Source organism: Psittacula echo, assembly GCF_963264785.1.
Source record: "Psittacula echo genome assembly, chromosome: 10".
NCBI classification, from domain to species: domain Eukaryota; kingdom Metazoa; phylum Chordata; class Aves; order Psittaciformes; family Psittacidae; genus Psittacula; species Psittacula echo.
Window position 1 is genome coordinate 1,353,406 of NC_137741.1, and position 128,181 is coordinate 1,481,586.

The 128,181-nt window shown below is 54.2% G+C and overlaps 6 protein-coding genes across 37 annotated transcripts; 2 read left to right on the forward strand and 4 right to left on the reverse strand.

Annotated features, from left to right (window-relative positions):
* Window positions 1–36,413: 36,413 nt before the first annotated feature.
* On the forward strand, window positions 36,414–43,576 carry SENP8 (SUMO peptidase family member, NEDD8 specific). 2 transcript variants are annotated; one of them, XM_080626532.1, is made up of 2 exons: window positions 36,414–36,509; window positions 41,299–43,576. In XM_080626532.1, exon 2 carries the CDS (start codon window positions 41,342–41,344, stop codon window positions 41,978–41,980), a length of 639 nt encoding a protein of 212 aa, XP_080482658.1. In that variant the 5' UTR covers window positions 36,414–36,509; window positions 41,299–41,341; the 3' UTR covers window positions 41,981–43,576. The 2 variants fall into 2 exon arrangements, with proteins under 2 accessions (XP_080482658.1, XP_080482659.1); XM_080626533.1 differs by lacking the exon at window positions 36,414–36,509 and adding an exon at window positions 39,814–39,929.
* Window positions 43,577–45,464: 1,888 nt separating this feature from the next.
* On the reverse strand, window positions 45,465–57,635 carry GRAMD2A (GRAM domain containing 2A; the record flags this gene model as incomplete). 4 transcript variants are annotated; one of them, XM_080626578.1, is made up of 12 exons in its annotated part: window positions 57,576–57,635; window positions 54,098–54,211; window positions 53,435–53,492; window positions 52,174–52,246; window positions 51,989–52,092; window positions 51,167–51,265; window positions 50,244–50,315; window positions 49,271–49,333; window positions 47,629–47,785; window positions 47,221–47,320; window positions 47,006–47,113; window positions 45,465–46,248 (listed from the first exon to the last, which is right to left on the reverse strand). In XM_080626578.1, exons 1-12 carry the CDS (start codon window positions 57,608–57,610, stop codon window positions 46,245–46,247), a joined length of 987 nt encoding a protein of 328 aa, XP_080482704.1. In that variant the 5' UTR covers window positions 57,611–57,635. The 4 variants fall into 4 exon arrangements, with proteins under 4 accessions (XP_080482704.1, XP_080482703.1, XP_080482706.1 ...); XM_080626577.1 differs by lacking the exon at window positions 45,465–46,248 and having other exon boundaries at window positions 47,002–47,113; XM_080626580.1 differs by lacking the exons at window positions 45,465–46,248; window positions 57,576–57,635 and adding an exon at window positions 56,782–56,813 and having other exon boundaries at window positions 47,002–47,113.
* Window positions 57,636–58,043: 408 nt separating this feature from the next.
* On the reverse strand, window positions 58,044–78,432 carry PKM (pyruvate kinase M1/2). The gene is made up of 11 exons (XM_080626553.1): window positions 78,306–78,432; window positions 72,815–72,984; window positions 72,048–72,139; window positions 69,180–69,311; window positions 68,777–68,963; window positions 67,314–67,584; window positions 66,997–67,147; window positions 65,544–65,696; window positions 61,344–61,510; window positions 59,181–59,362; window positions 58,044–58,691 (listed from the first exon to the last, which is right to left on the reverse strand). The coding sequence occupies exons 2-11, from the start codon at window positions 72,963–72,965 to the stop codon at window positions 58,585–58,587; spliced, it is 1,593 nt and encodes a 530-aa protein (XP_080482679.1). The 5' UTR covers window positions 72,966–72,984; window positions 78,306–78,432; the 3' UTR covers window positions 58,044–58,584.
* PARP6 (poly(ADP-ribose) polymerase family member 6) lies at window positions 77,830–87,739 on the forward strand (the record flags this gene model as incomplete). The annotated part of the gene is given in 24 exon segments (XM_080626420.1): window positions 77,830–78,524; window positions 79,273–79,381; window positions 81,675–81,725; window positions 81,727–81,810; window positions 81,923–82,017; window positions 82,471–82,531; window positions 82,662–82,752; window positions 82,845–82,911; window positions 83,149–83,298; window positions 83,504–83,684; window positions 84,038–84,091; window positions 84,364–84,459; window positions 84,545–84,637; window positions 84,718–84,843; window positions 84,946–85,011; window positions 85,151–85,218; window positions 85,445–85,493; window positions 86,122–86,234; window positions 86,326–86,398; window positions 86,603–86,672; window positions 87,020–87,099; window positions 87,245–87,308; window positions 87,444–87,528; window positions 87,612–87,739. Coding segments are annotated over 24 exon segments (2,724 nt in total). The 3' UTR covers window positions 87,715–87,739.
* A 3,650-nt stretch (window positions 87,740–91,389) lies between these two features.
* Window positions 91,390–107,668, reverse strand: CELF6 (CUGBP Elav-like family member 6; the record flags this gene model as incomplete). Of its 28 annotated transcripts, none has more annotated exons than XM_080626207.1 (12): window positions 91,390–91,517; window positions 92,607–92,750; window positions 92,848–92,928; window positions 93,773–93,835; window positions 94,096–94,245; window positions 94,319–94,463; window positions 94,801–94,944; window positions 95,401–95,480; window positions 95,702–95,830; window positions 97,137–97,185; window positions 103,564–103,646; window positions 107,410–107,668. In XM_080626207.1, the coding sequence occupies 12 exons, from the start codon at window positions 107,666–107,668 to the stop codon at window positions 91,390–91,392; spliced, it is 1,455 nt and encodes a 484-aa protein (XP_080482333.1). The 28 variants fall into 28 exon arrangements, with proteins under 28 accessions (XP_080482333.1, XP_080482341.1, XP_080482337.1 ...); XM_080626215.1 differs by having other exon boundaries at window positions 92,667–92,750; window positions 94,319–94,460; window positions 95,702–95,827; window positions 107,410–107,554; XM_080626211.1 differs by having other exon boundaries at window positions 92,667–92,750; window positions 92,848–92,949; window positions 94,319–94,460; window positions 95,702–95,827; window positions 107,410–107,554.
* Window positions 107,669–110,326: 2,658 nt separating this feature from the next.
* On the reverse strand, window positions 110,327–120,436 carry HEXA (hexosaminidase subunit alpha; the record flags this gene model as incomplete). The annotated part of the gene is made up of 14 exons (XM_080626442.1): window positions 110,327–110,498; window positions 111,259–111,363; window positions 111,771–111,861; window positions 112,148–112,325; window positions 112,672–112,744; window positions 113,069–113,155; window positions 113,448–113,628; window positions 114,425–114,557; window positions 114,642–114,743; window positions 115,553–115,663; window positions 115,970–116,016; window positions 116,168–116,233; window positions 116,789–116,884; window positions 120,163–120,436. The coding sequence occupies 14 exons, from the start codon at window positions 120,434–120,436 to the stop codon at window positions 110,435–110,437; spliced, it is 1,608 nt and encodes a 535-aa protein (XP_080482568.1). The 3' UTR covers window positions 110,327–110,434.
* Window positions 120,437–128,181: the final 7,745 nt, after the last annotated feature.

Genomic DNA, 128,181 nt, shown 5'->3' on the forward strand with positions numbered 1-128,181 from the left:
CTCAAAGCCAGGATTTGTGAATAAAGTGGCAGGAGGCATTTAATACTGAGAGAACTTTATGGGATCATATCCTCACGTTCAGTATGACGTTGAGCTTTTCCTTGGGCGCTGTCCCACAGAACCAAGACCTCACAACTGAGTTCCGTGACAGCACTGACAAACCACTCAAAAGTGGTCAAAACATGAAGTCAAAACCCACTTCAGGTTCAGGGCGCTCTTGAGCTTCAGCTATTCAACGTTAGGAAGCATATGTTGGGAAGCAGCGTCAGGTCGCCCTGTCCTTGCGCTCCTCCCCAAGTACCCAGACCCAAGACCTCCACTCCAATCACAACCACCCTCCTCTTCTACAGCCACGCAAGGAGTTGGAGATTAGTTTCATTTGCTACAAGATTTCTCAGGTCCTCAAATGAAAAACATTGTTTCACGTTGCATTGTTGCTCACTCCAGGATTTCATAAAGTGCATTATCCCCAGCCACGCGCTACTCAGAGCAAAGAAATCCATGTGTCACAGTGAAATATATCTGGCAGGGATTCACAGCACATGGCTTGGTAGCAGCACATATCTTATATACTGGGAAGTGCTCCAACTGCTTTCCTATAGCCTTACTATAGGCACAGATGCAACAGGGATGATGTCAGCTGAGTGCTGGGTCGGGCTTTCTTTGTCTAACTGACTCCAGCATCAGCTTTTCTTCAAGGAGGAGAGGAGGGAGTTGGGGGGGAACCTACCACACTTAAGCCAGGTAATTCCTCATCAAGATTTTACTTCAGAGCTTACAACAAGAGGGCTGGCTATTTTTATTCAAGTTATCAGAGTGTATCAAAGCCTTGCTGACTCACGTGAGAACTGCAAACAGGACTTTAAGTTGGTAACCTTGAGCAAACCAACCTTCCCTTCTACCCCCTCCCTCTTGTTAAATGCGTGCAAGCTCAATAAATCCTCTCTAAATAAAGCATCAGGCCGCTCCACCACACCTGCCCAAAAGCTTTCCTCCCTTCTCTACAGCATGGACTCACTGCAATAACAAACATCTTTGTCTTCTGCATCCAAACAACTCGAATCCAGCAGAACTGTGAGCCAGGCATGAGCCCCATGGAGAGGCTATAAGCCCCAGTAACTGCGGAATCACGGAAGAGCCAAGTCCTCCCTGCCTCCAAAACCACTCAAATGCCAGAAGCTCCCACTTAATGACTAAGAAATGTGGCGAGGTCAGAAAGCAAAGAGGTGTTAATTTGTGCCCTATAAATCACAGGAGGTGTGCCACAGGCTTTGCTTTTAATAACACTAACCATGGCTGGAGTATTATGTTAGGTCAAAGAAACGTTAATGAAGATATTTGCTTGTGGTCTCCCAAGGCTGGTGCACATGAGCCTGGCTCTGCTCAGCATCAAACAGGCAGTGTATGGAGAGAATACTGCACTGAAACCGGTGTTATTAGGTCACTACCATATGTGAGGGAGAAAGGCTCTCCCGACGACAACTGTGCAAGCAGGCTGCTACACTGGCTTTTATAGGACTTCTTAATTTAACAGTATTTGTGTGTTTGGACACAAAAAACTAAAAAGGAACAGGAAAAAAAAAAGAACCAAGAAGTATTTGTGGGTTGCCAAATAGTTAATATTATTTTAATTAAAGGCACTTTGGGTTGCTCTAGGGCTACATTTAAATGAGAACATCTAAAAATGATGCTACATTGAAGTCGTTTCTATAGTCTGATGGAAAGAAAAGCTACTGTCTTCCTGATGCTGTGCCCAAGTAAGCAGCAGGTTATAAAAGGACCTGGCTTTACCACCAGCTGCTTCACTCACGTACTGGCTTTGGCAAGGCTGAAGGCAGCAGTACTGGGATGCTGATCCCACGGGAGATGGAAATCCAGATGATACATCAGACCTCAGAGGTCAGAAATAATTGCAAACTCTGGCCAAAATTCACAGGCTATGCATGCCTGTGCAAGGAAGAACCGATGACATTTTAAGACAAGATACTTACAGCTTAATAGTCTCTAGATCCTTTTCATTTTCTGTGTTCAAATGAAGGCTGTTACTCACAGTGACCCTGCACACTGATGTGGCTCAATTTCACTATCATAATTCTACTTGCAACACAAAAAGCACCATCTCCAAACAAACCTGAGGTTACAAATGAAGCCTTGTGTCCTCCTGCATAACCAAACAGATTCAGAGTTCCAAGGAGATGAGAGGCCCTTCTAAAAATCCCAATAATAATCCAATTAGCAGCAGGAAAAGCTACTAAAACTACAACAGTCAACTGGGCTTTGTGCATACACTAAACTGGCACAGAATGGCTTATTTTTACATTATATGCTATCTTTTACTAGTTGGCCACAGTTTAATATACATAAACAAATGTGCTCTTTCAAGTTAAACATATATATCACCACATACAGTGAAAATGGGAGCTGGTTTTTAGTAAGGCTTATTCTGGCAGGATATCAAACAAAGGAGGACGTCCCAGTTACCTGTGCAAAGGTAACGAACAGAAGGGTTAGGTCATGCCATTTCTTATTTTTCCATTCAGAAAGCTCAATCTCAGTATTTCCCTTTTCAGGGACAGCACAAGCAACACGTGGCAAAAGTCCAAAATAAATCATCCACTGGAAGCATCAGTCCCCGTCATAAATAATCTGTGACAGCCAAAGCCTGAAGTCACTGACAGAGTTGGCCAAATACCGGATGATTTGGAAGAACTAAAGATGAGTGTCAGTGTGGAGGCTGCTAAAGGGGCAATTCTGGAAGCAAAGTTCACTTGGTTTTATTATAACACCCCATAACCCGTGCAGAAGTAGCAAAGCCTTCTCCCTGTTGCCAGTCCTTAGGCAGTTGTAACAGGCTCGGCTGCTCAAGAGAACCTGGATTTCTCCATCCACAGGTACATCACATCACATACCATGTGGGCAGGAATTCCTCAAAGAGATAGACCTAAAAACTCTGATAAAGAATTGGCCAACTCAAACACACTTCACTGCCTAATCTGAACACAGTGGCACAAGGGCTTTCCAAATTTCTCTCCTGCAGCAGCAAACAGCCTCGTGCTGCTGGTACCTGAAATAACACCCCTGCGCCGTCAAAACTGATGCTACTGACACATCTGTGACAGCTGAGGCTGTAAGAGCTACTAGAAAAGCTCATGTAGGTGCTCAGTGTCTCAGTGGTTACTGCAGTTTTACATGTCAGTCCATCTGACCATTTATATAATCATAGAATCACAGAATGGTTTGGGTTGGAAAGGACCTTAAGACCATTAAGTTCCAACCCCTGCCACGGGCAGGGACCCCTTCCACTAGAGCAGCTTGCTCCAAGTCCCTGTGTCCAACCTGGCCTTGAACACTGCCAGGGATGGGGCAGCCACAGCTTCTCTGGGCACCCTGTGCCAGCGCCTCAGCACCCTCACAAAGAAGAACTTCTGCCTAAGATCTAACTTGAACTTCCCCTGTTTCAGTCTGAACCCATCACTCCTTGTCCTATCACTACAGTCTCTTATGAAGAGTCCCTCTCCAGCATCCTTGTAGGCCCCCTTCAGATATAATGCTTAACCCCCTCCTTTTTATCATCTTCTCACCAGATTGTTCACTTCCTACTGTTTGCTGATGGGAGCAACACATCATTATTTTCTCTTCATCATCTGTGTTGATCCATCTCAAAAGACCTTTAACATCATCAAGTCCAACCATTACTGGTCCAACCCTCCTGCAATGAGCAAGGGCACCCTCAACTATGTTTGTAACCACAACTCAAACCATCTTCTTCAAAAGAGACGATAAGATTGGATGGGGAAAAGAAACCGTCAGCACTCCAAGATTGTCCATATACAGAAAAAAGATCTTTAGCATAAATTTCAGAGTAGCTTATTTGGAGTGAAGCGAGACACCAGTGCAGTGAGATGACCTAAATTACAAACAGAAAACAAAACCAGGAGCTGAGACATTCACAGATGCTCAGCAGCAACAGAAGTCCCAGCTGGACCTGGCACAGCGGGGTGCTGACACATAACCAAAACACAACCTGTAAGCACCAAACCACCTATCACCTCCTGCAACATCAAACATGGTTTGGTGGTTTCTTTCCTCTCCCCCTAAAATTTTCCATTAGGTCCCAATTCTGTAATCCAGAATTCTCCTGCTTGCTAAATCCACTTTATCGTGCTCAGAGTTCAAAGCAAATGTGGGTGAACCTAAAAATCTGTGTCCCTTCAGCTTCTGCAAACCCAAATGATTTTGTAGATAAACCTTCGCAATGCCCCCAGGCCAAGTCAGATCTGTAAAGTGGGTTTTGGTTGTTATTGTCAAGAGCCATAATAAAAGGAGAAACTCTGCTTGACCACTGCTACCCACCATGCCTCTGGTGGGGTGATCCCACGCTGTCATGCCAGTACAGCCAGAGATACCTACTCAGCCTCGAAGCAGGATTCCCAGAACATAAAAGAAGCAGCTGTGAATACACAGCTCAAACTATGTAAATCATCCCCAAAGATGTAAAGTTGCCCACACTACGTGTAACCTAAAATAGGTTGCAAGTGTTTTCCAAGTTGTTCCTAAGCTCACCAGCTTCTCCTGTTTACCTACACTTTAATCTAATACCTCTTGCTATTTAAGAGGCCCATGGATCCATAAAGCACCTCAGTAGATGATAATCCCTTCCTGAGCCTGGAACTACCCCAAGCCTTGAGGTTTTGATATTGATATGATTTGGTCCAACAACCACTCAATGGTTCCTCTCCCAACAGCTGGAGATGGGTGAGGATGGTGCTGCCTGCTCACCACACTTCCACTGATGGAGCTCATATGGAAATCTGTCAGCTTCAACCCGCAGCTGAGATAAAATGAAAGTGGGAAGAATAGAAAAACCCAGCTAAAACCAAAAAATTACAGGAAAAGCTGTTGCAAAATTAATTACTCCTTGAGGTCATTGCAAACGGTTCTGACAAACAAGGAACTGAATTCGGATATGAAGAACAACATGATCACTCACTCTTCCCCTTAAGGTCAAAGCACCTTCTGTGCAGGGGATGAATCAGCGTCCAAGGAATTCATCAGAGCTACACAGTGAATGAAGCTTTTGTCTGTGGGATTCCTGCCCCGCTGGCTGGAGATGTGACTGAAGGCAGGGATGTGGGCAAAAAAAAAGGGAAATCACACAATCAGCCAGGTTGGAAAAGCCCTTTAAGCTCATCCAGTCCAACCATTCCCCAGCACTGCCGAGGCCACCCCTAACCCATGGCACTGAGGCCTCGTCTCCACCTTGTGTGAACACTTGCAGGGACGGTGCCTGCAGCCCTGCCCTGGGCAGCCTGTTCCAATGCCTGAGCACCCTCTGGGGAAAAAGGTTTTCCTAAAATAAAACCAAAAGGGACTTCAGGGAGCCTGGGTGAGGCCTGTGATTGAGGCAACTGAACCGGAGAAGTGACTTCCCCCTTTGCTTCTGTCACAGAATCCTGCATGATGCTGGGAGACCCAAAACAACAGCACAAACAAAACCTTGCCCTTCACTTGACTGTTCCTCTTTCTTGTACTCCCGGGTTGAGTCACTGCATCTCGACTTCTGGAAGCACGGCTGTCCTCCTGAAAGCAACGTCCCCACACGTAAAGGGTGGTGTTAAAGGACTAAAATAATCAGCCTGTTTCATTGTACTCACTGAACAGATGGTGCTTGGAAGTTCATTCTCTCTCTGTCCCAGCATCATGAGAAACTTTACTCTGACAAACAAGCACCAGCAATGAAGCCCATGTCCTCCAGCTGCTCCCTTGGCTTTCTTGTGTCACAAACCACAAAGTAATAAGATAGAAAAATAAAACTGAAAAACTCAAAGGAGATTGCCAAGGAAAAGGTGGCATAGTTTAACTTACACTTGCTGCTCCCATATCCCTCATGTGGCAAAGGACAGCTATATCCAGACTGACCAAGAAGAAGGCAGGAACTAAGGGAGTGCTTCGTATCTCCCAAGTTTAGAGATTTCCAGTGGGATGAATCACTGTTATAGGTTGTTTTGCCTCTTCTAATGACTAATTAAGCAGTCACTGGCCAGAGGCACGACAGCCCTGTTTCAAATACAAGGATTGATTTGTCATTTACAAACGTGGCCCAACCATTGTCGTCTGACAGAGCATCTCTCCTCAGTACTGAAATCCTGTTCATGTGAGCAGTCAAAATGTCCCATTTTCCACATTTGCTGGTTGGATTTGCTCCTTACAGGCGTCCATAGAGTAGAGTTCAGTCTCCGAAAACCCAACTGGAAACAAGCTGGTATCTCAAAAGCATAGATCAAGGTCAGATAACACATTCCTACAAGCTCAGAGAAGAGGCAGCTAGCAGGGAGAGAGCAGTATAAACCATAAATGGACACAAGATTTTACTATCTCACAAAGCACATGTCCAGCTATTTATATTTTTGTTTGCAGCCAAAATTTCACGTATAGAGCCTGAAAAAAGAACAGTGTGTACCATAAAAATCCTCCTGAACCTGTTAAAAATGAAGTATATGAAGTGTTAGAGCAGAGAAACTCTGCCAAGGACTACAGAGGTTCACACTGAGGAGCATCTCGCCAGCCCCAAAATGGATGCACAAAATACCTTTCCTGGAGCCCAAGAATTCCACCAGTGTTAAGGAGAAGATGCTTTTATCCCAGACAAGCTCAAGAGCTTCAGAGAACAAAACCTGGGGAGATAAAGGCATCTTTCCCCTTCTAATCCAGTCTGCAGACATTGGTAGAGGATAAACATGACCACTGCTGTGCCAGAAAGGTTGTGGTGCAGCTCTCCAGTACCACTTTGAGCTGCAACAAACATCACACCTGAAATAATAACTGAGCTAAAAAAGATCCTTTCCAGAATTGGTATTACACAAACACATTGCACTGGCACCTGAATGCCACCGTACTGCTGCAGTAGGAAAGTTCATAAGATCATAGAATCATAGAATAGTTAAGGTTGGAAAGGACCTTCAGATCATCCAGTTCCAATCCCCTTGCCATGGGACACCTCACACTAAACCATGCCACCCAAGGCCTCATCCAACCTGGCCTTGAACACCGCCAAGGATGGAGCATTCACAACCTCCCTGGGCAACCCATTCCAGTGCCTCACCACCCTCTCAGTAAAGAATTTCTTCCTTAGATCCAATCTAAACTTCCCCTGTTTCAGTTTGAACCCGTTACCCCTTGTCCTGTCACTACAGTCCCTGATAAAGAGTCCCTCCCCAGCATCCTTGTAGGCCCCCTTCAGACACTGGAAGCTGCTCTGAGGTCTCCACGCAGCTTCTCTTCTCCAGGCTGAACAGCCCCAACTTTCTCAGCCTGTCTCCATACGGGAGGTGCTCCAGTCCCTGATCATCCTCGTGGCCTCCTCTGGACTTGTTCCAACAGTTCCCAGACTGGTGTGTATTGAAGGGACCTTAAAGCTCATCCAGCTCCAACCCCTGCCACGGGCAGGGACCCCTTCCACTGGAGCAGCTTGCTCCAAGCCCCTGTGTCCAACCTGGCCTTGAACACTGCCAGGGATGGGGCAGCCACAGCTTCTCTGGGCACCCTGGGCCAGCGCCTCAGCACCCTCACAGGGAAGAGCTTCTGCCTAAGAGCTCAGCTCAGTCTCCCCTGTTCTGGCAGGTTAAAGCCATTCCCCTTGGCCTGTCCCTACAGGCCCTTGTCCAAAGCCCCTCTCCAGGTTTCCTGCAGCCCCTTTAGGCACTGGAGCTGCTCTGAGGTCTCCCCTTCAGGAGCCTTCTCTTGCCCAGGCTGACCCAGCCCAGCTCTCCCAGCCTGGCTCCAGAGCAGAGCTGCTCCAGCCCTCGCAGCATCTCCGTGCTCTCTGGACTCAACCTAATGGATGCACGTCCCTCTTGTGGTGGGGGCTCATAAATCTTTGATATAAATGAAAAATATCAAAAAAATAATAAATGAATAATAAATGGCAACTTATTAAAAACAATTTACATTTTTATATGTTATAATCAAGAAGTAATTTCTCACATGGCCTTTTCACCATAATGTATGTTGAATATTGATACGGATATATATTGATAGATATCAGTATATCCATTTACACATATCAATATATATTGATACACTGATCAATTGATATACTGATTATCTATCAATATATACTGATATATCAGTGTATTGATCCTTTTGAAAGGATCTTGTTGACTCAAAGAACCACGCTGCCCAGCAGAAACAACTGTTGCCCAAGAACACGTTGCCCAAGCAGAGCGTTGTCACTCCCTGCTCCAATTCACTTCCAGCATGAACCGAGACAACCCAACACTTCTCAGCCTTGCTGGAGCCCCCATATGCAGCAAAATAAACATGAAGCCACTTTGGAAGTGACAATTCTAGTGCTGTATTTCCCTTAAAAGTAAAAATTAGGGACAACATACATAATGGAATGTCACCACCTTAGTTTTGAATAATACCTCAATAATGTCAGGTGTTTTCCTGTAGTCTTAAAAGCACTGCAGTTGTCTGGAAGAAGTTAATACAGTTTAGGCACAAAGTCACATTTAAGTGTCCTAGTGCTGGGGAAGACACAATAATGCTGTTACTAATGCTACTTTCCTGATTTTCTGGAGGATTATGGCCAGCACCAATAACAAGAGAGGGATGATGTAAAACCTTCTCACTGAAAACTCTTTTTGGCAAACAATCTGCTTCAAATTAAATTTTCCACTGTTCCAAATGCAATACCATTGCATTTCACAAAAGTTATTACCTGCCTGTTCCTGGTGACCCAGCAATGCAAACCCTGAGTTTTCCCTGCTGCCAAAAAGACGTTTCCCACCTTCCTACTGATAGGATATATACTCTCCTCAGGATTAAAATGAATGGTACAAAGCAGGTCAGGAGCCAAATCCCATTTTGTAACATTTTAGGTAAAGTATAGCTTTTAACGAAGGAGAGTTTAAACAGCCAAGTCTCCAGTTCTCCCTATGTTCTTTAAGTGACACCACGATCCATCTTCCCTTCAGCATCTGCATAGGAATAAAGCTCTTTTTGGAAGTCCATACTCTTCCAGTACCATGGGCACCTCCCCCTGCAGCTGCTGGCACCTGCCAACGCGGGTTTCTTTTGCTATAACTCTTATTCCTAAACACAAATCCCCCCCAAGCTTCCACACAAGCCCATCCTTGTTTTTGGTGTCAGTTGAGGCCCCCCTCAGCTCACTGCAGAACACACGTGAGCCCTGTCCTCCCTCCACCGCTTCTGCTTCCACCTCCTTCCCGTTTCCATCTGCAGATGAAATCATTTCCCCCCAGAGCATCAGCTTTGCTGCAACAAATGAAAGGCAGCCTCCAGCAGCAACGACAGCAGCCTTGTCAGGAAGGTAGCAGCTGCTCCTGACTGCATTCAGGTTCATGGTTAAGGAACAGATGATGCCACACGTTACCCACCTCCTCTCGAAGTTCAGCATCCAAAACAGCTTAGCACATCACTCCACCTATATATATATATATATATATATATGTTTTAGAACTTTGTGCTGTATAGCCAGATCATACAGGTAGATTCTACTCTTGAGCACTTAAAAATCCTACAAAAATCAGGGTTACTTTCCAGCACAGAACTATGCAAAACTTGTAACACCAACATGAAAGCACCCTCCGGCCCCCCAGTCCATGTAGGTGCCAGGTACCCAATCTCACTAGCCACAGACTGGTAGCAACCTGTATGTTCTCTATATAGCCCAGCTGGCATAAAGAAGAGATTTTAAGCATTCAGTGATGTGCAATTAAGGATGAAAGGCAAAATAATATTGAGACTGTACTGCCAGATCTGCTTGGTTACCTTACAAAGCAAAAAAACCCCAAAACTCCAAACAAAACCACCCAAACAGGGTGATTCATATTTTAAACACGAGTTCCAGCAATGGTTATGAAAAAAAGAATAAAAAAAATCAGTCTTTTTCCTCTAAAAGGCATATTTATAAAAAATATTCATCCCACAGATTAAGATCATTTACAAACAAGGGCACAAATAGGATGGTGCACTTAAACTAACCACAAAACAATCTATTCCATCTCAAAATGAAGCTGTCAGGTAAGTGCCACAACACAAGGGTGGCTTTTAGACTTGAACGAGAGTGTTCTGAATGCAGCAAGACCTGAAACCAAAAACGAAAGCCTTATTCCAAGCCAAGAAGTACTGAAAAATCTCTTGAATAATAGATGACAGCTTCACTAAAAACAGTTATTGTCAGCGCCCAAAAACACCAGCTTTGGAGTGCTTTGAAAACATTATCATTGAAAAAGGAAGGAAAAAAGGGGATCTATCCAAGTGTTTAATAATGCATGGCAAAATATTTCAAGGCTGATAGTTCACTAAATAATATTGATATCATGAAACTGAAGGGACAGCTTGTTTGAAATACCACCTACATCATATACCTTTACAGACATTATATATTCCACCACTGTGTGCACAGTCAGGACTTTCAGCATGACTCTCCACACTGCACCTCATCTTCTTGTCCCCTTCTCCCAAACAGGGGCAAAGTGTCCTATGCAAATATTCCTTTTTCTTTCCCCAAATTTTTCTCTTGTTTCCGAATCCTGTAGCTGCACCAACAGCTGCTTGAATTGTTCATGAGATCCCTGAAAGAAGCTGTGAATTTGTGCAAAGGACTAAGGAAACTAAATGCTATCCTGGCATCGCTCTGACCTTTTTTTAATACGGAATGCAAGAACAGGATGACTATGGGACAAGATTATTTGGGGAGTTAAAGATCCTTTTAATATACAGAGGCATATTATGGCAACAGGGAGAAAGTTTCCACCTCCACTGCTTGTCCAGGAGCAAACATCCAGGAGCACGTCCAGCTGCATTGTGTACAATGGATGTGAGACACTAGTTAGGTTGCCATCCTCTGCAAGATGGGAGGTCCTGTCACCAAAGCCCACTTTTTATGTGCTCGGTCCAAACAAGCATTGGAATGTCCTGGAAAAGAGCACCTGATTTAAAAGAACAGCAGAAAAGGAGAAGCTCCAATGAGTGCATGGTGTTTGTTTTCCCAGACAAAGTGCTGTGGATGGATGGTCAGTGCTAGATCACTGCAAGCATCCAAACACAACACGTATGAAAGACAAATGCTTGACCAAGCATGGACTGCCCTTTTAATGAGAGCTACAGCCCCGGTCGAGCTAAACAGAGCTCCTAAATTCAGGTTATTCTAAACAGTCACCTTCTTCTAAATTCAGGTTATCAAGTATTGCTTTTCTTGGCAGAGCAGATCTGCTGACTGAAGTCTGCAGTTCAGTGATGGTCACGGACCGGCACCAGGGAATCGATGCATCCATTAGGGAAGTCATAATTCACCTTTGGAAATGAAAGAAGGACCAAGGATTTACAGCAGATGCAGTGACACAGCACACTGCCATGATAAACATGTATTTAAGGTGCCTCTGATATCCCCTGGGTGATTTAAAGCTGGTTTTGGGGGGCTTCATATGCCTTTTGCTGATTGTACATCACCAATAAGGATTAGGAAGAATCCTGATTTCCAAGCCCACCAAGCAGGTAACTCCATACAGCCACCCAACATGAACCCACAGACAAGGATTAAGATGACACCAGGGGACAAAGACATACATGGGCTTTGTATTTCCTTTGAATCTTCTCAGCTTTGGGCAAAACCAACAATAATACTGCAGCTTGGACCACAGCTTCATTCTGATCACCTTCGACAACAAAGTAACCTGCTTGGGTGATGTGGGGTGAGCAGTGGACACCATCTACCTGGACTTCTCCAAGGCTTTAAAGATGGATCCCCACAGGCTCCTCCTAGAGAAGCTGAAGCATGACACACTAGGCATGTGGCCTGTGCGGTGGCGCGGGAGCTGGCTGCCACCAGTGGCATCCCCAGGGATCAATACTGGGCCCAACGCTGTTCAGTGTCTTCATAAATGATCCAGAAGGTGGGATCAAGAATGCGCTGGCCAAGTTTGCCAATGGAACTAAACCGAGTGGGGAAGTGGCCACTTTGGCTGGGAGAGCCACCCTGCAGGATCACCGGGATAGGCTGGAAGCACGGGCTAACATTATGGAGTTCAACAAGGACAAGTGGAAGGTCTTATGCCTGGCAGAGCACAATCCAGGAGCATGGCGCAGGCTGGGATCTACTTGGCTGGGGAGCAGCTCTGGGAAAAGGGACCTGTGGGTCCTGCTGGACACAAGCTGAACAGGACTGGGCAGCCCTGTGAGGAAAGGCTGAGAGCCGGTTTTGTTCAGCCTGGAGAAGAGAAGGCTCAGGGGAGACCTTATCACCACATTCCAGGATTTAAGGGTAGCTATGAAGAAGATTGAGACTCCCTTTTTACAAGGAGTCCCATGGAAAAGACAAGGGCTGATGGGCACAAAGTTCCTCCCAGGGAGATTCCAACCAGACACAAGAGGGTTCCCATTTTTCACAATGAGAACAACCAGCCACTGGAACACTCTCCCCAGGGAAGTGGTGGATTCCACAGCACCGAACACTTTAAAGGTTCAGCTGGGCAGGGTGCTGGGACATCCAGTCTAGGTCATGCTTTGCCTAGAAAGGTTGGACCAAATGATCCTTGAGTTCCCTCCCAGCCTGGCGTTCCATGATTCTATGATCCTTGCACTTGGGTAACAGCTTCTACCTTAACCAGCCAAGCTGGAGCTCGACACAAAACAGGGTAGCAGAGGAACACCGCTGTTGAGCAAATAAAGCTCAAAAGCACATTCTGGAATTGTTTTGGTTTTAAATCATTCTATTAGTGCAGTAAGGTCAGAATTGAGCTGACCAAGGCAACAGTCTGAATCTCAGTGTATTCTCCGATAAAAACCCATTTTGCCTGGAGGTTGAAGATCTGGTTTCTTCAGAGATCAAGCAACAAAAATAGGAACATTCACAAGACTGACCATGATTTCAATGCTTCAGAGGGCACAAGTTAAAACTGAGCATATTCAGCTCAAACCAGCACAATGCATTTGCTTTTTCTCTTCTGCTCAGTGTCTTGCACTTCCATGTGTCCACCCCTGTCTTTAGAAGGATGACTTTCCCATCCTGAATAAGAAGGGGGGGTTGGAGCAAGTCCAGAGGAGGCCACAAAGATGATCAGAGGCTTGAGCACCTTCTTTTGGAGGAGCACACTGGGGCTGTTCAACCCGGAGAAGAGAAGCTGCATGGAGGCAGAGCAGCTTCCAGTGTCTGAAGGGGGCTACAAGGATGCTGGAGAGGGATCCTTCATCAGGGACCGTAGCAATGGGACAAGGGGTGATGGGTTCAAACTGAAACAGGGGAAGTTCAGGTTAGGCACAGGGTGCCCAGAGAAGCTGTGGCTGCCCCATCCCTGGCAGTGTTCAAGGCCAGGTTGGACACAGGGGCTTGGATCAACCTGATCCAATGGAAGGTGTCCCTGCCTGTGACAGGGGGCTGGAGCTGGATGAGCTTTAAGGTCCCTTCAACCCAAACCAGCCTGGGATTCTATGATTAACAAACGGAAAACCAATGGTCCTTAAGCACATGGCTCAGGCAGTCTGCACTGACAGCGGCCAAACAGCCTCAGCTGCTTTAAGAAATGAGCTGACAGCCTGCAGCAGCAAGTATTAAACATCTCAAAGTTATTGCACATCCCAAGTAGAAACATCACAGGGAGAAAGAAACTCTTTTAAGCCAGAAGCAAAAGTGCTTCTTCAGTATGTGTCCATGCATTTACCCCCGGCAGCTCTCAAAGCAGCTCTGGGGACAGCGTTTCCCTTACTGCAGCAGTGCCTACTCCCACTTACCTGAATGGAGTGCCACACAGGCTGAAATAAAGCTCTCTTCTACCTTGTATATTCAGGGTTTTTTTGAAACCTCCTATAAATCTAAAGCCTCCCCTGGGATATTTGGGGTCTGAACATTTAAAAGTGATTCTTCAGGGATTATTAGCTTCAATTGCAGGGTTATTCCCAGAGAAAGTCATCAGGGCCTCTCCTTTTTTGCTTCCCACCATGTGCCGATCTGTCTCTCCCAATATTTCTCTTCCACGTTCAAGGGGAAGCAGAGGGGCCTCTCCCCACTAAACACACAGTGATCTCCATATCTCCGTAAGGAAAACCATCAATTCCACCTGACACAAGAGATGGAACACAGACATCCCTCCAGAAACTGCAGTACAAGTGGGGTTTAAGCCTTTTCTCTTGTAAAGAGCATTAGCAGTGTGGCTTAGATACTGGTTTTGCTTGTTTAAAGATGCCAACAGTAACACAAAAAGACAATTCTGTATTTATCAAATTTGCAGGGAAAAACTGATTCTTATTGTGATCCCTAAGTTTCCTGAAGCGTTTGGTTTTTTTCTTAATAATTCTGAGTTTTAATTTAGGGAGCAACCAAACAGCTTCCATGAGCTTGGAACCTCTTCTAGACCTTGGTTTCTACATACAAATGTCCCAGGAGAAGAGAATGTTACAGCAAGCAAGGTCCTCACAACATTCCCCTGTTTCTGTAGGGGACTTTACATTTGCTCTGACCCTCATAAACTATTTATTTCCATAAGCAGGCCACAGTTGCCAAAATGTTGCCCCAACTCATAATATTCTCTCAGGGGTATTGGACATTAGTGTGGAGTAACGAGAAACATGAGCACACAGCTGGCTTTACTAAGACCATGAGTTCACCCAAACCCAAGCAAGGACCAGTGGGCATCTCTCCATCCCAGCACGTCTCCCCAGCCTCACTCTCTGGAGTGGCCCCACAGCTGGAGCTGTATTGAGGACAAATCCCAGCACCAGCCTGGTGTCCCTGCCCTTGGAAGAGGACAGGACAGAGCTGAGGTCAGCCATGTGTTATCTGAAATACAACACTGGTTATAGCGAACAGGCTCAGATAACACAGCTGGTTCCATTGCTAGCTTCTGTTTACAGGAAGGACAACCGAGATGGCACTCCATGCCATCCAGATCTAAATGGCTTTCCACAAGTACATCATCACCTAGAAAATACATGGCATTTTCCCTGGTACTAGAAACTGACTGATGAGAATCAAACACGGATCATAAAAGAGAAACCGTGCTTTTTGCAACTGTAAAAGATGATGCAAGACCACAAACCTCTTCCTAAATCAATACAAAACCACCTTCCAAGACCCTGCCTAAAGAACACCACTTATTTTCTCAAGTTATTACATTTTTATTTATATTCAGCAACATTGCAAATATTTCAGCTGAAATATTCTCAGTCTTGTGCACGCACCTTGTCTATCTTTCTCATACTCAGAGGATTTACTTCCAAATGCTTATCCTCCCAAGTAAATCAGCACAGCCCTAAGCTTCAGGAGAATCATTTTCTTTCCAGCAGGAGTTAGGTGAGGGGGAAGTAAAGCATTTTAACCCAAGGCTTCCAGACTACAGTGAATTATTCCACTGGCACAAGGCCAGCACAACTCCCCACATCAGGAAAAAGAGGTCAGGTAAATCCAATAACGAGTATTTAAAAAGACAAGTCAACAAAATGAGCTCCATTCTCTTGCTGGAGGCAAAGCAAGGTCATTGTGGAAGGGGGGAGGGCGGGAAATACAGAGGGGATCAGCAATAAAGTAATTGCAAAAATCAGAAGATTTAACCTATTGGGTTTTGCAATTATTTGCACTCCATTTCACCAGCAGAATTAGAAGCATTAGGACAGAACAGGCAGCTGCCCAGGGCCATAACATACAACAAGCCCCACTCTCTACCATGGCCCTGCAGCAACAACAGCTCCATCCCGCAGCAGATGCTCCCTCTCAGCTCTCATCAGGCACACGAAGACACGGAACTTGTATGACACACCAAGGTGAGCGGCCAGCAGGAGCACAGTGGGGAGGAGGTGTGAGCACGGGACGCCGGCAGATTGCCATGAAACACTATGGATAAATTAAAAATGCACTAAAAAGGAAATCCCCAGACACATCCATGCCCTGGGCCACCCGTGTGCTGGGCTGCATCCCCAGAGTGTGAGCAGCAGGTCAGGGAGGTGATCCTGCCCCTCTGCTCCTGTGAGACCCCGCATGGAGCAATGTGTGCAGTTCTGGTGTCCCCAACATAAGAAGGACATGGAGCTGTTGGAGCAAGTCCAGAGGAGGCCACGAGGATGATCAGGGGCTGGAGCACCTCCTGTATGGAGACAGGCTGAGAAAGTTGGGGCTGTTCAGCCTGGAGAAGAGAAGCTGCGTGGAGACCTCAGAGCAGCCTTCCAGTGTCTGAAGGGGGCCTACAAGGATGCTGGGGAGGGACTCTTCATCAGGGACTGCAGTGACAGGACAAGGGGTAACGGGTTCAAACTGAAACAGGGGAAGTTCAGGTTAGATACCACTGTGAGGGTGCTGAGGCGCTGACACAGGGTGCCCAGAGAAACTGTGGCTGCCCCATCCCTGGCAGTGTTCAAGGCCAGGTTGGACACAGGGGCTTGGAGCAAGCTGCTCTAGTGGAAGGGGTCCCTGCCCGTGACAGGGGTTGGGACTGGGTGAGCTTTAAGGTTCTTTCTAACCCAAACCATTCTATGATTCTATATCGACCTTGCACAGAAAGGTTTGAAGGACTCATCTCAGTTGATTGGATGAATGTCAGGTCCTTGCTAACCAAGGTGTTCAGAGAGGAATGAAATAGATCTTTTTTCTTTACCATCGACACTTATTGTCTGTATTTTTGTTGAAAGATAAGATGGTACGGAAAGTTCTTTTTGTGCAGAACAGCCTCATATCCCCCCTACAAACTGCTGTCCCTGACATACCAAGTCTGCCTACATGATGCCCAGGAATCACAGACCACGATTTGGACCAGAAACCAGATATTTAGCTGAGTTTTCAGGATAGAAAACTTGTTTCCTATCTTCTCCCATTTTCCCATCCTCAGCCCAAAAATCACCTTCTACAGAAAAATGCAATTTAACCACTTTAGGATGATTACACTTATCTCTGCCTTGGCTGCAGGCACAAAACCTTCTAAAGTTTCCCCAAATATTTAAGGGCATCAATGTTTTTTAAGCTCTTTGTGGTCTGACAAGACACACTGAAACCTATTTGTTGTATTTTGATGTCCTCATTGACTTTACGCTTGACTCTCATGGGTTTTCTGTGTTCCCTGTGTCTTTCCAATCAACCTCCCTGATTTTATCATTTAACCCATTCACATCCCTCCTTGGATGTCTCCCTTATCACCTTTATGCCTGTATCCCTTAAATCCCAGCCACAGTCCCAAAACTGACTGGGTAGAGGTTTCAGCTTCAATAACCTGAACTATTCCATCAAATCTCTTACTGTGAAGTGGCTCCAACCTCTTTCTAATTGCTTTTTAGTTTCAATGTATTTTCTGACACCAGCTCTTAGCAGCTCTATTTTCACAGCATTGAGACTTCTCTACTAAGACCATAAATGCATAATTCGGATTAAAGGACATCAATTTGTACGAAAGTGGCAAAAATAAAATCCATTATGGGAAAATGAACATTCTCTCTGCACTAGTTCAACAAGTTAAAACCTAACTGACCAATTACCAACTTCTCTAAGCAATACAAAACCCAAACACCACCCCACTGGCATTGTGGTTGGAATTCTATCAGGCTCCATTCATTTTAATTAAAAAACCCCAAACCCTAAGGACGTGTGCACAAGGAAGAGGACATTTCCCAGCCTCACACACTCAATAACCCAACCACATCCTTTTTCCTTCAAACTTCAGTCACATCTTTAGCGTAAGGACAACCTGCTCACCTCTAACATGAACCAACTACTGTATTTGTTTAAAGAAAGATTCAACATGGTACCACCCAGATGCTGTTGCATTTGCTGACTTCAGTACATTGCTTTGGTGATTTAGGCACAGTGAAGCCTCAGTAGCAGTTCCCAATTGCAGCCGAGTTCGTTCTTCAGGCACCCATCATCATTCGTTAAATGAGGGGGAAATCGTATCCTTCCCAAGACAGACTGGGATGTGCTTTCTCTGAGTACGTCATCCAGATCTGGAATTTACATTTACAGTTAGCTACGGTGATTTAAGCAGGAAAGACCCTGCTTTGCTTTAATCCTTTAGAGTCCCTGCAATACTTACAGCTACTGCATGAACTCTTGTCCTTTCCAATAATTAATGTTATAGAAAGAACAGCTTCGAAGTTGCTCTTCAAGGAAACTTCCCACTAGCAGGCTCAAGGGTTAAATAAGCCTAATACTTCCAGAGTGACTGCAGAGCTCCCTGTCCTTACATCCATGGTGTCATCCTTCCTGGCTCCTCTAAAAGACAACAGGAGATGGCACTTTCAGAAAACACAAGTCATCTCAGAGCTTCTCTGAGAACACGTAGGCCACCTCTGCTACCTGAAAAACAGACTCCACATTGGCATCATATGCTAAAGTAAAATACATAAGCGTAATTATCCCCCACAATGCATGAAAGAACATATGGTATGGAAATGAAACTGCCTTAAACCTATTAACTTGGCAATGGGATGAGAGCAACAGAAGGAAGCACGAAAGAAATGTTTAGAAATATATTCAGTGTAGGATCACACAAGTAAAGCACATCCATCACCCGGGTAGTGCAGTGACACTAGGAAATGAGCTAAGTAAATCCAAGATTGAAGGTTCATTTTCTGAAGTGCATCTGTTTGGCTCCTCTCCCCCTGAACCTCATCATCTAGCCACGCTGGTTTTCATCTCTGATGCAAGAACATACATCAAAAGGGCGCCTTCAACAAGCAGCCATGGAAAACATGCTTCTCATTTGGATTTATAATGAAATAATCTGGATCCCAGCAGGTCCTTGCCACAGCTGTCCATATGAGCATGCAATGGATGGATCCATCAATGGATCTCCTTTCAGGCTGACCCTAGTTTACCAGGTTTTGGTTTTTGGGGGGGTTAAAGGCTACCATTCATCATAGAATGGTTTGAGTTGGAAGTGACCTTAAAGATCATCTAGTTGTGCCCCTCCTGCACAGGCAGGGACACCCTACACTAGACCAGGTTGGACCTGATCCGCTAGACCCCCCTCCACTGGACCAGTCTGCACTAGGGAAAGTTAAACCAGCTGGTTTTTCAGTGAAGCACATGAGCAGCACTGCATGAAGCCAACTAAACTGAGGGAGACAGCACGTTCCTACAAAGGAGTGATGTCCTCCACTACAGTCCCTCCCTGGGATCATCTGGACATTGCTTTCTGCGAGGGGAAATGAGGAAAGCCAGAACTGAGGTGGGTTTACCATGGAGCCAATCAACTAACAACGTTCCTAGGGACGGCAAGTAGTTTTTACACTTCATGTATCAGCAGTAGAGGCAACTGGGCAAAACTCTGGCTGAACATGTCCACGGAGGGACTCTGACTTTGGTTGACTCCCTTCAAGTGAGTCCAGTGGAGGCTCATCACACCAACCACCAGTAACCCAGTTAGGCTGAGAGGCCTACAAAGCAACTGATATAGAGATTTGGCTAAACTCCCAAAGGAATTTACCTCTCTGTCCTCTCCATGCCTAAGGACTCTGGTGACCAGTGGACTTTTAAAGCAGAGACACAGAAGGTCACTAGACCAAGACCATCTAGAAGATGTTAGGAAGCTTTAGTCCCCCAGGTTCTGCTGACAAACATGTGCAGTAGCACAAATAAGAGGAAAAACAGGTGAAACCGGGATGCACAGAAGTTTTCAAAATGAATACATGGATATTTCATGCATGGTTCCAACTGAATTCAGAATTACCGCCACCAAAACTCCCTCAGCTGATGACTAGATTGTGTGTCACACAACTTGACTCCAACATGCTGATCTGGTTTGCCTCTGCTACACCGCAATCCCATTTCTTTGGGTATTCCCTTATCTCTCCGAGGGTTTGCAGGTCCCTGTACTCTGCACCACAACCAGAGCAAACCAAAGCACTGTGGTAGGCCAACACAAAGAACAATCAGATGAGGAGAATATCAAAGCCACCAGACAGTGGCACTGGGGCATTAAAATACGAATTAGGAGAAATACAAAGCAGGAAGGTCAGCTAATGAATTTACACAGAAACGTGATGAAGTGAGAATGGTTTACTTGATCTCCCGTAACAAGATGACGGTTTTTGTCAGATTCCTCTTGTGCGCTGCCATTTCACAGGCTGGCTTGCTGTGCTTTGCAAGAGTGAGCAAGTGGGGGCTCTCCAAGGGCTCTCCTGGTGTTACTTGCAAAGGATTCCCCCGTAACATAAAGCTGTGACAAGAATTTTGCATAAGGACAGGAAGAAACCTCCTCTGTCTGCAGTGCCTGCCATCTTCTTACCTAGCGCTATGTCTCTCATCAGCTGTGCCATCACCTCTGGAAGCAATTTTGTCTCCCCACTTTTCCCCAGAAAAAGAGAGAATATCCACATCACAACCACCACCAATGTGGAAATTCATAAAGACACTTCAGAAGTACTTTATTTAACAAGGTATTTATCTCGCCTAGTGCCTACGCTTCCCAAACGTTAACAAAAGTAAACAAGCAGCAGCCACCACAGAATCATAGAACGGTTTGGGTTGCAAGGGACCTTAAAGCTCATCCAGCTCCAACCCCTGCCACGGGCAGGGACACCTTCCACTGGAGCAGCTTGCTCCAAGCCCCTGTGTCCAACCTGGCCTTGAACACTGCCAGGGATGGGGCAGCCACAGCTTCTCTGGGCACCCTGGGCCAGTGCCTCAGCACCCTCACAGGAAAGAGCTTCTGCCTTAGATCCAACCTGAACTTCCCCTGTTTCAGTTTAAACCCATCACCCCTTGTCCTATCACTACAGTCCCTAGTGAAGAAAAGCCCCACAACACGAATCACCTTCCAACACTGATACCAGGTCTTGCTCAAGCCTTGAGGCGCAGTGCAGCTCGACTCACTCGTTACATTCCACAGCAGACGATGATCCTCCGGGATCCCTCCGCTCCAGGGTGGATCAGGATGGACAAGTGGTCTTATTGCAATGGCAATGATTGTGGCTGGCCACCTCCTCCTCCTCACCAGGTCGTCAGAGTGTGTAGGCACTGAGGGAACAGGCTGCACATATTTCAGCTGCAGCACTGGGAGCCCTGGGCTGACGTGGGAGCTGCCCACCACCAGCAGATTCTTTAGGCATTTTCTGCATGCACACCGTGGGCAGCTCCAGAAATACCATCCACGTGGAAAAAATGGGAGAGTATTTTCCTTTGGTGACAGGGAAGAAGCCATCTTGCTAAACCCAGCTTTGTTCCGGGGCAGCAGTGCTCACTGTCTGCAATACGGGTAATTCAGGAATGTTAAGTGTTTTCTGTGCATAAATAACCTAAGTTCAAGCTCAACAGCTTTATCTCAGAGGATAAAGCCCTTGGTGGCAATGCCCTAATATTTGTCTACTCTCTTATCAAGCAGGAGCCTTATTCCAAAGGCTAATTCAAGAAGAGAGTAGATTTCATGTATGAAGGAAAGGACGATAGCATCAGATACTCTTCAAACACCAAGTAAGAAGATTAATGCAAGTGCTGCTGCTGTGGGGTTTCACCTCATCAATGCCTTGAACAAGGAAAACCACCCTGATACCTCCAAAGTAAGCTTCCCAAACACTCCGTCACAGTTCATTGCATAGACATCACCTTGCTCCTCTTGGCTGACAGCAGCTACAAATAGTCTGCAGGAAACCACTAATTTCCTGAAAATAGGGTTAACTGAGAATCATAGGAAACAGAGAAAACGAAAGCTGGTTGTAACATCTTGACTAGGCTGAGCATATCACAAGAAGGGAAAAGAATTCCCAGAACAGAGCATGACCAGAAATCTAAACCCATGCAACATTAAAGAAGATCATTCAAACCATCAACAGAGACCTGACAAGTACAAAGAGGGGATAAGAAAGATGGGTCTGTTCAGCCTGAAGAAGAGAAGCTGTGTGGAGACCTCAGAGCAACTTCCTGTATCTGGAGGGCGTCACAGGGATGCTGAGAGGCTCCCTTAAACAGAAGTTCAGGTTAGATCTTAGGCAGAAGCTAAGGTGCTGAGGCACTGGCACAGAGTGCCCAGAGCAGCTGTGGCTGCCCCATCCCTGGCAGTGTTCAAGGCCAGGTTGGACACAGGGGCTTGGAGCAAGCTGCTCCAGTGGAAGGGGTCCCTGCCCGTGGCAGGGGTTGGAACTGGATGAGCTTTAAGGTCCCTTCAACACAAATCAGTCTGTGGCTCTATGAGCCTGTGACAAAGAATTATTTCCCCCAGCACACTTGCCTACAGAAAGCCACTTTCCACGCTAGGGTAGAGTTTTCACATGTAACTACCTAAAGGTGACCATCTAAAATCTGAATTAGAAAGAGATGCAACTTAGTTGTAAGCTATACCAAGCACCTTGCAAAGAGCAGTACCTTGCAATAAGGTGCTCCCACCTAAGGACTCATTCAAAAACCGAACAGCAAAGAAGACCTCAGCAACGCAGTGAAACTTCACTTGCTCAACAGTAGTGCTGAGAGATGACGCACACATAAAAATCACCTCGGTGCTCTGTGGGAACCAATCTGAAATGAAGATATGAAGCTTTGATGACTTTGCAAAAGAAAAAGGAGAAGAAAGTAGGAACTTTGGTTTTAAAATGTGTGAATTGTCACAAAACATTGTGCAACCAAAAGAGCAGAAAATGCAGACTGACACATTAACACCAGCTGAAAATACAGTCAGAAAAATGGCTTAAATATAAGTATTATAGCAGCCCTCCAAAACTCCAGGGATTGCAGGATATAGATGCAGAATAAGGAGGGGAGCTGAAAATCACAACAATCCTGTGCTGTGGGCTCTGTCATGCACCTTAAATAGCCAAGAAGTGGGCGAAGGAAAGAACCACGCGCGCGATGTGGCAGCAAGGGAGGAACGAGAGCGATGCAGTATGTAAAATGCCACTACATAAGAGCTGAGGGGGCTAAATCCAACAGAGGAAATAAAAAGGTAAAACTCCCCTCTCGGGCACTTGGCTGGTGGAGCAGCTTCCCTGTGACCAGGGGACAGGCATCTTACCCTGCCCCAACCTGCCAGAACCTTAAAGCAAAATCCATTTAGTTTCATATGCCCGTGTTGCTCTTCTCTTGCATCCCAATACGACCTCATTGAATTAACTTTGCATTTTTATCGGTACCTCTAAGGCTCTTCCTCATGCATAACTTAAGATCATTATCCACAGGTTGACTCCTGCGCCAGCCCAGGGTGCTGAGCTCCATTTCCAACCCATTAAGGAAAAAAACCCCAAACCACCACTTTCATGGCTTTCCAAGACTCTCCCATCACACCTTTGAAAGAGGCAGCCTCTAAATATTTATACATCCTTTTCACATCCTCTCAAGCTTTTCTCTTGCTTACACAACACCTACAAACCAGCACTATCCCACAGCCAAGGCGGGAGGTGTGCCAAGACCCCGCGCTCATCCATAGATTTCTGTCACCCTCCCTGGTAGACTCTCTGGATTCACCTCAAACAATGAAACTCTTTGTAACTAGGGCACACAAGCAATAAAATAAACAAGTAGACTAAGCCAAAAAATCCTGTATAATACTGTAAACCATTTGTAAAGTAATAGTACAAACCTACAGATCATCGACAATGTGTTTCTGTTGAAAACTAATTCCTACAAACAAGAGTATAGCTCACAATGAGGATGTTCTTCCATCAGGTCACTGGTGACATATCCTGCAGATGCATGACCTCTTCTAGGTGCAGCTGTGTCTTTCCCCACTGGCAGCACCATCCTAAACTCCTTCCTTCAAATAAACAAGTATGAAAAAATTCTCTTTCAAAGGTTTCAATCTAACTCGATTTAGCCAAAAAAGCGTGACAAGCATGTCTACTGTCAGTTTTTACCAGGAAGAGGGCAGGAATCTCCGCTGGCATCACAGCCCTGGGCAAAGCACACCACTACCTATACCCTCAGTAGAAAGAAATCCACAAATCCCCTTCCTAGCCTCGGAATGCCCTGACTGACACACAAGAACCCTACAGAGAAACTAAGAAGTGAAAAAGCTGTTCTGCTGATTGTAACATTGATCCCAAAGGGCCTTTCCCAACTCATCCCCAGCTGGGCAAAACCCCTGCCTCACAGCAGCAAGAAGAAACCCTTCACACCCTCAGGATGAATTCATTGAGTTTATCACCAATTCCCTTAAGATTTGGGTGCATTTCACCATCTTCCACATGACGAGAGATCCCAGGCCCAAGAAGCAGCCTGTGCTCAGGGCCGGTGCTGGTTCAGCTCTGGTTTGAGAGCACGGGCTGCTCCTTTGATGCTGTGCCAGAAGTGGCCTCCCGTGAGGAAGTCGGGATGAGTCACACCACCGGCAGAAGGAACTTGCCGATCTGGATTGAACAGCACAGCTGAAACTTGGGATTTTCCGCCCTACTCTGCCATCTCCACTGCTGCACAGCAGCTCAGGGTGCCTGCACGCTGCCAGGCGGCAGCCCAGCAGAGGAAAAGCAGAACCACAGCCAACCCAGGCTGATTCCCTACCAGGAGGAAAACTGAGACAAGGGGGTGTTCAGGGACTGAAAGGATCAGCTGGTGAAGCACCGTAAAAGCTTTTTGCTCTTGTTTTTTAATACTGACTTGCATGGATTTCAGTTGGCATAAGGGTTTATTGCTTCCCACACCTGCAGAGCTATGAGCCAAGAGCTTGTACTGCTTCTGCATCAGCTCTTCAAGTACTGTGTCCTCTAATCTGAGCTGGTTCGTACATAAATCCAGGGGAAAAGAAACCAAACCTAAAATATATATTTTAAAACCTATATGACAGCCTCAAGAATTTTAGGCTCAGTTTGCTCTCCAGCCAGGGATAAAACACATCCAAAATGGATCCACGTTACACAAGAAACAGGGGGTAAAATAATCTTTTACTCAAAATACAACATCTTGGCTATTAAAGACTTAAAATTATCACATGGTTCCTTTTTCACAGAAGATCCATTTTATTCAGCAGTCAGGGCAAGTTACTTCTTTGCTTCATTCGCTATCACAACCGATCGCTATCCAAAACCATATTAAAGCAAAAAGAGTAGCAATATTTCCTCTGTCTTCACAGTCCAATTTGACAATTCTGGTAACAAAACTACTCATTCACCAGGTTCTTTACTGAAATCAAATGAAAACTGTTAAACATTTGCTGTCCCTGACAACTTTGCTCCGCACCAAAGCATTTGAAATCTCGCTCCATGCCTCTTTAATGCCTTTTTTATCTATCCAGCCCAACCACTAATTTAAAGGAAACTCTGCTGGATGCTCTAATTGACCCTGTTCTCTTCCTTCCCCAGTTTGTCTCTATAATTAGCCCTTCCCAGCTCAGCACACCAAAGGGAATCAGGAACGAGACCTTTCCAAGCCACACCCTGCAGACCACAGCCACTGCCTTGTATTGTTTGTGCCCAGAAATCAACATGTGCGGTGGCATTAACTGCTTCAGGACAAAGAGAACATTTAAAAAACGGGAGGGGAGGTGTGGTGTGTGTCTGTTGAGAAGCAAGAGCAAATGTGTGTTCACCACTTTCAGGCCTGTTGTAGTAAATGATGCAGATAATCATACTGGGGTTGTTCAGCCTGGAGAAGAGAAGGCTCCTGAAGGGGAGACCTTAGAGCAGCCCCAGTGCCTAAAGGGGCTGCAGGAAACCTGGAGAGGGGCTTGGGACAAGGGCCTGTAGGGACAGGCCAAGGGGAATGGCTTTAACCTGCCCGAGGGGAGACTGAGCTGAGCTCTTAGGCAGAAGCTCTTCCCTGTGAGGGTGCTGAGGCGCTGGCCCAGGGTGCCCAGAGAAGCTGTGGCTGCCCCATCCCTGGCAGTGTTCAAGGCCAGGTTGGACACAGGGGCTTGGAGCAAGCTGCTCCAGTGGAAGGGGTCCCTGCCCGTGGCAGGGGTTGGGACTGGATGAGCTTTAAGGTCCCTTCCAACCCAAACCAGCCTGGGCTTACTAACCCAAATGCAAAGCTCACCTGCAACAGTAACCCCTCGGGCAGACTTTGTAACATGAGCAAAATACTTGTTTTCCTCAGAATAAGACAGTCGCAGAGCCCTCCACTCCAAATTCACCCACCTAGGACTTGCACTGCTGCACAGCTCAGCACACACAGAGACTAACCCAGCTCAGCACTAAGGCACCAGAAGGACACACGCCTTGTTTCTTGAGAAATTAGAAGGCATGTAGAGAATGAGGAAAGGAAACGTATTAGAACAGTCTTATCAGCAAGCAAACGCCACCAAAGAGCAGTTACTGCACCACTTGCCTCTACAATAGGCACCGATTCCTACCAGGTGACCAGAGCTGGGGTTATTTTTAGGTACTTGGGGGGAGAAAAAACCAAAACAAAACCCTAACAGCAACAAAACCACATCCCTAATGCCCCCCCCCCCCCCCCCAACCCACTGAGGTCTGGATTTGCAGAGCTGCTGAGCACTGGAAGGTGCAGAACAAAGCAACCAAAAGGGTTGCATTTTCTGATGATTATTTAGCGTTACCAGCTGAGGCTGAAGTTCTCCTCTTCAAATCCATCAGTGGCCGTTCACTAAACTTTGTCCTGGTGTTCCAGAGCTCCCGAAGCACACAAGTACACACAATTCCACAACAGCGGGGAGTTCTGACATTTATACCTTTAGACAATTACACTGCAGCTGGCGGGAGCCTCACTAATACCAGGAGCATGTGAACCTGTGATGATCCTTCACCTAAGGACAATTGTTCAAGTTTTTGGAATACTTGGCCCCTTCACCCCTTGAAGAGCATACCTGAAAGTAAAGCATGTAGATTAATGCCCCCAGAAACTCTGAACAGCAGGAAAGAAAGTCGCCCCCATCCTACAAAACAGGTTACACACAAAAAAGCACCCAGCCTTTCTCAGCGCAGAGAATAGTCCTTGCTCAGGTAAAAATCACGTCTAAAGAACAGAAAACCTGCACTTAACCCAGGTTAAATCCATGCCTGCAGGTTGTCAGCTCCATTCGGTTTTCTTGATGCAAGAGATATTCTCTCGTGTTGACTAAAAAGAAGCACACAGACAAGATGCAATCTCCCCTCCTCGCAGCCTGAATCACGAATACCCAGACACGGCGCTACTTTTAGACTGAGCTTCGAGACGCAGTTGAAAACGGTTTGTATTTAGCACTGGGGATGTCGCAGCGGGGCCTTGCGCGAGACAACAACTGCCCAAAACTCCCCATTCAGCTTTTCCCTCCTCAAGTTTCACGTCTTGCTGGACAAAACAGAAACGAAAGCAGGGTTCGAGCAGGACAGCTGCACAGCACAGATACAAACCAGGGGAGGAAAGCCCTTACGCTGCTAAAACCCCAGGCAGCAAACGCTGCGGGCGAGATTCACACCTTCCTTCCACAGGAACAAAACACAGGGAAATATCCAAGCAGGGGCTGTTTCCCCCTTGGTTTAGTTTTCAGGTCTTATTTCTTGCCAGCAAAGACTTTCAGGTGGGAGGATGAATTCGCCATGCTGCAGACACAGACTTCGGTGCTCGCTTCTTTCTCTGTTTCATCATCTTCACCCCATTTGCTGGAGGTGCTTTAATTTTTAATATACGTTTTTTTTCCTCCTCATTTATTGTATCGCTCACGAATAGCAACAGCTCTAGAGAGGTATTTAAATCACAAACTGAGGGAGAGGAACAGAAACAGACCACAGAGTACAGCTGAACTCAACACATTTCAGGGCAAGCCTGCAGCTCCCCTCCTGTAATTAAAAAAGGATTTGAGCCTGAAACAAGGAACATGAGTCCATGTCTCTTCGACGGAGTGGGAGCAAACACGGTGGGCAACAGCTACCAAGTCATCTTGCTTGGCAATTTATTTCATAGAGGGACCATTTCAGCCTCAGAAGAAGAAATATTACTGCTGGTATTTACCAATGTTAATAAATTCCTCAATCAAATCACTGCAGATTGCAGGGAGATCAGAGATGCATTTGGAGAAATGCACCTATGCTCTGACACAGGTCCTGTGCTTTGACAAGGATGGTGTTGGCCATCACCAGAGTTGAACAAGGTCACACTGCGAGCAGAAAAAGGCCCTTTTGTTGGTAAAATCATACCTGCAGACTCCTCAGTTGCTTTGGTTTGTTCATTCTGTTCATAGTTGAGGAATATTCTTAAGACCCCTCGTTATGTGCTGCAGACACCTCAAACCTGACCTCTGCTCTGCACTCTGCTCCTCTCTCCTCATGTACCTTCCAGGCAGGGCGAAGCGCCTGGGGATGAGATTATCCGAGGCGATGGGCACAGGGAACAACCTGCTCTCTGACACAAAGCACAGGCGCCTGCCTGGGCAGATTATCTGTGCAGCAGTCTTGCTGTGAGGGATGAAACGTGCAGCCCGGAGCCTTGCTGCTCACTGCGAGGGTTCTCCTCACTTCCTAAATGAGGTGGCCCAAATCCAGAGCGAGCTGACTGTCCACCGCACGTCCCTCCAGCAAACCCTTCCTGCCGCAGGGCTCTATCTATCCTGCTGATGAAAAGAAGCAGAAGAAACAGGAGCTCTGCTTTTACACAACATCTGTCCATGTTCCTTCCTCAAGCAGGAGCTGCTCAGTCATCCTTACCACCATGAGGAGCAATGAACCCACACAATTATCCCTCATTTACTGAGCCATTGGTGCATTAAGAAGCAGGGATTGGCTCTCCCTCATTTCCATTTCTCAAAGAAACACCCCCAGAAGGGTTATTTACCAACACAACCTCCCTCTTCCCCAAAAAACCCACATTCCAAAACCTGACAGAGTCCTTTGGTGTCACTTGAATCAAGTGCTACATTTCTAATGATCCACTGCATCCAATTATTTATTTATTTTCCCCCTAATGGGACCACATTCCTTTACAATTAAATCATTTACTAATTCCTCCCGGGGGAGGTTGTCCCATCCACCCAGTGAGCACAAACCAACTTCACAGTTCCTCGACAAGTCCTGAAAACTTACAAATGTCAATGGTTTGGGGCGTTTCATTTTGGTCTATGTATTTATGTGAAGTATGAAAAGACAGTGGACTCACGGAAGTCTTCTAAAGTAAATATTTTCAGTTAACTCGGTTTAAGTTCGTCCCTCCAAACCAACCACGTAGCTGCTGAACACAACAAAAGGATTCTTGGCGGTCTATCAAAAGCAGTCAGAGTCGGGGTTGAGTTTAAAGCTCAGGGGTTTCAAAGACGTATCTTATATGGGTTAGCCCTTCACTTCCATTAATGCTCAACCATGACAGATCATATTCAGGAGCGCACACATTTTAAAGGTCATTCTTCACAAGCAATAAAATGTAATTGTAGGAATTTTTATTAAAGAACAGCACAGAGGCTGTCAGGCTTTCAGTGTTTGATGGGACCCTAAACAGGCATCCGAAGGAGGAGTAACCATGGTTCTGGAATATGCCAGAAGTGATTCAAGGTGGAGAGATCAGAAATAAGACTCAAATTCTACTGAAACCCACAGGTTTTGCTATTTTTACATTAATAAAGGTGGGAACTGGAGTAGCAGCAGGAGAAAAATGGGTATTTACATCCCCAGTATGTTCAGTTAAATCCTAAATGGTTAAGTATGAGAAAGTAAAAAGTATTGCCTAACAGCCCATTCCACACTAAATGCAATTAAATTCCAACGCACGCAGTATTTCTGTGCATAGCAACTTGTGTATTTTAAAACCTATTTTCCTCTGCTACTGCAGGCAGCATCCAAGCGGGACAGAGCACTGCTTTACTCCCTGTTGGTCCTTACAGGTATTTGTAGTAACTCCTATGAATCGTAGGATGGAAACCAAAATGACTCCTGTAAGAGAAGCTGAGCATCCAGCCCAAACCACTGAGAACATCTTGAAACCCCTTTGCTCCACCGAGACCTACAGCCAGTCTTCTCCTAGCGACCTTGACACCAACAGGGATTTCAGGAACCTGCTCTGGAACCTGGAAGAGACACTTTAAATGCACACCAGAAGCCAGTGGAGAGATGAAAGAAGACCACGGCAGAGCTACATCTCCATCTTGTCTAAAGTCAGGTGCTGAGCTGCAAAAAAAGCAACATAACTCAGTAGCTATGCAGACAAGAGCTGTGATGAGCCTCACCACATGCTTTTCTCACATCAACAGTGACAGGATGTAATAAGGAGAGCCTATCAATATCCAGGTTGTATCTGGGTGCTTCACCTAGACAGAGCAAATCAAACATGCACATACTGTATATCTGGCCATACAACAGCAGAATAATTCACTGCCTCACCAGCTCGCATAGCTCTGGTCCTCTCTCTTCTATCTTTGTCCCTTTTTCCAGCTGTTGAGCATCAAGATCAGTTTGTTCCTAGGGACGATATGCTTGAACGGGTCAGAAATGGACCCAGCCCCACCGCTGTCCTACCTCTGAGCATCCTCAGTGCACCACAGGCTTTCTGCTGTTAAGACTCATCTCCTTTGACAGACGATGGGCTTGGCAGGAAACCTGTCTTTGCCTCTTCACAAGGCTTTTAGTGAAACACTGCAGAGGGCTGACAAGAAACACCAAGAGAGCCTGAAACAGTGACATCTTTTCACCATGCCTTGGAACGGTGTGGACAGCCAAAGGCAACGGAGAACCCTACGCAAGAAAGAGATGCTCATTTGTGCCTGAAGGGAAACCACACTGCAAGATTTCAATGGCAGAAAGGAACAGGGAAGTAGTGATAATCCTTCAACCAACAGGTATTTATTTACTTATTTCACTTTGCCCAGGTGACCATTTCACCTCCAAGGAGTTTCCACCAGAGCCATTTGCCAGCCTCAAGCTGATTATCAGCAAATCGACCCCGGCGAGGACGATCCCAGTTCCCCTCCCAAGATTAACTTCAGCCAGGTCAGATCCTCTTTCAGCTGAAGCCTGCCACTAGATCAGCCTAATGAAATCATGGAAATGCAGCACAAAGTGGCAGTTTAACATGCTTGCAAGTGAAGGCTGTGCTCCATGAACAAGGACTGCCGCAGATCACGTACAGTCTTGTTCTCCTTGGACTCTTTCCACTCAAAGCAGCTTGATCCTTCTTCTATTCTCACAGCCTGTAAACCACTGGAGGAAGAAGACCAACACAAGACATCTAAAGGTGTGAGAAACCCAATGTGAACTCACATGCGACCCTGTCGGGAGCAGGTTTTGGATCAAGTGACTTCCCAAGGTCCCTTCTGACTTAAGTGATCCTGCAGTCCTCCGTCAGAGGAAAGCAATAGAAATGAAATATAACCTAGAAGCAGCAATACACAGGTGAGTAGCATTAAAATCATGGAGGGATTGTAATGAAAAGCATTCATGGCAAAGATGTACAGCCCTCACTTCACTTATGAGACTTTTCCACAGGTACCTGCTGTAGGATTCCTCCCTGCAGGAAAAAAACCCATTCCCATGACGACCAGCAGAGCCATAACTCTCAACTGTATTTTCAAAAGAGATACAAAAATTAGTCCAATTCTCAAAATCAATATTCAATACACTTCCCTTCCGAATACTGATATTTTTGGAGGTCATATGACCCGTTGAGTTTGCTTTTAAATATTTAATTCTAAGACAGAGAAGTTAAGACATGGCCACAATCACAGGAGCAAGACATACATCACTTTTCATATCCACATTTCAGTGGATAAAGAACTGGCTGGATGGCTGCATGCAAAGAGTTGTGGTCAATGGCTCGATGTCCGGCTGGAGACCCGTAACGAGTGGTGTCCCTCAGGGATCGGTGCTGGGACCGGTCTTGTTCAACATCTTTGTCGGTGACATGGACAGTGGGATTGAGCGCGCCCTCAGCAAGTTTGCCGATGACACCAAGCTGTGTGGTTCGGTTGATACGCCGGAGGGAAGGGATGCCATCCAGAGGGACCTCGACACGCTTGTGAGGTGGGCTGATGCCAACCTGATGAAGTTTAACCATGCCAAGTGCAAGGTCCTACACCTGGGTTGGAGCAATCCCAGGCACAGCTACAGGTTGGGCAGAGAAGAGATTCAGAGCAGCCCTGCAGAGAAGGACTTGGGGGTGTTGGTCGATGAGAAAATGAACATGAGCCGGCTGCAGTGTGCGCTCGCAGCCCAGAAAGCAACCGTATCCTGGGCTGCATCAAGAGGAGCGTGACCAGCAGGTCGAAGGAGGTGATCCTGCCCCTCTACTCTGCTCTCGTAAGACCTCACTTGGAGTATTGTGTGCAGTTCTGGTGTCCTCAACATAAAAAGGACATGGAACTGTTGGAACAAGTCCAGAGGAGGCCACGAGGATGATCAGGGGCTGGAGCACCTCCCGTATGAAGAGAGGCTGAGAAAGTTGGGACTGTTCAGCCTGGAGAAGAGAAGCTGCGTGGAGACCTCAGAGCAGCCTTCCAGTATCTGAAGGGGGCCTACAAGGATGCTGGGGAGGGACTCTTCATTTAGGGACTGCAGTGACAGAACAAGGGGTAACGGGTTCAAACTGAAACAGGGGAAGTTTAGATTGGATCTAAGGAAGAAATTCTTCACTGTGAGGGTGGTGAGGCACTGGAATGGGTTGCCCAGGGAGGTTGTGAATGCTCCATCCTTGGCGGTGTGTTCAAGGCCAGGTTGGACAGAGCCTTGGGTGGCATGGTTTAGTGTGGGGTGTCCCTGCCCATGGCAGGGGGGTTGGAACTGGGTGATCTCAAGGTCCTTTCCAACCCAAACCATTCTATGATTCTACAATCACACCAGTGTTGGACCTGCCGACCATGGTAGCAAGATTTGAGATTCAAGTCACATAGAGAAAACAAAGACTATTCCATTTCCCTTTTTCCTGTTATTATCCGCTACCTGGCAGAGGCTCACATGTTTGGTTTATGTAGTCTCAACCCTGAACACCTGTGTGCTCACACACACACTCAAAGCCTATGGAAAAATCTGACCTGAGTGAAAGGACAATAAAGGACCATCAAAATCATCTCAACTCTGATGATCTATAGACATCCCATCAGCAGCATTTCATCCTTAGGAGTAAGAGCCCATGCCTGAGCTCTGTGACAATTCCAGTCATCAAGCCTGAACACACAGTGTAGTATTTTTGCAGCAGGAAGCCCAAACCATTAACAAGCTTCTTCCCAGAGCAGGGAACTACCCAGCCAACCCCCAGATCCCTGTCGATGCTGCTTTTGTCCAGAGGAATGCTAGAGAAAGTCTCCAACTCCTAAACTTAAGCCATGATCCTTTAAATATTTATGCTCACATTTACTTTTAGAGAAGAGAGAAATCCCCTTCAGTGAGGAGGAAGTTCAGCAAATGTCAGCACACAGGACCCAAGACTGAGAAAATAAGATGCTCTTTTTAACCTCAACACACACAAAACACACATCTTCTATAGCCAAAACCTGCACCCAGCCCGCCCTGTGGAGCCAGACCCCATCACCAGGCTGAGAGCTTCACTAACTACATCACAAAGGTTCCTTCAATCTCAGAGGCAATGCGGCAGCAAGGAAAACCCACATCTAAAACCAGTGGGGTTCCTTCCTGCAGACAGCAGCTCTTCTCGAGGATCTGGCGTGCGAGTGGGACTGCAATCCCATTTTATTTACAAAGCAACGGGATGCAGGAATTCCTGAAATCAAGTTTGACCGGCTCAGACACTCCAAGTGGCTCAGCAACCTGGTTTTCTCCTGAATAAATGCACTTTTTAAGGAATTATGTTCAAGAGCTGCATGGTTTGGACCAAGAACTAGAATCTGGCAGAGAACACCCATGCTATGCCCACCAAAACCAGCCACCCCAAATGGCTTTAGAAACACTCAGATCGCATTTACTCGCCATTGCGCTACTCCAGGTATTTAAGGCTTTAAGAGTGCTTGGTCCCAAGGCTGTCATGGTGAACCGCAGTCTTCCTCACAAGCTGGATGGAGGTAGCAACCAGCGGAGGGACCAGCACCATCCCTGTGCTGCCAGTACTCCCCCTGTTGACTTGTGGGTGATGCAGAGGCACAATCTGTTCCACGATCCAGAGCTGGATGCCGTCATTCCAGAAATCAAGTGGCATACATGAATGATTAGGATTTCTAGTGCAGCCCTACTTCGTAACAAGTTAAACGAAGGCTGCGCAGGTAACCTCAGCTTTCCCGTTTCCCAAGAGCCTGACCTCACATGCTTTACATTCCCAGAGGTTTTCTTGCCAACGTGATGCACTAAAAGTACCACGAACGTCCCAGATAAAAATAATTTAGGCATGAAACATTTAGATGGCTTGATTTTCCTAGCAAAGGATCCTAAAGGTTGGCGAGTCTGAGTTTTAGGTGGCAGCTGTGCCTGTGCTTGTGCAAGATACTGCAACAGCAGATGTTGTGTCAGCCATTTGATACCTTTACATCTTAAAATGCAGCTCTCCCCCACACACCCCCCAAAAAAGAGAAAAACATATAAAACCATGAACTTTATAAATCATAACTGGAGCTGTGGATGCACAGAAGAAATAACTCAGACGCACGGTCTGCAAAACTGAGCCTACATTTTAATATTCCTTTAGAACATAAAGAGAATCGGGGAATTCAAATAAAGATGTTTCTTCAGATTACGCAGAAGCACCACTGACGGACCAAAGGCCTTTCGAAACATCTCTAAAGCCATCCTGATCTGTGTACTGGTTGCAATAAATAAATAAATAAATATATATATGAAGTTGCATCATCATTGATAGCCCAGGAAACAAAAGCTTATTAGTCGTGTGCCAGCACTGCTGACTGCTGCTTCCCTACTGCCAGCAGCCAAACCAACAGCTTCCAAAATGGGCTTGGGGATGCAAAATCATGGCCAAGAGCGAGAGAAAAGGTTGGGAAAGCCTCCATAAGGGAAATAGAACCCTCTTGATTTGATTTCTAAACATAAAATGAGAAAAGTCACCGAAATGGATGAGTTTACTCAAGGACGCAGGGGAAATCGTGATTATCGCATGACTCCAGGGTGACAGGCTGAAGAAGATGCTCTTCAGAGATAACACTGCCTCTCCGACCCCAGCCGGTGTTTGCTGGTGCCCGTGGTTAAGCTCAGCTCAGTAAGGTCCCGCTTACGCATTCACCGCCTGTCACCACCGCGTCCACACACATCTCCTCAGGAGAGACGAGGCTCCCCTGTCATTTCCTACCGCTCCCCCAGGAAAAGAGTCAGGAAAACGCTCGAGCTGGCCAGAAACCAGTTCTCCAACTAATAATCTATTGCAAAGCGCTTTGTTACCAATTTAGCTGGGTTTCTCCCCATAGCAGCACTCCCCTTCCTCTGCCGCTACGCACACCGATGGGCAGGGTAGCGCGCTGCGGCGAGGGATGTGCAAGCCATGATTTCTGCTGAGCTCACGCTCTGACTTTATGAATCTCCACTTGATTTCAGGATACGAAAACGTAAATGGAGGAGGAAGCTGAGCTAGAAGCAGAAGGGCGGCAAAACGCCCGGCTCTGAACTCACGGCAGGTCCTACCACGAGTCACGTCGGAGGGGGTTTTTTTTGGGGGGGGGGGTAAAACAAGGGCGGTTTCAGCTACATTTAGGAAAATTCCAGAACGAAATATCGACTATTTCAGCCTTCGGAGAGGCAGCGCTCCCGCAAAGGTCCGGCGTGCCGGGAGCGAGCCAAACCCTGCGCTAAACCCAGACACGTCTCGTTGAGGCGGGGTGGGAATCGGTAACGCCGCTCCCGGTTAGTGGCGTAACGGGCCGCTCCTCTGCCCGCGCCGGTGCCTGTCCGCAGCGCCCATCGCCGCGGCGCCGGGGCTGCTGCCCCGCTCGGGGTGGGGTGTTGCGGGGACGCCGCCCGCCCACTGGTGACAGCGGGAGCACGGAGGGTGATCCCCCCCGCTCAGGCTGGTGCCTTCGCGCCCTGCGTGTCCAGCCCAGCCCGGGCGGGTGCGCGCTGGCAGCGGGGAGCTCCAGCCCGGCAGCCCCGCTGGACCCGCGTGGGGCAGCGCGGAAGGGGCCCGCCCGCTGCGGGGCCGCTCCGCACCTTGCGCCCGGTCACGCCTGAGGGGGGGGCCCGGCCATCTTGACCCGCCGCGGCGGGGGGGGGCTCGGCCGCTCTCCCGAACAAAGGCTCCCGCCGGCCCCCGGCACCGGGCGATGCTCCCCCGCGCCCGCCTAGCGCCGAGCGGGACGCGGCGACCCCGGCCCCGAGCGGCCGCACCGCGCCCGCCGCTCCCACCTCACACACACGGGGACACCGGGGGTCGCCGCCGCCCCGCTCTGCTCTGCTCCGCTCCGCTCACCTGGGTGCCGGGGCGCGGCGCATCCCTCGCCCGCTGCCGCCGCTGAGGGGGCTCCCGCTGAGGGGGCGCTGCTGAGGCGATGGGAGGGAGGGGGGGGGGGGGGTCGGGGCAGGACCGAGCGCTCCCGCCGTCCGCGCGCGCTGCCCGCACGCACCCGCCGCCGCCCGGGGAGGGGTGGGGAGGCGGAGGCAGGGCGCGCGCCCCGCCCGTTGCCACGCCCCCTCGGGCCACGCCCCCTGCCCTCCCGCCCCTCCTTCTGCGCCTGCGCACACCCTGAGGCAGCCGGGTCGTTACGACGCGGCGGTGGCAGCTTTACGGCAGCGCGCAGCAACCGGCCGGTGCCGGCTCGGCGGAGGGCGAGCGGGGAATGAGGCGGCAGGTGAGCTGCGGCGGCGGGGGCGCGGGTTGCCATGGCAACAGCGGCGTCGGTAGGGCCCGGCGGTGGTCGCCGTGCCCGCAGGGTCTGGGGGTCCGGAGGCTTCAGCGCGAGTTTCGGGGTAAAATGGTTAAAATCGGTAAACATGGAGCCGGGGCTGCCCGCACACAGCTTGGCCTGGGCGGGCTCGCTTGGAGCGGTGCTACCGGTTGGTCCCGGGCTGAGCCCTGCTCCCGGGGAACCCTCTCCTCTCCCCTTCATTCTCGTTTATCTCCATAGAACCTGCACCGGGAGGAGCGGGCTCTTCCTGGGGGGCTGCTCTCGTGTGTGATCCCGGCCGGCACCGGCTGCGAGCCGGTGGGAGAAGCTCGGGATCGAGCACATCACCTGGGTCACGTCTCCATGAGCAGCGATGACCCAAAGCCATTCCTCTGACCAAATTCCTTCTCATGACTGAATTCCTGCAGCCTTTAGGTTGCTCAGGCAAAGGGTTTTCCCTCCCAGCATGTCCCACTTGGATAAAGCCGTTCTCCAAATAGGTGAATATGGTCCATCAGCGCCTGGTTTAATGTCATGTTGGTGAGCGAGCTGAGGGCTATCCCATCGTTATTCCAGAAGTCTCATCCTCACACATTCCAGTTACTGGGGTTTTTTATCTCTTCACACTTTGGCCAACCCCACCCTGAGGAGCAAAACGGTTGATTTGGTGTAGTTCCTCTGGCTTTTACTTGGCTGCCCCATGAGATGTTGTGAAACGAAGCAGGGCTCTGGAGTTTGGCTGTGCAGAGCAGCTGCACACCCCTGGTTTGGGGAATTTGTTGGGGATTGAAAGGTTTGGGCATTGTCTGGGCATACAGGAATTTGAATGTGTTCCTCAAGTCCAGCCTTCAGGATGTATTGAATCTGCCAAGGCTCTGTTGTCTTGTCATACAGGAATTATACTCTCTAGGCTACAGAGATTGCTTATATTTAATGAAAGAGTAGACAACTGTACTTCTTTTCTGGCTGAGTTGTTTAGTTTTGCTCAGGTTTCTTCTCTGGCTTTGTTAGGAGACAGATGAATACAGACATTCAGGTGCAGGTGGCCCAGCCCAGCTCACACTGATATACAGAAATTGATGTTCCCCGACTGATCATTAACAACAACCACTATTCAGAGTGCTGATAGGGTGTCACTCGTGTTTCCAGTAAAACGGGAAAATATGGGGCCTTTTATTCTTGATTGTACAATGAGCTCAGCCAAACCGCTGAAAACTTCTCTGTCCATCCTGCTCTTCCCCAGTAAAGAATAATCTGCCTTTCAGGTATTTTCTTGTATTTACCTTCATATTCTTTAAACTCGGTACAGGAATTTAGTGACGTGGTGCCTTCAAATACTGCCTCTGGCTGTTCTTAGTACCTTTAATTTATTAAAGTAGACTCTAGGAATCTGATTCATCCTTAATTTATACTCTTTGCTCCATCACTGCCTCTTTACACTTAGTGACTAAGGAGTTGCACTCCCTGGCTCTCAAGCATTGCCTTCAGAGTGCAAGGCACCAATCACAAGCAGAAGGAAGTCAGCTTTAATGTCGTGAAAATAACAGGTTTGGGTTATTTTTGTGAAGGGTTACAAAACGCAGGCGTTGGCTCGTGTCCTGGACACAAAGTGCTCCCATCAGTGTATGGAGCAAACTTGCACTAACGGCAGCAGCTCGTTTGTTAAACTGTTACAACCTCAAGACGAGAGAAACTTGATGTCTTGCCATGTTGCAAGACACTGCAAGACAGCACTGTCTTCAAATCCATAAATGAAATGAGTGGTTTCATCTCAGTTGGCTTCATGATGTTTTGATTTAAATACTCCTTTTTCTCTCCCTGGTGGTCTTGTTTTAGCACTCAAAACGGGGCAGCAAATATCTCTCCAAGGCACTGAGGGTTACACAGAGTTTGTCCAAATTCCAACTATGAATATGCAAATAAAACAAACAAGCAAGGCTCTTGTTGGCAGCCTGCAACAAGTGTTCTGGGCCTGCATCACTATTTATTCCTATTTTGATGAAAACTCCTGAACAGAGTGTGCTGGAGCCTCCAGGAAGCAAATCCTGGCTGTGTCTGAGCAGGGCTCTCTGTGATCTGCAACTGGATTTCAACACTCCTTAACATCAGAGGTCTGAAATCCACATCCTAGCTTCTCTGTGGATTCATCTTGAGCTTTAATGGGGAGCTTCTCCCAAACGAAAGAACCTCCTTCATGGCTTTTCCCAGTTCTGCTACGCTTTCCCAGTTCTCACCACTTACCTTAAGTGGCTCTGAAAGGCATCGCAGCCTGCGAAGGATTTTCCTTTAAGCTGTGTGCTGCACGTGGTGAGTCACCCTGCACAACTCACAACCAGCTTCACAAATACCAGATGGCAATAAAATTAAAAGTAGTAGTTAGTGGCAATTAAGCATTTGCTATAACCATTCTCCCTTCCTGACTGTAGGAAGCTGCCAAATGTCTCTTTTTCTTTCTTTTTTTTTCCTCAACCAAAAAAATAACCCAAATGATGTTCCTGCAGAGTGGAAAACGAACAGAACACAGGACACACGCTTCCTTCCCTAGCCTATTATCCCACTTGGACTGGAATGGAAAGCTGCTTGCTGCTTCATACAACTCTAGGAGAAGATGAAGCAGAAAGCCCACACAGTAAAGGAAAATGCGGGGCCTTGTATGTGCATGTGCCAGAAGTGACCCCATTAAACCTGCTCTTTATACAAGACTATTTTCAGGCACGCTACGAAGCTGCTGGGACTTGGTCTGGGGTTTGGTTTGTTTTTCTACTGCAGGCTGTTGCAAAGGATTTGCTCCACAAACCTGGAAATAGTTTATGAGTTCATTAATGGAGGAAGCACGTCCAAATACCATTGTGTTTGGCTCAGTACAAGTACCAGTGACTGCTCCCCTTCCTCTGCAGTGACTCTTGCTGCTTGGCATCTCTCGGATCCATCAGCCATACACAAACAGTTATTAGCTTTTTCAAGCCCCAGATACTCGCCCTCAGCCCTTCCTTCTGACGTGTCACACATGCAGCACGCTTCATCCATTCAGGTATTTACAAATCACATGTGATGTGACCTTGCCAAGATGTTTTAGAGATAAATCTCTCTTAATTTATGCATACCTGGCCAGGAATGATAGTTTTTAATGATTCACATTGTGATAAGAGGCACAAATGTACTTCTTCCTAACATGTAAACAACACAACTTCATCTTTTTATTTCCCCCTATTTATAAGGAATCATATTTAGATGATCTTATCATTGCTCGTTTTCACACGGTGCTTTAGGAAATCCGAAGATGTTTTCATGCTGTTCTTGGCACAGATGAGGAAAGGGTGAGGCCAAACCACGTCACGTCACCACTATCCCTGGCTGCAGCGTTTCTAGCTCTGTCCTGGCAAGGTGAGAAGTTCTCAGGGGCTGATAGTGCAGCACAGCAGCTGAGGAGCCCGGGCAAGAGGAAAACTAGGGCTGATATAGGGGGTTTAAATCCACAGTTTCTCTTCTGAAGATCTCCTTCTAAGTCCTAGTCCAGTGCTGGAGAGTGTTTTGTGTTGTCTGTTGATCAGCATGTCCTGGTGCACTGAAACACACCTTAATCCCCCTGTGATATGAAGGCAGCAAATGCAGCAGCTTCTGAAAAGGAATTATGTAAGATAGGATCATCTTAAGGTCCTTTCCTAACCATTCGTTGATTCCATGACTGCTAGGAAGACCAGAACTAGTGGATACTCAGATAACCTGATAAAGGGAAACAACTCAGGGTCAGGAGAAGTCTTGTCTGGAAGTCCCTTGAGTATGTCCTCAAACACGAGTGCTACAGCCTACTTGGATTTCCAGGTGCCTTTTTAAGGATAAGCAGCCTCTGGTTATGCAAAGCAGGTGCAGATTAAGAGGGAAGAATGTAGGCTGGACAAATAACAAAGTAAAAGATTGGAAAAGCAGTCACTTCTGTTTGCAGGTGGACATCACCAGTGGAAGGCTGCAGGGATCTTCACCCCTCAGTGCACCCACGAGTGCTTTCTCCTTCTGTGAGCAAAATTTGAGCAAGTTAAAACAATAGGTGTTTTGCTGCCCAGCCAGCCTCAGTGGCATTTGAGTTATTGAGGTCTCTACCAGCAAGGTTGTCCTAAAGATTCCCACGGTAGGGAACTGCTTTGTTTTGCTTTGTTTCTCCTACCTCCTCGCTGCCCTGCCTCCTGTGCTGGCGGGCCAGCAGGTTTTCCTGGAACAGGTCATGTGTCTGGCACTGAGCTGTGGCACTATCTGCTGGGTGAAAGGGACCATCTGCCTGTCAGGCAGCCCTGAAAGGCTTTTATTTATGGAATACCAGTGATGCAAAGAGTTACAGCGATTGCCACGGTGCAAGTAAAGCACTGAAACACCAAGACACCAGCTGACTTCTCCTCCATCACGTATGGTTTATGCACTAAGCCGAGAACCGAAGGCGTGCCTGCAGTTCCCCAGCAGGAACTGCTTTGAAATCACTTCTCTTTGAGGTTAAGATCGTAATGATGAAATACTTATCTAATTGGAGCCACACACTGCTCCTAGAGCAGCCAAAGAGCTTGGCTCAACCCATCACACACTGCAGATGAGGAGCTGTTATCCTCTGGCAGATGGTTCAAACACTGGTCCTTCAAATACCCATCTGGGAAACCCAGGCTTTTGCTCCCAGCTTCCTGAGAAGGAGCTCTAGATGTTTGTTGAGCTGTATCTTGTCCCAGGTTTGACCCGATTCCTTAATTCCTCTTCCCTTCCTACATTTCAGCTTTTGAAGTTGCCTGGAGTGCTGTGGCCCAGACGAGCGCAGGATGGACCCTGTTGTTCTCAGTTACATGGACAGTTTGCTGAGGCAGTCGGATGTGGCCTTGCTGGAGCCCCCAAACTGGCTCAATGATCACATCATCGGGTTTGCCTTTGAGTACTTTGCCAACCACCAGTTCCAAGAGTTCAGTGATCAGGTTTGTTTTATCAGCCCCGAAGTGGCTCAGTTCATTAAATGTGCCCTTAGTCAGGAAGAAATAGCCATATTCCTTCAACCACTGGACCTTCTCCACAAGAAGCTGGTGTTCTTGCCTATCAATGACAACTCCAACCAGGTCGCTGGGGGCACCCACTGGAGCTTACTGGTTTATTTCAGGGACAAAAAGTGCTTTGCCCATTACGATTCCCACAGTAAATGCAACTCTGTCCATGCCAAGCAAGTAGCAGGGAAGCTGGAGGCGTTCTTGGGCAAAAAAGGGGGCAAAGCAACCTTCATGGAGGAGAAGGCGCCTGCCCAGCAGAACAGCTATGACTGTGGGATGTACGTGATCTGCAACACGGAGGCTCTGTGTCAGGGATACTTCAGAGGCTGGCCAGAGCCTTTGCTGCAGCTCCTCACCCCCTCCTACATTACGCAGAAGAGATCGGAGTGGAAAGCTCTCATCACGAAACTGGCACAGAAGTGATGGAAATGCAGCTCCAACCCTCCAAAAACTGCCTTCCCCATCCACGAGGCAGCACCCCCAGTGCCTGAGGGAGATGCCCATGCACAGGATTGTCCCAGAGAAGAAGAATGTAACCCCTCCAGCATGGCTAGACCCCCAAACACCCCTTTCCTCCTGAAAAAGCCTTAGCCCGCTCTGGAAATCACTGGCCTTCGAACTTGTAACATGAAAAGTCACTTTGCTCTCAAAGAAAATCCTCTCGTGGTGAAGTTTTACACTAGTTGCTGTGGCAAAATGGGTTATTGCTAAAGAGACTTCTCCACCTTTTGCTCAGCAGACACCATGCCCTCATAGGTGGCTTTAACTGGCCACAGACATTGCTGCTCCAAGCCAGGTTTAGCAAATGCCCCTTAAAACCAGGCCCCCAACTGCTTTCTCACAGCTACTTCTAATCTGTGCCTCCCGCTAGTGGCATTCCAGCAGTCTGGGATTTAGCACCGAGGATTTGTTTTACCCCCAAAAACCTGATACTGAGATGTTACCTGTCAAAAGATGAGACTCCAAAGGAAATGCTACGATTAATTAAGGAACCAGGCAAAAGGAGAATCACTTTTCTTCAGACAGGTGTTCCTAAGCTGTAACTTTTTTCTGTTCCCCACCTTGCTCTTACTACAAATTAAAACCTGACTTTAAGCTGCTGGAAGATTAATAGGAAGCTGAGAAACCCGGTCCTAGGAAAGGGAACTTGACTGAGATGAAAAGGAACACTCACTCTTTGAAGTTTGTGTTTTTCATGAGGATTTCAGGTCCTCTCTACTTGGGGAGGTTCCTCATTGCTCCCCAGCCCTCGCTGGCATTCACAGCACTCAGGTGCTGCTTCCTCCAGCACAAAACCAGTTCTGTTACTTGAGATAAAAGAAAAAAAACACACCAGGGAGAACAAAGGGACAGAGTTTGAGTTATAAAAGCCAAAGATAACTGCGGTCTCCTTGAAGCCCAAGAAGTCCTTAATACCCTTCGAACCGAAACACTTTCCCTCCTGCACTGGCTGGGAGAGACTCTTGTGAAAAGATGGGCTTAGCAGTAAGGAAAATAAAGATTAATCTGGGATGTTGTTGCAGGAGTAAGCTCTACCCTCATGAGGAGCCAGGAGCAGGTTGCCCAGGTAGTGTCTAGCAGAGCAACCACACCCCAGCGCGCCGGCTGCAGCAGGGAAATGAGGTTAACCAGAGCCCTCGGAATAGGAAAGGAGGAAGGATTGTTTTTACCCTGGACATCTTCACCCATCACACTGCCAGCCCAGGCCCACCAGTGTGTGTGTACCAGCACCACGGCAATGAACTTTAGGAAGGATTTAAACTTCCTTTGTTGCTAAGAGAAAGGTAAGTAGCCACAGCCAAGCTCTTCCAAAACACCCCAGGAAACACACAGTGCCAGCAGTGGAGCGAAGCAAGGGTCGGGGTCATTCCCCTCCTTCCTGCAGTGCCCCCAGTGGGTCAGGGCATCCCATCCATCCTTTCCAGACTTCCTGGAAAACCCCTTCTGTGCTCTGGTGGAGCTGAAAACCCTGGAGAGGGTTGAAGCCGCTCAAAGAAGGGGATTCACTTTGGACTCTGTGGCTTTGCCGGAGCAATGTCACTGCTGCTCCAGATCCAGAATAAAACTCGAACCAAGCTGAGCACTTGTATCACCCTGTCCTTGTGTAGGTACCTGCTGATTTCTATCAAGGCCATGATGATTGTTGGGTCTTGCAGCGGCCTCTCGGCCACTCTGTGCCCTGCAGTGGGTGAAACAGAGCAGAAATCAGCCTCAGAGAGCCAGTGAGCCCAGGGACAACTCCAGCAGCACCTCAAGTGACAGTGAGGCAGCCACACAGGCACATTTGATCACCTAATCCTGTCTTTATGGGTTGATTTGAGCTCGGAGCACAGGAAGAGGGGAGGGAGGAAGGCAGGACAATGGGTGCCATGGGAAGCATCAGGGGGGACTTGAGGGCAGGGGGGCACCCCGTGTTCCTTGTCCCCAAGGGACGTGGCAGGAGCTAGCATGGGGAGCACCCAGGGACATCTCCTGCACCCGAGGCTTTTACGTGGCATTCCTTTACACAAAGAAAAGCAAATAAGCTCCAGCAGGGCGTCACCAGGAACACCAACACACAGCGAGCAGGCAGGCAAACACCGGCTGGAGAACACCCCCAGGGCCCTGCAGCAGGAACTCCCCTGAACCGTGCCAGGGGCTCTTCCAAACCTCTTCCACGTCAGCCAACTGTCCCACCCCTGGGGCAACCACAGAGCCCCCAGAGGAGCTGAGGTGTCTGTCACCACCATCACACAGCTCGCTCGGCACAGGAACAAGGGACCTCCATACACATGGTTTGCACTGAGTGCTGCAGAGCATCCAAAGCCACACTGGGCACACAAGCCCCAGAAAACCCCAATCCTAAACCTCTAAACCTCATTTTTGGGGGCATAAACCCCACTTTAAGGTTGAACCTGTTGAGCACCAGTTTGGGTTTAGAAAAAAGAACTCCAAACCCCTTTGAAAGGGGTGAGTGCCTACTGGGGATGAAGCAGCAGTGGGATGGCACCTTGCACCCACTGGTCACCCACAAACTCAAAGGCTTCAACAGACCTGTAGCAGAAACGTGCCCAAGCCCCAGCACTCCAGGGTACTAAACCTCCCGAAAAATGGGGTGACACCACCCCCAGCTCCACCGGGTCTTTCCAAGTTGTGTTGTTTCCTTGCATTTCACTCATTTTCATGCATTTTGCTCTGCGGGCCGGGCTTGGTGGGAGGGGGAATTCGGGCTGAGGATGCTCAGGCAGGAGAAAGGCCCCGCCAGAGCCCAAGTGCCACATCCCGCAGTCTCTGCTGCCACCTAGTGAAGAAACCGCACCAGGCTCTCCGGCACCCGCAGCTTCCCTGGCTCTGGGGTCCCCCAAAAGCCACTCTGATTCTCCTGCCGCAGCCAGGGCTGCACCTCCAGCCGGGTTCCCCTCCTCAGCACGGCCAAGGTGGCACACAGCGTGGAAAAACGCTGCTGAGCACCCACGAGCATCCATGCAGCCCCAGGTACCGCCAGCGCGGGCCCAAAGGGAGAACAAGGCGATGGCACCCATCCTCAAACCCACACAAGGACAGGGCTGGCCCCATGTAATCTACGCCCTGAGGCTGCAGCCAGTGAAGGAGCACCAGGACAGCCCCGATGCTGGGGTGCCCAGCTCCGCAGCAGACACCGATGTGCTAGAAAATCCTGGGTTTATTTCATTGAAAAGCCATTCCGGGCCCAGGAGCACAGCGAGCGCTGCCCCGAGCACGGGGGTTTGGCCCCATCAGCACTTGTAGTTCCCAAAAAACAGGAAAGAAAACCGAAAGGAATCCCACAGGAATCACCCCAGCGCGCTCCGGGGGGAGCCGGTGGGACAAACCCTGCGGGACTCGGCTCCACGAGGGCACAGCCACGCTGCGACCCGGGACCTTCCCCAGTGCCAGGCACTGGCTCCATTTGGGATGTCTGAACGAGGGGAACGGGCTACTGCAGCCTTGGTCCGGCACCAAGCGCCTGGTCTGGGGGACCCTAAAGTGCTTTGCAGGGGACACAGACACACACACGCATCCCGAGATGGCCCAGTGCTCCAGGAGAGAAGGGCTGGGAGCCAGCACAGAGCCCAGCAGAGCTGGGGGGCCTTGGTTGTACCCCCACTCTTGGGTGCTGTCCCACAGGGCTGGTGGCCCCTTTCTTCCTGTCCCTCCACGCGCCCCCAGGGCTGGGGCTGTTCCTCCGGCTGCGGTCCCAGGGGTACTGAGAAGGGGACAAAGAGGCAGGTTCATCAGCGCAGAACTGCTGCCCGGGCTTCACCCAGAGCAGCAGCAGCAACAAATCCCTATGTCTGGGGGTTCCCAGTGAGCCTACAGTCATCTTTTAACAGGAAAAATCCAAGCCTGGGATAAAAACCAGCACCCATTTTAGCAGCAAGTCCTAAGGGGAGGTCCAACCACTCGGCAGCCCTGAGCCATCGTCCAGTGCTACAGCACAGCAGCATCCCGGGGAGAAAACAGGTTTCCAGTGGGATGGGGAGTTGGCACCGGTGGCCGGGAGCTGGCCAAGAGGTCCCACCAGGGGCAGATGCCAGTAGGAAGAGAGAAGATACTTGGTCCCATGTTACCGGCTGAGGGAAAGCCAGGTCCTGTGCAACAGCCACAGCCGGGAGGACTCAGCACCGGGATCCGTACATGGGGTGACACCGTCCCAGTGTCTGTCCTCAGCCAGCGCTGGGGGCAACGGTCACCTGCAAGCAGAGAGATGGGTGAGAGAGCAGCCATGGAAGCAGCGTGCCCAGGCCCCGTGGGCATATGAACGAGTCCCCCCAGTGTCCCCAACCCAAGGAAGCCACTCGTGTCAGTCTCTTCTTCCAAGGAACAAGGGATGGGACAAGAGGAAACGGCCTCAAGCTGCACCAGGGCAGGTTTAGATGGAGCTGAGGAACAATTCCTGCCCCAAAGGGTGCTCAGGCATTGGAACAGGCTGCCCAGGGCAGGGCTGCAGGCACCGTCCCTGCAAGTGTTCACACCCCGTGGAGACGAGGCCTCAGTGCCATGGGTTAGGGGTGGCCTCAGCAGTGCTTGGAACAGTTGGAACTGGATGAGCTTAAAGGGCTTTTCCAACCTGGTTGATCCTGTGAGTCTATGATTCTATGTCCATCCCTTGATGATGCCCATGGTCATGTTAGCCTCAGGGCACAGCCCAGCTCCACCCCAGTGCTTCCTACAACCAGAAACCAGCCCCAAACCCACAAGTAAAGCTTCTTCCCAAGGGCTGAAAGTCTCAGGGACAGCAGAGCTTTCCTCAGTCACACAAACCAGCAGCTGATGGGATCGTCCAGTGCATGGGGATGACACCTTGGGGTCTACCATCAGCCATCCCACCAGCAGGACGAAGGATGAGGAATCCCTGGGACACGGCACGGAGCCATTGCTCTTTGCACCTCAGGTCCTCCACTCATGGTGCCACCCCCCTGCACCGAAGTGTCCCTGGGGGCCCCTCACCTCCTGTGCCCACGGGAGAGGTAGTCCCGGTTGAGCGAGCAGAGCTGCTGCTCCAGGCGGAAGATGCGGAACGCCAGGTACGACGAGGACACGACCAGGAGGCAGATGCTGGGGGCAGAGGAACAAGCACAAGTGCTCAGTGGCCAGTGGTTGAGTTGGACGTTCCCGGGGTACCCCCTGTCCCCCCCGGCACCGCGGCTGCTCCGCACACTCACAGCACGATGAAGATCTTCAGGAGCTGGTAGTCGGAGGGCCTCAGCTCCGCCACGCAGCTCTGCTCCACCTCCAGCTCCTCCTCTGTGTTTATTGCACTTTCTGCAACACAAGCGCAGAGTCAGCAGCACAGCACGGGGCTCGTGCTCCTCTGACTACCGGGAGCCTTCAGGTATCAGCTACTTCTCCCTCACAAGCACATGGCTGAGGGCTCAGGCCCCACAGCCAGACCGCATCCCACCCCCAGGACCCCATCACTGACTCCCAGCCTCAACCCTGCTCGTCCACAAGGCAGAAACTCCGTCCACGAGAGCACGGGATGGAGGAAGGCGGCTCTATGGAGGTTTACATCCAGCACATGGTGCAGGGCCGGGCCCAACCCGTGTCCTCGCACCAGACACAGCCCTCACCTGAAACCAGGGGCTCCTCGGAGGTGAAGGAGCTCTCCTTGGTGCTCAGGCTGCTGACGGAGGCCCGGTGGATGCACTGGTAGTCGGTGTCCGGCAGCGACAGGGACAGGGAAGCGGGTGACACCTTCCTCCACTTGCCCTCAGGGACAATCACCTCCTGCAGGAACAGCCCCGCGGGAGCAACGGGGCCATATTCAGCACCTCCATCGAGCACCGGCAGACCCAAAACATCATCCTAAGGTGGAGCTGGTGCTACTTAGGACACCAGCCCCATGGGGATGCAGGTTCCTACTGCCATAGGAAGGCCTTGCCCACACACCCCATGCCTGCCCTGAATCACAGAATCCCAGCCTGGTTTGGGTTGAAGGGACCTTAAAGCTCATCCAGTTCCAACCCCTGCCACGGGCAGGGACCCCTTCCACTAGAGCAGCTTGCTCCAAGCCCCTGTGTCCAACCTGGCCTTGAACACTGCCAGGGATGGGGCAGCCACAGCTTCTCTGGGCATCCTGTGCCAGCGCCTCAGCACCCTCACAGGGAAGAGCTTCTGCCTTAGATCTAACCTGAACTTTTCCCCGCTTCAGTTTGGACCCATCACCCCTTGTCCTGTCACTACAGTCCCTCTCCAGCATCCAATACCAATTGCCAGCTCCTCCACCCCCCTTGAAGCTCAGCATGGCCTCCACCATCCTGCAAGAGCCCCTCACCTGCCCCATGGCTCAGCATCCCAGAGAAGCACTGAATGGAGCAGGGTGGTAACCGACACGGAGAGGGCTTCCCCTGATAACGTATCGCTAGGGCTGGAGCTGCTGAAGGGCTGCAGCGCTCAGAAGCACTGGGAGATGCTGCCAGCCTGGATCGCTCCTGATTCAGCCCTTGAGAAGTGTCTTCAACCCCTGGGATGCCACCAGCCCTGTCCCTCAAGGGCCACTCCAATTGTCACCTCCTGCACCCAGCCGGTGCAGAGGGCCGCCAGCCCATGCAGGACACCATGCTCCATGCCCCAGCACAGCCACAGCACCAATGGCTTCATGATGGAACAGAGACAGGGATGGGCCATCCATGTTTAATGGAGAGGACACATCCTGCTGGCCAGGGACAAAGCCACTGTGGGCAGAGCAGAGCCCTGCTGTGCTCCAAAGGCAGCAGGATGAGACCTCTCGTGCTCCCTTGGTCACGCTCTTCCCCCGCACAGCATCCTGGCTCTGAGCCATCCCACTCACCCCACAGGTTTCGGGATAATTAACCAGATTTCCAGCCTGTTATCCATGCTCCTGGCTGCAAACAGCATCAGCCAGCGGGAGCAGAGCAGCACCATTTCCCACATAGCTCCGAGTTTTTCCATCTCTGTACGGACCCCCGAGAGCAAGAGGCTCGTGCTCAGCCACGGGCTGCCCAAACCATCCTCCTGACCCATCTGTTTGTGCCACTTCAGGGCATGAGCATCCCAGAGCACGCGCTATGAAGGCAACAGCCACATCCTCACATGACCTTTGTCAGCCCCGAGGGGAGAGGGACCGACTCCACACTGAACCTGCCTGCACCAGCGCTGGGAAGGTGTTAAACCCACCCAGGGGACACTCTCCTGCCCACAGCGGGAGTTCATAGGGCTCCTTCCCTCTCCCAGAGCTGCCCTGATCCTCACCAGTGACACAGCATCAGGCTCCTCCGTCAGCTCCTTCAAGCTCAAGCTCTTCTTACTCGAAACCTGGAAGGAGAAAGGAACGGGTGTGATGGTGCTGCCCTCCCTGCCTCAACCAGCGCCAGGAAACTGAGCATTGACTTTCCTGGAGAGTCTGTGAAGAGCACCTGCTTAAAGCTTGCGAGCACAGGGATGTGAGGACAAAGAAGAGCATCTGGCAGAGGACAGGGCCCTGCATCACGGCTTCCCATCACCAAAAACCCTATGGGGCCACAGCTCTGCTTGAGCCTCAGCTTCCAGCAGAGGGGATAAAGCGTTGTGGGGAGGGAAACGGGAATATGTAGGCAGAGCCCAGCACATTTCAAAGGAGAAATCCCCCAGTTTGGCAATGGAGCTGAGTCACCCAAATCACCACCCCACACAGCCAGCAGACACCCTGCCAGGTGGGGAAGGGCCCCGGCACTGCTTCCCACATGCTTCAAAGGCAAGGAGAGGGAGATCCCTACAGTCCTGCTCTCCAGCTCCAGGGCTGATGATGGCTCTTTCCCCTTAGACATTTTAATTCAAATTTTCCTTGACTTTGTACCATTTTTCCTTCCCTTCAGACTCCAGACCTGGGGCACGGGCCCCGATGTGCAGAGCGGCAGAACTCGTATTGCTACCGGATTATGCACAATTCACCTACACGCCCTGGGAGGGAGCAGGAACTCCGGGCTCTGCCTCTGCCATCCATGACCCAAAATAGCCCAGCGGCAGCTCCTGGGGACAAGATGTGCCCAGGGCACGGCTCCTGTCCCTCCTCCCGTCCCTTGCTGCAGGGTGAGGACGCTGGGAAAAGGCAGCAGGGCACCAGAGAGGGCTTTGGGAGCATCTGAAGCCATGGTGGGGTGGGGGTTGAAGGGTTCTGCTCCCTGAAACACAGCCCTGGAGGCCAGTGCAGAGCCCTGTGGCCACCGGAACACGGGGTGGAGGGTACCTGCAGGTGCGTGCAGACTCTCCTCAGGACATCATAGACACTGTCACGGGAGATGAGGGACACGAAGATGTACTGCAAGAGAAGGAGAGGAGCTGCCAGGAGAGATTCCCCCATCCCGAGTCCGGTTCTCCACAGGCAGGGGACAGACAGAGACGTCCTGCCCTTGACTCTCCCCTCCTGCAGGAGCCACATCCCCCTGCGGAGTTTCCTGCTGTTATTTTTGCAGCCACCTAAAACCTGGACCAGATTTTTTTGGGGTCAGTCTTGCTCAGCTGCTCTTCCCGTGAGGGCTCCCGGGATCAGCCCAGAGGGATGCGGCAGCAAACGGGGCTGGGAGCGACGGAAAACATCCCCATGGGTCGGCACAAGGGCACACAGGGCAGTGCCTACCTCACCTGATGCAGAGCAGGTTTGCAACCAGATTGCTTTGAACACCCAGATCCTGCTTAAACCCTGCAGGAATCACGCCCTCCCAAAACCCCACGGGAATAACCCTGGCCGGGGATGGGCAACGCACGCTGCTGCCAGCAGGCAAGGACTCAAGACACATCGGGCAGGCCCACGTCAGCTCACTGCAGCCAACACCCACTGTGATTTAGCAGCTGGAAATTCAGCCCCTTATCCAAGCTTTCCGGCAGCTGGGATGAACACCAGCCCCAGCCCCTCCCCTGCTTGTGCTCTAAGGAGTTTAAAGGTTTTATTTGAGCCTGGTGGGGATTTGTCAGGCTCGACCGAGTTTCACTTGGGCTTTGCTTTGCCCAGAAACAAAGTGAAATTCAGAAACAAAAGCAAAGCCACGGTGTTTGCCCTGGCTGGCTGCCAGCACGGACAGCACTGCTCCACTCCCAGCTGGAATCGCTTCATTCCCTGCTCTCAAAGCAGAGCTGGCTTGGAGCAGGGCTGCGGCGAGGCTCTGGTGTTACCTTCCTGCTGGCATTGGTGGTGATGGCCAGGCCATTGGGCAGCAGCCGAGCGGTCTTGTGCTTCTTTATCAGCTGCACGGACACCACCGGGATCACCACCTGGAGGACAAAGAGACACAGGGATGGGGCGAGCTCCAGGAGGCTCCTTCGCAAGGCAGACACTCAGCACACATCAGAATTACACCCCAAGCAGAGCAGCTTGGGCTTTATTAGAGCTCACGTCATCCCCCTGCGCTAATCTCGGCTCAGAGACAGTTTCTACTCAAACAAAACAGCAGGGACGTGGGGGAAACACCCCCCGGTGAGTCTGAAACCCATCACAAGCCCAGGGAGAGGTAAAACTAAAGCAGGATGTAATCCATGGCAGGATGACTTCGTTGATCCCCATTCTTCCAACAGGTATTTGTTTAAAGCGGCTGATGGAAATAGTTCAGTTCTTCAGCCCAGTTTTAAAGGAAGTTGTCTCTCCCCAAGATCTCAATCAGCCACAAGGCTAACGGGGAAGCTTCAGACTGTAAATCAAGAAGAAAAGCCAGGAGAGATTCAAATCTTTCCCCCCCCCCAAGCTTTGATCTTCCTTCAAACGCTGTTGCGGCTTGTAGGAGGTTTTACATCAGGGAACTCTAAACCAAGCCAATATTTGGTTTCCCCAGGCCAATGTTAGGGGTGATCTGAGGAGGAGGAGGAGCAGTCACACTCCTCTCAAAAGCACAGAGGCTTTTGATGGTGATTTTGGGGTTATTTGGGTGCAGGAGGGGATAACTGCAGTGTAGCCACATCTGTGAGCCCTATGGGACTGGGGTGAGCCAGCCCCGACGTTACCTTGATATCCTTCCCAAAAAGGTTTGCGTAGAAGCAGAGCCAGTTGGGGGAGATGTAAAGCCTTCCCTGGATGAGGATGTCTCTCTGGAGCGCACAGGAGCAAACTGCAAGGCAGACAAAGGGCCATGGCAGACCACGGGCCGGATCCTGCCACCACCAGGCCCGTCCCTCACCGCCTCACTCACCTTTCAACACGCTCTCCTCCGTGGGGATGTCCTTGAACAGTTTGTGGTACTGGGAGTTGTACTTGCTAGCGGCCTGAAAACGAAGCAAAGCAAAGTTATCCGGTGACCTCGTTGATGAGGAGACCCCTCCAAACACCCTCCTGCAACAAAACCTCCCTCTGCCCACACCTGGGACCGGCGCAGGGGGGTCCCACCGGGCTGGGGACGCTGGGCACGAAGGGCTGCAGGAGGCTGAGACGATCCCGCACCCAGCAGACGCTGCGCCATCGTCCCAGGTAAACATCCCCCCTTAATGCCTATGGAGGCTGCGGAGCCTCTGGGAGGAGCTGGGCTTCTCCCAGCCTCATCCGCAGGCGATTTATCTTGCCCGGCGGTTTCTCTCCTCCTCCTCCAGCTCTTCCCTTATCCGGGGCACGGTGACAGCACTTGCTCTGTGCCCATCACACCGCGCCATCCAGCTATTTATATTCCCGGTGTCTCTTCAAAGGCTGCCGCGGGAGGCTCGGCAGGTTCTGGGGATAAGCCAAAGGCTCCAAAGCAGTTCAGAGCTTTGCAGTAAGTCAGCCCTGTGAAGGCAGGGTTGTACCCCTGCCCCGGGGCTCCCCAGGGACACCTCCTGTCCTGCCCACGGTGACAGGGTCACCTTTGCGCAACACCCCCCGTCACTGGATGAGCTGGGCTGTAAGAGGATCAAGGCTCAGCACCACCTGGGGTTGGCTCAGACACCCCCTGGAGAGACGCCGGGGTGGTGGGAGTGCTGGTGGGGGTGTTTCAGGGGGACGGGGGGGATTCGTGGCATCACCTCCAAGCTACCCTCAAGAAACACTCCCCAGCCCCAGCACAGCCCCATAACCCCCCCTAGAGGCCTCTGATTCATCAGCAAAATGTTTTTCTTCTCTGTCTTCTTTGTGGGGAAAGGCAAAACAACTGCTCCCTCTGCTCCTGCCTCTTCCAAAGCATCTCCTGTTTGCAGGTGGACCAAAAAGCTCTACTTTGGGCATGATCTGAACAACCAAAAAGGTTCAAACAGATGGGAACTGAGCTGCCCACAGTCAAGATTTCTGCTCTCTGCTTTGCTCTGGATGGAAAATCCTGGAAGTGTTTGCAAGGCAGATCACAGACCCGCTGAAACCACCAATGGCTCCCCTGGAAACACAGACAGGAGCCTCTGCCCTACACCAGGAGCAGGCTCCTCCATGGCCAATGGCCAGGGTCGGGCTCCAAGGAACCAGCCCGTTCACTCGCGAAGCTCAAGACTTACCACTTCCCGGTGGCATTTCTTGATGTCCTCATCCTTCAGGGCTTCATTCAGGCGGAGGCTGGAAGGCAAAATAACAGTCATCAGGTGAGTGAGGAGCCCCAGGTCTCACCCGCTCCCTCGAACACGGGAGCTGCAAGGGGAGACACAGCAAGATGCAGAGGATGGAAGAGAGACCCAGGGAAGGCACATTTGGATGTATCACAGTATCACAGTTAAGTAACAGCTGATGGTGGAGGCACCAGCATTGAGGTGCCTGCACCAAAATACACCCTAGCACCAGGGGAAGGAGCCCCGGCAGCAGCAGGGACAGGTTAGGAGCAGCTTCAGCCAGCGCAAGGTTTCCCCACGGAAAGCACAAATGGAAGTTTGGGAACATGCCCCAGCGGTAGGATGGGGCCCGGGGGATCCCATCTGCATCCACCACGCCAGCAAATGAAGGGAGAAACTACAGAGACAGTGAAATCCTCCCAGCAACCCGGAACACCGGTCCCTTCCCCAAACCCCTCCTTCCCTCCCTGCCAATACGTGAGAGCCAAAACAAAAGGGGACCCTCCGAGCCGGTGGGATACACCTGGGGGCTTGGAGGCAGCAGGGATGCTGCAGGAGGTCACAACAGGAGGGAAAAAGAGCAAATCCTTGACTGCAGACCCCGCTGCCCCTCACCTGCCATCGAGGGAATCCAAACTCCTCTGCTTGTGGGATGTCTCCAGCTTCTCACGGCCGTGCATGGGCTCGGGGCTCTTCAGGGGAGCTGCTTTTTCATGCATCGGCTTGGCACTGCAAGGAGAAGCGCGTTAGCCCCCAAGGGAGAGGGAAAAATGGAAGAGATGTGGTTTGGAGCCATAAATGCACTCCCTTCAGTCCCAGCCTGCACACAGTGGTTGGTATCTGCCAGTCAAGGACAGCAGGAACATTGCTGTGACTTCCCACGTCACGTGGAGGAAAAAATAAGGACGTTCCTTCCCAGGAACTCCTCGGCACTTGCAGCCGAGCGGTCAAAGAGCAGCACTTGCTCCTATAGCACCCTCCGCAGCCGAGCCACTCCTCAGGAGCCAGAGGTTTATGAAACTTCCCAGAGATTCTGGACAGTGAGTGCCAGGATCTGCTCCTCCGTGTTGGCAAAACAGCGTCTTCCCAGGGCAGAGCCCTTGCCAAGGACACCACCTCCCTCGTTTCATCGTTTCATTGCTCCCCAATCCTTGAAGCCTTTTATTTGCTATCATGGGTTTTATCAGAGGAGCTTATCAGCTGTGACAGGTAAAGCAAACACGCTCCCAGGGAGGTTATCACCCGGTGGGCCAGAAAGGTGACACATCCACCCTCAGCAAACCCCAACCAGAGATTGCTGCCACGCGGCTGGCACCAAGAGCCAAAGCGGAGCGCGGTCCCAGGGCACAGGGGCTGCAGCAGCGATCCACAGGCTCCGGCAGCACGGAGGAGCCCGGAAACAGCCCCCGGAATATGGAGAGGAAATTACTCAAGGGAAGAAGCTCGGCTGCCAGAGCAGGTGGGGCACAGGCAGGATGGACAGCACGGAGCTGGAGCACATCCCGGTGCCTGCAGGGGCGATGCAGTGCGGCAGAAGCCATACCAACCGCTCCCTACAGGCAGAGGGGCTCTTCTGCCGCCTGTACTTCCCTGGACACCTTGCACCCGCTCCAAGGGACTTATCTGAAGGGAAACCCATCTCAATGGCTCCCCACAGACCCAGGGAGAACCAGGAAGGGGGTGCTGCACCCCGACAGCGGAAGACCCCATGTCCCTGCAGCCTCAGGGGCCTGACAAGACACTGTCCCAATGCAATGGAGCCAGGCTGAATCCCAGCTGGAAGCACAGGGACTGCTCCCTGAAGATGCAGCACACACATGGGGCTGCAGAAAACCTGAACACAAGTGACCAGGCTTGGAACCAGCTCCTGGCTCTCCACAGCCAGTGTGTGCAAAGGGAACGAGCTGCCAGCAAGGTCCCCAAACCCAAGCATTGCGGGATGGGATGATCACACCGAGGTTGGGGGCGGCTTAGGAGAAGCTCAGGCCAAAGGATGTGTCTGGAAGAGAAGGGAGACTCTGCCAACAAGAAGCACCAAAATAACATCTCTTGGCATCACATCAAAGGCTTTGTCCCTGCCTGATTCCTCAGCCACCCCATGGCTCTGGGACAGGCAGCCTGTCCCAAATGGTGATGCCACATTGATGCCACACTGCCCTGAAGCCAAAACTTCTACCATGGAGGCACTGAAACCTGCACTCCCCCTGTCCCCATGCTGGACAAAGGGGCTCCAGCCTGCTCCAGAGCCTCCCTCTCCAGAGCTCAGCCTGCTCCAGCTTCCCCTGCATCATCCCTTAAATCCCCACCGCTTAATCCAGGCGAGCGGATTTAGCCCGGAACAGGACTGACGCCAAGGGGCACCACAAAGGGGATGGGGAGAGGTGCCCTTGCTTGAGGAGATGGCACCGAGAACCGCTCCCCAGGGTCACCAAACACACAGAAATCCCCTAGAATGAGGAGGGCCAAAGGCTGGAGAGCACCCGGAATGCTCCATGGCCCTGTCCCGGCTTTCCCTTCCCAATCTGGTCACTGCCAAGGACAAGTCCTGGACAAGATGGTCCCAGACACGATGCCAGGACCAGGCTGCTCCAGGGAGGGGCTGGGGGCTATGAGGAGCATCCGCAACCCAGCAGAGACACTGCAGCAGCTGCCTCAGTTGCCCTCAACAGATCCTGCTCTGTCCTGGCTCCCAGATACATCAGGGATAGAGATCCAGGGCTCAGGGGCACAGGTGAGATAAGGTTGGGGTCCACAGAGCTGATGGGGAGCAATCCCTGCCTGGAGCCGCTTCCAGTGCCAGCACAGGGAGAAAACCAGGCTGTCCTCGAGGGATTTTCTTAGCAGGAAGCCGCTCCCGCAAGACAATCACCATCCCGAGTGTCCCAGAATACAAGCGGAGCAGGAACAGTCGGAGTGTGGATCTCCCAAGACAAGACGGAGCGGGTGGGCACAGGAATTCCCAGCACAGGGAAAACACTGCCGGCCCCCTGCCCGCTGTCCCGAGGCAGACAGCCCCTTCCAGAGACCCCCAGCTCGCCTCCAGGCTGCGGCTTGGCCAGGAGGAACCCGGAGCTTCTCCCTCTCCCCGGACCAACGTCTCCCTTTTCCTTACGCGATGCTGGGATCCAGCCTGGGCACGATCCGTCGGAAGCCCCTCCAACAGCGCTGGATTTTCCCGGGATCCCTTCCCCGCCGCCGGCACGAGCACGGGGGAAGCGCGCGGCAGAGGCAGGAGAGAGGGAGGGAGGGATTTTGCCTCCCAAAACTAAAAGCCGAGGATCAGAGGCAGAGGGAGGCACCTGCGGCCGGGCTGCCTCGGCCCGAGCGAGCCCGGGCGGGATCCGGCGAGCTGCCCTTGTTCCCGGCTTTCAAGGTCATTTCAGTCCCGTGTGTTGGCTGCTGGAGCGGAGCCACCGCCGAGGATGCTGGAGGGGAACGGCGGGTCCCGAGCAGCGCTGTCAGGGGAGAGACCGGAGGTCACGGCCGGCACGGAGACACGGCGCCCGGTGCGTGTGTGCCGCAGGGCCCCACGCCGCCTCCCTCAGCGCACCCGGGTTCCTCTCCAGGAACGGCCCGTCCCGGGGCGCTGCGCCCGGTGGGTCACAGCCGGGCCGACAGCCAGGGCCTCGCTCCCAGGGCCGCCCCCAGCACCCGGGATACCGGGTTCCACCGGCTCCAAGAGCCCCGCGCCACGGGGACGGCGCGGCCGCTGGCCCCGTGAGGCACCCCCGGCCGGGGGCAGCTCGTCCGCCGCCCAGCACCGACGGCAGTGCCCGGGACCGGCCCAGGCTCCGCCCGGGCTGGGAGCACCCCTCGGCCAAGGCGGAATCAGCGGTTCCCGGGCCGGAGAGCGGCGGGACCCCCCGGGGCCGGTCCGTCCCCTCAGAGCGGGAGGCGGAGCTCGGTGCTTCCGCGCTCCCCTCGCAGCGCGGCGCCGCCGGCCGGGGGCAGGCCGAGGGGGGGCACCGGGCTCGCAGCGGCAGCGAGGGGCGCCCCGCGGCTCCGCACCGCGCCCTGGGGCACGGGCACCCCCGACCCCCGGACACCGCCGGACCCCCGCGGCCGCCTCACGCCGCCGCCCCCCCTCCCGTACCTGCGCGGCGGCCCCGCGCTGCCCGGCGCCGTCATGCCCCGCGCGCCCGGCCTCCTCGCGGCACCCCGGCGCCCTCCCATTGGCCGCCCGCCGCCAAGCCCCGCCCCCTCCGCGCACCCTCATTGGTTGCTGCCGCCAGCCGCCGTGCTCAGCTCGGCTCCCCCGACCACTGAGCCTCGTCCCGCCCACTGGCGGGAGGGGGCGGGGCTTAGCCGGGACCCGCCTCTTAAAGGGCCCGCGGAGCCCCCGTGAGCGGAGCGGGTGGAGCCCATCTCCTCCGGGTCGGGGGAAAACGTGGCCCACGGCTGAGACCGCTCCCCCGGGCCAGGGCCCAGGTCCCCTCCGTCCTCTGCCAGCAGGAGAATGACCCCAGGCACCCCCCCTTCCTTCCCCAGCCCCTCCTGTGCCCCGAGACAAGGACCCGGGCAGCTGTGGGTGCTTCAGCTTCTCTTTATTGATGGACAGTGGTGCTCTGACTGCCCCAGGGACCTGTGGAGCGCAGGGTGCAGAAGGCTCTGGGGACACACACACAACACGGTGACAGGGCAGAGAGAGGGGAGTGCAGGGGAGGGGAACACCCCTCTTCTACCCCCACCCCCGGGGACAAACAAGGTGAGCAGCTGGATAAATCTCAGATTTGGTCTGTGCCTCCAGCGAGGAGGGGACAGTGGAAGTGTTGGCCACCATCACCTCTCCCCTTCCCCATCACCCCAAACCCTGAGGCCAGTCCTACACTGACAAGAACTCACTAAGCTGACTCCAACATGGACCAGGGCACGGCTTCACTACGGGGAGAGGGTTTAAAAAAAACTAAACACTTCAAGTATGTACTTTTTTAGTGATTTAAGGTCTCTTCCCCCTGCTGCTGCTGCACTGGGTGGTGTTTAGCAACCTACGTTCACGCTAGGGGGAAGAACAGCGCAAGCGATGGCGGGCCTAACGCGAGAGGAAGAGAGGAGCGAGAGGAAGGGGGAAGGAAGGTGGTTGGTGCTGGTCGGAGTCAAGTTGCTCAGGGAACGGGCACCACACGCATGGTGTTGGTGTAGCCGGAGCCGGGGCGCCAGCCCGTCAGCACAATGACCAGGTCACCGCTCTTGAAGAACCCACGTGCTTTGCCTAGAAGAGAACAGAGGGAGGGGGTCAGGGCTTGTAACATCACAGCACCCACCCATGCACGGGGACACCCAAGTTGATATCAAGGCCCCATCACTGCCCACCCCTCTCTGCTTTGGGCTCTGTTGGGACAAGGAGCTGAAAATTCCACAGCACAGAACTGGGAGGGAACAGGAAAGGAGCCACCCCCCTTCGGGCTTCTCATGTCCTTCAGGACAAGCACCACATATTAAAGCCAACCACGTTTTCTGTCAAAACCCATTTTAAGGCAGCTGTGCCAACCCTGCCAACCTACCCATTTCCCAAGCGGATGTGGTTGCACTCATGCAACTGCCATCCCCTATTTCCCAAACAGACACCGTTACTACACAGGCAGCGAGCTCCTCTCCCCGCTTTGTCACAGGTCCCCACTGGTACCCCCAAAAGCACTATAGCAAGGGCTCAGGACCCCCATGTCCCACCCCGCCCGATTCCCGGTGTGGCCTCACTCACCAACATTCATGCCCAGGGTGACGCGGAGGTCCACGTCCTCAGCCCAGGCGTTCAGGGCTGGCTCTTTGCAGAGGACAGGGAAGATGCCGCGGTAGAGGTGTGCCTGGCGCGCGGTCTGGTCATTGCGGGTCACCGCGATGATGGGAGCGCGCGGGCGGTACCGGGACACGAGGTGAGCAGACCTGCAAGGACAACACAAGAGGGTGAAGCACCACGCTACAGGCACGAGGGGAGCCTGTGTACAGCCGCAACAGCACAAGCAGCAGCCAGGTTTGCTCAGTGAACTCCACACACCCCTGGAGCGATCGCAGGATGACGCATGGGAGATGCTGGCAAGAGCCAAGCTCACCAAGCAAGCTGGATGCTCCTCCAAATTCCCAGTTTGGCAACTGGGCAGACCATCACCCTTGGCAGTGGTGACCATCATCTCGCCTCTGCGTTTAAAGCACCATCTGGGTGTTTTAGTCCTGAAAACAAGCATGTATTTGTCTCCGTTGCTATGTTAAGGTGGCGAGGTGCCATTTATTCCGGCCTCTGCAAGCAGTTCTTGGCATCTCAATGGGGGTCCCTGCAAGCTCTCTCTGTTCTGAAGAGCTCCCGGTTCACAGGATGGGAAGAGCCCGCACTGAAGCCATTTGCCTCCCAGCCACGTTCACCTGCTGAAGGCAGTGCACAGGCCAGTTCCTCCATACAGAGCTCTGCTCCTGCACCCAACAGGAAGCAAATGCCACCAAGGCAAAAATTTAAGAGTGGAACATTGGGCCTTGAAACACCTAAAAGAGGAAGCAGCACACCCTGGGTGGGGACTGCAGCTTCCTTTTCCCTGGGCACTCCAAATGGAGATGGAAACTGCAGTATTTACAGCTCCATCTTTCCGACTAGCATGTCAGGATCTCCACAAGCTTTTGCAGCCTCATGTAGTGGAGCCATGCTCAGAACGCTCAGAACTGCTGCTTAAAGCAGGCAGCGGCAGCCTGCTGGAAGCCCCCGAACACACGTGCTAGCTCTCAGACAATCCTTCCCACTCTGCCCAAGAAGCCTCCCGGCAGCTCCAGGACATGCAGGTACTCAAGGGCTGTAACCGTATCCACAGCTAAAAATATTCGGAGTTCTAATCTCTTTAGAAAGGTCAAGCGTGAGGTGGAACCTTTCACAAGGAACATCAGAAGCATGAGGCTGTCCAGACTCAGTGTTACAGTCACTCCTCGTTTCAGCAGGAAGCAGCTGCTCCAAACCATTTGAAGCTGTAAATCTAGGTGAAGGATTCACCGATGGTCCAGATCTTCAGGCAGACCGTGCATTTCATCACATCCCTGCTGCTGCACTATTCCTTCGGTCCAAATCCAGTGCAAGCAATTCCAGAAGCAGTCTGAGACTTAGGGTCGGACGTGCTTTGGGAATGGGCAGCCTAATTGCTCTAGATAGAAAAGGTGATCGGTTCCAGCTCCCTTTCCATTGCTGGAAAAGTGAGTCTCTGCTCACATTGCTGGATGGAAATCCCAAACTCTAATGGCTCCAGTGTATCCACGCTGCTGTCATGCACCCACATCCAAGGCACTGAGCTCATCTGTGAGCACAGGCAGCACATGGCTGCTGGTGCCTGCCTGGTCAGTGAGGTTAACACAGGCAGGAGCATAAGGAAGAGGAAATTTCCAACACTCTCCAATTCCCTTCCTAATCCTAAGCAGTCCCTCTTCACCCCTCAGGCTTAGGCAAGCAGGGCTGCTGCCTGAAGGGGTCAGCAGGGGACCAAGAATTTGGATGCTACCATGAAATGGATTCTGCGTTCACTGAATGTGTTACATCGGAGGTGTCTTGCCAAGAAATGTAAACTGAAGCTGCACCACTGATTTTCCCTTGACTCTTCCAGCCCGCGCTGCTGGCAAAGATGCCATTCCCAGCTGGAAGGGGAGGCAGGGTTTGGTGCCGATGCCACGCTGGCAGAGGCAGGCAGGGGAACTTGGAGGTTCTCTACATGCAGATGTTCCAGATGTCTGCCCATCTCCAGGGAACCAGCACTGCAGCAGGGAGCTGGGCTCTCAGTCGCTGCCAAAGCCCGGCTTCACTGCTACAGCTCTCCTTTCAAAGCCATCTTTATGCGAGTCTCCTTCCCCCACCCTGTCATGAGGTTGGCTTGACCTGGGGGAACCTGTCACCTCCTACCTTCCAGACTTGGTGAGGACAATAATGGCCCCGCTGCAGCACTTGAAGGACGCTTCCACAGCGCCAACAGCAGCGGCCTCCGTGGGATCACAGTTGAGGGATGTCAGACGACGCAGTTCCTCAAACAACTGCCTGTGAAAGATGGCGGCTTCGGCCTCCCGGGCAATCTATAAGAGCAACACGCGTTCGGGAAGACAGCACAACACTCAGGTCAGGCGCTCCGGGCTGCAGGGGCAGGGCAAGGTGCTCCATTGCGAGGTGCCACACAAACACCATTAGCTTTGACACAGGAGTTGCCAATCAGCGAGCACAGATTATCTGGGGCAATGCCGCAACACGCGGGCACCCAAACAGCACACAGTTAGAGAGGAACCAGTTGGTCCTCAAGGTTTCTTTGTCAAATTGGTGGCACCTCCGGAGTCACCTCACCCTGCCGAGCCCACACTCGGTGACATTCATGCCTACTGCCAGGCACTCTCGCTCTGCTCCTGCCTACGGAGTCCCTCCCTGCCACAGAGAAGTCAGCTCAGACCGCAGCAGTTGCACAAGGCTGATAGGGCAGCAGCAAATCGCTTGCTAAGCAATGGCAGTGCTAAAAGGGAGTGTGTTTGTATTCATGGCACCAAGCCCCCTCTCTGAGCCCTACCTGCCAGACTCGGTCATAACTATCAGGGCTGCAGCTAAGCACTTAAAAGAGGCCTCCACTGCGCCTACTGCCATGGCATCGGCAGGGTCTCTGTTGTTAACATTGAGGCGTAAAATCTCTTCGAACAGCTGACGATGGAACATTGCGGCCTCAGCCTCACGAGCGATCTGCAGCCCCGAGCAGGAGCAACGGAGGAGGAGAGAAAGAAAGAAAAGGAGGAAAGATACACCAGAGGAACATGAGATCACATTAATTGGCTTAATTGTCATAGTAACGCATGCAAGAGAATATTAAAGGTCAAGCTGTGAAGCTCTTCTTGGCTCTCAGGTTGGGAGTTTGCTGAACACAACCCAGTAACACCACAGCCGCCCTGGCTGTTCCACCACATCACTGAACTGGCAAGCACTGGTCATGGGGCCAGCATTCCATAGGCGGCATTCCTGCTGTATTTTGGAGCCCTTTCAGAGCAGGCATACACTGACCGCTTTTCAAGGAGCAGAACAAGCCAGCTCAGAGTCAGAGCGCGCCTTGTTGCAGCTGCTTACTACTTCCTTGAGAGACTCTCATGCAATCTACCAGCCTGCTGATGGTCCTGCCCACAGCTCCTCAAGAGGAAACCTCTGTAGCTCCATGTCTCCTTCTCAATACCCTCCCAACACTACACAGCACTGCTGGAACAGTCTTCATGGAGCCAACACACCATCAGTGTGCTTTCAACATCACCCTGAATTTGGGAGACTGTGTCTCTCAGCTTTATTAGACTTAGTTTAGCTTGAGAGCCAGTGAAGACTTCGTTTAACCTGAGAGCCAATAAACTTTCACTTCCAAGTGCTATAACAACTTATCTTTCGGTAACAGAGAAATAAAAATAGGAACAAGTCTTCCTTATAGGGTTGTCACAACATGTTGGGGTGTTTGTACAGCGCCAGACAAGGTAAAGAGGCACATCTAAGGGCTTTCTGTTCACACTAAGCATTTGCCACAGATTCAGTGATCTGTTCATCCTCATGTTTAAAGACAACTCCCATCTCAGAAGGTTGCATTAGCCCCTGACAACCCAATAAAGAAGGCTTGCAGAGATCAGAAAAGCATGCAAAGGTTCATCATCTTTTTGAGGACAACTCCATCCAGTTGCTTTGGAAATTGAGCAGCCACTACACAAAGCATGACGAGTTATGTTTGAGCAGAAAGTGCCATTAGAGTAAATGGCTTTGTCATTAGACACATTCCAAATATCAATTTTGCTATTCCAATGTCAATTAATTGCTTTACATGATGCCAGGAATTATCCCTCTTTCACAGGTATCAGTTTAAGCCAAAGTAGTTAAGTATCTTATGCCTAAAAATACCAGGACACATGTGACAGGCGGGAACAGCAGCCCAGTCCTTAACTCCACATCACCGCTGCCATTACTCACACAGAAATGACCAGAGGGTTCCAGCTGTTACACGTGCAGAGGTACCAGGGCGGAGGTGGGAGAGAGGAAAATGGCAGCTATCTAAACCTCGGTCCTGTCAGACAGCATGGCCAGGGTGACATCTGAAGACAACTGTGGAATGTGGACTGGAATTGGAAGGAATCCCACTCCCACAAGCAGAAAACAGCCTGCCCAGTATTTGGAAGCTTGCTACTAAACTTGAGGCACAGGCTATTTTTGTCACAGAGGTGCCAGGTACTGAAGAGCAAACTTGTTTCCAAGAGGACAGTGAAAAGGGATCATTGAGCAAACCACTGTGGAGTTGCAGGAAAGCTGCTGGGACAGGGATGGACAGGTCAGGTCTCTCAGAGAGGTGCAGAGATACTATATAGAGCAGATCCTGACCTGACAGCCCACATTTACTGTCTACACCTCACTACAGAGGGAGCTTTACTTGGAATACTCCAGTAGCAGCACTGGGTAAGTACCTAAACCCAAACTGACACCCAGTTTCAGGCCAGGGAATGCACAGAGGAGCTGCTCTTCACCAGAGCTCTCTCCCTGCTGTGACCACTAGGCCATTTCCAATGGAAATATTCAGCTGCTCTGGCCATGCTGCAGATGTTCAGACCGTGGTTACCCAGGGCACTATTGGTGGGGCTTCTCTCAACTAACACCAAGCCAGTCAGCTCAGATGAAAGGGGCTGTGCTCCTACCATCACAGAGTTGGCACCCTGCTGCCTGGGCCATGTTATGTTAAACAAAATGAATCTGTATTTACTCTTCTGCACAGAAGGTTTAAACCTTCAGTGTTTCTCCAGAGGCCTGGCAGAGCAAACACCACAATTCCCAGGTCTGCAGCAAGAGGGAAGCACATGCAACGGATCCTGAGCTCAGAGTACAGGTACAATACAACCTGCCTGAGCCTAGGAATTAGAATGCCAGAACGGAAACCCGGATAGAAGGCTTCCTGCAGCAGGTTTCCAAGTCTTGGTAGAAAGTCAGCCCTTGTGATTTAGGAGGTGAAAACTGAGGAAGAACCTTTCAGCTGCATCGTTAGGGTTCAGCCTGTAAACCAGCAGTTACTGGTTACATGAAGTCATATTTCGCATTTTCCACCCCAAAAACCCCCACCACACGTATTGCTCAGATAAAAGATTACTTCCATAATGCACTGCAAACAAACACTAGCTGAGTTGATTCATCTCTATAACCTGAATTGCACATAAAACTGGTGGAAGTTAGCACTGCTGCAAGTCACAGCACTGGTAACTGGGGAGAAGCAACACTTGGACACTCAACATCAGGTCTCCATCAGCCGCAGCACGAGCTGGGTGAACTCGAAGCAGAGCAGAGGTTTCTGGCAGTTCAGGCATGGAAAACCACGGTGCTGTCAGTACTCATGCAACACACACCCCAACCCTGAGCACACCAGTGCTGCGAACCAGGCTCAGGAGCCTCCACCCCCCCCAGAGCCAGCCCACACCTTTCATTATCTACAGATAAACCGCTTAAGCAGCTCCTCGACCTTGGAGAAGTTTAAGGCATTTACTATGCCACAACAAACAGGGCATTTGAAGAAACTCGCCAAGGTAATGGCAACCCCCCTCTTTACCCTAGCCTAAACAAGAATTCAGTGTGAGAAATGTGAAGCTTAGACTCTGGAGCACTGCAGTGCAGTTCTCAGCTCAGCCTGGCCACGCTTGGGAGCACACAAAGTGAGGTTTCAGGCCCTCAGGACCACATTAGGTAAAGAAACACCCACAGCACGAAGAAACAGCCTCAAGCTGCACCAGGGGAGGTTTAGACTGGAGATTAGAAACAATTTCTCCATAGAAAGGTGCTCAGGCATTGGAACAGGCTGCCCAGGGCAGGGCTGCAGTCACCGTCCCTGCAAGTGTTCACACACTGTGTAGCCAAGGCCCTCAGTGCCATGGGTTAGTGGTGGCCTTGGCAGTGCTGGGGAATGGTTGGACTGGATGAGCTTAAAGGGATTTTTAACCCAGCTGATTCCATTACTTTGGACTGTGAGGTGCTGCCACCCAGCCCGAGCCACATTTAGATCTCCAGGTGCCTGGCTCAGATGGAAGATGGGAGCAATGAAGGACTGCTCCCAGGAGCCAAGGCAGTACTCACAGCGTGCTGCATGCGCACAGCCTCCAGTGGGTAGTCTCCCTTGGCGGTCTCTCCGGACAGCATGATGCAGTCGGCTCCATCTAAGACAGCATTAGCAACATCACTGCCCTCAGCGCGGGTTGGGCGAGGCTTCTTGATCATGCTTTCCAGCATCTGGAAGAGAGGAAAGCCAAAGGAATCAAGACACTGCAGAAGGAAGCTGCTGCTTTTTCACTAGTGTGCTTCAATGTACTTTATATATAGGGCAGAAGACAGAATACAGCTTGAAGAGTTCTACCCTGTGTACGAGATGGTGAGGGACCAGTTCTGAATTAAAGCATCTTCCTGCAAGAAAACCCAACTCATTTAGTTTTGTTTCTGTTCCTCATTCACTCCTTTTCCAGGGACATTTAACCCACACAACACCACAGACCCAACACTCCAACTTTCCAATCAAACTTTTCAGCACAGGGCTGGGAGCAAGGAACTCCGAGCTCTCTAAAAGCTGAAATCCAGCCACATATTCCCAAATTAGTACCTAGGTGGTTGTTTTTCTCATCTAGGAATAGCTGAACAGGGAGCTCTTGCACCAGTTAAAGTCACCTTCATCCAGTGCAAGATTTCAAGTTCTTTAACATGTAATCTCAGAACAGCTGCCACCTGCCTCCTAAGCATTTGCTCTGAGGAGAGCAGCAAACAACAGCTTTCACAAGAAAAAAGCTCCTCCTTCCCATTAGCTCTTCCTGCCCCCTACTCCCAGAAGCCAGGGTCCCTCCACACACCACAGCCTAGCCAGCTCTTCTGTCTTGCCCAAGTGCTCAGCTTTCCCCAGCCAGAGCTCACCACTGGGCACACACCACTCATGAAACACCACCTGAGGCTGTGTTTCAGCTGCAATACAGCAAGAGGAAGGAGCATACACCACTGTGACACACAGCCCTGCCTGGTGGCTACAGCTTAGAAACAGCTTTTGCTTCCACAGCCTATGCACAGAGCAAGTGCAGCCAGGAAACCAGTCCTCCCAGTGCCTGAGGAGTGTGCACACATGACATCTACTGGAACCAGTGAAGCTGAGCACCAGCTCTCCTTCTCCCACTCCCAGAATAGTGAGGGGATGGGTCTTCCCCTCAGTTTCTTCTGATGCTGCAGTGTGGGCGCATCTTTTAATACACCCGGGAACCTTCACAAGCGTTCTGTTAGACACAGATGTGCTGCTACAAGATGCCAAGGCAAAAGCACATGCCATCTTCTTCCCCAGAATTTGGTTATTCAGCCCAAAAGGCTCATAATGCCTTCAAGGGGTAAAACCTTCAGAGGTCCTGTAACCTTCCTGGTGAAGATCTCGAACATCTTTTAAGCAGCACCTCAAGCTATGAGCAAACCCCCTTTGCCCTAGGCATCTCACTCTGGCGAACAGTCACACCATGAGAGCTACTGACATTCACACCCTGTGCTCCCATGGCATTTCCAGTACCTGAGTGGCACAGATGACAGGTTTACCAGCCCTGTTGCAGCGCCCAATCATCATCTTCTGGGCGAGGAAGACCTTTTCAGCAGGGATCTCGATGCCCAGGTCACCACGGGCCACCATGATGCCATCACTGGCCTCCAGGATCTCATCAAACCTGACAGCAAGAGAAGAGGTTTGTTACCTCATGTGCTGTGTAAAACACCTTCTGTCCTCCCCCTCCATGCCATTTCGGTAAACTGGAATGCCAAGGCAGGAGGAAGAAAACCAAAACCAAGTCACAACACATATCAAATGCCACATAAAACTTCCTAAAAGCTCACCTGCGCACACCCTCATGGTTCTCAATCTTGCTGATAATCTTGATGTTCTTTCCCTTTTCCCCTAGCACGTTCCTGACAGCATGGACATCAGCAGCTTTGCGGATGAAGGAAGCAAACACTATATCCACATTCTGCTCCACGCCGAATTTTAAGTCCTGGATATCCTTCTCGGAGACTGCAGGCAGGTCGACCGCGGCGCCAGGCAGGTTCACTCCCTTCTTGCTGCCCAGCATGCCGCCGTTCTCCACCTCCGTCATAACATAGTCCTTGCCTGAAAGGCATGTGTTCCTACAGTCAGTGTTTACCAGAAGCTCCCTGCTGGACCTCCCACACCACCTCCCTGCCTCAGAGCAGAGTGCCAGTAGCGACCACACACGATAGAAAGCACATCACTCATCTCTTCAGAGCATTTACGTAACACACAAGCTTGCAATTTACCCATGAGAGCACAGCAGACTGGCCTAAAACTACTCCTGCACTGCTCTTGGAGAAGATGCCATTTGTTCCATGCAGGAAGTTGGCACTGCCTCTCCCAGAAAAGCTACCAGGCTGCCCTTGTGCACACATGCATCCTGTCATTCCAAACTGAGACCCTGAAAGCCTCACCTCCATCTCCCTACACTCTGGGATTCGAGGCAACACCCTGAGGCTAGAGTGGTTCAGGCAGCACTACAAAGGACTAATCCCCACCCCAACACTACCAGTTAAAGCCAGTCCTGTCTCTAACCACAAAACTCAGGGTCTACACTGTAAAACTAGTTAAATCCTGCATAAAAGTATAAATTAGCCCCACTGAACAGGCTTTGGATCATGAGCACTGTATATCTCTTCCACACATTCATTGCTGTAAAGGGGGTTCAGATGACAGTCCAGTGAAACCAGATGAAGTTTTTGGACACTTGCTACACTTGAGGCATAAAACATTTTGTTCAAATTCTCACTGTGGCATTAAGACCCATTTACTCATTGAATCGTACCATAGAACAGTTTGGGTTAGAAGGGTCCTTAAAGCTCATCCAGCTCCAACCCCTGCCACGGGCAGGGACCCCTTCCACTGGAGCAGCTTGCTCCAAGCCCCTGTGTCCAACCTGGCCTTGAACACTGCCAGGGATGGGGCAGCCACAGCTTCTCTGGGCACCCTGGGCCAGCGCCTCAGCACCCTCACAGGGAAGAGCTTCTGCCTAAGAGCTCATCTCAGTCTCCCCTCTGGCAGGTTCAAGCCATTCCCCTTGGCCTGTCCCTGCAGGCCCTTGTCCAAAGCCCCTCTCCAGGTTTCTTGTAGCCCCTTTAGGCACTGGAGCTGCCCTAAGGTCTCCCTGGAGCCTTCTCTTCTCCATGCCGAAGAACCCAAACTCTGTCAGCCTGTCCTTTAACACCCAACTGCAAGCTAAAAAAACAAGTTACTAGAAGGAAAGCACAAATACGTTCAGAGGCAAAACTAGACAGGCATAGCTGGAACCCACCTCTCTCCTTAACCAGCAAGGAAATCAGACCGTCATCCACGTAGATTTTGCTGCCAATTTCTACGACCTTGGTGAGGTTCTTGTAGTCCAACCACAGGACGTTCTCGTCGCATTTCTCCATGAAGGCATCATCCAGGGTGACTTTGAGCGATGCACCTCTCTTCAGCTCCACTTCTGCTGTGCCGCTCTGCGTGTCAAAACATGCAGTTCAGCAAAAGCACTAAAAACCAGCACGCAACCACCTCACAGCCAGCAGCTGATCATCCAGACCCTGGGGAGATGGCTTATTACCTTGGTCCCTAGAGGCATTTTTTATTTGGGAAGGCCACAGGGTATCCCCACAGGGTATCCAGGCTCACATGGTCAAAAAGAGTGGGGGGAAAAGGCTGAAAGAGCAACTTACTCCCTTAATGAGTCCAGTTCGGATTTCAGGTCCCTTGGTATCCAGTGCAATAGCCACAGGTCTGTAGGTGATGGGATCAGAAGCAAAGCTCTCTGTAGCTTCTCGCACATTCTTGATTGTGCCCTCATGATACTGGCGAGGAAAGAGATGGAAACCTTCAGGCCATTTCTACACCAACACTTATGAAAGATATCAATACACACCCCAAAAGCTGCCCCAGCTGACAGCTCCACTCTTGCACTACATTCAATTTCAGTTGTAGCTTGAGAAATTAATTCAGACTGAGCCTTCAGAGAAGCAGAGCATGAGGATACAGTGGCCTTCTCCACATGAAAGTGGAGCCCTATGTGGCTGTGCCTTCACTGGCCCCACTTGTAACCCCAGAAGGACAACTCCAGCAGACAGCCCAGGCACTCAGCTAATTTTCCATCAGGACACACACTTGCCATCTTAAGATGGCCCACCAACCAACAGGCCTTCAGGAAGAACACTTCCAGAAGCTCTGCCACAGTGCTGACTACCCATGGCCTTCTTCATGATCCCTCTTATCAGTCCCACATGTGAGCAGACAGACAAGCTTTTTTTAGGACTCTTAAGCTTCCATTTCCCCTGAAGATAAACGATTTGCTGAGAGCACATTATCTATTGAAGTATTTGCGTTTTGAGACCCAAAGCAATCACAGCTGGAAGTTCAAGATTCCAGCACCAAGCACCCAACTTCCCAACATGCAAAAGCATTTTGCTAATGCTGCCTGTGTCCAGACAGCCAATTCTGTGGGGAAACTCCCATCCAAACCACCTCAAACAAGCTTCAGATGACCAGCAGATCAGTTTACTTTACTTGCTTAAACAACGTGAAGAGATAACCTTGACTGCAGATAATATAACACTTGACAGGCTTTTGTAGATAAGAAATACCCTTTCCCCCCTCATTGCCAGACCAGCAGCTTTTGCTCTGACTCACCTGGAAGCACTCTGCTCCCGTCATGCCAGTCACCTGCCTTGACATGAGCGCTGCACGCCCACTTCACGATCACAGGGACAATATCCCAGCACCAGGAAGGCAGGGCTGGAAAAAGCTGTGCTGAAGTTCATGTGTGTGCCCTCAGCCATAGATACACTGCAATTGCTAACTCTAGAGCAGGAAGTGTGATTTAGTTTATTGATTGAGCAGGGAAGCTGAGACTTGAGATGGCCCCAACCCTTCCACACACCAGGCCAGGTGTGCGCAGTTCAGAAATCCTGCCTGAACAGTGCCATCGTGTTTACCTGGTCCCAGTCTCCTGGGATTTTTACTTCTTAGTTTGATAACAAGGAGCAACTTGCTCCTAGGAGTCTGGCTTCCTCCAGGGTTATGTATTCAGAACAATAAAGTGGGCAGAGCTGGAAGCAAAAGCCATTTTCTTCTATATAAAAAGCTGGCAGCCAGGTGCTAAAGCAATTCTGTTAAAGTTGAAGCCTAGTTAAATGCTTTAGGCAGACGGAAGAACTGGGAAGAACTGAAGCACTCACAATGTATGAAAACTCTCTGGGGCTTCACTAGAAACTGGGAAGTTTTGGAGGAACCAAGAGGAGACTCAAACTTAAGATTGGCTACAGCCAAACAGAAGGTGACAGCAAGACCAGACTCTGCTGTAGCCTCACCTCATCTGTATGAAATGTACAATTAGATCTCCCTAGAGCAGAAAGCCACAGTCCCTGTCCTCAACCTCAGGAAACAAGTGTCCAAACCACAGTGGCAGCTCTGCTGGGCAGGAATGGTCTGGGTTTAAGTACTGGCCACCAACTGACTCCCTGACCAGCCAACAGACCCCAGCACCATCCAGCTGCAGGGTTTGACTACTCCACACTACTCGTTCTCCCGGCAGATTCTAACTGCAGGCTATGCACTGACACTACCTCAAGGTCTTTAGTTGAGGTCTGATGGTTTTGCACAGTTAAGCATCAGACCTTTCGATTCTGACAGCGCCCTGTGGCCTTTAAAGGCCACGAGGGTGAGAGGCCAAGCTGTTACACCCCAGGAGGCTCATGGTTCAGTAAGTAAAGCCACCTAGAGCTGCTACTGGCTACTGCCTGACATTTTGAATGCTGGAGGGCAGCCAGGGTAAAAACAACTCAGCAGGAAGGCTCAGGGTGCCATGCCAGGCAACCTGGAACGGGATCCTCAGCTCCTCCAGTATCACTGAGAACCTATTTATATCAGTAAGGGCTCATCCGCCACAAACAGTGTTGATTTCTTTTGACCTTATTCCTATACGCTCACCACACCACCTCCCCAGCGTCACGGTGCTAACCTCATGACTGCCAGGAGTGCCACCAGAGCAGGTTGGCTGAGCAAAGCCAGGAGTCCAGTTCTTTCAACTAAGCACAGTAATTACTTCAACTCACTAACAATTTTCTTTTGAGACAAGATTACTCATTGATCGGCTTGCAAAACCCCCAGCAATGAAGCAACAACTGGTAGTTGTGTGATCCAGTGAACAGCAGAAGAGGGATAAATGTTGCTGGCTTCTGACTTTCTTAGCTGGCAACCAGCAGCTTTGCACAGGGAATGGCAGGACATGAGAAAGAACTGAAGGCTTTCACAGCAGGCAATGAAGTTGCCTTTGACACTTCAGTTGGCACTGAAGTCTCAAATATCAGTCACCTGGCTTCCTGGTACAGAGAAGGGTGTGGAACCAGCTTGAACTGCTTTCAAAACTTGACTGTTATCAGCAATTACACAGGCTCAATATGCACAACCAGCATGCTTCCCCCAAAAGTTTCACCTTCACACACTCTGGACTGAGCTGGATTTCCCTCTTCTGTGAGAGACAGCCAGCAGATACATGGTCCAGTCAGGCCTTATCAGCTCAGACCCACCCTTACCTCATGAGTGCCATGAGAGAAGTTGAGGCGGGCAACATTCATCCCAGATTTAATCATTTCCTTCAGCTTCTCCACCGAGCGGGAGGCTGGGCCTAGGAGGAAGAATCACAGATTGGTTCAGGTTTCAAGAGGACATCAAAAGCTCATCCAGTTCCAACCCCTGCCACAAGCAGGGACACCTTCCACTGGAGCAGCTTGCTCCAAGCCCCTGTGTCCAACCTGGCCTTGAACACTGCCAGGGATGGGGCAGCCACAGCTTCTCTGGGCACCCTGGGCCAGCGCCTCAGCACCCTCACAGGGAAAAATTTCTTCTGTTATATCTAATCTCAATCTCCCCTCTATCAGTTTAAACCCATTCTCCCTTGTCCTGTCATTCATTACATGCCTGAAAGCACCAAGGAAGTTTGAATATTAACTTTGCAAAAATCATCAGATAACCCCCTCACAACAGGCTGCTTCACGCGGAACAGAAAAGGTCTAATGGATACACACTCAGCACTGAAGCAGATCATATCTGCAGCAGCGAAGACTGTTTTAACTTGCCTTGAGAAGCTCAGCAGAGCTTAAGCAGTCCTGAGCTCCCCAGCTACTGGATTCACTCCTAGCAATAACATGGGTTAGGCAGACATGGGAAAATCATGTTCTTTCAGCACACAAGGTCAGCCCTGGCAAGGGATGAAAGCTGAAACCTTCTCCCAATTTCCCTAACAAGTTTCACCACACAGGGCTTCCCAGCTACAATCCTCTCCTATCTAGGAATCACCTACCGATGGTGCAGATGATGCCAGTGTTCCTTGCGATGGTTGGCTCCGAGTCGATGTCCAAGCGGCACATGTGCTCCAGAAAGGTGTCAGCCATGGCAGCGTGCAGCTGCTGGGTCTGGATGAAAGCAGTCCCTGCATCGTGGTGCTTCGACATTGTTGCTGGAATCCTGTGTCTGGAAGAGAAGAAAGTGGTGCCAGGTTTAGGAATCACCCAGACTGGCTCATCAAGCAGAGACACCAACACACCCACGTGATGAATATGGAGGTAACAAGCAGACTGCTACTGGGTGAAGCTATCTTTATGTTCCTACTTGAGAGTCTTAGATACAGGCAAGACATACTTCTATTTCCATGTCATCCCCCACATACACCACCCAAAGCTCACCTGCCTTCTATGCAGATGTTCCCTTCATAGCTTCTCTTCATTGCCAGTCTTCCCTTGGAGCTACACAACGCAACAAAATTCAAGCACTTGAGTGCACAGGCAGAGACTCTGCCTCCTCCCTCCCAGCTCTCGAGTCATTTCTCCTACAGGCCTCCACTGCACATCTCATAGCAACCAGGGAGAGGGACAGCGCAGCACGAGCATAACTGTAGACACTCTTACACAGGTAATCTTGTGCTGAGGAACACCTAATCATTGCAATGTTCACCTAAGCTTAAGTCCCATCCTTTAAGCCTGTGCCAGCAAGTAGACTTGGGCTGATTAAACACAACAGCTTGGCAGAGAATGCAAAGACTGAAGATCTAATACACTCACAGACTCTTCAGCTGAGGGTGCTGCAGGTCCGCCCCATCCCCTGCACTACCCCTCACCCAGAGCAGCAAACCACCACAACATTTAAAACTGCTGACTTTTCTCAATGTTTGGATAAAAACAACAACTCTCTGAACTCAGACTGCTTGCCTCTACAGCACTAGAGTATCCCCACAACACAGAACAGCCCACAGTCCCAGGAGGAAGCTGAACTGAAGCTTAACTGTCCACTGCGATGGGAGGAGGCCCATACCCAGCAGCACTGGTGCCCCTGGGCATTCCTAATGGCTCACTTCTGGCTGCACCATAGTCCCTGTGCTCTCAAGCAGCAATGGCAGCTAAAAGCCGTCTTTCCTCTTCAACCTGCCCAGGCAAGACTGCTGACTTTCCAAGAGCCTCTGGTAAGAGTGATGTAAGGTGGTAGCTGCTGGCATGGGCAGATCACCAGCTCTGACTTCAAACAACACTTCCACTTCAAACACCATCCCCTGAGCACACAGAGGATATTCAAAGCAGGCTGCTCTTTCAGCATAAGCTGCCTTCACCTAGAAGACAGACCTTTAGTGTGGTGCTCATGGAAACAGGCTGCTGGGCAGGGTTGTTCTGCTTGCCCCAAGCAGACATAAAAACCCCCCAGTAACTCACAAACCAGTGTTAACTTCACGCATCAGCAAGCTCAGAGCATTCAGGTTAGAAACAGAGGCACTAATAACCCCAAAAGCCTCGTCAAGAGATGGAAGTCACATCTCTGAGGAACAGGCAGGAGATGCCCTGCCAGCCTGCCATGTGCCTGCCCATGCCAACGCTCCTCCCCTCCCCACGTACGTGCGGATCCTCTCGCAGGCAGCCCTGACTCACCATCGCCCCGCTCCCATGCGGCACAAAGGAGCCAGGGCAGCGAAAACCATAATTTGTCCTGGCAAAACCTCCTTTCCCTCAGCCCTGCCAGAAGCTTCTGATTCACCGGAGTCACAACAAGAAAGTCTGCCCACATAAAAAGGCGGAGAAAGTCCCATTATTATAGGAAAAGCCACTGCTCGCCCTGAAACATTGTGTTTTAGCCCTCTAACACTTGCTGCTGCACCCTCCGACACCTGCGGAGCAGCACAAGCTCCTCCAGATGCCAAAACCAACAAGCCTCTGCTGGGAAATCACTTCCACACAGGCGAGCGGGTCTGCACAGCCTCTGGGAATGAGGGATATGAAACAACAGGATTCCAAGCTGGAAACTGCACCCAGAGCATGACTGGGGGGGGTTTAAAATAGGCAATGTGAGGTCTCATGGAAAAACCCCCACCCACTCGAGTCATTTGCAAATATAATTTTAACCCCCCTAAAGTCCTTGTAAGTACATAAAAGGAAGTGAAGTTCCCAGCCAAAAACCCCTTCACGAGCACTTCAGCACACTCAGAAAGTCAATCAGAGACACCATGACCTTGTCCGGGGGGAAAAGCAGAAATACAGCAGCCAGAAAGTATCCCTAAGACCCATGAGCCTGCAGCACTGTGCCATGCTAGCAACAACCTTTGCTTTCTAAGATTTCCTCCTGCCTCCCACTATCCTGTATTTACAAAGCACCGACTGAGCTCTCCTGGAGGGAGCAGGCTTACAAATATAACAGGAATGTTTGGCATTTCCCACTATGCCAGGTTTGGGGTTTTTTAATTCAAACAGAGGAGCTCAGACTTTCAAGGACGCCTGAAGACACAGAGCACTCAGTCTGGGCTGGGTAATGAAGGGGGGTAAGCAATATCCTACAGAGTCTGAATGCTTCCAGCACCAAATAAATGTGAATTCCTTTCTCAAGGAATAACCATTAAACCCCCACATTTATTACTTGGGCTGCCTGTGCTTTAAGCAAGATGTCTGGTATCTCCCTGGCTCTTGAATGTTCTAGAAAGAGCCCGTGTGAGGGCAGAGACCGGTTCTGCAGTAGTGAGGCGACTAACTCCAGCCAGCTCATCCTGCAGTCCAGAAACTCTGAAATCACTGCACCTCCTGATCAGATCTGCCCAGGGGATGGAGAAAGGAGCAGCAGCAGCAGCAATCCCCACCCTGGGCCAAGTCTTTGCTGTTATCGGTGACAGAGGGAAGCGGAAACTGCAGCAAGGACTATCCCCAGGCAGCACCAGCGTTAACCATCGCCATGCCAGAGATGGCACTGCCTCTGAATGTTGCAGGCAGGCTCATGGCCGGTGACGATTTGGGTTTTATGGGTCAGCCTCACTTACACAACCTCACTGATGCTGCACAACAAGGCTGCTCACGCCCAGTGTCCCTGGCCAGAGGCAGGAATGATTTGAGTTAGCACACACATGGGAGACGGGCAGGGTTATGAAACTGGGCAAGCCTTCAGATTGCCATAAAAAAGCCCAGAAAAACATCAGATGTGCTCACTGGAGAAGCTCAAGTCTCTCAACAACACAAAAACACAGCTCTGGGGCAAGGCAGGCTTTAAAGCAGCCTGTCATCCCCTCTTACAGACAGGGAGGCAACAGCTCTTCCCTTGCAGGAGATAGTGTTGCACCGTTACACAAGTATAAGATGGCCACCCCAAAGCCATCTCCTTTCTGCAAGGCTGGACAGGACCCAGCAGCCACCACCTGCTCCCAGTTGATGTATGCTCTCCCCAGCAGTGAACTGCAGCTCCACTGGAGAGAGTCCCACAAGTCACTGCACAGTGGCAATGGAGAAAGATGCCTCTCTGGCCTCTTGGAGTTACGGAGCTGGAAGGGTCAGGACAACATCAGCACTTTCCCCTGTGTGCAGAGGAATAAGCTCTGCCTTAGCCCAGCCTGCCCTTCCCTGAGGGCAAAGATATAAAGGAGACTTAGTAACAAAACTTAAGCGATTTGAAGTGACAAGCGTAAGGTATTTGGCGACTAAAAAGAGTTATCTCGAGGGTATCCATAGTGTGGGCACACCCACCGATTTAACCTTGAAGTGTGCTCCTCTGACAAAGGACAAGGAGACTTCCAGCTCGGCCCCAGGCCAACAGAAACCACCTAGCTGCCTTCCAGGAAGCTGTAAAGAAATCCTTTTTGCATTATAAAAGGAACTTTTACAGTGGGTTTTCCATTTGAATAACTCTAGATGGAGGTCTAGATCCCTGTGCGCATCCCTGAGGGATGGGGACCTGCTGCGCCTCTGGGCGGCAGCGCCACGGTACTGCAGCCCCATTCCCTACGTGCCACCATCCATCACCACCCTGCAGCAGCCCCGGCACATTCTTCCCCCTGGGAGAAGGAGATAAAGGCCCAGCACGTGGTGCAGCCAGCCCGGGAAACGGCTTATTCCTCTCAAATTAAATTACCAGTTTGGTGTGCAGAAAGGGAATTAACGCCGGCAGTGATCACTCCAATAAACTGGGCTTATCACAAAACTGACGGCTTGGGGCAGATAAAGAAATAGGCAGTCATGGAAAACACAGGCCACAGTCTCCACAAGCTCGTTATCTAGCGAAAGTGAAGCTTCTTGGATAGGTTTTGCAGGCAAAAGACCGCACTGCAAACACGTGGCTCACAGCAGAGCTTCCTGCCTCGCCTTTGCTAACAAGGCATGGCTTGGAAACAGGTTGGCATCAGCATGAGCCACGAGGCCAGCAAACTTCACTGCTCTACATTAGCCTAAATTCTGCTTTATAAATGGGATGTCAAGCATAAAATTACCTGCTATGGGCTGATTTTTTGCACCAAAACCCTCGAATTTCCCAAGAGGTATCTGGGTAACTGAAAAACCTCTTTGTCATCCAACCTTCAGGCCAAAGCAGGTCAGGCTTGCAGCAGCCCTTCACAGGAGGGGGGTAGCCAGGAAGTTAAGGCATTAACATCACAAAAACCTCCAAAAAGCAGTGATTTCTGTTAACCTGGGCGCCGCTGATAACTAGCTGTCTTATCAGAACAAAGCAGGGGTTTAGAGACTGCCGTATACTTTTACGAGTCCGAGGAGACACTGCGAGGTTGCCATTGTCTGCCGATAAAAGCACTATTCATGCCTGCAAAGAAGGTTTCAACACGTTTTAAAGGTTTTCACAGTTCACGGGACTGTCCAAATCAATCGGACGTGTTCAAGCAGGCATAGTTACGGGAAATGATTAATGCTAAAGGGGCCATCTCTTGCGGAGGCAGAGAAGGGGGAATAAAGAGGCTGCAGCATCGCTGTGAGTTCAGCCAGCCGTACGCTGATTTAAGCTGATGCCCTTCAGAGTCGGCTCTTACGTGAGCGCCAGCACGGGGTTGACGGGGGGGGGGCGGGGAGGGAGATGAAGGGGGGGCCGGCACAGCGCTCCGCTCCCGCTCCATCTGACTCAGCCTCCCATAAGACTCCGGTCCAGCCGCGGCCACCAGGAAGACGGCCGGGATGTTGCAACCGGGGCCCCGCGCTCCACCTCACAGCATCGCTGGGGGACACACGCTGCTCCCGCCACCTCCCGCCCGGTACCCGCCTCAGGGACCGACCCCACACACACACAGACACCCTCACACACCCCCCTGCCCCGGGGCGGCGGGACCGGGATGCTCCGGGCGGGAGGGACTCGGCCGCGGCGCCACGTGCTCGGCGCCACGAGACCCCCGCATGCGCGCACCACCACACACACACCCCCCAACCGCCGCCTGAAGGAGACCCTCGCCCAACGGCGGGAACGGGGATGAGGATGATGGCGGCGGCGGCGGAAGGTGCTGCGGCGGGTACCGCCACCTGCTCGCCGCCGCCCGCTGTCCCTCAGGCCGCCGTTACCTGCCGCAGCCCGGCCTTGCCCACGCCCGTCCGCTCCGACAACCGCCGCTCCTCTGCGCACCGCCCCTCCGCTCTCCAAGGTGATCCCGGGGGCCGCAGCACCGCCCCCTGCCCCCCCACGGATCCCTCCGCCGACCGCCTCTGGGGCGGGAGGAGGCGGGGCGGCGGAACTCCTTTCTCCGGCGGATGCACACGGCTCTCAGGGAATGCTATAACGCAGTACGCAGCCAGAGCGTGGCCGCCGCCTTAAAGGCGCCGCGCCTCATTTCGCTGCTCTTAAAGGCACCGCGCCCCCCACAACTCTCAGCCCCCCACCGGCTGCGGGGCGCTGGTGGGCCCAAGGGGCTGGGGCTGCGGCCCCTCTCCGTGCGGGCAGCGGTGATGAGCGTTTGGGGTTATGATGTGCCGTCCTGAGCTTCCTAACTCCCCACCTCGAGGATGCTGAGAATGGGAAATCATGGAATGGTTTGGGTTGGAAAGGATCTTAAGATCATCCAGTTCCAAGCCTTTGCCATGGGCAGGGACACCTCACACTAGGCCATGTAGCCCAAGGCTCTGTCCAGCCTGGCCTTGAACACTGCCAGGGACAAAGCATATTGGGGCCCTGACTATGGGGACCCTGCGCTGGGGACACGGAGATGGGAGCATGGGGACACCAGGCTGGAGGGGACTCTGTGCTGGAGACCCTGTGATGACACCCTGGGGACACCGTGTGGGGCACCCGGTCCTAGGTCCATGGGGAACTTGGGCTGGGGACATTGAGGATCCCACGCTGGGGGATGCTGCACTGAGGATCCTGCCCTGGGACCATGGGGAACTTTTGCTGGGGACATTGAGGACCCATCACAGCTCTTCTGCACTGGTGGGGACATGTCACTGACATGGGGACCTGCTATGCAGACCCCCTGTGGGGACACCGTGCCATCCATATGGGGCTCAGGGTGGTCACCCTGTTCTGGGACCATAGGGACCTCATGCTGGGGACACTGGAAACCCTGCGCTGTGCTATGGGAACGCTAGACCAGCCCTATGGGGACCCCAAAATGGCCGCCCTGCACTGGGACCATGTGGACCCTGTACTGGGGATGTTGGGGACCCTGTCCTAGGCTGTGGGCACCCCATGCCAGCCATGTGGGGACCCGAACTGATCACCCCATGTTGGAACTATGAGGATCCTGCACTGGAGACACTGGGGATCCTGTCCTAGGGATGCTGGGGACCCTGTCTTAGGTTGTGGGCACCCCATGCCAGCCATGTGGGGACCCAAAATGGTCACCCTGTGCCAGGACCACGGGGCAAACTGAGCCTTGGGGTCCCTGTGCTGGGGGCACAGGGGACACTGGGGACCACAGCTGGGCCGTGGGGACACGCAACGGGGCCACCGCATGGGGGACCTTGTGCTGGGGACTGCGAGAACCCCGCGCTGGGGCCACAGGACCCTGCACTGGGGACACCCGGGATCCATCACGGCCTCGCTCCCGGGGTGTCCGGTGCCGTGCTCGGGGGTACCGGGGGGGTCCCTCGGGTGACGTCAGCGGCAGTTGCCGGGTGACGCCGCGGTGCCGGGCCCGCGCCGGGCCCTGACGTCAAGGCCCGATGGCCGCCCGCCCGCCCGGCAGCATGGAGGCGCTGGCAGGCCCCGCCGGCCGCTGAGATGGTGAGCGGGGACCCGCCGGCCGCGGGGGGCGCGGCGGGACCGGGACAGCCCCGTACGCGGCCCGGCGCCGGGAGCAGGCCCCGCGGATGGGGGCCCGGGGAGGGCGGCGGGACGGGGCCTGCTCGGGGCGGGAGGTGAAGGGGGGGCAGGCCCCTGCGCCCCCGAGTGTCCCCGGGTCCGCCGGCACGGGAAGGGGACGGGGCTGATGGGGGAGGACACCCCCCCCCCCGCCATCGTCCGGGACTCTGCAGCGGTTCCGTGCGTGGCCTCCACCCGCTGTCCAATCCCACTGCCCCATCCCGCTGTCCTATCCTGCAGCAACATCCCGTTATCCCCATCCCACTGCTCCATCCCGCTGTTCCATCCCACTGCCACATCCTGCTATCCCCACCCCGCTGCCCCATCCCGCTGCTCCATCCTGCTGTCCCCATCCCGCTGTCCCCACCCCACTGTCCCTACCCCTCTGTCCCCATCCTCCTGTTCCATCCTGCTGCCACATCCCGCTGTCCCCATCCCTCTGTCCCCATCCCGCTGCCCCATCCCACTGCTCCATCCCGCTGTTCCATCCCACTGCCACATCCTGCTGTCCCCATACCGCTGCCCTCATCCTGCTGCCCTCATCCTGCTCTCCCCATCCTCCTGCCCCGTCCTGCTGTTCCATCCGTCTGCTCCATCCTGCTGCCGCATCCCGCTGTTCCCATCCCACTGCCCCATCCCGTTGCTCCATCCCACTGTCCCCATCTCGCTGTCCCCATCCTGCTGTCCCCACCCCGCTATCCCCATCCTCCTGTTCCATCCTGCTGCCACATCCCACTGTCCTCATCCCACTGTCTCCATCCCTCTGTCCCCATCCCGCTGCCCCATCCCACTGTTCCACCTTGCTGCCCTATCCTGCTGTCCCCATTGCGCTGCCCTCATCCCGCTCTCCCCATCCTACTGCCCCGTCCTGCTGTTCCATCCCTCTGCTCCATCCCACTGCCACATCCCGCTGTCCCCATCCCGCTGTTCCATCCTGCTGTTCCCATCCCTCTGTTCCATCCTGCTGTTCCATCCCTCTGCTCCATCCCTCTGCTCCATCCCACTGCCACATCCCGCTGTCCCCATCCCGCTGTTCCCATCCCTCTGTTCCATCCTGCTGTTCCATCCCTCTGCTCCATCCCTCTGCTCCATCCCGCTGTCCCCATCCCGCTGTTCCATCCCTCTGCTCCATCCCACTGCCGCATCCCGCTGTCGCATCCCGCTGTCCCCATCCCGCTGTTTCATCCTGCTGTTCCCATCCCACTGTTCCCATCCCGCTGCCCCATCCCGCTGACCCTATCCCACTGTCTCCATCCTACTGTCCCAAACCTGCTGTCCCCAACTTGCTTTCCCCTAATCTGGTCCCTCATCCCCCTTCCAGCTCCTCCATCCTGCTGTGCCCCCATCCTTCTGCCCTTCAAACTGCTCTCATCCCACTGCCCCCTATCCCACTCCCCCCAACCTGCTGCCCCCTGTCCTAATGCCCAGATCCTGCTGCCTCCTCAGACACTCCCCCATCCTGCTGCCTCCCAAGTCATTCCCCACAACTTGCTCCCCCAACCCGCTGCCCCACAACCTACTCCACCCTGCTTCCCTCCCTCTTAATCTGTTTCCCCCAAACCATTACCCCTGATCCACCTCCACAATCCTCTTCCCCATAACCTGCTCCCCCCAACCCTTTTCCCCACTTCCAGCTGCACCCCAACTTTCTGTCCCCCTCAAATCTGCTGACCCCAACCATGTGCACCCCAGGACCTCAAGGGCCAGTACTGGACTGATGATGACTCCGATGGGGACAATGAGTCCGAGGAGTTCCTCTATGGCGTCCAGGTAGGCACCACGGGTGCTGGACCCAATGGGTGATGGTGGGGGCTCAGGACTCCCCAGCCTGAGCCTGATCCTGAGCACGGGGCTGACACTGCTGTGGGGTGCTGTGCTGCAGGGGACCTGCGCCGCCGACCTGTACCGTCACCCGCAGCTGGATGCCGACATCGAGGCCGTGAAGGAGATCTACAGCGAGAATGCCGTGGCCGTCAGGTGGGTGCACCGCTGCCTGCACCCAGGTATGCCATCCACAGGCACCCAGCAGTGACATCCCCAGGCACCCAATGGTGCCATCGCCAGGGTGTCTGGTCATGGCATTCCCTGGGCACCCGGCTGTGCTGCCCATGAAGCACCCAGACATGGCATTCCTCAAGCACCCACTGTGCCATCTCCATGATGCCCACTGTGGCACCCCTGGAGCACTTGGCCATGGCATCCCCAGGCACTTGGCTGGGGCATCCCTGGTGCACCCAGCCGTGGCATCCCTGGAACACCCAACTGTGCCATCACTGGGGCACCCATCCACAATCCGGGTGCTCTCCCATTGCCATCCTTGTCTCATGGGTGCACGCACTTGATTCACAAGGAGCTACACGTGCCCATCACCGCCCCACAAGCCTGCCCGCCCTGGCACAGTCACCCCACCATGAGGCTGTGTCTTCACAGGGAGTACGGGACCATCGATGACGTGGACATAGACCTCCACGTGAACATCAGCTTCCTCGATGTGAGTCCTGGGGTGTCCTTGGCACCGTGGGCATGGGGATGGTGGGGTCACACACCTGGGGGGTCCCCAGATTTCCTTCCCCAACTGGGGGTCCTCAGGGCTGTGCCAAATGGCAGCTCTCCCTTGGCAGGAGGAGGTGGCGACGGCGTGGAAGGTGCTGCGGACGGAGCCCATCGTCCTCCGCCTGCGCTTCTCGCTCTCCCAGTACCTCGATGGCCCTGGTGAGTGGGGACAGGCAGGACACGGTGTCCCCATGGCTCTCAGCACGGGCACAGCAGCAGCACTGACTGTTTGTCCTCCTCCCTCCCTGCAGAACCATCCATCGAGGTTTTCCAGCCGTCCAACAAGGAGGGCTTCGGGCTGGGTCTGCAGCTGAAGAAGTAAGAACCAAAACACAGTGGGCACCCAAGGGGGATGAGTGGGTGGTCCACAGAGGCACCGTTTTGCCCCCAAACCAGCCACATGTCCCCATGCCACTGCCACACAGCTCACCCTATGGGGATGGGGAAGAGGAGGAGCTGGGTGGCACGGGCCACCCAAGCACTAGGCTCAGTTGGCACTGGTGCATCCATGGGTGCTGGCACCCTGCGTGGATGCCCATGCCACCTCTCTGCCAGGATCCTGGGCATGTTCACATCCCAGCAATGGAAACATCTCAGCAATGATTTCCTGAAGACCCAGCAGGAGAAGCGGCACAGTTGGTTCAAGACGAGTGGCACCATCAAGAAGTTCCGTGCTGGCCTCAGCATCTTCTCCCCCATCCCCAAGTAAGACCCTGATGGTATAACCAAGGGATCAGCCCTCTGTCCCCTCACCCTTGGTGGCCAGGACTGTGCCTCAGTTTCCCTACTCATCCCTTGAATGCTGTTGCTCCCTACCAGAGCCCGAGGAGGTGGTGGTGGCTCCCCAAAACCAGCCAAAGGCTGACTTTGGTGTCTGAGTTTGGAGCTCAGGGGGATTCTGTGCCCGCAGGTCTCCCAGCTTCCCCGTCATCCAAGACTCGGTGCTGAAGGGCAAACTGGGCATTCCTGAGGCTCGTGTCAACCGCCTGATGAACCGCTCCGTGTCCTGTATGGTGAAGAACCCCAAGGTGGAGGTTTTCGGCTACCCCCCCCCCAGCACCCAGGCAGGTGTCGCCCCCTTCAACATCCTGGTGGGTGCCTCCCCGCCTCGGGGTTTGCTTTCCTCTCCTTTCCCTTCCCGGATTCCCGGGGGCTGGCCTGGGGCAGTGGCCTGGCGACCCCCTTGGCTTGGAGGGAGCTCCTACGGGGTTTCTTCCCTGTGCCTTCTCCCCAGCACCCGTGGGTGCTTGTGGGCCAGCTGTGATGCCGGCCATGAGTCCTGTGGGGTTTTACCCCCTCTTGGTGCCGTGTCCCTGGTGTGGTTGTGTCCCTGGGAGGGTGTTGGCACATTGGGGGTCCTGGGGGGCTGCTGGTGCCGCGTGGGAGTCGGGGTGCGTTGGGGAAAGGGGATAACGCAGCAGGCTCTGCTCTGGCTCCGGTGCAGGTCGGCGGCCACTGCAAGAGCATCCCAACGCTGGAGTACGGCTTCCTCGTCCAGGTGAGGTCCTGCAGCCCAGAGCATCCTCTCCACTGCCCCGTGTCCGGATGAGCTCCATCCTGCTTCCCAGAGCATCCTTCCCACTGCCCCATGTCCTGCTAATCCTCAGCCCACTGCCTGGAGCATCCTTCCCACTGCCCCACATCCTGATCCCACTGCCTTGAGCATCCTTCCCACTGTCCCACATCCCACTAACCCAGCCCCGCTGCCTGGAGCATCCTCCCAGGTGCTGTGGCCACCACGGGCCTGACTCCTGGCGTTGTCCCCCTCAGATCATGAAGTACGCAGAGCAGCGGATCCCGACGCTCAATGAGTACTGCGTGGTGTGTGACGAGCAGCACGTCTTCCAGAACGGCTCCATGCTCAAGGTGCAGTGATGGGGAGCGGCCCCGCATGGGCTGTCACCCTGTGTCACCGTCCCCAACCCTGCCCATGGCCCCTGTCCCCCCGCAGCCGGCGGTGTGCACCCGCGAGCTCTGCGTCTTCTCCTTCTACACCCTGGGCGTCATGTCCGGCGCGGCGGAGGAGGTGGCCACGGGCGCCGAGGTAGGCTGTGTGTGGGGGGGGGGGGTGACCACGCTGTCACCTCGGGGGGCTGTCCCCTCACCCCGCCCTCTGTCCCCGAGGTGGTGGACCTGCTGGTGGCCATGTGCCGCGCTGCCCTGGAGTCCCCTCGCAAGAGCATCATCTTTGAGCCTTACCCTTCCGTGGTGGACCCCAACGACCCCAAAACACTTGCCTTCAACCCCAAGGTAAGCACTAGGGGGGCAACGCTCCTCCGTGTCGGGGGTGATGGGGCAGGGGGAGCCCCGAGGAGCCCTCTGACGGCCACCTCTCTCCTGCTCCATGCGTAGAAGAAGAACTACGAGCGGCTGCAGAAGGCCCTGGACAGCGTCATGTCCATCCGGGAGATGACCCAGGTACATCAGCGTGGCCCCATGGGAGACCCCCGTGGTGTGGGACCCTTCACCAGGGGTGGCTTTTTGGTGCTGATCTCCATCCGCCACTGGTTGGGTGGGTGCTGGGGGACCCACCTGCACCCCCTCTTTCCTCTACCAGGGGTCCTACCTGGAGATCAAGAAGCAGATGGACAAGCTGGACCCCCTGGCCCATCCCCTCCTGCAGTGGTAAGGTCGAGGGTGCTGTGGCCCCATTCCACTGCCCCACATGACCCACCACTGCCCCATGTCCCATGGGATAGGGGACAGGCTGGGGAGCAGCCAGGCATCCCTGTCAGGACCCCCTCGGCCCCTTTCTTCTGATCCACAAGCCTCAGGGTGGGTCCTGGTCCCAGGGGAGTTTGGGACCACCCTGTGTGACCTTCCTCCTTCTCTTCCTCCTCCTCGTCCCAAGGATAATCTCCAGCAACAGATCCCACATTGTCAAGCTGCCTCTCAGCAGGGTAAGGGGCCTGGCTGGGCTCCAGGTGGGGTACGGGATGGAGGGTGGAATGTGGGATATGGGATATGGAATGTGGGATGGAGGGTATGTGAGGTGGGACATAGGATATGGGATGTGGGGTGTAGGACATGGGTTATGGGACGTAGGATATGGGATGTGGGATGAAGGATATGGGATGCAGAGCAAAGTATGGGATGTAAGGCATAGGATGAAAGACATAGGGTATGGTATGTGGGAGGGAGATAGGGATGCAGGGTGCAGGCTATAGGATGCAGCGTGTTGGCTATGGGATGTGGGATGCAGGATGCAGGATTAGGGATGTAAGGATGTGGGTGTTTGATGTATGTGAGAGGTCTGGGATGCAGGATGCAACCTTTGGGATGGGCCCTGCCTGCTGTGGGCTGTGGGAAGCAGGGTATGGGATATGGGATGGAGAGTATTTGTCACAGGCTGTGGGATGAGGGACGAGAGCTGGGGAATGCCACTGACCCTCCCGGCAAGCTCCAGGTGACCAAAGCAGGGCTGAGGCTGCCCAGTGCCAGGCTGCCGTGCATGATCTCTGTCTGTCTGTGTCTGTTCCTCCTCTGTCCCCGCCGGCACCGCCGCTGCTCTTCCTTTTCCCCTGGTAGCAGCTGAAGTTCATGCACACCTCGCACCAGTTCCTCCTGCTCAGCAGCCCCCCAGCCAAGGAAGCGCGGTTCCGCACCGCCAAGAAGCTCTACGGCAGCACCTTCGCTTTCCAGTGAGCTGCCGAGGGGGGAGCCCCCCAGGTGGGTGCTGTGGGGCGGGATGCTGTGGGTGTCGTGGGGCTGACCTGGGGCTGCTTTTTCCAGCGGCTCTCACATTGAGAACTGGCATTCCATCCTCCGCAACGGGCTGGTCAACGCTTCCTACACCAAACTGCAGGTAACACTCCCAGGGCCGGACCCACTGCCCAGGGCAGGCAGGGAGGGAGGAATGGATGCAGCAGGGAGGGATGCAGCAGGGAGGGATGCAGCAGGGAGGGATGCAGGCGTGTGGAATGCTGCCTGCAGAGGCCGGGCTGCCTCCACCACCGTGCCCGAGCTGTTGGGTGACCCCATGGTGCTCACCCTGGTGTTTCCCTGCAAGCTGCATGGAGCAGCCTATGGCAAGGGCATCTATCTGAGCCCCATCTCCAGTATTTCTTTTGGATATTCAGGTAAGAGGCTGCCTGTGCTGCCCAGTCCCATCTGCGCTCCCATTCCCACTCCCTGCATGGGCCCGGGGATGTTCGGCATTGTGTTGGCTGCAGCAGGCAGCATCCTGCATACTTCCCACCTGCACCAGCCTCTTCCCAGCCAGGCTGGGGCTTTCCCGTGTGATGGGGAGCTAAACCCCAACATATTCCAGGCTCTAAAAGCTGCTGCTCCAACTGCTGGGGGGTTCCCAAGGCTCTGCCGCAGGGCAGGAGCACACGGTGTGGCCGTCCCTGTCTGTGGCATGTGTCCCTGTGTCATCACAGGGTGCTGCCTGCCTGGCAGTGATGGGAGCCTCGCTTCTCCACAGGGATGGGGAAAGGACAGCACCGGATGCCTTCGAAGGACGAGCTGGTGCAGCGGTACAACCGGATGAACACCATCCCGCAGGTGACGGGCCGGGGGACGCCGCGAGAGGATGGGGACGGGGACATGGCACCTGTGGGTGCGGGGGACGGGAGAGGACACCCATGGGTGCTGGGTACGGGGTGAGCTGAGCCCGGCGGGGCAGTGACACCGGCTGCTCTCCCCGCAGACACGCTCCATCCAGTCCCGCTTCCTCCAGAGCCGCAACCTGAACTGCATCGCGCTGTGCGAAGGTGCGGTGATACGGGGTGGGAGACAGGATGGGGGGTACGGGCAGTACCCACACCCCTGGCTGGGTGGAGGAGGGGGGGAGGGCCCCAGCAGGGAGCTCTGCTCCATCCCTTGGCCGACAGCACCTTCCTCTGCAGTCATCACCTCCAAGGACCTGCAGAAACACGGCAACATCTGGGTCTGCCCCGTCTCGGACCACGTCTGCACCCGCTTCTTCTTTGTGTGAGTGCTGGGCTGTGCCCCCCTCATGGTACCCGTGGGACACTCATGGGACACCCCTCACTGCTCCCCTTCTCCCCTTCCAGGTACGAAGATGGCCAAGTGGGAGACGCCAATATCAATACTCAGGACCCCAAAATCCAGAAGGAGATCATGCGTGTGATCGGGACTCAGGTGTACACAAACTGAGCCGTGGGACCCCCCTGGGACCGCCCGGCACCGAGTGAAGCCCCTGGGCTGGGAAAGGGCGAGCGGGTTTCAAGGCTGAGACGGGGCCGACACCGGCGGCTCCCCCTGTCCATAATGTCCAGCATCCAGGGAGCACCAGGCAGGTTTAGTGGTCCCTTGTCCCCTCCCCGTCCTGTCCCCCAGCATCCCCGACCCTGTGGCTGCGCGGAGAAGGAGCTGCAGGGGCTGGCATGGCTGGTGGCCGCCCCTCCTGGCGCTGGCAGCGACAGGGGTTTTACTGACAATGAGAAACTGAAGCAAAAAAACCAACCATGAACCAACAAACCAAACCCAGAAACAGAGAAAAGGAAAAAGGAATCCGTGTCCCTGGAAAGTGTTTAAATAGGATGGGGTTGGGGGGGAAGGGATGGCATTGCGGGGAAGGGGCAGGATCATGGGGAAACGATGGGATTGCAGGGAAAGGATTGTAGGGAATTGATGGGGCTTTGGGAGAGAGTTGGGGCTTTGGGAGAGAGTTGGGACTTTGGGGAGGGAATCGTGCTGCCCTCGCACCACAGCAAAGGGATCATGCCACAGAGAAGGGACTGTGCCTCTGGGATGAGCCCACACCAGGGACATGGGGCCACACTGAGGGTGGCAGAGGTTTCCCTTGGGCTGGGAGCAGCTCCCACGGGATCATCCCGGGAACACCGCGAGGTCTGAGGGGTTGAGAGTACCAAACCCCGGAGCAGCCCTCACTGCGCTGCGGTGTTGGATCCAGCTGGGGCTGGTAGAGGAGGGCAAGAACCGACCTCAGAAACCTCCTGGTTCAGGTTCAGGCACCGGCTGAGACCCAGCGCACTCATCCCACTGCCGGGGGCACACTCTGCAGTGTCCCCTGCCCCTGGGGGGTGACAGAGGGACTCCAGTGTCCATCACCATTCACTGGCCCCAAAGAACACCCAAACCGGGGTGATGTGACACCATCCATCCCCCACCACCCTGCTCCATCGGTGTTTTGCTGCGATTTGTGAGGTTTGGGGCTTTTGACCCCTTAAATAAATAAATGAAGCCACTTTCCCATGAAGGGACACCCCACGGGCCATGGATCCTCCCGAAGCTCTCCCATCACTTGAAAAGAACAGCGAAACCATGGGGATTCCTCTGGAAAATGGGAATTCCTGGGGAAAAGCAAATAAAAAGAAGCCCACGCTCCTCTCCCGGCTCCACCAGATTCCCGGTGGATGCTTTGGCCCTGCTGGTGCCTTTGCAGGGGGATTTGGGTGGTGGGACCCGGTGGCAACTGCTCCAAAGAACCAGCCCAGGTGCCGACTTTGACAAAATAAGTTTATTTCACCGCACTTCGTTTCTGCCGAAACCTCACATTTTTCTCTTTTTTGTTGTTGTTTTGTTTTGTTTTTGGCTGAAAAAAAACCTGAAACCCCCCCCAAAACCCTCCCAAACCCCCCCCCGAAGCCACCAAGAAGCGCAGCGCTTCGCCCTCTCCCGCAGGCGACCGAGGGGTCCGACCAGCTCCGCTCCCTGCGGGAGCCACCGCAGCCCCCAAACCCTCCCCATCCCACAGCCCCCCCTCCCAGCCACGAGCGTCCCGAGCCCTGGAGCCGAGCGCTCCGGGAACACCCGTGGCAGATCCCCCCCGAGGTGTTTTTACCCCCTCAATTTCTATGTTTTGTTTTTGTTTTGTTTTTCTTCCCCTCCCCCCCCCCTTTTTTTTTGTTTCTTCTTTTTTTTTTTTTTTTTTCTGTGTGTTTTGTTTTAATTTTTTTTAAATTAATTTATTTATAGATATATTTAAAAAAAGCAATAGTCCTTTGGTCCCTAAACTCTAAGGAATGATATGACTCTGAAACAAGTAATCCTATGTCCCTGTGCCAGTGACAAGCAGGGGAAGCGCGTGTCCCGCTGCCCCGCTCCGTGGGATATATATATATATATACTTATTTATATATATCTTCTATAAGTCCAACATACTTTGATCCGTTTCTTTTCTCCTCCCCCTGACGTGGGGAAAAAGCAAATCTTGCCCTTTTCCTTTTTCCTTTTCCAACCAAGCATCCTCCCGGTGAAGCGCCCGAGGCTGGTCCCGTCCCACCGGCTTTGGTTTAAGAATCCATTTGGAGCCTCTTTTCCTCGTTTCTCCTGGGAAATCGGTAGCAGCAAGTGAGTGCTTTAGAAACCACCAGCCACAAAGTGGATCCCGGCTGCTCTCCGCCGGGAGCCGTTGAGTCCCGGCACGCGGCCGGCGGCAAACCTCAGCCCCGGAGCCGCGTCGCTCTCCTCCTTCCTCGTCCTCCTCGCTCGTGTTCCCGTTCAGTAACAAACAAGACCAGTTTGGGGTAAAAGTAATCAAAAAAGGAAAGAAAAGCTACGACCAGAATGGCTCTCTTCTTCGCTGCTCCTCCATCTCCTCCTCCTCTGCCTCCTCCGGGGTGTGTTGCAAAGAAAGAGAGTTACGGGTTTGGATACTGCACTTGGGGAAGGGGAAAGTCGTCAGACACCCCGGGACACCCAACCTGCAAAACAGCGACAGAGCCTCAGCCTGTGCCCGGGCATGGAGAGGAGGGATGGGGACAGGGATGGGGATAGGGATGGGGACAGGGATGGGGATAGGGATGGGGATAGGGATGGGGACAGGGATGGGGACAGGGATGGGGATAGGGATGCGGATAGGGATGGGGACAGGGATGGGGATAGGGATGGGGACAGGGATGCGGATAGGGATGGGGATAGGGATGGGGGTAGGGATGGGGATAGGGATGGGGACAGGGATGGGGACAGGGATGGGGATAGGGATGGGGATAGGGATGGGGACAGGGATGGGGACAGGGATGGGGACAGGGATGGGGACAGGGATGGGGATAGGGATGGGGATAGGGATGGGGACAGGGATGGGGACGGGGATGGGGACAGGGATGGGGACAGGGATGGGGACAGGGATGGGGATAGGGATGCGGATAGGGATGGGGACAGGGATGGGTATAGGGATGGGGACAGGGATGGGGACAGGGATGGGGACAGGGATGGGGATAGGGATGGGGATAGGGATGGGGACAGGGATGGGGACGGGGATGGGGACAGGGATGGGGACAGGAATGCGGATAGGGATGGGGACAGGGACGGGGACAGGGACGGTGACGGGGACGGTGACGGGGATGGGGAAGGGGATAGGGATGGGTACAAGGATAGGGTCAGGGATGGGGATATGGATGGGGACAAGGATGGGGACAGGGATGGGGATGGGTACAAGGATATGGTCAGGGATGGGGACAGGGACGGTGACAGGGATGGGGAAGGGGATAGGGATGGGTACAAGGATAGGGTCAGGGATGGGGACAGGGATGGGGACAGGGATGGGGATGGGGACAAGGATAGGGACAGGGATGGGGATAGGGATGGGGATAGGGATGGGGACAGGGATGCGGATAGGGATGGGGATAGGGATGGGGACAGGGATGGGGATAGGGACGGGGACAGGGATGGGGATAGGGACGGGGACAGGGATGGACACGGGGACACAAACCCCACTCAAACATGTTCGCATGGTCCTGGGCGCAGAGACCCCCGAGGACACCATGGGAGGGAACACCGCATGAGCGGAGCCCCACCGCCAGTTCCCTGGGGCACATCAGGCCCGCAGTCCCCCTCACCTCTCCGCAGGGCCAGGCTGAGCAGGGGTCAGTAGGGTCTGTTGGCATCTTTCGGCCGCTTTAGCTGGACTTTTAGCCTCTTCATGCCGATCTGGAATCCGTTCATGGCCTGAATGGCTGCCTGAGCGCTCGTCGGATTGTCAAAACTGACGAAACCTGCGGGCGAAGGATGAGTTTGTCACCAAAACCATCCAAGGTTGACGCTTAACCGAGGTGATGAAATCCCGCAGGCAGCCCCTGCTTGGCTAATGCTGGGAGAGGGGACACTGGGGTAGCAGCACAGCCCCAGATGGCAGGGGACTGGGCTGATGGCGTCTTTGGGGACACCAGGGTCTGGAGGGACATGGAGGTGACAGACTCTGTGGGGACAACGGCATAAGGGGGTCCACGGGAACACTGGAGTGGTGCTCAGGGATACCAAGGTGATGGGGCCTGCAGGGTCACTGGGACAACAGGGTCTATCAGTGTCAGGGACTGCAGGGACACCAAGGTGAGCAGGTCTGTGGGGACACGAGGGCAGGATTTGTGGGCTCGTGGGACACCCAGCTGATGGAGCCTCCAAAGCCACTGGACTGACGCGGTGCACAGGGACACCAGGGTGGCAGAGCTGCAGGCCAGAGCAGGCTGGTGGCAGCGGTGACGCTTGGCCACACGAGCAGAGCAGGCGGTGACCAGCCCTCCCTGGCAGGAGGGGCACCGGGCTGAGGACACGGGGGACAGCAGGAAAGGGGACAGCAGGAGGGCGAGTCCTGTCCTGGCACGGTGTGGGACATGAAAATGCCCGTCAGCTCCAGGACAGACACACTGCCCCAGCCACCACGCGCCCGTGGTCAGCCAGTGCTGCCCGAGCCAGGCTCTGAGCTGGGATGTTGGAGACAGACAGACCCCAGAGCTGGAATTCATGGAGAGACGGATCCCTGGGCTGGGACACTGGGGAGAGTGCGACCCCTGAGCTGGGGATGCTGGGGAGAGCTGGACTCCGGGGATGAGACACTGGAGACAGCCAGACTCCCAGGCTGGACATCGATAGCTGGACCCCAAGCTGGGGATGCTGGGGACAGCCAGACCCCTGAGCTGGGACATCAAGGAGAGCTGGACCTCCAAGCTGGAGCCCACGGGGAGCTGGGATGTTGAAGAGAGCTGGACCTCTGAGCTGGGATGTTGACCCAGACCCCTGAGCTGGGGACTGGGAAGAGCTGGACCTCTGCGCTGGGACATCAAGGAGAGCCACACACCAGGACTTACCAAAGCATTTACTCTGGTTGGTGGCACGGTCTACAAAGACTTTGGCAGAGATGACATTGCCGAAAGGCAAAAACATCTGCGTGAGCTCCGCGTCCCCGAACTCCTGGGGCAGGTGATAAATGAACAGGTTACAGCCCTCGGGACCTGGTGACACACAAAGGACAGGCACAGGTCAGGCGCGGGGCACCGGGGGGGGCAGGAGCCACCAGCCCCGCTGCGGGTACCCCCCTCAACTCCTCACCTTCTCGCTGCTGCTGCGGGATGATGGGCGCCTGCTGGGGGAAGGCCTGGCTGATGGGTGCGTAAGCGGTGGGATACGCTGCTGCAAGAGAGAAACATGGAGCTGAGGCCCCGGTGCCTGCCCCAGCCCTGCGCAGGGCCGGGAACAGGGGTGTCCCCGCTGCCACCCTCGATGGAGCTGCCTCTGCTGCCCCACGGTCGTGGCTCTGCCCTTCCCACCCCAGCACGGCCGCAGCCTCCCGGCACGGCAGGGATGCAGGAACGGCTCTCCCAGGAGGGCCACCGGTGGCAGCAGTAACACGGCCTCCAGGCTGAGGAAAGCCGGCACTTTTGGTTGGAAAAACCCAACAATTTGGGGTCCAAACTTGATTTTCTGTGGAAAATCTGACCGTCGGTGGTAGTGCTCCTAAAGAAATGGCTGCCGGGCCCGACGTGCTTCCACAGGATGCTTTGAGCTCCTTCCTCCTGCAGCCCATCTCCCTGGCCAGCAGATTCAGCCACACAATGAACATCCGAGGATCTCCAATATCTTGGTGCCTCCATGGCTGTCTCCAGCAGCAGGATCCGGCACGAAGCCAGCTCTCCATCACCGCCCAAACCTCGCCCCCTCTCCTGGTACCGCTGCCAGCTCTCCCCCATGGGCATTAAACCTCACTTTCCTCCACCCAAAACCTGCATGGAGGGCAGTGCCGGGAGCACATCCGTGCTGCTGGGAATGAGGGGAGGGAATTCTGCACCAGCATCACCCCCTCGCTGCCCCAGAGCTCCTGCCGGGGTACAGCACCCGGTGCTCACTGCATTAATCCGTGCCCAAGCGCACCGCACCAATCCTGTGATTCAACCCCAAGGTGCTGTCTGCCCCCCAAAAATAAGGGTGAGGAGCAAATGAGGGGAGAGAGGGAAGAAAGCAAAGCAAAGCTTGAGACCTGCATAGTGCTGCATGCCTGCGTAGGCTTGCTGGAGGGGATCGGCCACCGTGGGGCTTTGAGCTGGGAAGAGAAAAGGAGAAGGAAGAGAGAATCAGCCAGAGGAGCCCACGGACGAACAGATCCCATGGGAGAAGGCTCCGGGCCGAGCACGGCCGCGGGGGGGCAGAGCTGCTCCTGCCGCTCCATAGAAGCCGAGACCAGAGGCAGCGATGCCAAGGGAGGAAAGGGCTCCGGTGGGGACGGGCGCAGAGCTGGGGCTCACCCAGCGCGTTCCTGGGGTGCGCAGCGCAGCGGGAGCCGAGCGGCTGCCAGGAGGTTACCTGGGTAGGGGTGGATGCCGTTGGTGTAGATGGTCTCCGAGGCGGGCTGCCCGTTGGTCTGCGGCGGCAGCGGGCTGAAGCCGTTGACGCCGATCGGGGTGGCGATGCTGGGCACCGGCGCCGTGCTGATGCCGGGGGGAGTGCTCGTACCTGCGGCACGGCGCGGTCAGTGGCAGCTCATGGGGGCGCTGGGCGGGATGGGGGGCACATGGGGGGGCTGTACCTGAAGAGGGGGTGAGGGGAGCGGCCACCAGCCCGCTGACGTTGAAGGCGGCCATCTGCTGCATCTGGGCGGCCGCGATGGCAGCCATGGGGTTGAGGCAGGTCCCCTGCGCAGCCGCCATCAGGGCTGCCTGCTGCTGCATGATCTTAAGGAAAGAAAGGGGGGGAAAGGGGAAAGAGAGAGGCAGAGAGAAGGGGGAGCAGGGAGGATAGATCAGCATCTCCCTCTTTGCACCCGCGCAAGAGGGATGGATGCCACCCGCTGCTGGACCCGGGGACAGGCGACACTAGAAAACGTGATACAGGGGACCCCGGCCCCCTCCATCCTCACCTGAGGGCGTGAAACCCTCTGGGGTGCCCACAAATGGGGATGCACCAACCCTGATGGGCATCTGCATTCACTGGCACCGCTACAATCCCATGCAGGCTTCTGCAGGCACAACCACCACCACCACCCACGGGTGAGCCAGCCCCAGCTCCTACCGCTTGCGTGTAGGCCCCGTAGGCGCCGAACTGGATGGTCATGGGGTTGAAGATGCCCAGCTGCCCGGCCATCTGATGCATCCGTCGCAGGGTCCTCTCCTTGTCCGTGTCCGCAAACTTCACCACGAGGCTGGAGGAGGCGCCCTGGGATGGGGGGAAGATGGGGCTGACGGCAGGACCCAGGCGATGCCCCTGGGACGCGTCCCTGCTCCAGGAGGGACCCGCCAGCTCGCAGCGGCTGCAGCATCCTCAGCCCTCGGGATGCTGCCGCCTTGGCAGCAGCGACCAGCAATCGATGTGGGGTTTAATTATAGCCAGTGTTTCTCCCGGCAGCTCCCTGACCTCCGTTCCCTTTTCCCCTCCTCATTCACAGTTTTGACCTTCGGCGTTAATTAAACAGCCCCTTTCTGCAGCAGGGAGGGAATTAGCCCTGAGCACCATCCCCAGTGCCCGGGCAGGGATGAACCTCGGGGTGATCTGGCCAACAAACTGCTGGTCTGTAGGATTTTGATCCAATTAGACAGAGGATCAAATGAGCTGGTGATTGGATTATGCAGGCAGCACGGGGTAGAACAGGGCAGGGTGAGAGCCTGCACTTACCGGCATGGTTTGGCTGCCGTGCAGGCTGTTGATGGCAGCCTGTGCCTCAGCGTGGCTGCCGTACTTCACAAAGGCACAACCTAAGGGCAGAGAGGGGACATGGGAGAGGTTGGACTTGAGCACTGCAGGAGCCGGTGCTGACTGCTCACCCCACTGCGCTCACCCCACTGCGCTCACCCCACTGCGCTCACCCCACTGCGCTCACCCCACCGTGCTCACCCCACCGTGCTCACCCCACTGTGCTCACCCCACCGTGCTCACCCCGCTGTGCTCACCCCACTGTGCTCACTCCACTGCCCACCTTTGCTGGCTCCGTCGGGCCCTCGCAGGATGGTGCACTCCTCAATCTGGCCGAAGGGCTCGAAGAGGCGCCGGACGTCGTCCTCGCTCTGCTGCTTCCCCAGCATGCCCACAAAGAGCTTCCTGTCTTCTAAAAGCAAAACCCAGCCCGTTGGGACGCAGGAAGCACCGGGTAACGCCGGCGCCGCCGATCCAGCAGCCACGGCGCGGGGTTTATCACCTCCATCCTACACCCGGCTCCGGGTGACAGGGAAACTGCTGAGGGGTGACGCTGGGAAAGAGCCGCCTGAGGGCCCGGAGCTGGGGCTTTTCCCAGCTCCCCCGGCACCGCTGTGGCTGGGAAACAAAGAGAGCCGCAAACCAGCAGCGATTGCCTTCCTATGATCGACTGGCAGCAGAACCCACAGCCGAGGGCCGTGCCCAGGGGACATAAATAACCCAGCCCCGAGGGGAGGGAGAGTAAATAATGAGAAGTTCACGATTATTAGCAGCATCCGTCTCGCGTGGCCGCGCGCTCCCGCCGCACGCTAATGGCATTTGACAAAGAGAATAAGGTGCCCTGTCAGGAGCCCGGCCAGCAAATAAATAAATAATGGCAGCAGACAATTAATGCTCCGCCCGTGAAGGAACCGGGAGAATCAGCTCAGGGAATAGGGCTCGTGTGCTGTCTGTTAAACATAAACCATCTCCCAGCCAGGGCGGCTGGGGGGAGCGTTGCTGCCCAGGCGAGGGGGCCGGAGCCGGGCGCCCAAACTGCCCCATCCATCTTTAATCCTTCACCAATTACACTTGTTAAGTGGGCAATTTATCTGCCAGGTCCCTCTGGGATGTGCTGGGACCAGCTCGTGGTCTGTTTAATAGCGTGGTTTTAATAGGGGGACATCTATCCCAGCTGTCCCCCCAAGGGCCAGCGGCCCCACACAAGCATCCCGATGCTCGCAGCACTTGGCACCAGTAACGCTGGGGGGCTTGATCCAATTCCTGCAGGTTTGCCCAGATGATTGACTCAGCCTGGAAGCAGCACAGCCCCATGGAGAGCCTGGGGGAGGGAGGTGGCACCTTCTGTTTGAGAGGGGCTCAGGCCATGTGTGGCTGACTCCTTCCTGCACCCCAGCTCTGCAGGGTCCCCACAGTCAGCTGCAGGCAGGCAATTGGGCTGTTTGATAGGCGAAGCGGCTGTCAGAGGTTGGGATGCTCCTGGTATGACATCAGGATGTTCCTGGCATGATGTCAGGCTGTTCCCAGCATGACATCAAGATGTTCTCTCCAGCTGGGCAGGCAGGGAGAGCCGAGATCACATTCATTTGGATGCCACCGGCAAAGGCAGCTCCTTTGGGGGTTTCTCTGCAAACACGATGCCACCGTGTCCCCTGTCGCCCCCCAGGTGGCCCTGCACCCCCTGTCTACACTGGGCAGCTGGGGAAGGGGGAACCTACCTCCTCGGCCCTCGCTGTCGGCCGGCTTCACCTGGATGGGGCGGTTCATCTGCAACACACAAGCGGGAGCGGGCGGTCAGTGGTGGTGCCGTGCCCCCCTCCCCAACCCTTTCCATGGGGAACGGCAGGATTTGGCCCCAGCCTGGCACAGGGAGCAGGGAAGGGACCTGCAAGAACAGAGCCAGGGCTCGTGGGCACAGGGCACCGGGGGCGCCAGGGGCACAGGGCGATGCTGCGGCCCTGGGGATGGGCACCCGAGGATGGGCACCCGGTGCTGCAGGCGCCCGCGGGCCGTCGGTGCCAGCCTTGGCCGCCTGCCTGCTTTCCTCGACTGCAAAGGACTGCAGAGGCAGCAGCAGCACCCGGCCAGCCTGGCGGCACCGCCACCAGCGCGCCCCGTGCCTCATTCCCACCCAATTCCAGCCTCCTACCGTGCGTCACCGCCGTGCGGACCCGCGGGTGTGACATGCGTGTGCAGCAGGACACGCCAGGCACACCCCTGGCCCGCTGCCCCGCGGAGCCATTCCTCCTCCTCTCTCCCCCTCCTTTTTTTCCCCCCTCTTTTAGCTGAAAAACGCTACAATTACGGCCGTTTCTATGGCAACAAGCGTGCTTCCCCCGCGATGCTGCAGAGCCAGAGCCATGTGCTCGATGGGGTCGTCACGGCAACGGCAGGATGTCACGCATGACGGGGCGGGTGTGTGCGCACACGTACATGGCTCAAGCACGCACGCGGGTGGGTACCCCCACCGCGGGGTCCCCCTGCGCACCCATGGAGGGGGCAACAAATGTAGGGCTGGGTGAGGGCAGCACCAGGGGCCCCCTCCCATCCCAGGGTGAGGAAGAGGATGGATAAGGAAGAGGAGGAGGGAGGTTTCCACAGCAACCGTCTCGTCTCCAGGGAAACGCAGGGAGAAATGTCAGCGCAGAGCCAGGGATGGTCCAGGGAGGGGACTGAGTCCCCCGGAGCCACCAAGGGACATGGGGCCACCCAGCTGCCCTCGTGTCACCCGTCCCTCAGGCATCCACCCCATCCCCTGCAACGGGGCTCACCCCAAAGCCAGGAGGCTGTGGCAGCAGAACCAGCATCCCCCTGTCCCCACATCCCTGCTGTGTCCGGGAGGACGGACCCCCGATTTTGGGTGTGGGAGCTGCCCCCATCCGCTGACCCACCAGTCCCATTTCCCAGTGCATGGCCTCCGATGGAATATATTTCCAGGCCTGCTGCTGTGTGCTTAATGCAATAAAGGCAGCGAGGATGATTTAGAATAACATTTAGGGAGCCGCAGAGTGTCATTTTGATGTGTCTCCCGTCTCTGCTCGCCGGTTATTAAACTGTATTGATTCTCCGGGAGCGGCTGATGTTTATAAATGTCAGACCTCAGGGACCAGCTCACCTTCCCCAGGGCCCTGCACCGCGCCGGGACAAACAGCCCCGGCCTGCGGACACCCCTGGAAAAGGGGTTTGGTCCCCCCGGCATCACCCTGTGCCCACCCGGGGTGCTCAGTGCCCCCGGCGCCAGCTCCCATGGCACAGGCAGATGACGTGGGCACCCAGACCCCTACAGGCACAGGGGGATGGTGCCCACCTCTCCATCTGTACTCACAGCACCCCTGCACCCACCGTCACCCACCACTGCCCAACAGGCCTCCATCTTACTCCTGGCACCCAAACAATCACCCAGCCATCTCCCCCTGCTCCTGACACACATCCGTCCACCCCCTGACACCCACCCACCCACCCATCCATCCATCCATCCACCCCATCCATCCCTCCATCCATCCATTCACCCATCCACCCATCTTCCCCCAAGATTTACCCATTCATCCCCCAACACCAATCACCGTAACACCCATCTACCACCATAGCACCCACCCATACCCCCAACACCCATCCATCCATCCATCCATCCATCCATCCATCCACCCCCGTAGCACCCTCACACCTGCCCATTCATCCCCATCTGCCCACCACCCACCTTTCCACCCCACAGCACTCACACATCCAACCCCCAATGCTCACCCATTTTCCCCCCATCCTCACACACCCCAGGGACATGCTGATGCACTCAGCGTCACTGGAGACCCTGTCTGCGGTGTCCCAGCACCCGTGGGTGCCTCACAGAGCCCCAGCTATGGCACCCCGTGGCCACACCACCACAGTGCAACAGCCGAGGGGGTCACCATCGGTTGCTGAACCACCTCCTGACTGCTTGGGCTGTCACTGTCCCCAACCCAAATTCGGAGCCCCCTAGCAGCCTGGGCAGGGGGTAGAGCTCCTTCCTCGGGGTCACCCTCCTCCTTGCACCCAACAGCCGGTGGACCCGTCAGGTCACTGCTCATCCGAGTGAGCTGAGATGGAGGTGCCGGGTGATGCTGAAGCAGCGGGTGACTGTGAGAGGCTGGTGTCTGCATCACCCTGAGGGCCCCCAGGCAGCCAACACCCAGTGCAGAGAAACAGGCACTTGGGTACAGGCAGCCTCCCACCACAGGAACAGCCTGCCATCATGGGAACAGCCTGCCATAGTCCTGGGGGTGCACTCACAGTGAGGGGGCACAGCCTGGCTGGGGACAGCCACACCACTGCACAACCCTGCGCAGGAGCACAACCATCCCAGCACACCCCCACACACAACCACACACCCCCTACAGCCGCACTCCCACTCCTGCACACCCCTGAGCACAACCGCAACGCCACACACAGCACATGCAACCTCCACGCACACCCACCCACAGTGGCACGCTTGCCTCAGCACTCCCTGCATAACAGTACACCCGCACCTTGCACCCACACAGCCCCATACACAGTGTACACCAGTTCTAGCAACGCTGTTCACTCACGTGCAGCCACACACCCGCCCCAAGCCAGCCCTGTGTACACCCGCACACAACACCCCTACACCGCACACCCCGAGTCCTCATGAGCACCCGCACCCCCACCTAACACCCACAGTGCCCTCCCTGCAGCTGTGGATCCCGCACAACCACAGACACACACCCCCCCGTGCCAGGCAGGAACACAACACCCCTTGCCTCAGTTTCCCCGCTGCAGCAGTGGGACCCACAGTGGGTCCCCGGCAGCGCTGTGGACACCCCCTTGCAGCACCCACGACCCATCCACATACACCCGAGCCCTGAGCACAATGTGAGAGCCCAGCAACACCCGCATGCACACACGTGCTCCTGCTCACACCCAGCGTGCGCGCACACGCACGTGCACACACCCCCAGCACTGCCACCTCCAGGCCCACGCACACCCACAGCCCATCACCACGCGCACAATCGCTGGGTGCAGAGACACGCTCAGCGCCCGCTGACACACACACACAGCCACTGGCACACTCGCACGCTCACCATCCCTGCGTGCAACCGCTCTTGTGCACACCCCGGGGCAAAACTGTGCCCCTGCCAATGCACACACGCACCCCTGCGCCACGTGTGGGTGCAACACCTCCCCGAGCACATCCCCCCCTTTGCACACCTGCAACCACACACACAACACCCGGTGGAAAAATACACCCTCCAGCCAACACACAAACAAGACCATCCCTGGGTGCAGATGTACCCTCTTCACCAACACAGGCATGCACACACTCCATCCCTGCCTGCAAATACACCCTGCTCACCACCACCCCCACCACACACCGTTCCTGGGTGCAGATACACCCTCCTCACCAACACCCACACTCACACATAGAGCATCTCTACGTGCAGATACACCCCCTTCACCAACACCCCACTGCCAACACCCTCTCCATCCCTGGATGCAGATACAGCAACACACACAACCCTCACCCCTGCGTGCAAATACATCCTCATCACCAACAACCGCCCTGCCAACACAGGCACCTCATCCCTGGGTGCAGATGCGCCCTCCTCACCATCACCCGCACTCACACACCACATCCCCGGGTGCAAATGCACCCCCCTGCCAACACCCCATCCCTGGCAGCACATCCACCGCCCTCACCATCACCCCCCATCCCTGCCCGCCTGCGAGCACCCGCGGGTGCAGACCCCGGGCCGAGCCGGAGGAGACAAAGGCGGGGCCCTACCTCGATGCAGAGGATCTTGGACCCGGCGGGCACCCACAGCACGGGCGGCCGCGGCCCGGGCGCCGGCACCTGCGGCAGCTGCATGGCCCGGCCCGGCCCGGCCCGGCTCGGCTCCGCTCGGCTCGGCTCGGCTCGGGCCGGCCGGACCCGGCGAGGGGTCTCGATTCGATTCGGCTCTGCTCGGCTCGGCTCGGTCCGGCCCGATTCGGCTCGGCTCGCGCAGCGGCGCGCGGGAGGCGGGGCGGGAGGAGGGGCGGCCGCAGCCCCGCCGAGCCGAGCCGAGCCGAATCGAGCCGGGCCGAGCCGAGCCGAGGGGAGGGGCTTCGCTCGGGACACGCCCCCTCCGCGTCTGGACACGCCCCCGAGACGCGCCGGGGGCGGGGCCTGTCCTGGGGGGTACACCCGGGGACACGGGCACAGGTACAGGTGAGCACAGGTACAGCTTGAGCCCAAGTACAGGGTGAGCACAGGTACAGGGTGTGAGCACAGGTACAGGTGAGCACAGGTACAGCTTGAGCCCAAGTACAGGGTGAGCACAGGTACAGGGGTGTGAGCACAGGTACAGGGGTGTGAGCACAGGTACAGGTGAGCACAGGTACAGCATGAGCACAGGTACAGGGGTGTGAGCACAGGTACAGGGTGAGCACAGGTACAGGGTGTGAGCACAGGTACAGGTGAGCACAGGTACAGCATGAGCACAGGTACAGGGGTGTGAGCACAGGTACAGGGTGAGCACAGGTACAGGGTGTGAGCACAGGTACAGGTGAGCACAGGTACAGCATGAGCACAGGTACAGGGGTGTGAGCACAGGTACAGGTGAGTAGAGGTACAGTGTGAGCACAGGTACAGGGGTGTGAGCCCAGGTACAGGGGTGTGAGCACAGGTACAGGGGTATGAGCAGAGGTACAGCATGAGCAGAGGTACAGGGTGAGCACAGGTACAGGGGTATGAGCACAGGTACAGCGTGACCACAGGTGCAGCGTGAGCACAGGCGCAGGGTAAGCACAGGTACAGGGGTGTGAGCACACGTACAGGGGTGTGAGCACACGTACAGGTGAGTACAGGTACAGCAAGAGCACAGGTACAGCGTGTGCACAGGTACAGGTGTTATGAGCACAGGTACAGGGTGAGCACAGGTACAGGTGTGAGTACAAGCATACATGGCTGTCACCGCTACATGGAAGTGTTCACAGGCACACATGGCTATGCACAATCAGAGAGGGGTGTGCACAAGCATAAGAGAACGTGGACAAGTCCAGAGGGGTGTGCACAAGCACATGAGGTTGTGCACAGGCACAGGGGTGTGAGGAGGAACACACACCAGTGTGCAGAAGCACAGAGAGCGCACGAGCACAGGGGTGTGTGTACAAGCACAGAGGGGTGTGCACAGGTACATGGAGAGTCCATAACTGTAGAATGGTGTGCACGGGCACATGTGGGTATAAGCACAAGCACTGAGGGTGTACACAGCTACAGGGGATGTGCATAAGCACAGGGGCGCATGTACAAGCACACGGGTGTAAACAGAAGCAGAGAGGGGTGTGCACAAGCATAGAGGGGTGTGCAGAGGAGGTGTGCACGAGCATGCAGGGGTGTGGGCACAAGCACAGGGTGGGCACAGCTACAGCAGTGTCCATAGGCACAGGGGTGTGAGCACAACAAGCACAGGGGTGTGCACACTCAGCTATGGCTGTGTGCCCCGGCGGATGCACACCCCGCACCGCTGCATGCACACCTGCACAGAGGGGTGTGCACAGGCATGTCCCCCACATGGGCACATGCCCACCCCCCCACCCGCAAGCATCTACTCACATGTGCACCCCTGTGCTCCCCCCGCGTACCAGGGGTGCAGGGTGAGAAGTGAGCAGCTACCCATACGCTATACACCTCGCACATGCGCATACACACAGCGTGCGTGATGAGAAGGGATGAAGGCAAGTCCCAGCCCTGTGCCCACAGGCAGGGCCTGAACCTGCACCTCCTTTAGGGTGCCAAAGTGCGCTGTTAAACCTTAAACCTACTGATGCACTAAACCATCAGCGAGAGCGCGGCTCAGGACATGAACCTCATCCTGCTCCGTCAGCTCTGCGCTCCCGAGGCAGGGATGGATATTCCTGGGGCCCGGCGCTTTCCCAGCCAAGCAGCGGCCCTATTGATTTTTATTTAGGTGAATAATTAAATATTTATTTTCACTTTGTTAAGCTCGGGAGGTCGGAGCCCGCAGAAAGCGCAGCACACGCGGGAGCCGGCAAAATCGATGCCTCGGTTTGCGGCCGCTGGAAGCGGCTCCTGCTCCCGCACCCCGTCCCCGTGTCCCCGTCCCCGTGCCCCCGTCCCCGTGCCCTGCCCCAGCTCACCCCGGTGTCACTCACCCCCGGCAGCGTCTTCTGCTCGTGCAGGGCGCTCTGCGCCTTCAGGGCCGAGTCGCGGGCGCAGTAGGTGAGGAAGGCACAGCCTGTGGAGATCGGGAGACAGGGTCAGTGTCCGGCCTGGTCCTGATGCACAGCCCCAGGCACACAAATGTGGCCCTGGGGCACCCAGTGGCACCCGCACGCGGGCACCAGCACCCTCCTACCCCGGCACCGTGGCACTGTGGCACCCAGCACCCTGAGACTCTGATATCCGGCACCACGCACACCACTACTGTGACACCCAGCAAGGTGGCGTCCAGCACCCCAGCATCGCGGCACTGTCATGTCCAGCATTGTGGCACCCTGGCACTCAGCACCCCAGCATTCAGCACCGTGGCACCATAATGTCCAGCACCCAGCACTGTTGGCATCCTGGCACCCAGCACCTTGGCGCCATCATGTCCAGCACCCCGGCACCCAGCACCCCAGCACTGTGGCACCCTGGCACACAAGAGGGCACCGCCACCAGTAGGGCCAGAGCTCAGCCCCGAAACAGGATGGGAGCTGGAGCAGTGGGATGAAGGAAGGAGCAGGGCAGGAGCAGCAGCACACGGGCGCTCTGGGGGAAGCTGCAGCCAAAGCCTCTGGGAAGTGGATCTCCAGGCGTCCAGGGAGGCCACGCATCCTGGCTGGGGGCCGCGCTGCTCCCAGATCCGAGCATCCTCCTCGGGACAAGACACGGCTCCTCCGACATCCTGGCGCTTTGGGAACCAGGAATACGCCTGGGGTGAGGTTTTCCCACGCTGACTCACGCTGCCACGCCACTCGTTCTTGCAGAGCTGGCGACGAGCAAGCCCTGGGGACCGGGTCCGGTCCTCTCCCCTCCGCCTCTCCATCCCTGCGGGAACATCCCGGTCCCTGTGCCACCACCACACTGCTGCCTCCCTGAGGGCTCCCCCCCCAGTTTGCTGGGGTCACATCCAAAAGTGCCTGAAAGTGATATTAAAACAGCAGCAAAACAGTTTCCCTTCAACAAAGTAAATATTTAATGAATAAAATTGACATTGATGCATTTTTAATATTGGCACAATTAAATCCGCCAGCTGATTAAGTATTAATAACTCTTAATAAGTACAATCAGCGTGCCTGGGAGGGGAGGGAGCACGACAGTGGTGCAGGGGGACACCAAGGGACAGGGTCCTCGCCCGCCTCAGGGTGCTGGGGACATCAGCCCTCGTGTGGAGCAAGGAGAGATCCCCCTGGTTAAACATTATCCCACTGCAGGTGGAAAGGGGAGGTCAGCGCAGCAGCTCACGTCAGCCCCGCTGCCATTTCCAGTGTTTACCATCCGTAATCATGTTGGCTTCCTCCTCGCCGCTCTTTATTCCTTCGTTTTCTTCCCCATTTCCCCTACAGGCAGCAATTTGGATGGTGCCCAGGCGTTCCGGAGGAGTTGGGAGGGCTGGGGCCAGAGCGGTCCCGCTCCAGAGGCTCGCCGGGAGGAAGGATGGTGTTCAAATGGGAGGAACATCCACAGTTCAAGCGTGTGTCTGGGCCGCAGCAGCTGAAGCCTGTGCTGGAGGAGGCACCGAGGGGGCCTGGCAAGGTGTGAATCCCGTTGTGTGTGGCACTCGGGCAGCTCAGAAACACCTGGAGACATTCTGGAGGGCGCGGTGATGAGAATGGTGTGGTCAAGGCGGCTGCCCCATGGCCGAAGGGCACCATCCACACGCACTAAGTGTCAGCTTCCCAGGAAATCCCGGTGATGTGGGTGCTGCCTGTGGCACCGGGGCTCAGTGACAGTGTGACAGGTGACAGGATCCTGTCCGGGTGACACTCGGGGTGCCCTGACCCTGCTCCAGTGCCACAGACCCTGGCTTACGGGTGGGGGTTCCATAAAGACCTCAGCAGTGCACACATGAGCCCCTCGGCACACCTCTGCTCGGGTGCTCTGCTCCCTGTGCCAGGTGCCAGCCGGGCAGCCCCGGTCCTGCCGGCTCTCAGAGGCCTGGCGCCTCCATCCACAGTGGGTGCCTGTACCCCAAATGGGTGCCCCCATCCACAGTGGGTGCCTGTATCCCAAATGGGCGCCTCCATCCACAGTGGGTGCCTGTATCCCAAATGGGCGCCTCCATCCACAGTGGGTGCCTGTATCCCAAATGGGCGCCTCCATCCACAGTGGGTGCCTGTATCCCAAATGGGTGCCCCCATCCACAGTGGGTGCCTGTATCCCAAATGGGTGCCCCCATCCACAGTGGGTGCCTGTATCCCAAATGGGTGCCCCCATCCACAGTGGGTGCCTGTATCCCAAATGGGTGCCCACATCCACAGTGGGTGCCTGTATCCCAAATGGGTGCCCCCATCCACAGTGGGTGCCTGTATCCCAAATGGGTGCCCCCATCCACAGTGGGTGCCTGTATCCAAATGGGTGCCTCCATCCACAGTAGGCGCCTGTATCCCAAATGTGTTCCCCCATCTGCAGTGGGTGCCTGTACCCCAAATGGGTGCCCCCATCCACAGTGGGTGCCTGTATCCCAAATGGGTGCCCCCATCCACAGTGGGTGCCTGTATCCAAATGGGTGCCTCCATCCACAGTAGGCGCCTGTATCCCAAATGTGTTCCCCCATCTGCAGTGGGTGCCTGTACCCCAAATAGGTGCCCCCATCCATAGTGGGTGCCTGTATCCCAAATGGGTGCCTCCATCCACAGTGGGTGCCTGTACCCCAAATGGGCGCCTCCATCCACAGTGGGTGCCTGTATCCCAAATGGGTGCCTCCATCCACAGTGGGTGCCTGTACCCCAAATGGGTGCCCCCATCCACAGTGGGTGCCTGTATCCCAAATGGGCGCCTCCATCCACAGTGGGTGCCTGTATCCCAAATGGGTGCCTCCATCCGCAGTGGGTGCCTGTATCCCAAATGGGTGCCTCCATCCACAGTAGGCGCCTGTATCCCAAATGGGTGCCTCCATCCACAGTGGGTGCCTGTATCCCAAATGGGTGCCCCCATCCACAGTGGGTGCCTGTATCCAAATGGGTGCCTCCACCCACAGTGGGTGCCTGTACCCCAAATGGGTGCCCCCATCCACAGTGGGTGCCTGTATCCCAAATGGGTGCCCCCATCCACAGTGGGTGCCTGTATCCCAAATGGATGCCCCCATCCACAGTGGGTGCCTGTACCCCAAATGGGTGCCCCCATCCACAGTGGGTGCCTGTATCCCAAATGGGTGCCCCCATCTGCAGCGTGTGCCTGTATCCCAAATGGGTGCCCTGATGCCAGACAGGTATCCCAAATCCAGGCACATGCCCTAAACTCCACTGGGGTGCTGTATCCCTGGGGTGCTCTGACCCCAGGGGTGTCCCCAAGCCAGCGGTACCTCCACCTTACATGGGTGCCTTCTGCCCCAGGGGTCCCTCAGACTTAGGGGAGCCACATACCAGGATGCCCCACACCTCAGGGGTACCTTCACCTCAGGGGTGCCTCATACCAGGGTGATCCATACCAGTGCCTCCACCTCAGGGGTACCCGTACCAGGGTGCCCCACCTCCAGCACACCTCCACCTCCAGGGTGCCCCCAGCTCAGCGGTACCTTCACGTCAGGGGTGTCCCCACCTTAGGGGGTACCTCCAGGTTGAGGATAACTCCACTTCAAGGGTGCTCCATATCTGGGTGTCCCCCCTCCGAGCTGCATCACCTCACGGGTACCCCCACCTCTGGGGTGTCCCATACCAGGGTGCCCCATCTCAGGGGTACTCAGATCATGGGTGCTCCACCTCAGGGCGCCCTGCCCGAGGGGAGCCCCCCCCGGGTGTCCCACCTCTGCCCCCCCACCGGTCGCGCCCCGCCGGCGGGCTCGGAGCCCCCAGTACCTTTGTGCATGCCGGTGAAGCGGTCCTTGAGCACGGTGAGCTCGTAGATGCGGCCGAACTCCTCGAAGAGCGGCTTGAGGTCGCTCTCCTCCAGGTTACGCGGGATCTGCCCCACGAAGAGCTTGATGGCGTCGTGATCCTTCATGGCGATGGCGCCGGGCGGGCGGCTCAGCCCGTTCACCCGGCCGCTGTTCGCGGTGCTGAACGCCGCGCCCGCCTCCGCCGCCGCCGCCGCCACGCCGCTGCCCGCCGCGGCCATGGCCCGCTCCGCCGCCGCCGCCGCCGCTGCGGGAGGCGCCCGCCGCCCCGCCCCGCCCCGCCCCGCCCCGCTCGGCGCCGTTCGGAACCGCTCGGAACCGCTCGGCTCGGCCCGGGCCTCTCCGCTCACGGCACTGCCCCCCCCCTACAACCCGCGGGCTGGTGACGTCAGCAGGCTGGCCCCGGCGAGACGCAGGTCATTAGCATAATGAGGCAGCGGCGGCCAATCAGGAGACGGGAGGCCGGCAGCCGAGCGGGGGACCCCGGCTCCGCCTACTACTGCCCCCTGCCGGGCCGACCCCAGCCCCTTCTGCCCCACCGCGCTGTAGCTTCCGTCACACCCCACGTCACCCCCCGTCACCCCCCGTCACACCTCGTCACCCCCCGTCACCCCCCCCGTCACCCCCGTCACACCCCGTCATCCCCATCACCCCCCGCCACCCGAAGCGGGGCCGGCCAAGAGGCTGAGCCACCTCCCGCTGTCACCCCCCGTGGCCCTCAGTAGGTTCCAGAGTTAACACCCACCTCAGGTGGGGTTTAAACACCCCAAACAAGCCGAAAAGGGACGATTTTGGCGCTTTGTTGCCTTTTCGCCTCAATGGACCCTGTGTCACCCCGAAAAATCTGTAATTAGACCAAACGGCTTTAATACCTGGCATGGTTGTTAATTAATTACACCCAGAGCAGCAGCAGGGCTGGAGAGGGGGGTGGCTTCCTCAGCATGCTGGCATGCATGTGCAGGCATGTGCAAGCACGTGTGAGCCTGGGTTAGCGCATACAAGCATGAGCAAGCGCGTGTGTACGAGCTTGCGCAGGTCCCCACAAGCACACGCGTGTTGTGTAAGGGCGGGCGCACACGCATGCACGCTCAAGGGTGTGCAGGCACATGGGTGTGCAGGCACATGCATGCGCTGCAGGTGCGCACACGTGGTTGCAGGAGTGCTCACGAGCACACACAAGAGCGTGCCCAGACACGTGCAGCTCCATGCCCCTGCTGCCAGCCTGTGCTGCATCTGCACGTGTGTGCAAGCAGGTACACGAACGCACGTGCTCGCAAGCACCCGCATGCGAGTCTCTACGCGCAGGCACGTGCAAGCACGGCCCAGCAGCACCCACTGGAGCAGTTCGGTACCCGGGGTGGGCACCCGCGGGGGTCTCCGCATCCCCCCCGCCGCGCTCTGGCTGCTCCTCTCCAGCGCCTGGGTTTATTTTTAATCCCATCGAGCCCCGGGTGATTCACGCGGCGCTGCCTGCTCTGCGCTCACCGAAATAGATGCGCTGGGGAGAAGGGGCCACACGAGGAGGGGTCTGTGCCACCCCCTGCCACGCAGGCATGGGGCAAACACCAGCTCTAAAGCGCCAGAGGCTGGCCCGGGAGGTAAAGCTGCTGCTCCACAGATCCCTGAGGCCTTTGTGGTGCCAAGTGATGCTTCCCGAAGTGGAGCCCAGAGGATGCCGTGGGGATGCTGGGAGGCATTGGTGGGGACAAGGGGCAGAGCACAGGATGCCTTCGTGGAGTGAGGAGCTTCTGATCGGTGTTTGATGGTGCTAGCACTAGTTACACTGGCCTTTCAGAGTGCTTTAGGACTCAGAACCACATCAAATCATTATTATGATTATTATTACTTTGGTCTTTTGGGTTACTCAATCCAAGAGGAATGCCAGCACCAGATTGACTCTCCCTGCTGCCACCACATCATCTGAAATGCACGATCAGGACAATATTCACGACCAAAAAAATCCAGGAAAGGGGCACAAATTCCCCATTAAGCCTTGGGGGAAGCAGAGGAGCCTCTTTCCCCAGGAACCAGGGAAAATATCCTTCTTTTCATGGAGGAAAATATCCCCCTTTCCCCAAAACCTGGCTAAAGTTCCCTGCTTCGTGGTGGTTGGGCATCACAACCCTCCCACCCTATTTAAGATGTATCACTTCAGAGGAGCAGCATTTGGGCATCCTTTTGCAGGAGGGTGAAGACATGCAAGACTTGAGAATTATTAATATTTTTAATGCCAAGTTTTAAAATTTATTTGTAAAGGTCAGATTTTTAAATTAAAATTTTCATTTTTATAGTTAAAATCTTATTTTTTAAATAAAAGTCCAACAGCATTTAAAATGAAAGTTCAGCAGTAAAAGGCTTCCTGCCATAGCAGCAGATCTCACGCACTTAAGCCCAAAACACTCTTCCCAAGAGATTCCCTGCTTTGAGCCGAATGTGGTTCCCAACCAGCCGCGGACAAGAGCCATGACTCCAGCTCCAGCGGTACCACCAGTCTCCTCTCCAAGGAGCCAATATCCAAACAGACCTCTTGGGGATGCAGGAGGCCCGGAGCTGAGCTCCCCATCTGAGGACCACAGGGCAGCTCATACCTTCTTGTCACCTTCTCTCTGCAGGGTGGGAAGCAGGGACTAAAGCACAGTTTATCAGGCAGGCACCCAGCACACTCTGGAGCAATGGGATGTTGCTTCCGCACTGGCATCTCTGGAGTAAGCACCTACATATCTCCTGCCAACAATAACCCTTGCATGGTTTTAAGTCCCAGCTGAGCATGAAAAAGCACCTTTTTCCTCTTCGGGTCATTTATTTATAGATTTAAAGAAATAAAAATAGAAAGAGGCAAAGGGTGCACGCTAAAGGGAAAAAAATATTCCTTACAACAAAGTAAGAGCAGAAGCTGGGGCAGGAGGGGCCAAGCCGAACCAGCAGCTCTCAAGGCAGAACCATCACTCCTCCGGTGTGTGCAGAGCGAGGGCAGTGGGACTGATGCTTCAAAACCCACCAAATTCATTTTCACAGTATCCAACATAGAGCGGCTGCGCCTGGATCCCGCGCCTGGCAAGAGAGCAGAGAGAGGGCATCACAACACAGGAGGGACCTGGAGCTGTGGGAACGAGCCCAGAGGAGGCCACGGAGAGGCTGCGAGGGCTGGAGCAGCTCTGCTCTGGAGCCAGGCTGAGAGAGGTTGCCCAGAGAAGCTGTGGCTGCCCCATCCCTGGCAGTGTTCAAGGCCAGGTTGGACACAGGGGCTTGGAGCAAGCTGCTCTAGTGGAAGGGGTCCCTGCCCGTGGCAGGGGGTTGGGACTGGGTGAGCTTTAAGGTCCCTTCCAACACAAACCAGGCTGGGATTCTACGATTACACAGAGGACACAGGCAGAGCCCAGAGTCAGGTCTGAGCGGTCACAGGGTGGCCATTGGTGCCTGCCTCAGGTGTGACAAGGAGGAAGCGGTTTTCATCCTGTGCTTGCAGACTTGTTTTTCTGCTCATGTGTGGGAGCCACGGGTAAGGGCAGGTTTCCTGGGGAAGCTGATGCTGCAGGAGAGGTGGCAATAGCTGACACGTCCCCCTTCCTCAGCATGAAGCCCTCTCCTCGACAGAGCCGCCAGCCCACGCCAGCAGCAGGGTTTCTCTTCCAGCACTGCACAAAGCAGCTCTGCCTACACACAGGCAGAGAAAAACCTGGGGCTCTCCATCAGAACAAGGTGCACTCTGCACCAGGGAAAGCCCACCTCACCCTCACCACCCTCCCAAGGGGCTGAACGCAGCGAGGTGGCCCTGTCGCCCCGCTCCGCGTTGCTGTGCGGAGGACGTTACCCCAGGAGCTGGCAGCGGAAGGCCGCCAGCCGCACGTAGGCGTCCTGCAGGTTCCTCACGCTCGCGTTGCTCCACAGTCTCTCGGCTACAGCCCCAGCTCTCGGCCTTGAGGAGCGAAGGACAGAGGCAGCAGGTCAGGGGGAGTTCAAACGCTTCCCACGCAAAGCCCTGAGCTCCCCAGCTCCTTCCTGACCGACATCCTGCATCGCGTGGCTTCTGGGTATCAAAAGATCCACTCCCGGACACACGCAGATCAGGAGTGGACCAGGGAGAAAGGACAGACTGGCGTAAAACACATAGTGGTGGTGCACAGCAGCACGTCACACTCTTACAAACCCTCACTTAAGCCTCAGTGAAGCTGTTACTAGCACAGAGGTCTTGCCAGGGGACGGGGACAAGCACCACGCACAGAGCAAACCCACAGTGTTTGGCACACATTGCTCAGTGGTAAAGGAAAGGGGCTCAAGCCTTGTCCTTGTGACTCCAGCCAACCTCCCCACGGCTTCTCTTACCAGAGCCTGGGGGTCAGGTTAGTGACGTCCACGTATTCACCCCACATGCAGGCCTCTCCACCGATCACCAGATCCTTCTGTTTAGCACTGCCTGCCAGAAGACACAGCATTCAGGTGATGGGGTGCTGTATGAGAACACCCTGCCCGCAGAGATGCCTGCAACACCTCCTTGGCTCAGCCAAGGAGGCAATAACTTGTCCATCTGAAACCCCCATTTCAAACCCCAGCCTGGGGAGAGTGAGGGAATGGGACATAGCACAGGAACCAAGGACATGGTCACTTAAGCACCTTCACACCAGCAGCAAGACAGGCAGCCCCGGTGCTATCTCCGAGTGACCAGTCAGCTGCCACATGGGAAGGGGACATAAGGAACACACCTTTGAACTTTAAGGGCTCCACCTGGTAGGCTGCCATCCAGTCCTGCCCGTAGGAGATGCGGTTGAGGTACCAGGGGGTAGAGAGCAGAGCGTGGTAGCCAGCCTTGGTGACATCTGCCATCTCCTCCATGTACGGCTTGGAGGTCTTCCACACGTGGATGATGGAGTCTGGCCTCAGCTGAAGAGGACACATGAAGATCACACATGGGATCAGTGCAGCAACAAGAGCACTGTGTGTGTCTCCCTGCATTCACAGCTCCAAACACCCACAAAGGGAAACTGAGGCAGACTCTGGCTTGACCTTCAAGCCACTTCCCATCTTGTTTTGAGGAAGCAACAGAGAGAGGGATAAGCCCATTTGCACAGTGTTCTGGGCAGGTGTTTACACAGACACCAGAGTGACAGAGCCACCACCTGCCAGCCCCAGCACAGCATCCCAGAGCACACCAGTGTGTCTGGCTGGGGTGCTGGCACTGCTCACCACACCTCAGCAAATTGCCTTAGGGAAAGCAGGCAGCTCCCACCTTCACTCCATTGTCAAACACCTCCTGCCACAGGATAGAACCTTTGCCAAGGGAAGAGACAATGTCCAGGAGCCTGGAATGGAAAGAGGCAAGTTTTGGGTCATCCCACCTACACTCTCTGCTAGCTGCATACAGCTGAAGCAGCAGCATCGGTATTCCCAACACAAAGACATGAAGGTACTTCTGAAAGAGCAGGGAAAAAGCACAGCCCCTTATGGGGCTTCTTCCTCGTCAGCCCCAGGTTTTGTGTGGTCAATCTCCCAGTAAAACACAGGTAAGCTACTCCCTTTGGGGTCAGGGAGACATTCCCAAATGGATGTGCTCCTGAAAAGGAGATCTGGTGTCCCCAAAGCAGCAGAAGCCATTTCTGCTGGTCACATACTGCAGCTGCCCTTACCTCTGGATGTAGAATGACTCCAGTTTTCTGTAATCTTCACCAAAGCCCATCTGCTTCATGAAGGCACAGATTTCTGGATTGGATTTCCTGTGCATCATCAAAGAGAAGAGAATAAAAGCACTGCAACCAGAGCTCTGGAGTAAGGCCAAGACACGGCCAAGTCCTTCCCACATCCACCCAAGGCTATCCCAGGCATTCCAAGAGCTGTGGCTGCACTGGCACCAGTGGCTTCCTACAACCAGCATCCCCATGAGCACAGAAACCCTGGTCAACTAACACACACAGCCTGGGGAGCAGGACACCAAGGACCTGCAGATGACCATGACTGCCTCAGATACTTGCCCCCTCCAGACCCCATCCAGACTGATCTCAGCCTCACCAGCACGTGAAGTCCACCTCATCACCACCGAGGTGAAGAAAGAAGTCTGGGAACACAGAGCTGACTTCCTGAAACAAACTGGTCACAAACTGGTAGGTGTTGTTAAGGACTGGGTTGATGGGCCCATAGGTCCCAGAAGGATGCTCGCCCAAATAGCAGGGAGTCAGGAGGCCTGGAGCACCTGCGCCACAGTAAACACCGAACAGTAAGGAGAGGGCCAGATATGGCCACATCAACCCATATAACCCCCTGGATGCTCCTCAGCATGGCCCTGGGCCTGCCGGGGCACAGAAGACCTGAGCATGGCCCATGAGGCACAAATAGCAGCAGAATCTCTGGCTCAAGATGTCTGACCTGACAGAGAGGGATGCTTCTTTGGGGAGATTCCTACAGGAGCTCACACACTGAGCAGTGCAGTGCCCAGCACCCTCTCCCAGCTCCACACACCCCCTACAGATGGGGCAACCACAGTTATGGCTGTGACCACATGCGCAGGGTGTACTCCAGCGCATTTGGAAGCAGGGGAAGGAGACAGAAAGACAAGGCAATGTTTTCCTGCAGCTTCTCGTTCCTCCAGACATGGAAAAGGAGATACTTGAAGCAGAGAGAAGTGTGTTAGGACTGGGGTGCAGCTGAGCAGAGAGAGGAAGCTTGGTCACCTGTATCCCTAGTTAAACCCAAGATCCTGGCAATACCCATGATCTTAGCTTTGGCAGAGCAGGTTTCCCCAAAAATCACCCAGCTTGGCCCTAAGAAGAGACGGAAATGTTTTAGCTTTGGCTTTTGTTCCAGAAGTTGGATCATTGTGTCCTACTTCCCCCAGCCGATGGTTTGCTCCTCCTCAAAGCCAGCCTGTGGGACACAGCTGCCCACAGCCTGAGTTTGGGATCCAGGCTGCAGATTCCCTTCCTGCCCCTGGTACAACTGGACCTCCCCTCACAGCAGCAGCAGCAGCAGCAGCGGGGTGTGCTCCTCACCTGGACCCCAGGACAGAGTGTGCCCCGGAGTGTCGAACTCCGCGATGACCCTGATGCCGCGCAGCCGCGCGTACTCAATCACCGCCTGCACGTCACCGGCCGTGTACACGTGGCTCATGGCATTGAAGGCTCCCTGGGGGAACACAGGAATCTCAGCACCCTTCCCAGGTGCTGACAGAGGGATCTGCTCCCCTGGGTGATGATCAGGGTGAGTTACCCGCTTGCTGAGCTCTGGGAAGGTTGAGCTCTCATAAGGGAAGGATGGGTCGTCCACAATGTGCCAGTGAAACACGTTGAACTTGTTGTAAGCCATGACATCCTGGGAAGGAACAGGGACAAAGATGAATATGCCCTGCCCCTTCCTGAAAGGTCACCCAGCTTGCCACAGAAAGGAGACAAGGTCTCTCTGGTCCAAAAGGACAAGGCAGAGTCCCTAAACGTGCCCCAGAACCCAAGAGGGATCCAGACACCTTTCTTCAGACACACCAGCACCACAAAGAGCTGCAGAGGGCCTTGTTCTTCCTATAACTGAGCAATGGTGGAGACCTGGAAGTTCAATTCTGCCTGGGATGAACACAGAACAACCACGCACCTTTATCTGACCTGCCTGGCAAGAAGTCACTGTTCTCCCTTCCCTCAGAAACAACCCAGCCTCAGAAAGTGACCCGGACTGCAGGAACCCAAGATACCTCAGAGGGGTCTGCCTTATCCTATTTACAAAGGGAGCTGAGAAATCACCCAAACAAGGTGGCTGTGAGTTACCTCAGGAGCAAACACAGCCATGTTTTACCTCATAGCAAACATAGCACTGGGAAGGGCCCGCAGCATGGAAGCATTTTTCCATGATGAAAATCTGTGTATTAAGGATTGAGGTCATGCTGCCATCCCACCCCAGCCTGCAGCTTCATCTAGGGACAAGCAAGCTGGTTTTGTCCAGAACACCCAGGTTTGATGAGCTCTTCCTCAATGAGCTGTAGATGCAGTGGCCTCAGCTCCTGGGGTCTTTGGAAAGGAGCAACACACAGAAAACCAACCCAAAAGCCCTCCAGGCCACTCACAGAGGGCTCAGTTGTCCAGTGGAAGGGACACCAGACTAAACCACCTCATCTCCCAGCACAGGCACCCTACCAGAGTTTCCAGGATGGCTCTGAGGGGCAGGTAGTGACGAGAGGTGTCCAGCAACAGTCCCCGGTGAGGGAAGCGGGGAAAGTCCACGATTTCGGTCTCGTTGATGTAGTACTGCACACAGAGAATACCAAGAAGTGAGCAAGGCTTTGGGCAGCACAGCCATCAGCAGGGGACAACCAGGGTCACCGCTGCCCCCAGGGCTGGTGGGATGAGGAGGGGTACCCTCACTGTCCACACTAGAGGCTAGCCAGGAAGAGCTGCAACACTTCACCCGCTCACAAGGCAGGATCTGGTTTCATGAATCTCTGCTTGGGCTCTGGTGAGGCTGCAGTGCTGGTACCCCCCCAGTGCAGGAAATCCCCAGCCTGCCCCATGGAGCCAGGAGCACTGTGGAGAGCTGACTGCCCCAGCACTCACCGTGCCGTTCTGGTCTCTCCCAACGAGCTGGCTGAACGTTTCCAGGCCTGCAGGAAAAATGACACACAGTCCCTTTCTCAGCACGGATTCCCCCAAAGGAACAGAGCTCAATTAAGAGCTAAGTCGATGGAAAGACAGACACATCCCCATAGGCCTGAGGCAGGGAGAGTGGGATGTCCCACAGAAAGCACACTTCACCTCTGAGAGCTCCCCAGACGGCATCAGCAGAAAGCAGCAAGGAGCCTTCCGAGACAGAGAGCTTGTCTGAAACACAGCATCAGAGAGGCTGGAGTTAGGTCCCACACTCCATCACATGCTGCTGCAGGTCACAGCAGTACCAGGCAGAGGTTTAGACTGGAGCTGAGGAACAATTCCTTCCCCAAAGGGTGCTCAGGCATTGGAACAGGCTGCCCAGGGCAGGGCTGCAGTCACCGTCCCTGCAAGTGTTCACACCCCGTGGAGACGAGGCCTCAGTGTCATGGGTTAGTGGTGGCCTTGCAAGTGGTTGGAATGGTTGGACTGGATGAGCTTAAAGGGCTTTTCCAACCTGGTTGATTCTGTGAGTCTATTCTAGGACTGCACCTTAGATCCCAGAGAATTTGGGGATTTGGGGGTTTCTTCGTTGTTTTAACCCTCTCCCACTGCTTTATCAGCACCCTTAGGGAAGTGCCTCCCTTCCTGCCCATTTGTCAATAACCCAGCCAGGACTGCTGGATTGCTGCCTCTCTGCAACTGGGGGCAAGTGCTGCACAGTGCTACCTCCACCTGATGGGCACAGGAACAGCTGCATTCCCTCCTGCTCCCAAGCTTCACACTTACAGCTCTCCTTGGAGTCCAGGTTGGGAAACCCATCACAGCCTGGTGTGGCCACAAAGACAAGGAGCTGAGTGCAGGGCAAGTCCTGCGGTGGGTTCTCTGAGAAGGGGACAGGTCCATTCCCTGCAAAGGACACAGACCATGGACATCAACCCCATCCTGGCCCTTCTCCCTGCTCCCAGTCCACCACCATCCTCTCAGCTAGTGATGGGAGGCACAGGAATACCTGGTTTTAACACATGGCACCGCCTCCCTCACCCCAGAGCAGGCACTGGGTGTTCAGCAGGGCCTTCCCTCAAATACAGGCGATCAGGAGCACATGAGCTGATCCCAACCTTCAGCACAAACGTGAGGAAACCCCTAGGGAAGGCTTTGCAGTGGAAGCTTAAAGGAGTGCACAAAAGAGGAGACACATCAGAGTATGGTCTAGGCGCAGTCCCCAAAGCCTCCTGGGCACCAAGCCCCGCTCCAGCAGGCACAACTATTCAAATCTTCTCCGGGGGGGTGAAGAGATTCATGTTTCCAAACTCTTCCAACCACGAGAAATGAAGCACAAACCCAAAAGCTGCGCTACCCTACCCACACGCGACAGGGCAAAGAAACCCTGCAGGAAAGGGTGGAGAATGAATCCAAGCCTGCTGCAACCTCGCCTTCTGCAGAGCACAGTGGCTGGGAAACAAACCTGGTCATATTCAGACCCCCAGCAGGAGCTCTGGCCACACTTCCCTATCTTGCAAGAAGCACTTCCAAGGATGTACAAGCCCAAGACCTCATTGGAATTGTTCCCCCAGCTCCCAGAGGTGTTCAGCCTTTGCTGAGATACATGGGTCTGGCCAGGAAGGGGGTGGGTTAGTGGGGTGAGACCCCAACTCCCTTTCTACACCCCACAGCATTCCCAGGAACAGCCAATACTCAATACAGTCACTAAAAATAGGGAGCTTGGCTTTGAGCGAGCCTGGTCAGAAGCCAGGCACCAAACAGACCTGCGAGAGACTGTGGCACCACCAGTGTTTGGGGGGAATGCAGAGCCCATGCTCCAAAGCTTGCAGGAGCCAGAGCCCCACATTCCTCAAGGATGGAATGGTGAAACCTCCGTGGAGAGAAGGAAACGGCTAGAAGATAGCCTTGTTTTGAGCTTTCCTCTGGTTACAGGCAAGCTGGTAGCCAAGGCAACCTGGCAGATGTGCGAGCACACGCCAGCACAGCAGGACCTGCTCCCTCTGCTCGGCAAGGCGCTGCTCACCAGGGACGGCTGCTCTCAAGCCTGCGGGCACAGAAACGCTCGCTCTGCTGAGGTGCCACAATAGAACAGGTCCCACCACAACAACCACGTTTAAACCTGCCAACCCCAGCGGCAGGCATGCGCCGCCACTCTTGCTCCCAGAAGGCTACGCAGGTGGGTGCACCAAGGGTACCTGATCCATTCACCATGAAGGCTGGAGGTGAAACATCATTGAGTTTACAGTCATAAACTGGAGGATAAGGATACTAATAACTAACTGCAGGAGGTGAGCAGGAGTAAAACATCGTGGGTGGCTTGAGTTCCACACAAGGACCGGGGCCACCTCCAGACTCGTTTCGGAGCTGTCCAGCTGAAGGACAAGAGACAAGGCAAGAGCAGCAAGGGAAATCTGATCAGACGTAAGAAATGAGTTAATTCTTCACCTGGAGGGTGGTCAAACACTCCAGCAAGGGCCCAGTTCTCCATCCTTGGAAATATCATCATTCCAGCTGGAAACAGCCCTGAGAAGCTCGACCCAACTGCAAAGTTGGCTCCAATTTGGGCTTGGTTTGTTTTGAGCAGGGGCTTGGCAAAGACCTCCATATGTCTCTCTTAAACTGGTCTCTATTTTCATGCTTGAAGTCCAGCATGAATAGAGAGGTTGGAGAGAATCCTGCCTGTTGTTAAACTGACATAGCAGATTCCTGATACAGATAAGAAAATGGTTTCTGTCGTTTATTTTCTCTACTCATAGAAACCATTCCCTTCCATCCGGGGTTTCCATTGCCCGTTCTTACTAACCACCCAGGTGGAAAGAAAAAAGGGGCAGGCAAAGAGGGAAAAAGCCTTAATCACGTAGTGTCATAAAGCAGGGTGTATGGAAAGCAATAAGCACGCGCTCAATCTCATGATCGCACAGTTTCACCAAGTGATGTGATGGTCACATTTTCCCTCTGGGATGAACAGGAAAATGTGAATAATTCTATGAGCTGTTTTAAGGCTAGTTCCTAGCAGCAAAAAAGAAAGAAGTCTCTCAGCTCCCAAATCAAACTTTATTTCTATCACTACTTACAAGAGCTGAAGAAATAAAATAAACGAAACAGATCTTTCTCAGGGTCTCAAACTTGCCTTGGTCCAAGCACGATGTCCTCAAGATGAAGCCGAGTGGCTCCCAGTGCCACGAGCAGTGATCCGCAGTTCACACCGACATTTAAACACTCGGAAGCACACTAGTGGCTCTTTCTGATGAATGAAGCATTTCACATTCCCCAGATGCAGCGCTCCAGGATGCCGCAGACCCACGCAGGCACCGAGCATCCGTGTGCGCTGGCTCCCCAGCCCCTGCACACACAGCCAGGGGCTTCCCTGCATTGCACTCCAGACACTCAGTGGGTGCTATCACAAAGAGCTCTGGGCACAGGAATCCTCTAGATCCTGTCCCAAGGTGAGCCCAGGCTCTCAAAGCTTCCGTCTTTCCCCTTCTTGCCCTACAATTTCAGGATGAATCCACAAGCTACCTCTGCCAGAAAAGCCACGCTGCCTCGGGATGCTTAGCAACCCTTCTGGAGACAGCTCCATGGCATGAATGTGTACTTGGAAGGAACATGCATGAAGCAACACGAGTCTTTCCTGAAGGAATGCTTCACGCTGGACACCAGGAGCTGCTAGGCGCAGGAAGAGTCAAGACTAGCAAGTACTGGAGCTGAAGGGATTGCAACAGCAGTTGCAAGAGAAGGAAGCAAAATGAAGCACTTGGGAGCTGAAACACGATCTGGAGGAGATAAAACAATGAGATAAAGTCTTGATAGCAAGAGCCTAACTCCCTGAAAGCCAGCCAGTGCCCCCCACGCCAACCAGCACCTCACTTAACTTCAAGAGGTGCATGCCACAGGCGTTGCCCTCCGCCGTGAGATGCGATCCAAGCCACTGCGGCATCAGCCCATGGCCTCCATCCACCCCAGCGCCTGCTGACCCGCGGCGATCCGGGGGCTCCCAAGCAGCACATCACCCAAACCCCACGGTCTGGCCCCCGAACACACGAGGGTTTGGGTCTGGGGGGGTTTCCCTTGAGCATAAAGTCACACACGGAAGTGACAACCGCGCTTGCAGCGGCGCCGAGCCCCCCGCCCCGCCGGCAGCCCCCACCCCGCCTCACCGGTCGGGCGGGCGGCGGCGAAGAGCAGCGCCCGGTACCGCTGGAACGCCGCCTCCAGCACGGTGCAGCCCGGCCCCACGGCCGAGCCGGCGGCGTGGCCGAAGCGGAACCGGGCGGGCGGCAGCAGGCAGCGGCCACCGCCGGGCGGGGAGCTCTGGACCTGCGGCCGCGGCCACACGGCAGCCGCCGGCTGCAGCAGCAGCAGCAGTGGCAGCAGCAGCAGTGGCAGCAGCAGCAGTGGCAGCAGCCGCAGCAGCGCCCATCCCGCCGCCATGTCGTGCCCCGCTGCCTGAGGGAGAGGGCGGTGCCGCCCGCCAAATGGCAGCTCGGCCCCGCGGGGCCGGGCCGGGCCGGGGCCGGGTTTGTGTCCCCTGGGCCACCGGCGCCTCACAGCGCCCTCACCCCAGCGCCGCCGGGTGCCCGGCGCCAAGCGAGCGGGTCTTCACTGCTAAATAAACCCACAGACCCTCACGTTGTGCTCAGCTCTGGGCCCTCGCTGCAGGAGAGACATTGAGGGGCTGGAGCGGGGCCAGAGAAGGGCAGCGGAGCTGGTGCAGGGCCTGGAGCACGGTGTGATGGGGAAGGGCTGAGGGACCTGGGGGGTTCAGTCTGGAGAAGAGAAGGCTCAGGGGGGACCTGATGGCTCCCTACAAGTGCCTGAGAGGAGGATGGAGCCAGGAGGGGCTGGGCTCTGCTCCCAAGGAACAAGGGATGGGGCAAGAGGAACCGGCCTCAAGCTGCACCAGGGCAGGTTTAGATGGAGCTGAGGAACAATTCCTGCCCCAGAGGGTGCTCAGGCATTGGAACAGGCTGCCCAGGGCAGGGCTGCAGGCACCGTCCCTGCAAGTGTTCACACCCCGTGGAGATGAGGCCTCAGTGCCATGGGTTAGTGGTGGCCTTGGCAGTGCTGGGAACGGTTGGACTGGATGAGCTTAAAGGGCTTTTCCAACCTGGCCGATTCTGTGAGTCTAAGCCCTTGCTGAGGGACATTGCTTCCCCAGCCCTCAAATGTGAGAGCCGCTCCGCCACGCTCCCTGCCCCAGAGGATCCCGGGCAGCCTGATTTGGGCTTTGAGAGTCAAGTTAAAACCCATACTTCACCTGCAGCGGCTCCCAGCTGTGTGACTGAACACACGTGTGCTTTGGATCTGACTTGGGCTTTGACGTGCTGTGGGTGCCATGTGTTTTTATGAGCAGTGCTGGGTGTACAGCAGCCCTTGCAGAGGCTCCCATGGTTATCTTATGGACAGCAGGTGAAATACTGGTTGGCTTGTACCAATGGAAAGGGCTTTATGCCATGCTGGAGCCTCACAGGGCAGTGTTGCAGAGATGCTTTCCACACAGGGATTGGCTTTTGCAAGGAAACCCTCAACCTCAGATAAACTCTTTATTTTACCTCCTCCCTCTCATCTCTGCGTTCCTGAGCAATCCCCAAGGCAGATAAGGACCCTTAAGTCCACGTCTTACTCATTCAATTGCCAGCACAACCCTACCAGCTTCTGCATGGGAACCAACTCCATTCACTTAGACAACAAATCAGGCAATCCCAGCACACACACAGGCTGGGGGAGACCGGATGGAGCAGCCCTGAAGAGAGGACTTGGGCGTGTTGGTCAGTGAGGAGCAGCTCCCCATGACCCGGCTTCAGTGTGCGCTTGAGCCCAGAACCCCCCCGTGTGCTGGGCTGCACCCCCAGAGCGTGAGCAGCAGCTCAGGGAGGGGATCCTGCCCCTCTGCTGTGCTCTGGGGAGACCCCCCCTGCAGCCCTGATCCAGCTCTGGGGCAGCAGCACAAGAGGGACGTGGAGCTGCTGGAGCGAGGCCAGAGGAGGCCATGGAGATGCTGCGAGGGCTGGAGCAGCTCTGCTCTGGAGCCAGGCTGAGAGAGCTGGGCTGGGGCAGCCTGGAGAAGAGAAGGCTCCTGAAGGGGAGACCTTAGAGCAGCTCCAGTGCCTGAAGGGGCTGCAGGAAACCTGGAGAGGGGCTTGGGACAAGGGCCTGTAGGGACAGGCCAAGGGTAATGGCTTTAACCTGCCAGAGGGGAGACTGAGATGAGCTCTTAGGCAGAAGCTCTTCCCTGTGAGGGTGCTGAGGCGCTGGCCCAGGGTGCCCAGAGAAGCTGTGGCTGCCCCATCCCTGGCAGTGTTCAAGGCCAGGTTGGACACAGGGGCTTGGAGCAAGCTGCTCTAGTGGAAGGTGTCCCTGCCCGTGGCAGGGGTTGGGACTGGATGAGCTTTAAGGTCCCTTCAACACAAACCAGGCTGGGATTCTATGAAGTTACAAGAAAACTGTTGTCGTTTCCCTCCTGAGCAAGCAGTGAAGCCACCAGAAATCTCCAAGCTATCGGCAGTGCTGGCAGACAAGCCCCAGGCAAGGGGAGCAAACAAGAAATTAAATGCCATGGGAGAGAGCACGGCAAGGGGAACTGCCTCATCACACTAGCACAAGATGAAAAAACACAGCCATGGAAGGGTCTGGTGGGGAATTTAAGGAATTCTCCATCACATGAGCAACACAGAGAGAACTAGGGTCAAAGGAGAAAAGGTCTCTTGCAGAGAAACCTCAAGGAACTTGCTGTCAAAGGTTACAAAAGCACCAGCACAAAGCTGTGGAGTGATGGTGAAAGAAGGAGCTGTGAGGACCTTTGGGGCTGGAGAGGAGGCTTGGAGTGGGATGGAGGAAGGTGCTCTGCAGACCTGAAGGAACCTGAGAGATAAACAATGGTTTGAGGGTCACACACAGGTGGAGCAGTTGTGGGGATGCCAGGCAGTGGGAGTCAATCACAGTTAGGTTTGGGTCTAAATGGGATTGTGGGAATTCCATGAGACTGGTGGAAATTGATAGGGAATCTTCAGTGGGGGAAGGCAGGGACTAAGGGTCATCTATAGCTAAGGGAGCCAGGCCAGAGCTGGCACTGCCATAGGCTTAACAACTACACTGCATCCCGTTTCTACAGCCCTGTAGAACAACAAAGACCACCCGTCCTCCTAAGAGAAGGGGAGTCAAGAACCCAGAGCAGGCACAGCACAGAGCAACAGCCTTACCAGCTGGGTGCTGCCCCATGGCCAGGCAAGCAGAGCATGGTGGTGGCAGTTATGGGGCCACCAACAGTCCAGGTGTCACCCAGCAAAAACAAAGCAAAAATCAATCCAGGGAAGCCTTGGAGCAGATGCACTTCCAGGAGAACACAGAAAAGAAGCAGCTGCCTAAGACTCAGCTTAAATAGAGCTCCTGGAGCAATGGGTCATGGGTGGAGGTCCCAGGCAAGGCTGACTGGGGCAATTAAAGCCAGCTGGTGGCCTCAGGCTCCTGCCAATCCTTACCTGTTCCTTGTTTTCCCTATGGAGTGGTGGCAGGACCCCAGTTCAGCAGGGTAGTATGTGCTAGGCTGTTTCTTGATGGTTTTTCCAGCTCCAGTGCCATTGCTCCAGGGCTTTGGCCCATCTCTACCCACATTCCATGGCAAGAAGGGACATGGAGGAAAACACCTATATTCCAACCTCCATAGGGCCCCTGGGAAAACAGCCCCTGTCATTCTTTGTATTCGCTTTCCTCTTGTCTCGAGGCTGCTGCTGGTCTACACGAAGCCTCAGTGGTCTTCATTGCCTTTCTTTGTGCAAACATCCACTGCTTTTCTGACAGCTCTGATTGATTCCAGTGTCTCTAGTAGTTTCACTGTATTAAGATTGCAAGGGAAGAAACAACCACTAAACCCCAAGACAGTTTGTTGCTGTGTTGCATCAGGCAACGTCAGCAGCATCGTCAGGGCTGTGCTTCCTGAGATTGAAAGTGCCCTGACCTGAAGCAAATCCTCGTTTCAATGCCTGCCGCACTCCTGTGCAGCATTGTGATCATAGCTTTCCATGGAGATATTCAAGCTTTTCAATGGATTCTGTTGCTGTTGCTATTTTAGGGAACTTGATGTCTCCAGGGGATGACTCAGACAAGTTCATCTGTAGCTGGCCAGCATTAATCTAGACTAACAGACTGATTCAGGAATTGCAGTTTTATGTAAGAAAACTGCCTAAGCACGTGTTTAGCTTGGGAGCTCGGCTAAAAGAAACTGATTTACACCTGTCCTGCACGGGGCATAGAGCAGCAGTAGCCAGAAGCTGCTGATGCTGTTCAGTAGCAATTCAACAGACCAGCCTGTGGTCCCAGAGCATGTCTCCAGGGTGATCTATCCCCTGGGAAGGTTGGCTTCTTCAGGCCGGTTCAGCAGGGAACAAACACGGAGTAAACACAGAGACACAAGGTTCAGAGCTTACCTGTGCTCCCCCACTGCACCTCCGCCTGCCCTAACCCTGGCCACCAGCCCCACAGACTTGTTTAAAGGCTTCAATGTCAGTGCCTGGGGCTGAGGACATCGCACTGCCCCTGCCCTTGCAGACGGAGGTACCTGCAAATCCCTCCTGTCATCTCTTGGACTGCAAGAGCTGGAAGCCAGGTTGCTGGGGGACTCTGCAGAACACTGTGCTGCACCAGGACTCTGTTGGGTTACCTGCTTTCTGCTGATAATGAAGTTGGTAGAAATCCAAATTCCTTGTTCTGACACAAATTGTTATGAAATGTGGCTGGTGTCACACTTGGGTCTTTCTGGTTTGTTCGCCTCTGGGGCATGAAGGTGGCCTTTGGGCTGTCAGTGCAGTTCCTTGTTCCACAGCATTTTTTTAAGGTATAAACCCATTTATTATGCTGCCTAATTCCCTGTAACACTGGCTGCTCCTGCATTTAATCATGAGGACATTTTGCATACAGATTCCTCCGCTGGTGAGAAGCAAATGAGCTGTGGACAGAGGAACGGAGGAAGCCATTCATGACAACCTTCACAGAGCATTAGTGTTGTGTTCGCTTTGCTCTTTGAGCAAAACACTGTCTAAGCACAGTCATTCCGGAGTGAATCCAGCTCCAGGTCAAGGGACATGCAGGTGGTGTGGCTGCACGAGGGCTTTGGAAAACATGGATCATCGCCTTGAAATGCCTGCGACTGCCTGTAGTCCTCTGACTTCAATTTCGACATCTTAGAGGCGTTCTGGGCACACTTCCTCTCTCCATTTACCTGTTTACCTCCCCTTCCAGCCATGGTGAATAATTATGGTGTCTGGACTGCAATCAGTGCGGGTGGCAGCTGCACCGTGTTGCAGTGGCATTACTCAGGGTGGTGATCAGGGGGAAGTGAGGGTCAGTGTGTGCTGGGTCTTTGTGGGTGTCAGCCCTCCTGTGGCACATCTCTGTGGTTTAGGGATGATGTCGCTCATCATGGTGTCACTGGCAGGGAGCTACAATTCCTGTTGCTACAATCCACCTTGACCACCGTGTACCACACTAGATGCTGCCATGGACCAGTTTAGCAGATGCAATGTGGTAAATGAGTTTCTCAGCACAGATGGAGTTGAACAGAAGGGACCTCTTCAGATGGGAGAGTACATGTAAGGGGAGCGAGGCCTGGGAGATTCGGAGCTAGCAGGCAGGAGTGGGCCTCACCTCAGAGAAGTATTTCAACAATTATGAACTTAAAAGTGGAGTTTAAGACACAAAGCTCAAGGTGAGATGTGTTAATCGGTCTGAAGCACTCGGGTTCCGGACTCAAGCTCAGCCTGATGGTATTTGCACTATTGGTATTATTTGCAAAGCCTTTTTTTCCTCTGGGTTACCTGCAGCTCACACAGCTTTGGGGTGGCTGAACAAACAGCGGTGATCCGGGGGCACCTCAGCCCATGTCATGGTTGAGGTTGTTAATGCCTCAAACCCAAGGCATCAAGACATTTCCGTGTGTCTCTGGTGATGGTGGAGATGGGCTTTTCCCAGAGATCCCGCCTGGCTCAAGGAGCAGGGAAGCAGGAGGGAGGCTGGGTGAGGTGGGAGCTTCAACCAGGTCCATGGTGAATCTCCAAGCGCAGCAGCCCCGGGGTGGTTGTGTCGTGGGCACCAGCACTTCGCAGCACTTTGATATCATGAAACAGGGCTTGTCATAGGGACGTGCTGGGAGTTATTGTGGAGGCTGAGGTTTTGTGGCTGCCGTCCTGGGCTGCTCTCAAGCACAGCTGTGGAGCTGAACTGGGATCAGTCAGAGCCGTGGCTGTGCGGTGACAAACTGCTCGTGCACAGAGACCCTGCTCCTGTAAATCCACTGAGCGTGTGCTTCACGGAGCGAGCTGACTGCAATGCAATATTTTACTCTTGTCAGCTTCAGCGTGAGCAGTTACTAGAATCACTTGGGTAATTAAGCTCTTGCATGAATAAAATGGAAAAGCAGCAGACGACTATGAACATCTAAATCATGTTTCAGAGCAGGTAGAAGAGCGGTTCTCCACGTTCCTCTGTAGCTGGAGTCCTAAAATCCCCAGAGGCCGAGCAGATCCCCTCGGGATGAGCTGAAGGCAGCAGCCCTGCTCTTCTCAGGTACCTTTTGCCACCATCTACAAGGAGCCGGTGGATACCCAGGGCTCCATGTGTGACCATTAGGTAGGTAACTTTGTAATGAAAGAAAGAGCTTTTGCAGAAGGCATAGCTGAAATTTCATACCAAAGAGTATTTTTGCGAAATATTAGTGTTTTAAGTGAGGAATAGCCTGCAGTGAAGTGCTGATCCCTGTCTTGCTGTGGGAAGAGACAGGGTTGTGACTGTAAAACTGCCTTCCCATCTCTGCGGGATGGCATGGGGAAGATCACATCACTGTTTATAAATGTTTATTACCGGGATTATACGGGAAAGGGAAACAGTCCGGGTGCCCAGAGAGGTTTAAGAGTGTTCCTAAATGGCTGTGCTCTGTGCTGCCGAAGCACGGCTCCTGCCCTTGGGTCTTGAAGGACTGTGCAAGGCGACGGCTTCAGCTTGTTGTGGAGCAGCGCATCTCGCAGGGCTCTGCCGGGGCCAGGAGAGGGCAGCGAGGAGGCGCTGGGATCCTGCGGCCGGGGTTACCGTGGGCACGGGGGATGCCCGGTCCTGCCCAGCCCCTGCGGCGCTCTCAGGCAGCCGGAGGAGAAGAACTGGTTAGCAGGCCCACGGATAACCCCGTGTGTCCCGGGGGGAAAGGTCGTCTCAGTGAAGGACTGGGTTCGGTTTTGCGTCCAAGCACAGGCTCAGGGAAGCTGCAAAGCTCTGATAAAGCAAAAACATGGCTGACTGGGCAACACCTTTCTTGGCTTCTTGGGGTCCTGTGGGCCCATGCCTGCTCATGTATTGACAAGGAGCTGGGCATGTCTCCAGCTGGACAGGACAGTGCTACCAAAGTGTCACTCAGGGGGTGACACACTGTCCCCCTCGGGGGCATGGTGACCAACTGAGGCCCGAGGCTTGACGTGTGAGGGGCACCTGCCTGGGAAATGTCCAGCTGGTACGTCCGGAGAGGAACAAAGCTGAGGCTGCTTGTATTTATGTAGGGCAGGATGATTAACACCCGGGCCGCTGCCATTCCCCATAAGCAGGGTAATTAGGGACCTGGCTTTAGTTACTAGGTAGCTTGGCATGAGGCAACGTGCGTGCCCAGTCCACACACCCCGGCGCTGCTCCTGACCGGCCAGAGCAGAACCCAGGGAGCCCAGGCTGTCCTCAGCTGTGACGGGAACAGCTTTACATGGTGACAGCCGGGGGAGGACAGCGGGTAGTCACGACTGTAATGCCATGGAACACCCGGAGCTGACTGTTTCTGTGTCTGAAGATGCAGGCTGTGCCCATCAAGGTTTCTAGAGACATGTACCCGGGACATCGGACGCTCAGTCTGCTCGGATCCCTGCCTGCGTCACCCTGAGCGTAAACCCCAGTCACTGCGGCCATCATTACGCTTTATTGTGCTCCAGCAGAAAATAAAACACCCTTTTGGAGGCAGCTTCTAATTTGCTGCCTGTTTCACAAGGTATTTGTGTTGAAACGGGCGCGGGCAGCGGGGTCCCGCCGCGCCGGGCGCTGCACGCACACACACGGGGCACGGCGGTGACTCCCGCCCGCAGCGCTGCCGGAACTCGCCCCGCCGCGTTCCGCCAGGCTGAGTGTGCGCACCCGTCCTGCGCCCGGGCGGTGCC

What these genes read in the sequence shown, in the direction of transcription:
- PKM (XM_080626553.1), bottom strand. Translation starts at nt 72,965, where the DNA reads ATGTCGAAGCACCACGATGCAGGGACTGCTTTCATCCAGACCCAGCAG. An exon ending in CTGTGCGCATGCAGCACGCT is followed by an intron (nt 61,511 to 65,543) that starts GTGAGTACTGCC and finishes TTGCTCTTATAG; the next exon opens with ATTGCCCGGGAGGCCGAAGC. An exon ending in CACCCTGGGCATGAATGTTG is followed by an intron (nt 58,692 to 59,180) that starts GTGAGTGAGGCC and finishes GTTCTCTTCTAG; the next exon opens with GCAAAGCACGTGGGTTCTTC.
- SENP8 (XM_080626532.1), top strand. Translation starts at nt 41,342, where the DNA reads ATGGACCCTGTTGTTCTCAGTTACATGGACAGTTTGCTGAGGCAGTCG.